This window comes from Rattus norvegicus, chromosome 5, assembly GCF_036323735.1.
Source record: "Rattus norvegicus strain BN/NHsdMcwi chromosome 5, GRCr8, whole genome shotgun sequence".
Taxonomy (NCBI): domain Eukaryota; kingdom Metazoa; phylum Chordata; class Mammalia; order Rodentia; family Muridae; genus Rattus; species Rattus norvegicus.
In genome coordinates, this window is record NC_086023.1 from 137,323,148 (window position 1) to 137,444,152 (window position 121,005).

Below are 121,005 nucleotides of genomic sequence, written 5' to 3' on the forward strand. Positions count from 1 at the left end.
AATAGCTGGGAGGTATCCGGAAAAAGTGCTGGGCCAGGGCTGGAGTTGGAAGCCTGGGTTTGAACTCCAGCTGTTACTGATTAAGGGCGTTTTTAGAAGGTTCTCCTAGGAACCCTGACTCAGAAGGTTAGCGGCATACTTCAGATAAGAGTGAAATCACCATTGTTGTACAGGCCCCACCTCAGGATCACACCAGATAGCCCAGAACCTGTCTTATCAAGGATTGGATCCCCAGAGCAACTCACTTCCTGGTGCTACTGTCCACCCGCCTCCTCCTGTCTCCCACATAACCTCTCTAGTATGCCTGCCCAGCCTTTCCATTGTGCCCACTCCCCTGCCACAGCCAAGTCCCTTGGCCCCTCTCTCAGTCACTTGGTCATCCTTGCCTGGCGGATCCCCAGGACTGAGGCCCTCTCTTCACCTTCTCCCCACCTACTTACTCTTGGAATGGCAGAGAAACAAACACAGTCGCCTGATGCTGGTTAATCTTCCAGTCAGCTTGACTGGATTAGAATCACCCAGGAGAGAATGCTAGGTGTGTTTGTGAGGCTGTTTCCAGGGAGGTTTAGCTGACGAGGGGAGACCCACCCAGAAAGCAGTGACACCATCCCCTAGTGGACTGACTAAGAATTCTGGGAAAATGGAGAAGGCAGGTGCAGCACCAGATTTCACGATTCTGCCATCTGACTGTGGCCTATGTGACCAGAACAGGACATAACCAGCGACTTTATGCTTCCACCGCTATGCCTTCCCACCATGATGGACTTTGTCCCTTTCTTTATACTGTGACCCCCAGATTAATCCCTCTTCCTGTAAGCTGCCTTTGTCAGCTATTCGGCCACAGCAATGAGAGAGACAGCTAAGACACCAGCACTAGACTGATCACACACTGAACCTGTTCTCTCTCCCTTCCCTGGGGTGATGAATTCCCACCCTTCTCTCCTCCAACTTCAGCCTCCCCATCCCACGCTTCCTGCACATCGCTTCCTATTGCTCTGGAAAAACAACGCCACCAAAGAGAACTTCCTGAAGCTTGCACCTAAGCCCTGATGTATTTACCTATATAGGTCACCTTCCTCGTGTGACTCAGAGGAACTCTTTCCAAAGCTAGTTCTGTGCACCTGACCCCACCTTTGACTCCTTGGGAATAGCCCCACTCCGTTTCATCGAGCTCCTTCCAGTCTCCCCTGCGTTATTCTGATCAGCATATGAACATAGTCCCTCCTCAAAGAAAATCATTTTCTTCCTTCTCCAGGCCCCTCTCCAGTGTCTGCTGTTTCTGTGTTTCTTTACAGCAGAATTCCCCGAAGAGAGTCGTCTCTGATTTTCTGTTTGCAGGCACATGTACCCTTCAATCCAGCACACCACAAATCAGGGGGGTCAAGGTACTCAGAGACTCCCGCTTGCCGGTTTCATAGCATAATTGACTTACTTGTAGCATTAAGAGCTAACCAAGCCCTCTCCCTTTAAATGCTTTGTTCTCTGGCCAGGTCGCCCGTCACTGGTTTGCCTCTTAACCACACAGGCCACTCCCTAGTTCACCAGTCTCCTGGCCTGCCTCTCCTCTCCCTGACCTCTGGCACGCTCCATGGTTTTCTCTCTCACCTGCTAGTTGGCTATCTTGCCCAGACCCACAATTTTTGTTTTGTTTTGTTTTGTTTTGTTTTGTTTTGTTTTGTTTTGTTTTGTTTTGTTTGCTGGTTTCCACATTTTGCTGGTTCTCCATCATACATGCTCAGGACTGCTACATCTGGGCCACTTTATACTATGCATACTGTATGTGTTTCTAGGATGTTTCTTAGGTATCCAATGCGCCCCCAAACTGAGGGTCCTAGCAGCAGAGTTCCCCATATCTTGTCCCACTATGGTCTTCCTGCTTTGGCTCTGATCTTCTGGACGGGATTCTTGATTTCTGTCATTTTGCCAAATCCGAAATCCAATATGCAAATCTTATCGACTTGGCTGTCAAGTTGTATCTGTAATCTGAACATTTTCTCTACTGCCTCCTGGCTTCCCTGAGGCCACATCTACTCTGACTTAAATGCTTGCATCAGCCTTCAAGCTGACCTCCCTGCTTCTACCAGGGCTCCTCAAGTTCAAAACTGCAGTGAATGGGTCACCCTCAGGCGGAACAGACTTACAAGCCTGAGACACTGATATTCATTTTCTCACCTTCCTTGCACACTCTGTCTAGTAGCATCGTTCCCATTGTTTGGGCAAGGCAGCCGTGCTCTCTGCTGTTTTTTCTTCTCCCCAGATATTGACACGGTCATGATCTCATTTCATCCAGCCCTCCCTCTACAGTCAGGGTTATGATTTGACCCCGGAGTGTCTCCCCCAGTCTCATACTTTGAATGCTTGCTCCCCGGCTGGCGGTACTGTTTGGGGGAGTTCTCAAAACTTTGAGGAGTGGGGCCTAACTGGTAGGCCACTGGGTTACTGGGGAGTATGTTGTCTCCGCCCACTTCCTGTCTTGCTCTCCGCTTGTTGGTCTGCACACCATGTTGTAAACAGTCTGTGACATGCTTCCCTAGGCGAACTGGCTCCTTAGCCACACCCTCCCTGCCATCTTGGACTGAGAGCCTCTCAAACTGTAAACCCAGACCAACCTTCCCTCCCTGAATTCCTTTTTGTCAGGTAGTGTGGTCACAGTGATAGAAAAGTTATTCATTAAATATATATATATATATATATATATATTTTTATTGTGGGCCATCAAAATGGTTTCTGGGTAAAAGAACCTGCTACCAAGCCTGATGATCTAAGTTTGATCCCCGGAATCCACGTGGTAGAAAGGGGGAGCTGACTCCTGAAGGTTGTCCTCTGACTTCCACAAGCATGCTGTAGCGTGTGTGTGTGTGTGTGTGTGTGTGTGTGTGTGTGCACACGTGTGCAAAAATAAAAAAATTACTAATAAAATGTAATAGTTGGGGCTGGGGATTTAGCTCAGTGGTAGAGCGCTTACCTAGGAAGCGCAAGGCCCTGGGTTCGGTCCCCAGCTCCGAAAAAAAGAACCAAAAAAAAAAAAATGTAATAGTTATTAAATGTTGTAAATTTTGCATCAGCGGTGGGGACACTACTTTGATTAAATCTAACCATGTGGCTTTTAGGCCTTTAGAGCCAGTTTTTGGTAGGAATTTGGAAGCATTTGGAGAAGCAGTCTACAGAAGCCCTAAAATACTACAAGCAGAATTTAATGGGTGACTTTGTGGGATTTCAGAAGCTGGAATCCTGGCAGGAGTGTGGACAATAAAGGCTGTGGTCATGAAGTTTCAGATGGGAACTGTTGGGTCAGGAGTTGCCTAAAAATCACACAAACACCGATCTCAGTCAGACTGGGATGCTTTATTGAATGTACACCCTGTAACCGATTGATCAGGGCCATAGCCCAGAATTCAAGGGCAGAGCCACTACCCCAAACAACTTTCTCTGTCAGCTCATAAAGGTTAAAACCGCAAACCCCACAATAAACTCATATGCAGATGCAGGAAGTGCTGCCTGGTGGTCAGCTCCGACTCAAGCCATTTTAGACATAACAGTTCACGTTGACCTTTAATTTGATGGGTCCTATGTAAAGCTTTATGGGAATTCTTAAGACTAACAAGCCTCATACCGAATATAATAGGATATGTAATCAGCATGATCTTGCTCTGAGTCCAATTACTTTTCTGCGTCAATGACTGGCAGACATGTTACAGCAATAATAGGAAATAGCTGGCAGGCATGGAACAAAATGGCTACAGCTATGCTAGGGTGGCAGCCCTCAACAGGAACAAAAGTACTGTGAATTTGGGTGAGAGGCTTTTCCTGTTATATTCTGGCAAGGGCTTGTCTGCATTTTCCCTTTATTCTGAAACACTGAGTGAGACTGAATTCACAAATGATGTGCTAATTCAGCAGAGAAAACTCCAAGGTGGCCCAGCATTCAGGCTGCAGTGCAGTTATGGCTGACTGACTTTAGTTAGGTTTATAGTGAGGACTGCCAACAAATAGCAGAGAGGGGAAAAGTAAAAGAGTTGTGGGTGGGCGATCAGTGGTTTATCCTGTGCGGGGCAAAATGGAGCTCGAGGCCATGAGTAGGTATACCAGCCCAGTGAACCCAGCTGTCTTCCCTCACCTGACTGTGGTACTTCTGGCCATCGGCATGTTCTTCACTGCCTGGTTCTTCGTTTATGAGGTCACCTCTACCAAGTACACGTGCGATGTTTACAAAGAGCTCCTCATCTCCTTGGTGGCCTCCCTCTTCATGGGCTTTGGAGTCCTCTTCCTCCTGCTGTGGGTGAGCATCTACGTATGAGTGTCCAAGGGTACCCACCAGGCGGCTCACCAATTCTCTGCTTTTGTAAATTAATTTTTTACCATTGCTACATGTCCCACCTGCTGTTTACAATAAAGGCAGATGTGTGAAAAAAAAAAAAAGAGTTGTGGGTAAGGAAGCCATAGTTGAGAGAGAGAGAGAGAGAGAGAGAGAGAGAGAGAGAGAGAGACCATTAAAGAGAAGCTGTAGTGGTGCACACCTTTAATCCCAGTTAAGAGACAGAGGCAAGGGGTTGGGGATTTAGCTCAGTGGTAGAGCACTTGCCTAGCAAGTGGAAGGCCCTGGGTTCAGTCCCCAGCTCCGGAAAAAAAAAAAAAAAAAAGAGGCAAAAGCAAGAAGATCTCGGTGAGTTCAAGGCCAACTTGGTCTCCTGATCTACACAGAAAGTTCCAGAACAACTAGGGTTACATAAAGAGATTCTGTACCAAAAGAGAGAGTGAAAGCGAGAGTGAGAGCAAGAGAGTGTGTGTGAAATTGAGAGACAGAGAGAGACAGAGAGAGGGAGACAGAGAGAGAGAGAGAGAGACAGAGAGAGACAGAGAGAGAGACAGAGAGACAGAGAGAGACAGAGAGACAGAGAGAGACAGAGAGAGACGACAGAGAGACAGAGAGAGACAGAGAGACAGAGAGACTCACAGAGCTGTGCATAGGAAAAAAGATGCCTTGAATACCTTCAGGAACTGGTAAAACCCTACCTTTCCTTTGCAAAGACTGTACCACCATGTGTTCTACTCCAGTGGGTCCATTGAAAGAAGTGTTTTTCCATCTTCATATCTGTGCCAGGACGGTGCATGGTCCACACAGAGCTACCGAGAAGCCTGGTCTGCGCCTTCAGAATGACAAGAGTGGGAGACAGTCACACCAGCGGTGGCAGAAACCCAGACATCAAGCCCTTTAGGAAATGGAGCAGTAATGATGTGCAGATTAATGATATTTCTCCACAGGATTGCATTGCTGTGAAGGAGAAGTATGCCAAGTACCTGCCCTACAGTATGAAACGGTACATTCTGCAAAGCACAACGTCCTATCAAGTGTGCCTTTGAGATTATCCACCTGCTCACTGGTGAGAACCTTCTGCAGGTCCTGGTGAGTGCCATCATCAAGTTCCCCCCACCCCACCCCCCTGCCCCTCGGGAAGACTCAACACAGATTGGGTGGGCCACCGGTGACATGGCAGGCTGTGGACATTCCCCCACTGTGCCGAGTGAATCAAGCCATCTGGTTGCTGTGCACAGGTGCTCCCGAGGTTTCTGGAACATCAAGACCTTGCAGATGAGCTCATCGATGCTGCCAAGGGCTCCTCCAACTCTTAGAACATCAAGAAGAAAGACGAACTGAAGCGTTCGGCCAAGCCTAGGCACTGATTTCCCAGCTGCTGCCTAATAAACTGTGTGCCCTTTGGGATGCCCCCTCTCCCAAAAAAGGTAGTTTTTCCAACTTCGACCACCCAGACACTCTTCTGCAACCGTGGTCCGATGAGCATGACAGCTGCTGAAGCTGGCATTAGAACTTGGTATCATTCATGTAGTGCTGACCAACGGAGTTGGATAACCATTCTTAAAGATTCCAGAGAGGAACCGTGAGGCCCGGCAATGTAATAGGGTTGAGGTCCCTACCAGTTATCGATAAACCCGCGAAATAAGTCCCAAGTTGCAGTGGAGACTCTAGGATGTCTGAGATGCCAGAACGTGGTGTCTTCCGAGGAGAGCTGCAGGTACAAAAGGGACCTGCAAGACCAAGAGAAGAGGCCATGTGTGCTGAGAACAAAATAAGCCACAGAGACAATGCTGTCTAGGTCTGTGGGAGCTCATGTCATGATACGCTGTCCCTGGATGTTGGTCATGGCACTACGGAGGCTTAACGTTAGCCTCACTGGCCTTGCTTTGATCTCACTCTTTCTTCTCATAGCAAGATCCCTCTCTTTTTTTTTTTTTCAGAGCTGGGGACCGAACCCAGGGCCTTGCGCTTGCTAGGCAAGCGCTCTACCACTGAGCTAAATCCCCAACCCTGATCCCTCTCCTTTTAAGATAGAATGTGTTGCAGTAAAAATAAAAACTCTAGCACGACCGGTTCCTGTGCATACCCTGGCGGTCATGCTCTCACTAGTTCCAGCTCCAGCGGGCCATTGGAACTAGCGCTAATTTATCTCTCCCCCCTCCCCCTCCCCCTCCCCTTCCTCCTCCCCCCTCCCCCTCGTACTTTTTTTTTTTTTTTTTGGTTCTTTTTTTCGGAGCTGGAGACCAAACCCAGGGCCTTGCGCTTCCTCGGCAAGCGCTCTACCACTGAGCTAAATCCCCAACCCCTCCCCGTGTACTTTTTGAGCCCACTGTCTGCGAGCCATTCCAACACAGCACCTTGTCAGGCCGCCCCACCCCCACTCACAGCTCTCTTGGCTGGTTTCCACCAGGCCAGGCATACAGCATCTTAATTCCATGGCTGGCCCAGTACATCCGGCAACCATACACTCTCTTGAACTCAATTAAGTTGCCACATGAAAGAAGACATCACACAATATCCTCTGATCCAATTGATAAGATATAATTTGCCCATGTAGACAACACAAAATCCTGTACACACCCATTTCTTAAGAACAGTCATAACAACCTGTAACTATGTGTGCACAGAGAAGAATCTTAACGTCCGCCGCCATGTTCTCTCAGCTGCTTCCCCCACCCCCACCCCCACCGTACCTGTCTTCACCTGAATAATGACATCAACCTACAAGAATGTTGACTCTGTACCACTGTACATTGGGAGTTTATAACTTCACTTTACATACAGGGAGGGACTCACAGCTAAGAGATTATTCTGAGTTTCAGGGGAGACTCCACATAGACTTTTGAATAATGTTAGAAACATTAAGTTTCTGTGGACACTTGAAGTTGGACTAAATTTCACATTTTAAAGATTCTTACACCATAAGCCTTTGGGGATGGAGTTTGGGTATGAAATGTCGCTCATAGGCTCATGTTAAGAATGCTTGGTCCGCAGCCACTGATGGTAACTGGGAGGGTCTCAAACCAACTGGAGGAGGCAGGTTTCTAGGTCCTCGAGGGTGTGTCATCTTCGACCATTTCCTACTTTGATGTCTGCTTCTGTTTCCACCCTTGATACGAACAACTCCCATCACACTCTCTCACTTGCCACAACTTGAACGACCGGCATACTTTCCCTCTCGTGATAGACTGAAGTGTCCGAGACAGTGAGCCCAAACCAGTCCTTCCTCCTTCGAGCTGTGTCTGTCCGTGTGCTGGTCACAGCAATAGAAAAGTGCCTAAGCCAGTGAGTCCCTCTTATCCCGATCTTCTGAAGTCACAGCCCCCTGCCATGTTCACATGAAGCACTTTTACTCTGGAAAAGGATGATTTATTTTATTGTATGTGTGTGGTGTTTTGCCAGCCTGTGTGCCTATGCGATTGCTGCATGCTAGTTCCTGTCCAGTGCTGGTGAGAAGAGGTGTCAGATGCCCTAGAACTGAAGTTACAGATGCTTTTGAGTAGCCATATGAATGCTGGGAATTAAACCCAGGCCCTCTGAAGGAACATGTGCTCTTCACCACCGAGCCATCTCTCCTGTCCCTGTTTTACTTTCAACACTCACTGTTATCTGAAACACTCTTCTTTCTCAGCTGGGGTAGTGCCCATCATTGTTATGGGAGACCAATGGCAGCAGCGTGCGCAGCCTTACCTCACGGTTGCCAGGTGTCAGGGAAAGGTCGGACTGCATCAGAGCTGTGTAAACGCTTATGGGATGGTGTGCATTGTGTCAATATTCGTAGAATAAAGGACTGATGGGTGTGTAGGGGACCATTTGTTTATTTCCTCTGCCAGGGATTCATGACATTTCTTTTTCTCAGAGCCTCATTTTCTCCATTTGGCAAGGGGATAATTAGCATCTCCCTCACAGGATGGCCATGAGAACCAATGAACTGGTCCTTTCAAAAGTTGGCACAGGACTGGGTGTGGAGGAAGCACACACCTTTAATCCTAGTACTCTGGAGGCAGGGGCAGTGAGTCTGAGGTCAACCTGGTCTACATAGTGAATTATAGAGCTACATAATGAGACTATTTTAATAAAATAAGTAAGTGTATGTGTTGCATATATTATTATATTTATACAAAATGTCCAGAAAAGGCAAATCAACAGACTGAAGGGACAGGGGCAAAGAAAAGAGGAGAGCTGTGGCACAATGTAGACTGGGAAAAAAAGGGCCCAGTGATGAGTTAACCTGGCAAGGGGCTAGTACTGGAACCAGGGACAGAGGACATGATAGGGGGAACGGGTAGAGAATGTCCTTTGGTGTGAGAAAAGTACCATGACTTCAGTAAGAACCACACAGTATTGTGATCCCATAAGGTACCAATTTCCATGCTTGAAAGTGTCCAACAGGATGGGTTTTAGGTCTTGAGAATAGGGTTCTATTACAGAAACGTCGCCAATTAAAAACAAGCACGGTGCCTGAGATATCATAGGTGTTGATTAGATTAGCTGTTGGTGAATGATTTCTTAGCTTCAAAAATAAAATAAAACCCACTTTTCATGGTGCCTCGCTGTCTTACCTTTAATAATATCCACGTCCCTCTCATTTGTTCCACCTCCCAGGCCCCGCCTCCCAGGCCCCACCTCCCAGGCCGTCTAGATTGTCTCCCCATTTTCACGGGATCCCGCTTTTCCTCAACCTGCACCTCCATCCCACCACATCTCCATCTTCCTCTCCATTCCTCCCAGGTTCTTCACCTGTCAATTATTAATTTACTTTATTTACTTATATCAATTATTAATTTATGTCAACTCATCAGTTTATTTCAGAAATATTCACTGGTACCATTACAGATGTTGGGGATAAGACATGATAACAAGATAGATACAGACATCGTATGATGGCTCATAGCTCTGAGCTGTGGAAGCAAAGGGCAAAGCAAAAGAGAGGAGAGGGCAGTGCGTCCCAGACTAGGGAGTGGCAGGGAAGTTTTGTTTTAAAAGCTCCCAAGTTGGGACTGGAGAAGTGAGGAGCCTTGGAGGAATACTTTTCTGGGGGAAAGCTAGAGATAGCTATGGTGCAGGAGTTGTAAGTGTCGGTTGGAAAGTTAGGGTCACAGCGTGCAGAGCCCAGAAAGCGGGAGCATTGCAGGGTCTGGGCAAAGAATGGAGGTGAACTGAGGCACGGAGTAGAGTGGGAAGGGGCCCAGTGACTGGGAAGGGTCAGAGTTGAGGTGGCAAGGGGCTCTTACTGGTGAAGTGGGGAGGACTTCATCCTTACAGACTCTAGGTCTTGAATATTAACTCCCAACCTCTAGACGATCCCGCCATGCTCCTGCCGAAACAAAGCAAAGCAGAACAAGAACCCTCAAGACAGACGGAGTGGGACAGCACATGCCTTTAACTCCAACACGTGGGAAGCAGAAAGAGGTGGATTTGTCTTTCCAAGGCATCTTGGGCCACACAGGGAGATCCTGCTTCAAAATAAAATCAAACATACACTTAGCCAAAACAACACAACAAACACCTCATGAGACCCAGAAATCTTGGAAAGGAAGAGACCGAGTGCCCATTAGCAATGTTGGCCCCAAAGGGCTTGCCTTGCTACAAGCTGCCACACCCTACCAGTGTCCCCAGCAAGGCTTGGGAGCAGTTGTGGGAAGAAGTGATCTGAAAAGCCACAGTACTTCGCAATGGAGATTAAGACAAGCATTCAATTTAAGGCCCTGAACCCACGCTGGCTATAGGCAAGAGGAAATGGATGTTGCTCCCAACTGGGAGAGACTTTGGGACAGGCAACTTGTCTGTGTGGAGAAGCAGCCATTGCTTCTGGATGAGCCAGGGCTGCAGGCGATGCCTACCGCTCAACATCCTAACGCATCCTCTAGAAGATAAAACAGATTTTCTCAGGCCTGAAGCCTGTAAATTATTAACCCTTCCGGTTCCTGCTCTCTTCTCTCCCTTCCCACTCCCCAGCCCTTTGTCCGTAAATTGAAAACCTCTTGGAACTTTTCTTTAATCATCCACTTGGCAACTCCTCTGGGCAGCCTTCTCTCCAGCTGTGCCCTGCTGCTTCTGTGGATCCTGGAGTACCCATACACCTGCCGTCCTTTCTCTCGGAGTTATCTGTGGATCTTGTCCAGCCTTGGGTACTATGCTGGGTATCTGAGGCTATCTTCCACCCTGGGAGAACTTCCAGGTATCTAGGAGGCAGGCTGGGTGGGGATGAGCCCAAGACCCTGACAAACACTGAACCAAGGGTGTCCCAGGCTATGCTGGCCAGGGCAGAGGTGACCCCTGAGCTGTATCTTGAAGGACAATGAGGCACTTGTCCTCAAGATTGAGGCAAAGAGAAAGAAGAGAGAGGCCTAAGGGCCTGGCAAGTAGATCGAAGGTACCAGGAGACCCAAAGTTTGAACCCCTGAGTAGATGCTTCAGTGTACACACACACACACACACACACACACACACACACACACACACACACACACGCCCGCATCGTGTGCTAGCACTTTTCAGGAGAGATGGGAACATGCTTGGTTCTCTCAGGCTGGGAAGACTTCTCACTGCTCTCTACCCCGATGGTACCATCTGGCTTGTTGCCTTTACAGGTCTGTAAAACTCCCAACTTCAACTTTGAACTTTGTACCAGCCCTGGAAATCCATTTGTTTATCAGGGCTGGTAGCCTCGCCTGCTGAGATCTGTCCCTTCAGGGACAGGCTGGACCCCTGCTGCATTCCAGTTGCACTAATCCACGGCAGTGGGGGAGGGAGCAAGCTTGCTCCCCCCTCAACACTTGGTGAGGTGTGAGCTGAGTCCTCTCTGCTGAGGGAACTGCAAATCCCGGCGGCCGTCCGCCCTCCCTTCACCTGCACTTCCGCCCCGCCCACCCTGCCACCGTTCCAGGTGAGTCAAGCTTCTGCTCTGGCCCGCCCACCTGTCCAGGTTCAGCAGTCTCAGCCGGAAGCCACCTCCACGGACTGTGCACTGTCTGAAGGTGGGAGCGGAGACGGGATGTTGGGGTCGTGGGAGAGGGTGCTCAGGTTTCTTCTGATCCACAAGGGCTCCTGTGTGCAGCAGAGAAACTAGATCCAGTTGAGTGCGAGTGTGTCTGCAGATTTGAGGGGTGTGATTATGGCGTTGTGGGTTGTGAAATGACAGTTGGAGGGGGATGGGCAGTCAAGTGTGGGCTGTGAGTTCAGAGGCATTCGGAACGTGACTTTGTGTGTATCTTTGGGAAGAATTTACGGAGCAGGGCAGGGAAAGAAGGGAACAGGTGTAAAACCTTTGAAAGGTGTAAACGAACCCATTGTAGTATACAAACAGTTGTCTTTTGAGTACTGAGTGCCTTTTAGGTCTCCAGAAGGCAACCGAAGGTTGCTTGGAAATGAATGAGCAAACTAGGCACGTCCCGTTTCTGAGGCTTCCCTCCCCCACACAATTGCTTCTCTCCCCACACTCCTGCATTCACTTTACAAGCCTGGTGCACTGAGCCCAGAAACCCAGCTTCCCAGCCCCCCACCACAGCAGGCACACACCAGCCTACCCAGCCCTCTGCCTCAGGGAAATGTGTGACTGGTAAAGGCCAGTTCTGACTGGATGCTGCTGAAGCCCAGGTCACCTGTAGACGCTGGAGCAACCTCACCAGCAGGACGGTCCGATCTGAATGATAACTCTGAGAGCTGAGGAGTGAACAAGCTTAGTCTCGTGCTGGGTTTTCAGTCTCCCCTGTGCCCCAACTAAGAACAGGATTCGTTTGGCCTGTCGGGGAGCTGTAGTACTAGACTCAGAGTTGGCTGCAGGAGTGGATGGGAGAAGGTTACATGCCTGTTAGGAGATGGCAGCTGGGGACGGGTAGCTAGAGGGACAAAGAGCAGGTAACCTGACCTGCTGTGGCAGAGGATAGGAAGGAAGGCTGAGCCACTGGAGCAGGAGGCACTGCATCTTGAGTGAGGGCATCCTTTGGGTACCACATGAAGAAGTATGTCCAGGGAGGCCTCTAAGCTGGGTTTTCAGTTCCCTGCCTGGCCATTCTGCCCAGGGACACTTCTGACTCTTGACACCCTCCAGTAGACACTGCCTGGCCCCAGCCGTCCCCCTCTTCCTTCCCTAGCTGTGCCTCAGATTCATATGCATCTCTCCACACACTGTTGACCCTCTGAGGCTTCCGAGCCTCATCTCATACATGTGTTCTTCTCAAACTCAGACGCCCTTCCCCAAGGCTTTCCCAGCCCCGAGTGCCATGACCCTCCCTCATCGGGCCCTTTTTATACTTAGGTGGTCCTCTGAGATGGTTCCACTGGAAGGCCTGGGGGAAGCCTGGCTCTCTGTTCTCCATGTTCTTCTGTTCTGTCGAGGTCTGCTCCAGAGCTGAGTAGCCCCACACAATTGCTATTGGACTGCCTCTCCCCTGACTGAGATCAGCTTGCCAGGGAGCGTGCCAGGCTGCGTTCTGGTGTCAGAGCCCTGAGTTCAAATTCTGGGGCCTCAGCTGAATCACTTTCCATTTTGGGGCCTCAGTGCATGCACCAGTAAAGCAGGAATGGCGTTATACTTATGTAATGGGTTTTGTGAGCACACTGCTAGTGCCAAATCCTTAAGGGATGGCTATTAAGAACATCAGGAATTCCATTGTTGGTCAGTTCTAGAGCTGAAATCCGCGGGCAGCAGCTTTGGGTCTATTCCGTGGGCCAGTGGTGTGGGAAGTGGCCCTGTCCTCAGCATGTATAATACTCCGACATGGCTGTAAGTCTAGTGTGGAAGGCGTGCCCTCTGTGTAACCCTTACACCTCTATTTTTCAGGGCTTGTGCCCCAGGGCTGCCTGGAGCCTTGGGTGTCCCTGGAGCCAGGACTTTTTCTGGCAGAAGCCAAGGCTCACCGATGTCGTCCACGACTGCAGCAAACTTAAGTGAGTGGTAGAGAGGTGTGGATGGTTGAAGACAGATTGGGTCCCCTCAGCTGCTGAGATGGGAGGAAGGGCTCTCTCTGCCCACACTCTCTTAGCCTGCCTGCCCCCCACCAACCGCCCCCGAGTAGCTCCATCAGGTAACTGCTTGTAACTCCATCTCTTTCTCTGCAGCCTTGTCCTTAGGGGTCACCAATGCATCAACCTTGGATCCTGGACAGGGCACCGGGGGCCGGGCATGGCCTGTGCTGGTAGGGGTTGTGCTGGGGGCGGTGGTCCTCTCCATACTCATAGCACTCGCTGCCAAGTGCCACCTCTGCCGCAAATACCGTGCCAGCTACCAGCATCGCCCGCTGTCCGGAACAGGAGTTGGGAACCGCCCACAGGTGGGTGAGGATGAGGATGACGACGGCTTCATCGAGGACAATTACATTCAGCCTGGGGCTGGTGAGATGGAGACTACAGGAAGCCGGGACCACTTCTCTCTATAAGTCCCATCTTTGGACACTTCCCTCCATGCCTGGCAGTTTAAAGACAGTGACACCTCAAGTCTCAGGGTCAGAATTCGCTAGTACCTAACGCTTGACCAGGAACCTGTTTTCTGACATTGGTCGCCAAAGTGACAATTCTGTTTCTCATTAACTCTCCGAGGCTCCCCGCTGTCCCAGGATACAGCCTGACAGTGCATGAACGTGGGAAAAGGCCCCTGTGAGCAGACCTCTTGATTGCCTTTCTTTGACCCCCACTTCCTACTTTACCCACTTCTTGGGCTGCATTGACACCCCTCACGAAGGCAGCCCCGACCTACAAGTCCTGGGATTTCACACAGGTCCCAGCAGAAGACCGTGCCAAACTTCTTACCGAATATTTTTTTCTTTTCAATAAAGTATATGACTTGGTTATAATATATCATGTTTTTCACAGTAATTAATAAATCTATTTTAATGTTGGATTAGCATAAGAAATCGTTCCTTTTACATTTCTCCAAACCTAAAGGCATTGCTCATAGCTGGAAGATACTGCCCAGACCTTCTTTCCTTCAGCATCTCTCTGGCTACAGTTTATTTTATTAAAATGGCTTAGAAGGTAATGGGGCTTGCTGCCAAGGCTGGTGTCCTGAGTTCGATCCCCAGGACCCACATGCGAAGGGAGGGGACCGACTCCCAATACTGTCATCTTTTTTCTTTCTTCCTTTTTTAAAAAATATTTATTTATTTATTCCATGTATGTGAGTGCACTGCAGCTGTCCTCAGACACACCAGAAGAGAGCATCGGATCCCATTACAGAGGTGGCACTTGGCAGGTGGTTGTGAGCCACCATGTGGTTGCTGGGATTTGAACTCAGGACCTCTGGAAGAGCAGTCGGTGCTCTTAACCGCTGAGCCACCTCTCCAGCCCCCTCATCTGACTCTTACATGTGTGTGTTGACTTGCTTGTGCCGAGCACAAAATAACTATTTTAAAAGGCATAACAGTCTGTTTGTTGGTGAATGACGCGTTCATTCGTGTGTGTTGAGCGTTTTGATCACATTAACCCCTTTCCCCTCCCCTCCCTCTGAAGCCCCTCCTCCCATCACACCATCCCTCCACTTTCGGGTAATCTCAGATTCTCACACAAGCTTGCTTACAGGTGCTAAAGAAGCACACTCCCCTTCATGTCCAAGGGCTTTGCATTCACAGACTCAACCAACCTTGGATGGAAAATATTTGGTGAAAATGCCCACAGAAACCCAAATAATTAAGCTTTGACTTCACCCCACACACCATTATTTTGTGCCGAATCCACGAAAATGGAACAACACGAAGGCATTCTATTAAGAGTCAAAGTGGGGCTGGAGGGACGGCTTAGTGGTTAATACCACCTACTGCTCTTTCTGACTGTCTGGGTTCAGTTCCCAGTACCCACAGAGTGGCTCACAACCATGTGTAACTCCAATTCCAGGGAATCCAACGCCCTCTTCTGGTCTCTTCCAGAACTTCATGCACACACACAGAGACATGCAGGCAAAACACCCGGATGCATAAAATTAAAGGAACTGGAATGAGATGGGAGACTATGCATGCGGTATATGCAAATACTGTACAATTGTGTGTAAGGTGCTTGTGTATATGGATTTTGGTTTCTGCAAGGGATTCTGGGTTACACGATTCCAATGGACAGTGGTATTTGTTGAATGACTGAGGAGTGAATTTAAAAAGATCAGGAAATAGAGGTAAACATGGAAGATTTCATCAAGAATCTCAGTGACGGGAAGGCCAGGCAGCGGTAGTGCACACCTTTGACCTGGCAGGGGCAGGGGCAGGGGCAGGGGCAGGGGCAGGGGCAGGGGCAGGGGCAGGGGCAGGGGCAGGGGCAGGGGCAGGGGCAGGGGCAGGGGCAGGGGCAGGGGCAGGGGCAGGGGCAGGGGCAGGGGCAGGTGGATCTCTGAGTTTGAGGCCAGCCTGGTCTACAGAATGAGTTCCAGGACACGAGGCCTATGTAGAAAGACCCTGTCTCACAAAAACAAACAAACAAACAAACAAACAAATAAGGAAAAAGAAAGAAAAGGGAAATGTGGGGAAGACGGACTCCCTAGAGCTGCCCTCTGCTTTTCGTGCACAGGCAATGGCACAATAGGGAGGGAAGAAGGTCTCACACTTGCTGAAGGGAGATTCAGCCAGAGAAGCCACCTTGAGATGGACTTGAGTTACGTGTCTTTTATTATAAGCAGAAAGGAGTTTGGGGAAGGACCCTGGCTTTGTATAGAATAAGGACAGTTGACTTAGGAAGCAGGAAGCAGGTCATCCTATCCTTCTGGCTGGTGGCTGGATTTAGAGGGACACCAATGTGACTCTCTATCCCAAGAACTTCCAAAACCTTGAATCCAGTTTCAAGCAATCAGGCAAGACACTGGTCCAAACTGGTTCATGACTTCACCTCTGATGTAATCACCCAGGACTTGGGAGGCTCAAAGGGCAGGGTCCTGGAGCACACACGAGTTGGCGGGGTGGGGGTGTTGGGTGCTATCTGTTTCAGATCATTCCCAGACAAAGAGCCATCTTCACAAGCTATGCAGCCACCATGCTTGTGTCCACACAGCATCAGCCCGTAAAGGACAAGCTCATTGAGAAGAAAAGGGTTGGGGGAAATGGCCGATGCAGAGAGGGGCTTGACAAAGGTTTCAGATGGGCCACAATGAGGTGTCTGAGAGTCCCTGGACAGAGAACTGAAGTGGGGTGAAGCTGGAATGGACAACTCTGGTTAGGGCCTCAAACAGAGACAGAGCTGACAGTCCAGCTGAGAAGAGCTGAGGCACGGCTTGTCTGCGTCTCTCCCCCAGCCCTCCAAAATGAAAAACAAAACAAAACAAAACAAAAACCGCTTGTAAGCCCGGTGAGATGGTGCAGCTGGTAAAGGCTCTTACCTCATGCAAGCAGCATGCAAATCTGGTGATGACCTGGGTTCAAACCCTGGAGGCTAAATAAAGGCAGAAGGAGAGAATCAACTCCACAAAAACGTGTGTGCGGTGCATGGCATGTGCGTCCGTGCATGCACACAGACTAAGGTACAAACATACAAACAAATAAACACATACATTCAAAGTCATCGTGGGTGCAGAGTGGAGAAGGGTGGAGGAGGAGACTGACAGGTGATGAGGCCTACAGTGTGGGACAGGCTTCAGAGACAGGAAGTGGGGAGAGTTACCAGAGGTTGCTGACTCTGGACCTGAGGAGCTGCCCTCGTTTCTGGCTTGGCATCTGGGTCCTGTGACAGGAGAGCAGGTTGAAGAATAACATTTCCACATCAGAGGAATGATTTCCAGGGAGAATACCCAAGACAGAGGGTTCACCAGGGTCCAACCTGGGGTCTTGGATTTGGAAGTGTCAGTGCTGTGGTCATGGAGAATAGTAATGCATGAATGTGCCAGAGAGGGCTACTGAGAGGAGATGCTGAGGGAGGAGCAGAGTGGGGGGAACACCGTGCAGGGGTTGTCTGAAAAGAAGGGCCTGGCCCAGAGACGAGAAGGAAAGAGCTAGAGGGGAGAAGTCTGGCTCTTGGGGTCCGAGTTACCAGTTGTTCCTGAGTTCAGAGATGATTTGACCCTTGGGAGCTTGGGAAGAGCAGAGGCTTCCACAGCTGAGGACCCTGAAGGAGGGCCCCTGAAGAGCAGGCCCAAGGGACTATGGTACATTCCTACCTCTGAGGGAGGAGCTACTGCAAACATGGTTTGACCTTCTCTCTACCCTCAACCTCCACTGAGGTGGAACAGCCCTGAGTGTAGTTCTGAGCCTGAGAGCCATTCAAATTCCTACATAGATTTCAGAACATGGGTTGGAACCTGGGTCCCAGGAGATGGTGAGTGCCCGATTGATTCAAAATTAGCTGTTGCTTGTCCCGCCCACAGGACTCGAGGCTCCCTAGGCCTGGCTTCCTCTCAGAACCTGCTGTTGGATGCCAGGCCTGACTGAACAAGACCCTGAATTCACAGAACCTTGGCCCCTGTCCTCCCAGGACTCATTTGATTCTGTGGGGCAACCTGTTCCCAAGTGTTCTGCTTGTTTGGTTCCAGGCACAGGGAGGGCACCTCACCTGGGTCATGGGCTTCCAGGGTCAAGGTGCTGATCTCTGGAGGAGAGGGAAGCTACTAACCCTCTCCCTCTTCTGGCCTCTTCTGGCCTCAGGTCCTGGCCCTAGCTTGTCACAGCCCACTCCTCACCAGTAACCACTACATGTTGTGCCCCAGAGGCCCCCATTCCAGACCTGATTCTGAGGGAGAACCTGGCTTCTTGGCTGCTCGCAAAGGTGTGACCACGTCTCTTATGCTGTGGGAGGACTGAAGATGAGGGCAGAATTGTGAAAGCCACAGACAGGAAGTTTAAGAAACTCCCAGGCTCGGGAGACAACTTGGTTGGTAGAGCTTGCTGCACGGACAAGAGGATGTCACGTTTAAGTTTGTATCTGAGAAAATATAAAAAGCTGGGCATGGGGGGTTGGGGATTTAGCTCAGCGGTAGAGCGCTTGCCTAGCACGCGCAAGGCCCTGGGTTCGGTCCCCAGCTCCGAAAAAAAGAAAAAAGAAAAAAGAAAAAAGAAAAAAAAAAGTTGGGCATGGCGTAATCCAGCACTGGAGAGGGAGGGCAGAGACAGGAGGATCCCTGGGAATTGCTGCCCAACCAACCTATCCTACTTGGCAAACATCAGGCCAATAGAGACGCTGTCCTGGAAAATTAAGGTGAATGACTTTTGAGGACACTTGAGATTGACTTCTGGATCCCTCCCTCTCTCTCACCCTCTTCCTCTCCTCTCTCTCTCTCTCTCTCTCTCTCTCTCTCTCTCTCTCTCTCTCTCTCTCAACGTCAGCCTAGCAGTGATTTCAGAGGACAGGTTAATTCAAAGCCCAGTTCTGACACTGACACACTGTGCGACCTTGGGCAAGTTACCGAACCTATCTGTTCTCAACTTCTCAGTAACAGTAACGGTATTTACTTCCTATTGTTGTTGGTGAGACTGAGTTCTAGATGAAACTTAGAGTAGGTGCTAACTATGGCCCTAATGATTGGCCCCTCCACAATCGTTCTGTACAATGGGCAGCCCGTATTCATTCTGAGGGAGGAGCTTGCTAAGTCTCCCTTCTCATTCACTTCTTGCTGGAGATTTGAAAGGTGGCTTCCCAGGACCCAGATCTGGTGAGGATAGAAAGGATTTGGATGAAAACCTCAGATGCTATAAAAACAGTCAAATGAACAGCAAGCTCAGCATTGATACTCTACTTTCTCCTCTGCTGTACAGACCGACACCTTAGCTGCCACTTGCCAGCTACTCTCAGCAACTGACTCCATGGTCATACCTGGATCCAGTAGCAAGACTCAGACAAGAATACTCCTGGATGGGTTTCATCCGTACCTGGGACGGAGACGTGCCTGAGGATATAGAGCTTGACTATTGACGTGTTTATAAAAAGATAAAGAGAGGGGGATGTGTTCTATGGAGGTGTGGTGAGGTATGGGGGGGAGGGGGTGCTTCACAGGCTCATGTTGAAGCATCCCTTCCCTTCCCCATAAGGGACCAGCCACACGATGGAATAGTATAGAATAGAGTCTGTTTAGGGCATGGAGAGTGGAGTTAAGAGGGTAGTAGGGACAGAGAGAGAGAGAGAGAGAGAGAGAGAGAGAGAGAGAGAGAGAAAGAGAGAAAGAGAGAGAGAGAAGTAGAGAAGAAGAGGAGTAGAGGCTGGCCATGAGTGCATGGAGAGAGGGGGGAAGGGAATGGAGAGAGAATGGGGGCAGGAAGGCAACAGCAAGAGAGGAGCAAAAGAGCAAGAGAGCAAGAAGACAGGGCAAACGGCGCTTTTTATAGTGAGTCAGGCATACCTGCCCGTTGCCAGGTAACTGTGGGGCAGAGCTTAGACAGAATGCTAACACTATAGTCTCAGGAGGGAGAGTACCAAGTTCCCCTCTGTAACTCACCTGCTAATGTTTTGCTCAAGGCCGGTCTGAATATCTATCTATCTACCTATCTATCTATCTATCTATCTATCTATCTATCTATCTATCTATCTATCTATCTATCTATCTATCTAATGGCCAGGTCTTACTATGTAACCTTGACTGGCCTGGAATTTGCTATATCGATCAAGTGGGCCTTGAACTCACGGAGCTCTGCCTGCCTCTGCCTCCCCTAACTTGCTCCCATTGGTCCTCTTTGTCCCCCAGTTTGGACTTTGAGGTCCATCATGTCAATATTTCCATAGTACTTGGGTTTTCCTGCCCCATCTTTTCACCATCAAACGTCCCAGTGAGACTCCAGCCCAGAGCCAACTGCTACCCATGTCTGCATCCTGGCCTCAAGCCGTGGCTGCTGATGGAAACTTGGGGTTTTCTTGTCATGCCACAGGGGAGGTCCCAGGTTTCCTGGTTCAACCCCAGAAGCAATCTCCACTCCTGTGCTCCAGAAAGAGAATTCCAACTGGACCTTGTAATAAAGGGAGCCATGAAGAGCTCCTGTTAGCAAGCAAGGAAACAAAAACATGTTCTTCAGAAAGGGCACAGAAATGGGCACCTACATCCCAGATCCCAGCAGGCAACAGGGCTTATATTTCTCCGATTCCTGATGTTCCCTCTCTTATACTTCCTCCAGGCCTAGAACTTCCAGCAAATGAGTGTATTTTTCTCAGAAGCCCATTGTACCCAGATTGCGATCTATTCTAAAAAGGTGTATAGAATGCAATAGTATGTATAGACATTCAAGTGCCCGAAGTTGAAATGTAGGTGAAAGGGTAGTAGCACTCTGGGCATGCTCCCTTGGTCACTTAGTCTTTGTATCTTGCTTTAGGGCCTCTGAGCTGGGCCAGTGGGAGGCCATACTGTTCCTTATGTCCTATTTTGGAGGACCAACCATCAGTTTCTCCTAGAGCTAACCTCCTGCCTAACAGTCATACCTCTGATCCTCCTCCATAAAGCTCCCTTTAAAACTGCCTCCGGTTTGCAGGGAGAATAGCCATGGGTGAGGGCCTCCCTCGGTTTTCTGCTTCAAATCCACAAACTCACCTGTGTCCATCTTCTTCCTTATCTTTACCAAAGGGAGACGCAAGCTCATTCCAGCCACCTTGTACCCTGGGCCACCTGCCTTCCCTACTCCAAGACTGACTTCTGTCTTGCATCTTTAGGTGATCACAGCTTAATCAACCACATCTCTCCTATCTGGACTCCTTTATGGGCCCACTTTCCCAGCATCCATTGCATCTCGGAGCTTTATTGGAGCACCCCGATACCTTACATCTAAGTCCCATTACCTTACATCTGGACTGTGCACTGATTTCTCAACTGCTTCCCTAGCTCCATGTCTGTCCCTTTTCAAATCCACCATGTGCAGACACAGACGTAGGCTCCCCTGAACACACGGTTCTGTCGAGGCTGTTTCTGTGTAAAATCTTCACAATGGCCTGGGAAGTGGCTTCCAGAGTAGAGTGTTTGCCATGCAAGTACTAGCATTTGGACCCCCAAGCTCAGTGGAGTTGGGGAGTCTCCAAGTCAAGCTGGGCTGCAGATTACCTGGAACAGCAAGCTTCAGGCTCAGGGATAGTGCCCTCCCACCCCCGTGCCCCAATGTAAGGTGGAGAAAGGTGAGGGAAGACACCCAGAGTCAACTTCAGAGCCGCACATTCTCGTGTGCACGTGTTCATGTGTCCATGCATATACAAACGCACACCACACACATATTCATGCTACCAAACCGGGAACAACCTTTATTAGCTTCCTCTTGGCCATAAGGAAATGGCCTACTATAAAGAGACCCCTGAAGCCCTCGCCTAGCACCCCCTTTCTAGCCTTCTTCCTCACCTCTCCTCAGCCTCATACACCCTCTCTGCTGCCTCTAAATTGCTTATGTCCTTTGCTCCCCTCTCTCTGAGCTCCTCTTCCCAGCCTCTCAGGGGCAGCTGAGACAGCATTTCTGGGGTGTTTAGTTAGCCATCTTGTCTTTTCCTCCTCAGGCTAATCCCTATCTCTCCAGGGGAGCCAGGCAGTCTAACTAACTTTAGCCACAGACCTCCCTGGATGAAGATCTTCATGTTTTTCAGTGTCTCAAGGACAAAGTCTAAATTCCTCCCTCAAAAGGGAGGAAGAGAGAATGCCTCTCACATTCTCTTGCTGTGTTGTTTGTGCAGTGGCAGGGTCTGAGTCAGCAGCAGAGACTGAGGTGGGTGGCGCATCCAAGGCAGATTTTCTCCAAGGAATGTTCTCTGCAGAGTACTGGGTCAGTAGGGGGCAGGAGCAGCAGAGGCAGAGGAGGCAGAGGCAGAGGCAGAGGCAGGGGCAGGGGCAGGGGCAGGGGCAGGGGCAGGGGCAGGGGCAGGGGCAGGGGCAGGGGCAGGGGCAGGGGCAGAGGCAGAGGCAGAGGCAGAGGCAGAGGCAGAGGCAGAGGCAGAGGGTAGGCTCATCCGTGGAGGCGGGTTTTTCTGAGAGCAAATGTGTGGCTAAGGAGCAGAGGAACCTGACAGAGGGTGAAAATGGGCTGCAGAGTTTTAACCAAAGACAAGGGAGGTGAAGATGAAGGGAAAGTGTTTTCAAGAAGGGACAGCATTGGAGAGAACAGAGAGGCTAGTGGGCCGCTGTTGGTGTTATGAACCAGACGTTGAATGAAATGTTTGCAGCAAGGCAGCAGAAGGCAGTGGGCTGCAGGCCTCATATAGCGATGGGAGCGGTAGATGACTCCATTACCTAACTCAGGTATGGTCGGGTGGGTGGATGTCCGGCTTCTACAGTGGGAGGGAGCGGGTCATCTGGACTCCATGCTGTATTCTCTCCCTCACATCCCTCCCTGGGGCCCTAAGCCACTGCCACATACTCAGTGAGGGTCTAAGCTGTGTGTCCCCTTCCTGTCTTCTAAGCCTCTGTGTTTCTGATTTCCTTTAGTGTCTTAAAAGAAATATTGTCTCGGCCAGAAGGAAAAGAGACCCTTTGCTTACTCCGTCCGGGTGGAAGGATGTTCTGTGGCCCTCTTGTCCCCCAGGACTTGGTCTAGGGCTGTGTCTCTTGTAAGGATTTCTCAGGGAGAGAGTTAAGGCCTCAGGAGGAAAGAACTCAGTGTAGTAACCTAACTTCCTGTCCTCGCTGCTGTCCCTTGTATATACATTGTCACCTGCCCAAGTTACAATGCTTCAGCCACTCAACAGAAGCACCTGCAGCACACTAGGTCTTTGTTGGAAACAAGAGATACCTTGACAACCAAAAACAAAACACACAAGCTGCAGGAAGGAGCTTACACCCAACCAAGTCTCCTCAGACACATTAAGGCCTGTGGGTTAGAGTCTGCAGCAAAGGGTATCTTGGGCACCAAAAAGGAGCAAGGCACTAAGTTAAGGGGAGGGGGTCAGGAAGGACTCCCTAGAGAACGCAGCTCCCCAGAGAATGGGGTTCTAAAGGATGAGAAGGATGGGACACAGGATACAGAAAGGCTGGGACGAGCGAGAGAGTGCCACAAATGTGTGGAAAATTTGGTGTGGTTGGTCCACGGAGCTGAGAGGAGACCATGTGACATTAGGGAAAATTTTAAGGTAAAGATTTTAAGCTAGATTTTAATTTTAGTTTTACCATGATCACTCTGTGACATGAACATATGTCTGTGACAGGCAACTGGTCTCGAAGACAAAAGAACAAAATCAGTGGGAAGGCAGCTGTACACTCAGGACCAAGACAAAGAGTGTCCCTTCTAAAGAATAAAGATGTGTGTTATCAGGCCAGTGCTTGTGTGGGGGCTCAGAGATGATATCATTGGTCTTGGGAGAGGAGACAGTGAAGGAGCCAGCCACTGTGTGGGACCACGCTGAGGCCTCAGACTTAGGTACTGAGGAACTAGAGGCACGGTCAGGCCAGATGTAGGAACCGCCGAGAGAGACAGCAGTGATCCCATTTTGAATGTGCAGAGGGAGGAAGCTCCATGGGACACTCAGGGTTTCTGTTGTTCCGGGCATTCTGGGGTGTGTGCTGTGCTCCTCTCCTGGCCCTGCCCACCTTGTCCTCCTCTCAGGTGGCAGACCCTTCCCCTTGTCCCCCAGCCATAGCATCTATCTCTTCAGGAGACATGTTTGCCCTCTCTGATGACTTTGCCTCACCAGAGCCTGCAGCTCTGCTCTCTCCTGTTCACCTTTGTCCACAGGCCAAAGTACGCTTCTCAGGAGGATCGCGCAGGGACTTGATGGCAGGTGGGGAATAAATGGTGATCGTGACTCACCCTGCCCACTAGAGCTGCCCTGAAGAGTTTTTTGTTAGGGGGATGGTCCTAATGGCTAAGTGTGAATCAGGGTGGTCTCCTTTTATTATGGAAATGAGCCTAATTGGCGGTCAATCCCAGTGAAAAAACTAAGCAGGAACTTTCTCAGCCAGCCCAAAGGTCAGCTGTGAGACAGAATTTTCTTTCTCACAGTTTCTAGCAAGCGTGGTCAGTGTTTAGTCATCTCTGGAGGCTCCTTTAGGTTTGTGTAACTTAATATTTTCCAAGCGAGTTTATTAGTAAATCCTTTAGCACCCATTTTACTACCCCAAGTTTCTCCAGCATCAGCGTCTTTTAGGAGACAGGTGCCTCTCTGAGTCTCTGATGTCTTCTGATAATCTCTACCTTGGGAAGCAGGAAGTGGCCAAAGTAGTAACCTATGATCTTGTCACCTGGAAAGGAAACACAGAACTACAGGGAAAAGGAGAGTCCTTCCCAGGCAACTCCAAGCAGGAAGTGACATACTGCCTCAGAGGGGCCGGCACACCTCCTCAGTGCCTGGAACCCAGAAGCAGGCCAACTGGTACAAGGGCCACAGGGACGGCAGGCTGTTCTTGTTTCACAGAAGGCAGACCGTACGTAAGGGCAGGGGTACGTTTCTGGAGACACAGTCGCCAGTTAAATCTCCCCTTGAACTGCAAGTCAACACGTGTGAAGGACTAGGTTCCCCAATCTCTCTGGGACCAGAAATCTACTGTCTTTCCAAACCTGTGCATTCCTCTTGACCCTTCCCCCTTCTCTCATAAGAAGAGAAACCCCAAGTCTGGCTGAAGATACCGTAGCTCTATGGCCTGGGATGAGTAGGCCATGGGGGTGGGGCGTGAGGGTCTCTGAGGTGAGATGCCATGGGGAACACAACAACTACAGACATCTTTTCCCCATAATTTCTTTCTTTCTCACTATATACAGTCACCATTTAATTGAACATTTTCCAGGGGCCCAATCATCTCACACAAGAGGCATTTAACCCTAAGACTCGATAGCAACACTGTTCTAAGAAACTGAGGCAGGAGTGGCCTCTCACTGGCCCTGGCTGCTAGGTTACAAGCTCAAAGGTGCTTCCCCATCCAGGTCCATCTCATCAGGAAGCCATTTCCCTCAGTTTTGCCAAGAGTCACTTTCTGAAGAGTGATCACTGGTGTGGTTGGGGATAGGCGACAGTCACCTCTGTGGAGATCCTTGACAATGTCACAGGGCAAGGCTGGAGTTGTAGGGTCTTGGAAATACGGGTCAAGTCTTCAGAGATCCCAGATGAGTAACGCCTAGAGACCCCAGAACCAGGCAGAGGGCAAGGCAGTCCACAGATACAAACAGCCCTAAGGAGGTATCACTCACCTGCTCATGGGATGGATATGTGGGTGCACATGAGCTCCCAATCACATATCCTGCAATGCCATGGCAGGGGGACACACATATATGCATGCACCTGTGCATATCCACCACAAGTTCTGGAGGATACTGAGGCAGGCCATGGGAAGAAGGGCTCCCTCTCTGTCAGATGAGGCTGGCAATGCTGGAGGTGGTCTCATGACGCTGGCCAGAAGACAACTGTCCCGAGATGCTAAAGATGCTGCCGTTATCAGCGTGGCCATTTCGGGTGGAGAACGCCTCTGTACAGATCCGGGGGCAGTGTCCACTCACACCCACCTGGTACAGTAGCAAACCCAGCAGCAAGACTGAGCCCAAGGAAGCCAAGGTAATGCCCACAGACAGCATGGCAGCCAGTGGCCGTGCTGGGGCAGGGGCAGCAGCCAGGCCAGCCAGGGTCAGGCCAGTGACCAGCAGCACAAGGCCACTGAGCAACACTACAACAGCGTCGGCCCCTCCACCGCTGCGTAGCAAGGCCACATGCTGGGCCTGGCGTATGCAGTTCATATCCTGCACGGCAGAGCTCATCAGCTGCTTCACCAGAACCATCAGGGCCAGCAGGCAGAGCACAGTGCCCACTGCTAGTCGCCATTCACCGGATCGGCTGCTGGTAGAGGACAGCAGTGCCACGCCGCCTGCCCCACAGCCAGCCACAAGGACCACGGCCACGGAGAAACAGAGCAAGGAGCGCCGGGGCTGCTGGGACCACCATAGTTCCACCTGCTCTGCCAGCACATCCGGGGGCAGCCCCCTGCCCACTGAGGCTTGTTGGGACATGGCTTGGTCAGGCAGGGTCAGGATAAAGGATCAATGCCAAGGTTCAGAGGGTGTTTATCATGTCCCTGTGACTCCATCACCTGGTGGGCAGCTAGAGGTCCAGTCTCCTCCTCTCAGTCCAGGTTATGGTTACCCTCACCTGCAGGATAGGATTGCATGTTATCTCCCACCTGTCTGGCCCTCACAGTCTCATCCAGGAGTCTTAGGGAAGGGCCCAAGAATCTTCCCCAGGTTTCTCAGGACCTGCTCCTGAAAGCTGCAACCCCAGCACTATACCTTGGGAAAGCACCTCCCCTGACCCCAACATTGTTCCCTCCACCTCAGAGCTTCCCTCCCCGTCAGAGAATCCCCTTGCCCAGCTCCTGACCTCTCTTGCTCGGGCTGTCTCAGTTGCCTGGTCCATCCAAGCTGTCGGAAGAAGCTGGTGGTGCCACAGTGGATGATGGGACAAACCGTCAGAGATAAAGCCTCATTCAGGACCAGACTCACATGGCCTCAGCTGTCATCGCTGAGTCCTAGGGTGGGGGAAGCTATGGGGAAGGGAGGCTGCTGACTTAACCCCTCTGGAACCAGCAGGCTGACCCTGCCCCTTCTCTCATAGGGCTGTATCCTTCCTTCTCTGTGGGTCAGTACCTGACCCCTAACCCTTCTTCCTCTAGTCCCACCCTATCTCTGTCAGGCAAAAAAAAAAAAAAAAAAAAAAAAAAAAAAAAAAGATGCACGCTCCAAGTCTCTCTTTCCAGGGCTGATCTTCCTCCTGGGCCAAAGTCATCTATGATGCAACAGGGCCCAACCCAAATTCCTCATCTTACCCTAAACCTGTTCCTCCTGTGTTCCTTTCTCAAGATGCTATTGCCACCCTCTCGGCCCACTCCGGGGGCTCCTCAAGGCCTTCTGCTGTTGCCAGTCCACGGCCCGAGGGTCTGCCTCTTGCCTCTAAACACATCTCTGTCCAGTCCTGTCCTCAGCTCCCATTCTGAACCTGCCTGCTCTCCACTGATCCATCCCCCCTGCTCTACGACTCCACGTGTTCTCCAAGGCAGCAAAAGGAGGACTCAGGATTTGAACCGCAGCCTAGTCCTTCCCACCGTGGGAATAAGGGGAGGGATCTAACAGTGTTACTCCTTTAACCTGTTCCCTATGGACAGGCAGCATGACTCACACCAGGTAAAAATAAAGCTAGCACTGCTGGCAAGGAACTCAACTTCCTGCAGCAGTAGAGGCCGATCCTGTAGGTGTCAGCTGCGAGTCCAGGGGGGGCTTGGGAAGCACCAGCTCACTTCTTAGAGGATTTATCTGAAAGGGGAGGACAGAGAAGTTTATTCTGAGGAGTGGGAGAAGTCATCTAACATCTTCCTCTCAGACTTCCCATGGGGCAAAGGGGCTCAAAACATACTTTTTGAGTCAGAGAGACTCTGGGTGAATCAGAACCCACATGGAGCAAGCACACTGCTGAGACCGAATTTTTACTCCAACTGTCCTTTGCAGAGGCTGCCCGGCAGGCAAGGTGGGTGGGGTAGGTGCTCACGCCCCCACGGGTGATGAGGGAGGGGCCGTGGGCGGAGTCTGTCCCAGCATTCCTCAGGACTGTCTGAAGGTGCTGGCACCGTCTATTGGGGAGCGACCCCAACGTGGTTGGAGGTTCCCGGTAGTAGAACCGGTGAAAAAAGGTGGGGGTGGGGCGTGTGGGGCACTCACGGGAAGCTTGGCTGTGCTGAATCCGATTTGAGCAGGCAGGACCTAGCAGGTGGGGCGCTCTAGGTCTGTTTCCGGGGAGACGCTTCACCTGCCTAACCTGCACCCAGGTGAGCTGGAAGGAGGGGGGATTAACAGGTGCTGTTTCCAGGGCAGGGCCTGAGCCAATTGGCTGACGTGGCCCGGCTGGGGCTGAGACATTCCTGGGAAGGGAGGGGCTTCTGGCCGCTGCTGTTAGGTCTGAAAGACAGTATGCAGATTGGGTCAGCAGGAGGAAAGAATGCTGTCCCTCTGCCCAAGTCTGAGTCCTACCACGCCACCCCCCAACTCCAACCTCATTCTACCTTCAGCCCCTCCCCGAAGATCCACAGCCAAGCCTGCACGTAATTACAGCCCAGGCCTGTAATCTTTGCACCCTGAGAGGCTGAGGCAGGAGGAGAGCCAGCGGGAGGCTCTCTGAAGCCTCAGCTCCAACTCCTCATTCCAGCTGATTCTGGACTTTGGGTCTAAATCTCACTGTACCCTCAGTCCCAGTGTTGACGTCTAGCCCCTCAAAAACCCTCAGCCCCAGCGCCCAGCGTCAGCCATAGCCCAAACCTAGCTCCCCTCCATCTTAGGCTCCCCCTAACCCCCAAGCCCTTTGTTTATTTTCCTGGAGGCTTCAAGTGGGTGGCAGGGTTAGCCTGCCCCGTGGGTTGGTAGAGGCTTTCTGGTAGACATCTGGAGCTCCCAAGCAAGCACTATTTGGATACATTTCACATCCCTTGACAAGGGAAAGGAAACCCTTGCCGTTCAGCCAGACTGTCCTCCACCTGCCCAAGGCCTCTCTCTGCCTGAGTCTTGCCAACTCATTGAGCCAAGATGCCCCATCCGACCCAGTTGATTCGACTGCACTCACGGCCTGTGCTTTCTCCATGTCCCCCCCCCCCCCCCAAAGTTAGTTAGCTTCCACTCCCGACCCAGCTGTGTATTCCCCAGCCATTCCAATTCAGGGATAGCGACAGTTTACTAACCACCATGGTCTCAGCAGCCAGCACTCGGTAGCGGGTATGGTGCAAGGTAATCGGTAAATGTTTGTTGAGTGGCTGGCTAAATAGACATGTGAACTGACGGCTGTGACTGTTCTGACCTTTGAGCATTTGGGATGAAACCAGGCTGCGTGGTCCTCGAGTGCCTCAGGGATGCATTTGGACAATGCTGGGTGTCCACAGGGGTGTTCCAAAGTGGAGCGGGGATATAGTTCAGGGCTCTGCTTCTAATCCGCAAATCTAGTTCTTAGACACCATGCCCCAAGTGGGCAGAGGGTGACTGGCTGGAGGGTGTGTAGGCTGTCCCACATCTTCTGTCCTACCCCTTCTGCAAAGTATATGTTAGTATGTTCTTCACTCTCCTTTTGATGTGTATTAAAACAACAACAACAACAGCAGCAGCAGCAGCAGCAGCAGCAGCAGCAGCATCAACAACAAACCAAAACAACAAAATGAGATCCAGGCAATCTTCCCAAGAGCAGTTCATAAAATAACAGAGCCTGGTCTGGCTTCCTCTTTGTTTTGTTCTGTGCAGAAGACTGGGAGCCTCACATGGTCTGTATGCATGCATTACAGCTTAGTTTTGTACTTTTACTCTTCTCTCACAGTATTACATCCAAATTCAACTGCAGTTTCCCCTCCCCCTCCTCTCAGAGACTCCCCCTCCCCACATCCCTTCCTCCCTCATTTCTCTTAAAGGAAAAAAAGAGCAGGCCTCCCAGGGATCTCAAAAGAACATGGTATAACAAGTTATAAGGTCAAGTCCTCATATCAAGGCTGGATGAGGTAACCCAGTAGGAGGAAAAGGGTCCCGAGAGCGGGCAGAAGAGTCAGAGATAGACAGCCCCACTCCCATGGTTAGGAGTCCTATGAGAGCACTGAGCTAGACAGCTATAATGGACGTGTAGAGGGCCTAGGTCAGACCCAGACAGGCTCCCTGATTATCACTTCAGTTTCTGGGAGCCCCTCTTACTTATGTAACTTAAGCCTTTCTAATAGCCTGCTTCAAAAGAACAGGAAAACTAACACATTAAAATGAGTGTGTTTGCTGGGCTGGAGACAGCCCAGTGGTCACTCAGCACATGGTTCAATCCCCAGAGCTGCAAAACACACACTCTCTCTCTCTCTCTCTCTCCTCTTTAGGATATATATATATATATATATATATATATATATATATATATATATATATATATATATATTCTAAAATATAGCTTATTCTAGAAGGTATTAATGAGCTCTTCGAAAGTCTTATACATACAAACTGTATCTCAGTTCAAATTAGCTACACATTGAGTACCCGGCAGCCATTTTCGTGTGTGGCTGCGACTTTACAGGGGGAGTACAGCTCTGGCCAGCTCCCCCCCCCGCCCGGCCCGAAGACAACTTTAAGGCTGTTTGACCACTGCAGAACAGGAGACCTTGGATGACAGTGGCTATTAGTCCTGCCACTGTGCAAAGCATTGTGAACATGCCCTCTTTAAAAGAAACAAGCCTGGGAGAGCCTAGGTCTGGCAGAGCTCGCCAGCTTGGATTCCAATATCCTGGTCTTCAGTCTCGTGCTGACCTAATGTCCAGCCGTCTTAGACAAAAGCTCATGCGGGGAATCCCTGAACATCCCCTTTCTCTTCTCTTTCCCTTTGTGTCTCTAGAGGAGAAAGCAGAGCCTGTGGCGTGGTTCACATGGGGAGGAATGGAAGGTCAGGAGGTAGAGGTGGCAGTGGCCTGCAGGAGAAGCTGTAGGTCTTGAGGGGGTGTACAGGGGAAGAACAGGTGAGCTGGAGCCCCACCTCCCCCTATGCTCAGCCAGAGGCTGAACGAGCCTGTTACGGTCCTGCCACTGCCTGCTTGAGTCCCTCCCATGGCCAGCCTGGGTTCTTCATGATCTTTGAGGCCTTGTTTGATGTCATCCCACTGCTTCAAATCCTGTGGGTGCTGGTGGCTTTCTCTGCTTTCCTTCCAGATGATTCCTTTACTTCAGGAGCTCAAATGTCACCTTTGGCTGTTTAAATTCCCAGAGGGAGGTGTAAACAATGCCAACCCCTCCTCCTGAGGCCTCTGATTCCACTCCACCAAAGTTTATTCTGGGAGAAACAATGAGTTTATTGGGATTTCGTCCAGAGCATAGGTGAAGGGTTAGTTACTCGAATGTGGGTGCTACTCCCCAAAAGACTGCACTACCGAGCAGGGATGATGGCTTTCCCACAGCTTCGTAGACCCGAGTTCCCTCTAGTAGGTCCCCAGACCTCAGCACAACTGACTCTGGCTGGAAATACCATTCAGGCTGTAAAACTCAGCACATAGCACCCCAGTCAAAATGAAAACAAAGACCTAATCCATCAAGGTCCATAGTTTTGGGAAAGTCTCTAAATGTAGGAACCTGACTTTCTGGCTTCTGTAGTTCTGCTTCTGGCTATCTGTTCTGGTTAATAGAAAGCATGTCAACCCAGGACATAGTTTCGGTGCTTAAAAGCTCATCCTGAGAAGGGCTCAGACTAACACTGGGATCCTGAACACCTAGTGTAGCCTCCAGCCGGCTAATAAAGACTTTCTATTGGCTTAAACCCATGTCTGAACAGTCTTCTCTGGTGGCTACCCCTCCACATCCCTCTTTCATAGCCTTCCTTGGCCTATATACTGTAGCCCTTCCCCAATGACTCACATAATTAGGTCAGAGATGCACACAGCAGGTGGTATGAAGTGGTGATGGTCCCGTGACCCTCTCTGCTTCTCTATGAGAAGTCAGTAAGACCAGCTGGGTTAATCTTTTACAAGTGGCTCAGCTGAACTCTGAAGATGGCCATTGTTGGACTCTGAGGACAGTCATGTATGTCCCCTTCCCAGAAGAGCTACCTGAATACTGTTTCAAAATTGCCATGTCCTCAGCATTTCTCATCCCCCTTACTTCCTTTATTCCTCTGTCCTTCCTCTTATCACTCCTATATACACGTTACTGTGGGCCTCCCTCTCGAAGGTCCCTCTCGACCTTTATGAGGAAGGATTTGCTTTGTTTGTTTGCTACCAGTGCCTCCAGCTCCCAGAACAATAGGTGCTCAAGTCGACATTGTTGAGTGACTGAGTGGAATTGTGGGTTTTGGAGATAGGATGATATTGAGGCCCTAGCTCTAGTAATATAATTTTAGAAAACCTGCCAGGTTCCTATCACTTTGTTAAAGCATCATAACCAAAGGCAGCTTGGAGAGGAAAGAGTTTGTTTCATTTAGCATCACAGTCCATCCCTGAAGGAACTCAGGGCTGGAACCCTGAGGCAGGAGCTGATGCTGAGGCCATTAGAAGAGGCTGGCTCCTGACTGGTTCCCCATGGTTTGCTTAGCCTGCATGAAATGAACACTTAGGACCACTAGCCAGGGATGGAGCCATCCACAGAGTGCTGGGCCTTCCCACCTCAGAAATCAAGAACGTGCCCTGTATAGACTTGCCTACAGGCCAATCTGATGAAGGCATTCTCTCAACTGAAGTTCCCTTTTCTCAGGTGAGACTAGCTTATGTCACATTGACAAAACATCTCACCAGGACAGGCTTGGTAGGTCTGGGTCTCTTCATTAGTAAAATGGGGCTAGCATAGCTTAGTAAGTGGTTATGAGGGGGAATTAAATGGTAGAATCCACCACTGAGCAAACAATTTTTGTGTCCCTTCTGTGATCCAAGTATTGTGCAGGAGACACAGGGGTGGGAGCTAATGTTCCTGTCATCTGGGAGGAAAGACTAGGAGAGGAAAGGACACACAGTACGGGGTAGCCACAGGGCATCAGTGGATCCATTCCTAGTGTGGTGACAGACCATTCTTCTAGGTACACATTTGTGGGGGACATAGGTCCCACTTTTGATTTTCATCCTCTTTCCAGGTAAGAGCTCTAGATTTATAATTCCTGGCTCATCCCCATGTCTACAGGTAAGCTCCTGACTCAAGCTAGGCCCCAAAGTCTCCCTTTGAGCAATTTAAGACTGGGAGAGATGGCTCAGTGGTTAAGAGCACCTGCTGCCCTCGCAGAGGACCCGTGTTTGATGCTCCAGACACATGTCAAGCAACTCTGTTGCTAAAATTCCTCCCCTGAGGGAGAAGTAATGTCTACCTCTCTCCTGAGGTCCCTTGACAAGCCGAGGTACAAATTCCAACATTGTTCACTCTGGGAAACCAATGAGTTTATTAGGCCACCTTCTTCAGCAATGGAGGCCATGGGTGGTAGTGTGGGTGGCCTTAAAGCAGTCACACCGGAAGGTCTGCACCCAGAATAGATGACACCTCCCCCAGGAATGCATAGATGGAATTATTCTTTCTAGTCCTTTGACCTAGATTCACAGAATCCCACCCACTCACCCCCAAAGTCCACTTAGTTAGACCAGAATTGTATACACCTGGTTGGGAGGTTTGGCTGACTCCTCAGTGAGGGCCCCATGGACCCTCTGGCTCCACAGGGAAGGTCAAGGGTCAACAAACCCAACCGTGGTGACACTTTTTTTTTTAAGAGTGGCGTAGTTGAGCTGGTGAAGGAAGATAGTGGTAGTTTATCTCAGCAGATCGTCTTGTACAGTAGGCTTGAAAAACACCTTCAACCTCAGTACCAGAGGATCTGATGCCCTCTTCTGGACTCCATGGGCACCTGCACTCACCCATGTGCATGCATTTGGGAGAGTAAGGGTGTGTGTACATGCACTCAAGCAAACATTTACAAAAAAAAATTGGGCTAGAGATTTCATTTCTGTTTGGGGCCTCTGAGGAGCTGTATTAAAGTGCCCTTCTGCCAGCTGAAATTGTGACGGGGTGCCTGTCTGCACAGGCTCCTCCTGTGTCCCAGGCCCTGGATCAGGTCCTTCTTGAGGTTTTGGGTGCTTCTCAACCAAAAGAAAGCCCATGAGACACCAACAGAGCCGGAAGACAAATTCCTCTCTCTTTGCTTAAGCGGTCTGGAGTCATAGCCAAAGAAGGGCACCTGGAGCCTCCCGCTAGAACTCACAGTTCCAATTTTAACAGTTACAACAATACACTAGTATGTGTGCCTAGAGCATTCTAGCCCTCCTCTGTCACATGACACCTACTAGACGAGCAATAAATACAGTTCTTGTAAACCTACCAGCCTCAGCAGGAAATCAGTAATGCTAGTCCCACTTGCTGCCTGCTATATGACTGAGTTGTATCCTTATGGGTGTGACCCCAGTGGGGCTCCACTCACGAGAATCTGCCTGCATTTCAGACATAAACAAAGCAAGTTTAACTGCTCTCTTGAATCTTTGATGGTCTTGGGGAGCTGAGGGGAGATGAACCCCACTCCTGGTCCTGAGATGTCACTTGTCTTTCTGAATTCAGAGCAGTAATTGTAGGGTTGGGGATTTAGCTCAGTGGTAGAGTGCTTGCCTAGGAAGCGCAAGGCCCTGGGTTCGGTCCCCAGCTCCGAAAAAAAGAACCAAAAAAAAAAAAAAATTGTCCAGAGCAGTAATTGTAATGAGGTGGTACCTTATTACGTAAAATGGCTGTAATGATCATACCCAGGATTGCCTGTGCTTCTCAAATGCCCCTTGGCATTGATACATATTAGTCAGACATGCTTTCTGGAAATAGTGGAGGAAGGCACACATTGATGCCAAGACTGGGACTGTGGGCTGGAGTCTTTCATGTTAAAAGAAGAGGAGGGCAGAGGGGGCACATCTGAGATCTGAGCAGTTTACACTGTCTGGCCAAAACTGATACTGAGATTCTAGAACAATAGGGGTGGGCACACACATTGGATATCAGAGGCATGGAGAAAGAGAATGATTCTGAAGGCTCTTACACTAGGTTGACAAGCTTCTCCCAAGGCCATTAGCTGTCATACTCATTGAGTCCCCAGAGCTCAATGACGAACAGCAACCAGAAGAACAAGAACTGAGTTCATGTACCAATGGGTGACTGGCTGCCTTCTACAGCTGCTGTGGGGGATGGGGGACAAGGGATGGCTGCTAGACTCAATCTACCAGTGAGGGTCAACCAGCTGAAGAGACCTCAAGGACAAGGTGATCATTGTGCCTTCTACCTCCCCATGAAGTCAACATAGGCCAAGTGGAGGGAGGTCTGGAGTAGCCAGAGAACCCGGATCACCCAGCAGGTGTAGGAGTGTGGAAGGCAGGATATGGAGAGCTAAAAAAGACTGAGTCTCTAGCCTCAGATTCTGAAGCTATGTTCCTCTCTCAGCAGCTGAGAAAACAAGCCATTGGCTCAGGCACTAGCTGGAGGCTGGAGCTGGGGGCGGGGATGGGGTGGGAGTCTTCCTTACTTGCAGTTACTTCTGTTTTCTCTTCATCTGCTGGACAGCAGCCATAGAAAGCTTAGACATAAGATAGCTCATTTGGGGCATTTTCCACTGCCCCCACTTCTCTCTTGTTTAGAGTCTCTGGGAGTCACATTCTTATACTCTCCAACTCCCCTGGCCCCTGGTGTTTGTACAGGCCCCTCTCCAGGACAGTATACCAAAACACAGGCTCTGGAAGCCACTGGGCAGCAAAGTCCCAGTCATGGCCCCACCTATGTGACTGTGTGCCTGCCATCACTCCCAAGCCGTCTTTCTTGTAGGAGGAAAGGTGATGGCTTGATCAAGCACATTCCCGGGTGATGTGTGTGTCATTTGAATGACAACCTCAGTGAATTTCCCTCTGCTCCTCAGAGCTCCATTTCCCCCTGCAGGTTTCTCCTTTCTAGGCCGTGCTTCCTCTCCCTTCGATTGGCTAACTCCCACCAGTCCCGAAGTCAGCAGAGTTCATTTCTCGCCCTCTACTCAGTCATCTTCCTGGTCAGGCCACCAGTGGGCAAAGGACAGGATGACTGTCACACTGGTATGGAGGACAGGAACTGGCTTTGGAGATAGGGTGTGGGCTGAGAAAGGAAGTGGTCAGTAGAGACAGAGCCCCCAGGGACACTCATCACCCTCAGAGTCCTTTCCAGTCTTTGCCGTGTACCTTCCAGTTTGGAAATAGGACAGCAGAATTTCTGGTCTGACTGTGAAAACAACCAGGGGCAGTGGCTACAGTGTTGGCAAAGCAGTCTGGGGAAAACTGAGGAGCCTGGGAGATGGCAGGCTTCATGCAGCCAGAGGGGAACCACGAGGAAGGACTTGGTCTTAAATACCTATATAGATATTTGTTCTCTGCAAGAGAAGTCAGGAACATTTCCTTACCCTTCTTTGCTCAATATTGCCTAAAGGAGTCTCTTTCCTGGTGTCTGCATGTGGCTAGGCTCTTGGGATAACATCATTGGAGAGAAAAGTATAAAGTGTCCCCCCCCAAAAAGAGGAAGCAGGCAAGGTCATACAAACACAGGTGTGAAGGCAAGAGGAAGGGCAGGAAGCCCCTCATTTTGTTTCATAAGGAAGAAGAAACTGGAGGAGACCTTGTTTGGTCCTGACTTGGCTGGAAGAGACGAGAGTCAGGAGGGAAGCAACAGGTGAATTACTTAAGATGTGAGCAGGTGGGCCAGAGAGATGGCTTGGAGGTTGAGAGCACTGATTGCCCTTCCAGAGGTCCTGAGTTCAATTCCCAGCAACCACATGGTGGCTCACAGCCATCAGTAATGAGGATCTGGTGCCCTCTTCTGACATGCAGATATATATGCAGAGAACTGTGTATATAATAAATTAAAAAAAAAAAGTTGTGAGCAGGTAGCCCTGTCCTCATCCCAGACCCATGGCAGGAAGCTGGCCCTGGATCCTGCCAGTTCCCACACAGGAACAAACAACAGTGACTTCGGAGAACCCACAGCCCTCAGTCCTCAGGCACTCTCTCCTCCTGGCTTTCTTGTGTGGCCCCTACCCTAAGCAGAAGCTGGACAAGGTTGTGAGCAAACACCTTTATTCTGACCCTGCCCCCTGCCCCCATCTTTCCATGAAAGAGGCTGGTGGGACTCAGGTAGAAGTCTGGCTCAGTGGCAGACACCCGGTGCATCCTGTGCTTCTGGCTGTGACTGGAAATGGCTCGCCCGGAGGTCACTTGGTGTGCACTTCAAAATCCACATCTGAGTCTACGAGGGAAGGAAGCCGAACTCCAGCGATGGTGTGGAAGCCTGGGACCTGCTCCTGCTCTTGGATCTGGTCTCTGAGGCGGCGGATTTCCAGGCGTTGCATCTCGATGATCCTCCCGGTTTCCTCTTGTTCATTTAGCCTCATAGTAGAACTGGTGCCGACGACATCCTTGGTGAGCACTGTAAGGGACAAAGCAGGGTCACTGTAGCCTGTTTACTAAACTACTGAAGTCACCCACCCCCTTTGAACATCTTGGGAGCATCCACAGAGGGAGAGAGAAACAGGTCACTTCACTGTCACTCCAAGTGGTAAGTAAGCCTGTGTGAATGCCTCACTGAGGACACTTATAACTCCCCAGGGGTTGATGCTGGAGTCTGGTAAAAGATGATGCTTCTAGATCCAGACTCTTCTCTCTGTGTGGCATCTGCTAATGCTTCCTGAACCTCTGATCTTGCCCTCATTCTGGGCATCCACAGAATCTGTGGCTTTTGTCAAGCCTGGGCCTCAAAGGTCTGGACTCCTGGCAGTAATATTGGCTCCCATGCCATGCCACCTCTTTCTTCACTACTCAGGGGTCCCTTTGCTGCCCATGTCCCATGCCAGCATGCCAGCCTGACCACAGACTCTTTCACTGTTTGGACTCCTCAGTAATCAAGACAAGATTGCTTCTTCCTGCAGTTCCCTCCTACCTATGAGATGGGCTGTAAATTCACAGTCTTCTCTGGCCCATTATATCCACCATGAGTCTTCCCCCCACCCCTTCATTTTCTTGGCACCCTTTTGCCCCTGTTTTCTAATCGATTTGTTCTTCCATTTCATGTGTCTTGCCCAGCCTGTACAGAGACAGCCCGGCCTTACAGGGTCTCCCCATCCCCGTGTCTGGCCTGCTGTGTGTGCCTGAGAAAAGTAGCAGGTAGCCAGCCGACTGTTCGCCTTGCACAGGCCACAGACTTTCCATCCCCACAGCAGCACACCTGAACTCTGACCTCCATCCCCTCCATTGGTCTTAGCAGATGGCGCCGCCTGTCTCTCCTTCCTACAGCCAGCCAGCCCTCTCCTGTGGCTCTAAAGGGAAAACTAGAAAAGAATGGATGCTGGAGGCGAAGGGAGAAACCGTTTCTACAAGGAAGCAGTCAGCAGTGGCCAGTGGTCAGCCTTGCCTTGGCCAGCGTTTAAAGAGCAATCGGTTTATCTCGCCCTTCTTCCTTGGAGAGCCTGGTCCCTCCTCTTCCTGCCTTTACTTCTACAAGTCCTTTTCTGCAGTCCCACATTCACGATCTTAGTGGTTGTCCCTTCTTCCCCTCAAGTATCAACCCTTCATCCCTCCGATACACGCTACTCAGTGTTTCTGGAAACGACTGCCCTGGATTTGACCACTCAGCATCAGCTTCTGTCTTCTGGTCCTTCCCACTAGCCCTCAGAGACAGACACTTAACCAGTCACCATCCAGCTTCCTGAGGGATGAAGTGTTTCCTCAAGTCCTGGAGGCACTTGGGGTCAGCCTGAGAGACTCAGCACAGAGCTTTTCTTCCTGGTTACCACAGGCCTGCCGACGGTAGTTTCTTCTCTCCACAGCACCCCTCTATGTGATCTAAGAATCTTGCTCTAAATTGTAACTTTCTTTTTATATATGAGTATGCCGTCCTCATGTACACTAGAAGGCATCAGATCCCATTACAGATGGATGTGAGCCACCATGTGGGTGCTGGGAATTGAACTCAGGACCTCTGGAAGAGCAGCCAGTGCTCTTTACCATGGAGCCATCTCTCCAGCCCTAAACTGTAACTTATAAGGCCTTCTAGGATGCCCAATCACAGAGTGAGGGACCTCAGAGGTGGACAGTGGTAGGCTCTCCACAGAGGCAAGGAAGGTCCACCAAACCCACAGCCTCAGGCTGGAGGCTGGCCTGGCAGTTATTTGAAACACACCTGACTTGGGTCACATTGTCTATTGGGGTTACAGCTTGGAGAAGATGGCCCAGTAGACCCCACGTGGCCATCTGCTGTTTCCTGCTCTGTCTCCCACTCTGGTTTGTGAGCGTCCCTAGAGCCTGGGCCGTGCTTTTCCCATCCCCTCCCATCATCCCCCTGTGGCTTCTCTCCATTCTTTCTCATAGCAAATTGCCTGCTCCTCATACTGTGGGTGAGTCTTACGGGGGCTGCCTTTGGTGTTTGAAGCCCTGCCTCTTCCACAGCTGTGGGAAGCCATCTGCTCTTGCCTCTCTGCTCACATCCCCACTCTCTCCTTGCTCCTTTTCTGCTCAGAACCTGTCACCTTCCTGACCTGGTCAGTGTCCCCCTCTGCATGCTGCTCACAGGCTTCTTTTGCTAGACAGATGGCCGGTATTGCTTAAACAATGAAGTTATTATTATCACCACTATTGTTATTTGCAGTGTTGCTGTCTGAACCCAGCAGCCTCAGGCATGTGGTAGAGATTCAGTGACGGGCGAGCTGCATTCTCAGTCCCAAATCCAACTTCAAATGATGGAAGATAAGGACGTGGCCAGGGACGCAGGGACTCACTCCCACCTCCGTTCTACACGCTGTGTCATGTCTATTTTCCCTCTGGTGGTTTGCAAGATTTCTCTTTATTTCTCCCCCACCTTCCTTTATATCATCCCTCTAGGCTCTAAAAAGTTTAATATGCTCATATAACATAAAGAATGCAGTGCAGGGAGGCTGAGTTAGAAACTCTAGAACACACATGAAGCACAGTGGGAGATATATATTATATACATATGTATACAATATATATCACATGTATGACATGTGACATATCATATGCATGATATATATGTGTATATGAGTATATGTACTTATATATAATGTATATATACGTGTATATAGTGTATATATACATGTATATATTACACACATATATAATACATGTATATGCACATAACATATGCATATATTAAATACTATATTATATATAGTATAATATATTATGTATGTATTGTGTGTGAACTCAGAACTACGGGGAGATGGGAGTCGAGACAGGAGAGTTTCTGAAAACTTGTGTATAGTTAGCACTCTGGTACACATTCATCTGCATTTACACACACACACACACATACACACATACATACACACACACACACAGAGTGGTTCTCCTGTTGTGAAATAATCAGAGACACAGAGTGGTTTGGTTCCAGAGCTCCGGCCTCGAAGCTTCTGCCCAGTATTTTGGTTCTTCTGAATTGCTGTTTGGATCCACAGTTCAGCCTTTGTCTTCCCTGTGCTAAGCCACCCCTAGTCTTCGGTGCCTGCATTTGCCCCTTTTGTCCATGTTTCTCCTTGCTGGCACACTTACCTCTAGGACCATTTTTCTTCTGATATACAATCTTTAAAAGTGATTTTTAAGAAGGTTTTGTTGGGGGACAAAGTTCAATTCTTGTCAATTTTCTTTCCTTTTAGCTCCATTTGAAAGAAGTCGTTTCCCTAGTGATATATGTCTGGGGTAGCCACCAAGCTTCAGCACTCTGAAGGGTCTGTGTCACCAGCACTGCCTCTCACTGTTGCCACAGAGATGCTACATGACGCCTGCCATCATTCTCCTGAGTTTGAGCCCTTGCTCTTCTCCCCGACTTCCCATCTTCCGTGTTCTGTGGTTCTGATGTAGGCTTGCTGGTAATTATCCTTTAGGGAACCATTAGGATTTCTGGATCAGATGGTCGCCATCTTTCATCTATTCTGAAAACTCCCAGTTACTCCTTGGGGTGGCCTCCTCCTTCCTCATAGTCCAGACAGCTGCTGGCTTAGTCCGCACCATCCTGGCTCTGTCTTGTCTGGGCTGACACCCGGCCACCACCATCTTCATTCTTTAGTTCACAGCATCTGCCTGCAGATGTGTGTATCTACCTTAGAGCTCCATTAGTTCACTGAGGTTCTAATTATAATAATTACAGTTCTCATTTCTACTACTTTGGTTATTTGTGGTTTTTAAATATAAGTTGTCTATAAAATTTTAGAAGACTCTTGCTTTAAAAAAAAAGGGTTCGGGGTTGGGGATTTAGCTCAGTGGTAGAGCGCTTGCCTAGCAAGCACAAGGCCCTGGGTTCGGTCCTCAGCTCTGAAAAAAAAAAAGAAAAGAAAAGAAAAGAAAAAAAAAAAGGGTTCAAGGGCTGGAGAGATGGCTCAGTGGTTAAGAGCACCGACTGCTCTTCTAGAGGACATGGGTTTAATTCCCAGCATCCCCATGGCAGCTCACAACTGTCTTGTAACTCCAGGATTCAACGCCCTCATACAGGCATGCATGAAGGCAAAATATCAATGCACATAAAATAAAAATAAATAATTAAAAAAAATTCAAGCTGGGAGGTGATGGCTGTGTTGGCAGCCAAGCCTTTATTTATTTTTTTCTTTTTCTTTTTTTTTTCAGAGCTGGGGACCGAACCCAGGGCCTTTAGAGTGCTTGCTCTACCACTGAGCTAAATTAAAGGCAGCCAAGCCTTTAATTCTAGCACTTGGGAGGCAGAGGCAGAAGCAAGGAAACTCTGACTGGAAAGACTAACAGTACGACTGCTGCTACTACTGCTGCTACTGCTACTACTACTACTAACAGTACTACTGCTACTACTGCTACTACTACTACTGCTACTACTGCTGCTGCTGCTACTACTATTACTACTGCTGCTGCTGCTGCTACTACTACTACTAGTAGCAATAATAGGAATAATAAAATAAAAAATAAAAATTCAAATTCCACTTTTTTTTTCTTTTCTTTTTTTTCGGAGCTGGAGACCGAACCCAGGGCCTTGAGCTTGCTAGGCAAGTGCTCTACCACTGAGCTAAATCCATAACCCCCAAATTCCACTTTTTATTTCTTTAAACATAGAGAGTATTAAATCTTTTTATTATTTCTTCATGTGTGTCCCGTGTGTGTGTGTGTGTGTGTGTGTGTGTGTGTGTGTGTGCATGTATGTTGAGTCCTTGTACAGCTCCAGGGACGTCATCTGCTTGGGGTAGCAAAGAATTGAAGAAAGGACAGGCAGAGAAAGAGAATCCAGAATCAAGGGGACTGGATCTCTGACGGAGAAGCCACAGCAACCCCAGTAGCTCGGTGTGTTTATTCTTTTTTTTTTTTTTTCCGGGGCTGGGGACAGAACCCAGGGCCTTGCGCTTCCTAGGCAAGCGCTCTACCACTGAGCCAAATCCCCAGCCCGCTCGGTGTGTTTATTATACGGTTGAACAGAGAGACCAGATTATTACATACGCCCTGACAAGGAGGTGGTCTCTGTAGGGAGCTGTCTTCAGGTCAGAAATATTTGGGTGGGGGTGAGGGAGAAGAAAACTACGGTGTGTATCTTTTTTTCTGCACATGCTGTCAACATTTGCACGTGGACCAGGAGGGAAGATTTTGGCATTTCCCGTGGGGTTGAGGCTCTGGGGTGCTGTCGACACAGACATGGCTCTTGACACACAGTTCATGTCAAAGCACATATTCCCTCATTCAGCGCTTCCTCCATTTTCTGTGTGCATGTGAACACACATACACGTGTGTGAACACGTGTCTGAGTGTACATGCATGGGAACACATGTGTGCCTGTGTGTGTTCCCATGCATGCCGCTACACACATAGAGGTTAGATGTCAATTCTCTCCTACCATGCAGGTCCTGAAGATCCATCTCAGATTATCCTTTTACCGTCTTGTGGGGTCACCGTCTCATTTTAATAGTCTGACTTTTCGTGGTCTCTGTTGGTTCTATCCGACAGCTTGAGCTTGGAGGTTTTAGCGTATGTTGGATCTTTTCTTATGCTCTTGACTTTCAGCTTAGGATCTAGTTCCCGGGCCTTTGCAGTAGGGATCATTTGCCCACCCATTTCCCAGCTTTCTGCCGGTCTCTTATTTCCTTTGGTGCTCCCTTTGTTCTCACAGATCATTTATGCCATTTTAGTTGTCTTTTAATAGCCAGCTTTGGTTGTAAGTTCTAGTGATGTGGTTTTAGTAATGTGAAAACAACCAGGTATATCTGCTGGGTCTGTTAGTTAATTGTCTTGCAAATTTGAAAACAATATAAATGTTTTTAAAACTCAAGTAGTGGTTAGGGAACGATGAGTTCTCTTCTTCAAAGGATTCTTAAACACCAGCTAAATGGACCAGGTCTACGCAACTTGAAGAATGTGTATTTTTGCACTGGCTTGTCTTGGGAAGGGGGCGGGCGCACATTTCAGAATCCAAGGTCAGGCTTCTGTTTTGCACAACCAAGGTCAACAACTGGAATGCCTTGTCACCAAGTGTCACAGCGAGTGCTGCTTGAATAAATCTGTAGTGGATGATGAATATGATTGGTTTGTTTTCAGACAGCTCATGGTGTGAGTGTTAGGGGTGTGTGTGTGTGTGTGTGTGTGTGTGTGTGTGTGTGTGTGTGTGTAGCAGATGTTGAAGAGACTAGAGAGGTGGGGATCAATGCTTCCTGAAGTTGGGAAATGGATTCGTGCAAATTCACCAGATTTTTGCTTTCAACTTTTTATGTCTGGAAATTTCCATATCAATTATTATAAAGAGCCTGGTGTGTGTGTGTGTGTGTGTGTGTGTGTGTGTGTGTGTGTTTGTGTGTGTGTGTGTCAACTAAGAGCTTTTCAAAGTGCTTTGGTAAATCTATATAGTATTTTCTCCCCACTTCCTTCTTCTCCTCTCCTCTCCTCTCCTCTCCTTTTTTATCCTTTCTCCTCCCCTCCCCCCTCTTCCTTGGTGTGTGCGCAGGTGCACATGGAGAAGTCACAGGAGGACATCTGTGTCTTGCTCTTGCTCTCGACCTCTTATTCCCGTGAGACAGGTCTCTCACTGAACTGAAGATAGTTGTTTTCAGCCAGGTTAGTAACCAGCGAGCCCCTGGGATCTTCTTGTCTTTCTTTCTCCACTTACCCCTGCACTGGGGTAAGACTTCTGTTTTCATTCCGCCAAATCCTGAGACTACAGATGTGTGCCATTATACCTAGTGGCTCTTGTGGCAGGCTTTCTACCCCACCCCCAACCCCCTCCATCTCTTATGAGGTGGGTCTCATTATTTAGCCCCGACTTTCCTGGAACTCTCTAGATAGACCAGGTTTGGCCTTGAACTCACAGAGGTGCACCTGCCTCTGCCTTCCCAGAGCTGGGATTCAAGGTGTGCGCCACCATGCCGGGTTTGTAATATTTTAAGAGAAGTTTTGCAGTTGTCGACAGGTAAATCTGAGCTTTACCCTCCCCTGACCCCCGCTGACCCAAAAGAAGGTGGCCTCAGCTCTGAAAAATCCGTAGCACACGCTTCAGGATGGACACCGTGTTCTCATGTCCATGTTGAGGACTGGAGATGGTGGCTCCGGGTACCACTCTGGTTCTAATTGTCATACTAGCTGTAACCTGACACAACTGTATACAAGAATATATACGTATACGCTTAACAACAGATATGCATGCAGTCCAGGCCCTGAGAGTCACTAGGTGATCTCATTGCTGTGTGAAAATCAGGCAGTCCCCTTACTCTAAGAAGGCCGTGAGGATAAGGCACCAGAATCATACGTGGAGCTCATCATAGACTGCACATAGTCACATAGCACAGGGCTCCACACAGATCACAAAAATAGCCCAGAGAGTTCCTGTGGCATCCAGAATCCCAAGGCATTGCTCTGGGATGCTTTGGCGCACGAGTCTTTGTTCCTGAATAGCAACCAACAGAAGACAGGGTGTGTCAGCTTCGCTGGCTAACCCTTCATAGAGATGCTGTATGTCCTTGGTTGGTCCTGATCATCAGGTATGAAGATGACGGACAGCATTTCTTTATTGCCACAGAGCCTGTGGGGACTGGAGGCTGTCGGTCAACATTCCTTTCTTAGAGAACTGTGTGATGTGTTTCTCATAGGCTCCAGTGCCAGGAAAAAGTTTATTCTCCAGAGAAAAAGCGAACAGACCAAACCCTTCTTTCTGCCATGCAATGACCACTATGTAAACTACCCCCTTTTCAAGACAGGGTCTCATACTGTAGCCTAGGCTTGGAGCTCATGGCAATGCTCCTGCCTCAGTCTCCCAAGTGTGGGCATTCACAGTCATACTTCTCTATTTCCCTTTATGCCTTGGCTATCAGATAATTCAGAGGTGCTTTAATGTGTCATCAAAGTCACCAACTTAGTGGACATTTCTTATGTAATTCCTCCCTCCCTATAAGTAGTTTCTCATTATTTTGTTTTAATTTTCATTGTACAGGTCCCTTACCCACAATTCTAAAATGTAGAGGTGTGTGTGTGTGTGGGGGGGGGGATTGAGATTTAAAAGAAATGGAACGTGTTTTTAAATTCATGAAGCCTGGTTTGAATATTCACAAGTCACTGCAGAATACTAATATATTTGATTTCAGGGCACTGCCCCAGACCTCCTGGGGATGTTGCATAATATACAGTGTGCGCTTTTCTAAAACCCGCAAGATTCTGAGTTCTGAATTGTAGCTAACACTGAGGATTTCAGACAGGTGCCTAGGGCCCCATCAGTGGGAACATGTATGTGGGAAATTCCTCAGATCCTCTGGAGAACTGATGTGTGCCTTGGAGAGGCTCCGAAACACCATGGGTGGATGTGACCCTGTATTGAAAGAAGTCAAAGGGAGACCTGCTCATGGCCGTCACTGGGTCTTGGTCTCAGTGCCCAACCCCTCTCGGCATTACCTGACTCTGGAGCTTCTTGTGCTCGCGTTTTCTTGGATACTTTCAGGGCTGATTCAAGGTCATAGATTTGGGAGCGGGTTAACTTCAGCTCCCTGCGGAGCTCATTAATTTCTTTGATCAGAGAGACATTTTCCTTTAAAAAAAGAAGGAAAGACAGTGAGCGTGATACTCAGGTGCTCTGTGGGTACAGGGTGGGCCCTCCTGGGCTTAAGAACCCAGGGGCCTGGACCTGGGTTAACCCTCTGGATCCTGCACCTAGCAGTAGCCTCAGTCCTGCTCATTGCCAAACCTTTCAGAGTAGCAGCTAACTGGATTTCCGGTGGACTTGGCACCTTTCCTACCCGTCTGTGCTCTTTCTTAATATTTTATTTATTTATTTTATGTGTAAGTACACTATAACTGTCTTCAGACACACCAGAAGAGGGCATCAGATCTCATTACAGATGGTTGTGAGCCACCATGTGGTTGCTGGGATTTGAACTCAGGACCTTTGGAAGAGCAGTCAGTGCTCTCAACCGCTGAGCCATCTCTCCAGCCCCTGTCTGTGCTCTTTCAAACATCCACAGTGCTGCTTTCCTGGAGACTCTGGATAGGCTTTAACTTGCATACGCACGGTGGCCCCTGGAGAGGCTAAATCCGCTGGAGATTTACCTACTTACGATTGCCTGATATCTATCTACTTATAAGTCTTTACTAGGTACCTGTGCTGGCTGGTTTTGTGTCAACTTGACACAGTCTAGAGTCCTCTGAAAGGACAGAACCTCAGTTGAGAAAATGCCTCCATAAGATCTGGTTGTAGGGTTTGTGCCATCCCTGGATAGGTGGTCTTGAGTCTGTAAGAAAGCAGGCTGAGCAAGTCATGAGGAGCAAGCCAGTAAGCAGCATCCCTCCATGGTCTCTGCACCAGCTCCTGTCTCCAGGTTCCTTCCCTGTTTGGGTTTCTGTCCCGACTTCCTTCGATGATGAACAATGATGTGGAATGTAAGTCAAATAAACCCTCTCTTCCCCACCTTGCTTTTGGGTCCTGGGGTGTTTAGAAAGGTAGACAAAGGGAGTGGGGCTGTCTCTGACTCCTTTGCCTGCTCCTCCTGGGTTGCCTTGTCCAGCCTTGAGGGTTTATGCCTAGTCTTATTGTAACTTGTAAGGCCGTGTTTGATGGGTATCCCTGGGGGGCCTGTTCTTTTCTGAAAGGAAATGGAGGAGGAGTGGATCTGGGGGTCGAGGAAGGAGGGGAAACTGCAGTCAGGATATAATAAAGTGAGATATGGTCCCTGCTCTTGGGGACTTTACAGTTCAGTTGGGGTAGGAACACATTTGTGCTGCTCTGGCTTGCTGATGTGGAGGACACAGGCACACAGAAAGACAATCTTGTCTGAAGGACAGATGGACTCTTAGGAGTTGACCCCAGGGCTGAGGCTTAAAGGACTTAGCAAAGAAGAGAGACAAGAACGTCCTGGGTCATGGAACAGCAGGACACGGGGACACAAGTAGGACATGGCCAATATGGGGTGAGTTTCTTTCTTTTTTTTTTTTTTCTATTTTCCTGCACCTCAAATCTCTGCCTTCCACTTCACACTTAGCACGAGGGTCCTCCTCAGATATCGCCAGGGAGGAGTCCCTGTCCCTGTAGGTATGGAGCAATTGGCCACTTTGTTCTCAGGGCCCATAGCCTCAGGGTTCAGCCTGTTTTATACATGTCCGCAACTAAATCAACTCAGCATAGTTAAATGGAGCTGCTGAATCAGTGGTTCTGGTGCAAGTTCCGAAACTATTTCTTCTTTGTATGAGAGACAGACAGAGAGAGAGAGAGAGAGAGAGAGAGAGAGAGAGAGAGAGAGAGAGAGAGAATGTATTAGATGTGCATGTGCACGTCTATGTGGGCATGGTGGCTAGAGGGGGACATCAGGTGTCCTGCTGAGACACAGTCTCTCACTGGGCCTAGAGCTCTCTGCCTACAGCTCTCCCACCTCTTCTGCCCACAGCACTGAGGTTGCAGGCACACACAGTCACGGCAGCTGTGTATGTGGGAGCAGGGCGTCTTCACACTTGTGCAACAAGTGCTTCACCTACTGAGCCATTTCCCCAGCCCAAGTCTCTGTTTTCCTAAGTGGCAGTGCCTGTCTCCATGCTCTGTCTATTGGACGGTGCGGTTTAGGACCACATGGGGGCACTGCTGGGTGGGGGTGTCGGGCCAGAGCTTGGAGGACAAGTCCTCAGCTGTGAGGAAGCACCTGGGGAGCCCTGGAGAGAGCAGGGCCTGCTAGAGAGAACCCAGAGACCCCCTCCTCAGAGACTCTCAGTTTAAGCGCAGACCTAGACCTTTAGAGTTTCAGCAGGCCACTACATCTCAACACTGCACACTTTAAAGATCCCCTCCATGTTGGAAGCAGTTCCCTGCCAGTCCCCATTCTCCAGGCCAGGCCCCATGCCTGTTTTTCTGAGCTGGAGGGTTTTCTCCATCTAATGCCTTACTTTTTTAGGCCCTGATGACAGTCATTCATCTTCCTTTCCAGGTGCTGTAGTAAAATTCCCTGCCCGCCTCCCCTGGGTCTTTTCCAGGCCGGCTTTATACCATAGTGCGACTGCTTCAATACAGTTCTTTAATTGGACACTAAGACCTAGGGCATCGCGCTGCATGGGAGGTGCTCAGTAAATATTTGTGGGCTGGATAAGCAGGTGAAGAACGTGGTGGGCACAGAGACCGAGGAGAGGGTCTTTTGAGAGCCACAAAGAACTGGGCATACTTACGGGCCTGGGGGCTTGCTGGGGGTGGGGGCGCTTTTTTTTTAACCTCTCTTAGCTGGCTTTGTTTAGCTTCACTTTTGCCTCATTCAATAAAAGTAGAACACTGGGACAGAGACTAGAGGCTATGGGTGCCCTGTCTAGTCCTCTCAGGTTCCTCTCCTAGGCACATCCAACCATTGTGTCACTGAGTCCCATCAGTTTTGTGTTTCGGCTGTCTGGCAGCCCCTTTCCTCTAGTGGAATGACTCCGGGCAGAGTCCTAGGTTCTCCCTACCCCTCGGCAGCCCACGACCCTGTGACTGAGATTTCAGGCTCCTGGTACCCTGTGGTGTGAGTCCCTGTCTTTGACCCCACTGCCAGTTTTTTGACACCTCCATGATGAGCCCCTCTTTATTCCCCCTTATTATTTTATTTTATGTGTATGGGTGTTTTGCCTGAATACATCTGTGTATCATGGGCATGCTTGGTGCCCGAGGAAGCAGGAACAGGACATTGGATCCCCCGGAACTAGACTTACAGATAGTCGTGAGCTGTGGGTGCTGGGAATTGAACCTGAGTCCTTTGGAAGAGCAGCAAATCCTGTAAGCCACAGAACCGTCTCTCCAGTTCCATGGGACGCCATCTTAATGGAGTGAAACTGAGGCCAGAAATCAAATGGAGCCCAGAACCCTGCACCTGCTCTTGCTCCTTCATTGGCCCTTTACCTCCAATGCCTCCGTTCCTGATAGTTATCTGTGAGCTGACGCTAAAGATGGAAGTCTGTCTTGGCTGTAGTCTCTGGTGTCATTTGAGTCAGAAGCAGAACCTAACCCAGTGAGAGGCAGAGACGACGACGACGGAGGGTGGAGAAGGCTATCTCAGCCAGGAGTCCCGAGGGAGCAAACTGAAAGGAAGGCACCACTGCTGTGCTGATAAAAATGACGCTAAGAATAACCGAGAGGCTCGGCAGCCTCCACACGCTCGGTGTGCGCGCATCACCTCCTTCAGCAGCCTCATGGGGAAAGTTTCTCAGATTCCTGTGGCTGTGAGGACGTTGAGAAAGTGACTAATGGGAGTTTGAGTATGGCTGTGTCCGCCTCCAGACTGGTGCCTTGTTCCTACTTGTCTACTCTCCTCTTTACGTCAGTCTTATTCCAGTGGTTCAGACAGAAGGATGGCCAAAGATACGCCCACAAAGACACAATGAGTTCCCTAAAAATGTTTTCTAGGGGAGCCTAGGTTCTGAGGAACCCAAAGGTCAGAGTGATGTCAACTGCGTGTGACTTTGTAAATTAAATAAATAAAAAAAAAAAGATAGTGAGCTCAACAACTTTCAAGTTTGGAAAATCCCAGAGCAGTCTGCAGACACTGAGGTGTTCATGCGGAGGCTTTGAAACAAGGTAACCAACCAGGGCCGCCTTAGGCCTTTGGAACAGAGAAGTGAAGTCTTGGCTGAACTTTCTGATAGTGATGTCAGGGAAGGGAAGGAAAGGGAAGGGAATGCCCATAGCTCCCCCTACTGGTTTCTCTGAGTCAAAGCCTTTAAGAACCTGATCTGGCCAAGGATGAGGGTTGTGATCTAGGGAGCCTCACATCTGTTAGCAGGATCATCTACCTGTACGGAAAAGCCTGCTGGTTATCTTGCTTCCTTTTCCCACCACACTCCCGTGCCTGACATGGCATCTCAATTCGTCGTTTCTACTCTGATATGCCTTTGGCGTTGTCACATTCCTCTCTCCAAGATCTTTTATTTACCCCTAACCTGACAGGTTTTCCTGTCTCACCTGCTTCTTTGCTCACCAGACTGAATTCTCTGCTAATGGGGTCCATCTTTATGAGACAGTGACAGCTGTGCCCGAGAAGCACTCTGCTCTACACTCAGGATGAACCGCGACCCAAGGCTGCTCCAGCCAGCTCTTGCTGCCTCAGATGCTCTGCAGTAAACTGAGGTCTGTGGGTTCAGGAGCCCCCCACATTCTACGCTTTTTATCAAGCTTTTGCCTCTGCCTAGAAGCAGGGCTCTTCTCCCAGCTGGCCCTCAGCTACCCTCTAGCCACCCTGGGGCCAGACTCCAATGACCCTCACTCCTTTAAGACTTCTAGGAGCATGTTTCCCTCCTCGGGCCCACACCACTGGATAGACATAATGGTGGGCGTCCCTCAGGAGTTCTCTGAGGGTGGCGATACTTTGTATCGATCTTGGAATCCTCTGTGGCGGAGACACAGCTTGTTGTGTAAAAAGACCGTGGAAAATGTGTAGGGAAGGAATAAAGTGTGTATTCTAGGTGTTTGGATTGCACAGCGACTTGGATTTCCATATTTGTATAAGCTGGGGAATGGTGTGGAGAGGCCCTGAGCTCCTATCTGGATATACAAATGAGATGGTGGCCTCATTCTTTTTCCTCAGTTGTTTTCCAGTGAGTTGCTCAGCCGCCAAGCCTGCCCTGGCTTTCCTTAGCCCATATGGGATAAAGTGTTGAGGACCTGGGTGTGTGCATCTGGAGTCAGTAGCGTTCCTCTTTCCCACCCCAGGCCACAGGCCTCCCTGGCCATGAATGATGGACTTTTAGACCCATTTATTTCCACAGTAGCTCTCGACTGATTCCTTTGCTGGGGTAAAGGAAGAGAAATGGCAGTTTTTGAGCCCCAATTCTGTACCAGGACAGTGGCTGCTGTTTGTCTTGGCCAAGCATTGTACCAGTCCCTGGGGCTGGTGTCATTTGTCCCATATTACAGATAAACAGAGCAGTTTCTGGAGGCCCCCAGTCTCCTGGCCAAAGAGCGGCAAAGTGCTGTTGCCTTGGTCTGCACGGACACTGTGTCTGCTCACTTCCCACATCCTGGGTGAGAATACAGCCCCTAGATGGGCTTTGCATGCATAGACCACGCAGCCTCCTGTGACTCTGGCCTGGCCCTCTTGCCTAACCTCAAGATCAAAGAAAACAGTCTTGGCACCTGGAACAGTAGTTCTTTAAAAGAGAACATTCTTTTTAAAGTGTCTTCTGAGCTGGCCATGTGGCTCAGTGATAGAATGTTTACCTGATGTGCGCAGAATTCCTGGATTCAATCTAGCCCTTGGGAACTTTTTGCAAGCCAGTCTTACCTAGAGCCCCTGATGTAATCAGTAAGAAGTCTTTGTGTGCACGTGGGATGGTGCTGGTGGGACCCAGAGCCGTACCCCCAGGTTCCCTTCTTGTTTTCAGATGGTGTCTGGGTCACTTTTCTAGATCCACAGAAGTCACAGCACACAGGTTTCCTTCCTCCTTCCTTTCCTCCCTCCTTCTCTCCCTCCTTTCCTTCCTCTCTTCCTTTCTTTTCAAGGCAGTTTCTTTGCCTTTTGGACTAGTTCTGTAGAACACGCTGGCCTCAAATCTAGAGATCCACCTGCTTCTGCCTCCAGGGTGCTGGGTTTAAAGGTGTACATCACCACGTCCTACTAACACACAGGTTTTAATACTGTTTAAGACAGAAGACTTTCTGCGATCTACCTCACAGGAGCATTGGTTGAATCTGTTCTTCTGCCCCCTCCTACCCAGCATTCTCCAGGAAATGGGGGAGGGAAAGAAATATGGCGTCTGCCCTAGTACCCTCATGCAGGTATCTGCACTTTGCAGCAAACCTCCGGTCTTCTCTTCCTTCTTTCCTGGAACTGACTTTTGCTTTGGACTTCTACTTGTTGTGGAGAGAGGGACCAGCCCCCAGAAGTCCTCAGGCTTATGTGCTGAGGTCCTCCACTTGGCAGTGAGACAAGGTGACAAATACTGCTGTCACCCTGGCCTAGCTTCCTGTGCTTGAAGCCCATGTTTTAGATAGCCCTGGCTCTTAGCAGGGCTGTGTGTGGTTGCTGGTACCAAGGGACCGACCAGTCACATCTGCTCCTCTTTCCCGGTCTCTGAATATTTTTATGGTCTAGAATAGAAGTGATCTGAATGGATAGTGGGAAGGGGTGCTGGTTTTAAAATGGGAAAGAGACCAGCTGTGCCTTGGTGTGGCCAGGATTTGCTGTGTTCTCTGCCCAACTGCGTGTAACTCTACAACCTAGTATCTGGTTTCAATCCAAACTGCACCCTGTTCCCATCCCAGTATTTCAATTAGGACGTTAAAGAAATGTAACCATAAAACTATGTGCCCCATGCGATTCTGATGTTCTCTTTTGATATAAATTCTTATCAGTTGCCTCAGATGATACTGACACCCAAACGGAAATCTGGCAGAAACATCTCGATGGGCAGTCCCAGTAAAGTGCATGGGTGGGGTGGCAGGAATGGGGCCAGGCTCTCTGAACTGTCTGTTGAGGGATCCTGGGACCTGGGTGTGTGGAGCTCATTAAGTCCCAGGGTTGCCAACACTGTGGGTGTGGTTCAATCTGGACCAAGAGATAAGGGTAAGACCTGAGGCACCAGAAAGGAAGATGAGGCAGGTGGAGGCTGGCCAGGCACATCCCAATAGGCAGGAAGATAAAAGGCAGCAAAGCTGGGCGGTGAAACGGGAGTTGGAGACAGGAGAGAAGGGAGCAAAGGAGTCAGGAGAACTGGGTCTGGATGCATCATGGGTAACGGAGAAGAGCAAGGCAGCACAGTAGCTTGTCAGGGATAGGAACGGGGTGGCAAAAGGAATAGGGTTACCAGTGGGTGTGACCCCTTGGTGGGGCCTGGGCCATGGTAAAAGCCAGGATGAACTCTGGGAGATCAGAGAGGAGGAGCTGTGAGAAAGCTGTGGGTCCCTGGCTGTCTGGGGAGCCTAGAGAACGGGTGGTCTCAGGCGGCGAAGGGACGCACCCGTTACCTGCATGATGCGGACGTAGTCGGCGCGGTGCAGCTCGCCTTCCTTGACCACTTTCTTCTTGAGTGTGGCAAGGTTCCTCTCCAGGTGTTCCCGCTGGCGGGCGTACTCCTGTTGCAGGTCCGAGTTCAACCCCGCAATCTCCACCTGGTGTATTACATGGCGAGACATTCAGCCGAGGAGGGGAGATGCGAAGCCTAGCACAGGGCAGTGTGGGAGGGCAAGGGCAGGGCAGGGCAGGGCAGGCACTCAGAGCTCACCATGTCTGCCCGCTGCACATACTTCTCAAAGAGAGCACGGATCTTCTCCTTCAGCTGCCGGGGTTCCTGGATGTACGACACGCAGTTGTGAAGGTCTGTCTTAAACCGCCGGACCAGCGCTTCCAGGTCCCTTTCCTGTAATCAGACATTTACTCTTGTGCCATGGGGAGGGGCAGGTGCTTCAGTCAGGGGCTAAGGAGAGGGTCCAGCGTGTCCTCATCTGGGATTGACACCTGACTGTTGGGGCCCACCCTGGGCATAGAAACCTAGGTTGGCAGCCAGCCCAGAGACAGCAGTTCTGGAACACTTGAGCACCTGCCTGGACTGGGTACCCTGCCTGGACAGCTGCCGAGAGAGAGGGCTCGAGACCACACACATGGCATCCCTATTGCTCCGTCTGGATTCCTTTAACGGCCCCAGGCTTCTAAAATGGAACTCGTGTGGCCACACTTTCCTTCAGTGCCAAGAAAAATACATCATTCTGTCTCACAGATCCTTACCTAGGGCTGCCCCATGGCCCTTAGGACCTCACGAGTGATTGTTCCCTGACAGTCAGGAGCACTGCCGTGGCTGATGAGAAACCCCCACAGATTGCTGTAGACCGGACTCACCCTCCATCTTCAGCCGTGCTTTCTGACAGCTACCTTTCCTCACCCTTACCCAAGAGGGTGTCTCCTTTCTCTCCTCTCTCATAGCCCTTTATTGACTTTCCGTGTGTGTGTGTGTGTGTGTGTGTGTGTGTGTGTGTGTGTGCGCGCACACGCGTGCTCTATACACACTGATATATAGAATTTCTCTCTGTATATATTTTTCTATCTCTACATATTTTATGCAAAGGCTCAAATCACTCATCAGCCCTTTCAGCTTACAAAGAGCGGGGCCACACCCTCTTCTCATGTGTGGCTCCAAGCTTTGGCAGTGTACACTGCAGTGTTTGATGTGGACAGTGGAAGTTCAGTCTGCTTTGAAAAACATCTCAGTGGCCTGTGGGAAGAGTGTATATCTGCATCCTAGCCAGGAGCCTGAGGACCAGAGTGTCCTGGGCTGGTTTGGAGTGAGAGCTAGCTATGGCTACCCGGTACCCGGTGGGGTTTCCTACCCCTCTCATTTCTCTGCCTGTATCATTCTTACTTGCAACACAAAAAGGCTGGAATGGGCCAGGTGTGGTAGCACACATCTGTAATCACAGCACTTGGGAGGCAGAGATAGGATTGAGATTCCAAGGCAAGCTTGGGCTAAACTGTCAGTTTCAGGCCAGCCTGGGCTACAGAGTGAGGTACTGTCTCAAAACATGTAAGGAGCCAGAGAGATGGCTCAGCCAGTAAGAGTGCTCATTGTACAAGCATGAGGATCTGGGTTTAGAGTCCAGCATCCAGATCAAAGCCGGGTGGTGTGGCCACACACAAACTTAAAACCCAGCACTGGCAAGTGGAGACGGGAGGGTCACTGGGGACCCTGATCAGCCAGTGTTGCTGAAAAAAATGACAGCTCCAGGCTGAGTGACAGACTCTGTCTCAGGTGAATAAGGGGAGTGAGGGAGCAGACACCTGACTTCCTCCTCTGACCTCTGCACATGGGCATCCGTGTACGCATGCACACACGCACACACACACACACACAGGAAGTAAACAAGACTGAGGTGGATGGTCTCTAAGGTTCTCCCAACATCAGCAATTTTGGGGTAGCCAAAGCTTTTAACCACTAAGTACAAATGACTTTTTTAAAGACTTTTTTTTTTTTTTCTTGGAGCTGGGGACCAAACCCAGGGCCTTGCGCTTGCTAGGCAAGCGCTCTACCACTGAGCTAAATCCCCAACCCCACAAATGACTTTTTAAGTCATGTTCTTCTCCAGGTCAAACAAACCCAAGGCTAAGGGTATTCCTTCCTCCCTGTAAGCCAGCACTCTGGCCCTCTCCTCCCTACACCCAAGTCGTTTTATAGCCTCATAAGATTTTGAGCATGTGAATTTGTGCAAGCCTGGAAGCCGGCAGGCCTGTGGGCCGGAGCATGAGTTAAAATGGGAAGTGTTTCTTAGCAATGGCTGGCTCTGTCTCGGGGAGCCAGCTGCCCGTTGCGGGCAGGTGCCAGATCCTGAGTCCACGCACTGCCAGACTCTGAAATCCTCACACCTTCTGCTGCTCCTTGCGCATCTCCTGATCTGTAGCTCTCAGTTTCTGCAACAGTTCCGTGATGTTCAGCTCCAGTTGCGTGTTCTGTTTGTGGAATCGCTCCAGCTCGTCTTCCATCTATAGGGAACCAGGGGATAGAGGCGCGCGGCGCGCACAGGAAGTCAGGAGCAAACACTGCGCACTCCTGACGACCACAGTCTGGCGCGCACAGGAAGTCAGGAGCAAACACTGCTCACTCCTGACGACCACAGTCTGACGTGTGGGGAACGAGACCTCTCACCTTACTGATTGCCATCCTAAAAGCGCCCGTCTGATAGTGGGCCCCCCGGAGTCCTGCACCCCGTAACTGTGCAGACTCCTCTTCTCTTGCATTCTTTCTAATTCAGTCGCTCTAAATCCTGAATTCTCAGCTCCTGCTCAAGATGGGTGTCTCCAGAGAAATACCTCCCTCACCTGATTTGAGAGGGTGTACGAGTAGAGCTGACCCTCGGGTTCATAATCGTTCTAAACAGAAAGTTGAGGCTTGTTTCTAAATTAGAGGGTTTTGAGGGACCAGAGTGGCATGTGGCCATCTTCAATCTCGGGCATAAAGCGGAGACAAGCTGGGGACAGACGGTCTGATCATCTAGGGGTCGAAAGAGTACAACCGAAGGCCATTCCCTGTTGAAAGGGCTGGCAGGAGATAACGGCGAGCATCTGAAAGTCTTTCTCTCCCTTGTTAAATCTGTCTTACCCAGGGCACATCTACTTCAGATGAGATTGGCTGTGGAGAAACCCAGTTCCCACTCAAAGCACAACTGGGTGATGTTTGATGGACATTCCAAATCTGATGGGCACGAGAACTCCTGTGGTGCTGTGGGAGCTCACTGGCTGCTTTTAGGGGACAGGACAGTTCATTGTTTGGTGTATAGGGTGGAGGTAGGTGGAAGGCCCACCCCTTGAATTCAGTCATCACGTTTTTAGGTTCCTGTCTACCCCAGGAAGGTCTGAGAAGGTGGAGGAAGCTCTCATGTTCTGGACAAAGAGGAACGCCTCTTTGTTAATAGGAGGCATTTTACTAGGTAGAAGAGTCCTCTGAGGCGACGCCTGGCATCTGGATGGACCCTGTGAACGACTGATGAAGGAAGGAAGGACAGGCATGTGTGGGGAGATTGAGGGTGGGAGGGGAAGTAGGAACTGCCGGCCTCTGGAAGAGGCGTGGCGAGATAAACAGGCCACATCTGCAGAGCCGCAGAGGGCCTCCTCTTACAGGGAACACACAAGAATGGGGCTTCACAGCAGCTAAAGCAAGAACCGAGCACTGTCGGGGCTGGGGAGGCGGTTCAGTGGTTAAGAGGACTTGCTGATATGGCAGAGAACCTGGGTTTTGTTCCCAGCACCCATGGTGGTTCACAACTCTCTGTAACTCCAATTTTAGGGGATCTGATGCTCCTTTCTGGCCTCCGTGGGAGCCAGGCCCACATGTGTTACACACCTGTATGTGCAAGCAAAGTACTCTTACATAAATCTTTTACAGCTAAATAGTCTTTTCTAAAGCAATGAGCAGTGTAGGAGGCTTGGGAACACAGAACTTATGTAGAGGTAGTTTCTGGATCCCAGAAGCCTCCAGTCTAAAAAGATGAGAAACCTGAGTCAGAAGCTGATATGAAATGGATTAAATGCCATCTGTGGTAGAGGCAGAAGGTGCCCCGTGTACACAAGGGACGTGAGCAGGGGCCCTGGGCTGGCTGAATGCTGTAGGGAAAGTATGGGGGAGGGGTGACCAGGGAGGGAGAGAACAGTAGGTGGGGACAGCCTGCCTACAGAGGACTGGTGGGTGGGTAGCATTTCTGTGGGCTGGCATTGGTCCGGATGACTGTAAGGTGGTGCAGCTCTGGAGGCAAGTGCAGAGGTCCGCCACACGGAAGAAAATCGCCAGCAGCGACTGGTACGTCAGAGGTGGGTCTACATAGAACATCTATCAGAAGAGAGAAAACCAGGAGACAAGCTTCTCCGGGGAAGAAAGATGGCGTCCTATCACAGGGAAATGGCAGGTGGAAGAGACAAAGGATGCCCTGAACATTCAGGGCCCCTGAGGTCGCGTCTGAGTGGCACAACCGACCTCTTACCGGTCCTGAGCCAGGAGACACAGACGGGGTTAGGATGGAAGTGGATGTTTTCTTTGCCTCGCGCTCTCCTCTGTAGACAGAGCCTCACGTTGCTTCAAGGATGATAAGTATAAACCGACAAATATGTGAAGTGTGCGTGTCTGGCTGGAAAGCCGGAAGACAAGCCCAGAATGTGGGAACAGAATCTCCCGCCCAGCTTGGACATCTCACCCTTCCACTTCCCTGTCTTATTTATCGAGATAATTCTCCTTGGGAGGGGTGGGAGGGTGGAAGAAGTCATTTGTCCCCCAGTGGACATTTGGCAGTGTCTGGAGAGGTCTTGGATCATAACAGCCCAGGCAGGGAGTGCTTCTAGTGTCAAATGGGGAGTCAAAGGTTGGTGCTAAAGCCCTTGACAGCTCACAGGACAGCCCCTCCCATCCCTACAGCAGAGAATCAGCCATCCCAGAGCACAGACAGTGCTGAGGAACCCTCCCCTAGGTAAACAAATAACGTAACTGAAGGGAAAACCACAAGGACCCCGGGAGAGATTCATTTGCTCCACAGAGATGCTGGAGAGGCGTGTATGGAGCAGGGAGGCCTCTGTACACAAGCCTGGAGCTTGAGACTGCCTTCCAATAGCAGGAACATCAGAGACAAGCAGTGAATATTTCTCAATGTGTCAATAACCCCCAGAGGAAAGGCTCACCGTCAGAGGTTTCTGCAAAGAACCAGGTCCAGATAACAGCCCTGACTTACTGGAATAAGGGGTGGGCATTGTGTGTGTGTGTGTGTGTGTGTGTGTGTGTGTGTGTGTGTGTAAGGATTAGGTAAGAAGGATACTGCCCTAGTCTCCCAAACAAGGAGATCCCCTGCTTAGAATCACAGTTATGTTCAGCCCCCATCACTGCCAGGGACAGTGAATGATCCCGCAGGTGTCCCTTACAAATGCCTGTATAAAAGAGGCCTGGAGGAGCCTGCCACAATCCCTTTGCTCTTCCCTCAGTGTGACGACACACAGAAGTTACTATGAGCTATAACACACCCCTCAACCTCCTGATGTGCTAATCTTTCAGCACCTGGGACATGAAGAAAGATTTTTGTTGTTTGAAAGTTCCCAGGCTGAGATGGTTTGCTCCTGAAAGGTCAAGGACAGTTGCCGTTCCTCAGCCCTGAGGTCACCAGCATATGTCACCAGGTCCCAAGAAGGCAGCTCTGTAGTCAGCTGGGGGCACAGAGAACACTGTGCTGATGCCATGGGGGACAAATCAATATCATCCCCTCTGGATCCCTATCCCCAGGCTGACCTCTGCTTGATTTTTTTACTGAGCCCCTCAGAGCAAAGGCATTGCCGAGCATACCAGCCCCGCCATGGCCGTGGGCATCCACCGTAGGCCGTGGGCATCCAGACAGGGAAAGACGCTGACAACTGCCATCCTCGCTCTGTACCAACAGCTCGAGAAAATGGGAGGGGGAATGGGGCCCTGCTTTGTAGGTGGGGTCAGGGAAGAGGTGACATCTAAGCTGAGACAGGGAAGATGAAAAACTGGTCCCAAGACGATCCAGGGGATCTTTCAGCCAGGGGGCACCCTACCGCAGAGATCCTAAAATGGGAGAAGCCTGGCTTTCCTGAGCTGCCAGCAAGCTGGTGCTGGAGCAAGGGAAGGCAAGAGATGGGCTGCAGAGAGGAGGGACGTGCACAGCCTTTGGGTTCTAGTACAGTGGGATGGGACGCCACGGAGGTGGAGGCCAGGCTGAGTCAGGTCCAGACAGGAGATGGTCAAGGGGGCTGGGGAGACGGCTCTGTACGAAAGGCGCTCGCTAGCCCTGACAACACTTAGTTCCGACTCAGAACCCAGATGGTGGAGGAGGGAACTGACTCTTGCCAGTTGTCTTGGGCCCTCCATACGAGGTGCTGTGGCAAGTGCACCCCATCCTCTAAGGAAATACGTATAAATCAGTGTTTTTCTTTCTAAGGAGGCTATGGCGGAGGCTTGTGGAGGGCAATGGCATTGGGTTTAAGATCTGACTGGCTTGGTGTTGGTGAGGCTTTCGGACCTGGGAGTTAAGTCAAGAGTAGAATTAGGAAGGACTTTTAAATTTGCCTTTTGAGAAACACACGAAAGAAGGGGAGGGAAAAGAAATCAAGAGTGATTCTGGTGGAAAATGCCAACAATTCAATTTTAGGTCACCCTGGCCCCCAAGTCCTAGGTGTCTTGTACCCAGTGGGAGGCTGACAGGTAAACGGAATGTCACTAAGAAAATGTGCAGGAGCCTGGGGCTAAAAGGCACACATCTGAACTGCTGGACTCTAGAAGTCTTTATTATCCAGCCGGCCTGACTTCTAATCTCTCTCCCTTGTCCTTTGTCCTGTCTGTTCCCCAGAACATATTCTTAATTGCTCCACTCTTGGGCTTAAGAGCCACTGAAGACTTCTGATTTCCTGTCAGAAGTCCAAACACTGGACCCTGGCCTGGGAGTGCTCAGCCCGAGGAGGCAAGAGTATCTTTTGACTGAGTACATGCTGCCCCCTAGTGGCCAAATCTTCAACAGCCGCCTCTCCCGTTTGCCACGGCAATAAGACTACTCCCACTCCCTACCCCCATACTGCCTTACCACAAGCTAAATTCCCATCTAACTTGTTCTGGGGAGCTGGAAGCCGCAGATGCCTTGGCTGTGTGACACATTCTCTCTCCCTGCTTCTGAGCCAGTGATTGACAGGGTTCTGAAGGGCAGGATGTGTGTGTGTGTGTGTGTGTGTGTGTGTGTGTGTGTGTGTGTGTGCTCGCGCATGCGCCACAGCCCTTCCTCACCTCCTGGATCTGCTCCTTCATCACTTTGATCTCGTTCTCCCTTGGTTCTATTTGCTTCTTCAGTTCCTTTATTTTGTAGTCAAGGACAAATTTGAATTTCTCTAACTCTTGGTTCTTCTTCTTCAGATCATAAATTCGCTTCTCCTGGAAGTGAGGTGAGAGAGAAAGGGAAAGTGACTGATGTCCCAGGGCCCTGGCACATGGGAGCCCTCTAGGTTTGAAAACACACAGCCATGAGGCTGCAGATGGGTGAGGCCACAGACTGCTGGCTGGGGATACAACTGGCCCGGCCTGGTACAGGCCACTGCCTGGACTCCACAGGAACTCGCTCCCTTTTGTGTAGGTTGTGAAAGACAACGTCTTTCATCCCACACTGTAGTTCTGCCTCGTGGCCTTGGTGCATCTCTGTCAGCAAGCAGAATCAGTTCTCCTCGCTTGTATCTCCCTGGATTCACGACTCTCTGGAAACCCAAAGAAGTGGGAAGGATGCTGTTGCGGCTGCCATAGCTGGGTCAGACAGACAGGCAGCTCCCTTAGGGCTCTGTGGCTGAAAGACTCAGATGAGCCCAGCCTCCTTACCATCCCTGCCTTGGGGATGGAGCTCAGCACGTAGGAGGCACAGCCACTGTAGACGTTCATCTTCTACCCTCTAGCTTTTGGAGGCCCTCTAGTCTTTCCCATCTGAGTTTCCCCGACATCGGGGTCAGAGATCAGCCCTCTCGTTGGACCCCGTGCTCTTTCTGACCCTAAGAGGATAGCTACACAGCTGTTTGTTTGGACAACTGAGTTTTTGGGTAATCTGATGGAAGTGGGGCATGGGGTCTATCAAACAAGCCTGGACTGAGTGACAACATGTTCCTCTCACAGCTCTATAAATTGACACAGTCCCCCATCCTTAAGGCAAAACCACGGACTGGGGGAGCAGACACAAGTAAATGCAATCCCAGAATGGGGGGGAAGCAGCGGGTGCGGGGTAGAGTATGGGGGTGCGGGGTGTGGGGGACACAGGCATCATGGTGGTTTGTACTGCCTCAGCAGGAGGGCAACCTGTTTCAGTGTGACATGCTGGTTCCCAGGGAAGTTAGAAATGAGGCTGGAGGGTTGGGGATTTAGCTCAGTGGTAGAGCGCTTGCCTAGCAAGCGCAAGGCCCTGGGTTCGGTCCCCAGCTCCGAAAAAAATAAAAAAAAAAAATAAAAAATAGAAATGAGGCTGGAGAAGAAGGGGAGGAACACAAGGCTTTTGCCTGTTGGTGCAGAGTTCCGAAGTCATCCTGGAGGCCAGGAATTGGCAAGCTCAGCCTGAGCCAAACTTGGGCCTGCTGCTTGTTTTTGTCCATTTCAGTGAGTACATTGTGTCTGTTTTGTTTCTGGGTGTCTTCACATGTGGTACCCAGAGCTGATTAGTTGAGACAGAGAATTTATGGAAAGTATCTACCATCTAATCCTTTACACACAAAGTTTGCTGACCTCTGCTGGGGCCATGGGAAGCTGGTGGAGGACTTTCCAGTGGGGGAATAATTGTGCTGGCTAGTTTTATGCTGGCTCGACACAGCTAATGTTATCTGAGAGGAAGGAACCTGGATTAAGAAAATGCCCCCATAAGGTTAGGCTGTCGGAAAGCCTGTAGGGCATTTTCTTCATTAGTGATTGATGAAGTCCAGCCCATTGTGGTCCTGGGTTCTATAAGAAAGCAGGTTGAGCAAGCCATGAGGAGCAGGCCAGTAAGCAGCATCCCTCCATGGCTTCAGCTCCTGCCTTCAGGTTCCTGTCCTGTTTGAGCTCCTGACCTGTCTTCCTGCAGTGATGAACTACGGTGTGGAAATGTAAGCTAAGTAAACTCTTTCCTCCCCAACTTACTTTCAGTCACGGGGCTTCCGTGCGGCAACAGAAACCCTAACTAGGACAATGGCCTAACTACACTTGCTGCTGACGACCAGGGCTGCGACGGGGAGAAGGCCGCTAGACTCACAGGGTTATGGTTTTCTGCGTTACGAATGCTTGGACTCTTTCTTGTCAGTTTCTTCTTTGAGAATCTAAAGAGAGCCCTGCCCCATCTCTAAAGCCCAGACCATATACAAGACTTCCTGTGCAGAAACATGCCGTAGGCTACTGCTCACAAAGATCCTTACAACCCCCCATTTCCGAGGGAAGAACAGGACAGCTTTGAGAAATTGCCTAATGCACAACACCTGGCTGACGCCCATGGGTGGTCACAGGAGGATTCTGCCCGATGGGGCAAAAGATGCAGAGTGGGTGGAGAAGTGGGACGGCGTCTCGGCTTGCTCAGGAGGATGGCAAATCCCGGATGTTGAGGTGGTGTGCCCATAGAAAACATATGTGCCTGTCAGCTGAGTGTCTGCACAAAGGCATTCCCTTCTCCCTGGCCTATCCAGTAGTTACAGGACCAACACTATGGGAGTCCCCTTCTGACGGACAGTTCCGTGTGGGCAGTGTGGCAGGTGAATTATGCTCAGCCCATAAAGTGGGCCATCCTGGATGTCTGGTTCAGTGGCGAGCAGGGAGCTGGGAGCCAGCTGACCTAGGTTCTTATCTGAAGTCTGTCTCCGACAAAGAGCGAGATGTTGGGCAGTAAACTCAGCCTCCTAGAACTCGGCTTCATGAGACACGTGGTGTGTGGCACTCATGAGCTCCACGCCACACGCACGGTGGATGCTTTAGAGACTGTCCTTCCTCCAAGTGACCACCAAGTCAGGTCACTGATCTTGGAGAAGCCAGAACCCTTCCGGCTCCGGGTGTCTCTGGGCAGTGGCAGGGAAGGGCAGCGAGTAGCTCTCACCTTGTCTTGAATGGTCTCATCCCTCTCCTGGATCTCTCTCTTGAGTCCTTGGATGTCCTTCTCTAGGGACCTGATGACCCCCTGCAGCTTCACCTGCTCCGTTTTGAGGAGCTCGATGTCATTGGTGCGCTCTTCGATCTCCTTCTGCAGGCTGCTGAACTGAGGAAGCGAACGGCAGCAGTGAGGACCCCGGGGGCCTCTGAGCTGATCCCCATCCTCCTACCTCAACTGGGGATACAGCTGTCCTCCAGGAACGAAGAAGCCCCATCACTCAACATCCACGGGCTTTGGGGAGTGGATTTTGTTATCATTGTTTTTTTTTCTGTGGGGATAACCTTTTTGTAAATTGAAGAATACCCCCCCCCCATACTTGAAAACCTCATATTTGCAGACAATGTACCGTGGCCATATCCACCCTCCACTACTCTCACCTACTTCCACCCCAGTTCTGACAGACACTTCCCTTCTTCACAGCTACTTTCCCTCTTACTGTAAGGAGACAGCTGTTTTTATGTAGCCAGACTGGCCTCGAACCCACGATCCTCCTGCCTTAGCTCCCAGGTCCCGGGATTTCCGGGATGGACTATCAGGCTTATATTGTTTGTTCCGGAGAGTGGGTTTTTCGAGAATTTGGAACAGTTCAGTATTTTTCCAGGTCAAATGCGTGAAGGACTCTCCACTCTAATAATGTTCGGGTCTATTGAGGGTGACTCTTTAATACAGTTCCCCATGTTGTGGTGACCCTCAACCATGAAATTATTTTGTTGCTACTTCATAACTGTAATTTTGCTACTCTTAGAAAATGTAGCATAAATAACGATATTGCAGTATATCTGAAAGGCGACCCCATTGGGTTAAGAAGCAGACTATTTCCTGCGGGAGAGAGCAGTCTGTCTATAAGATGCTTTAGAGACCCACTCTCTAGATGGACCTGGGTTCTTCCAAGACCATACTGACCTTGAGAGTTGGTCAAGGTCACAGAGATGAGCTCTAGTAGTAGCCACTGTAGCCGTGTCTAAGGAGGGAGAGCCTGGCTGTCTGGGGAGTCACCAAGCAGGGCGATTTCTAACAGGAAGCTTTGATTCCTAATGGGCTTCTCTGTGGCTAACCATTTTAGAGGAAGTGAAGCAGCTCTCTGGGGGATCTGTGAATGGCGTCCTTCCCCTTTCAGTGTCAGTGAACTGAACAGCTGCCTCGTCTTGCAGTCAGGACATCTTCACTTCCCACCACTCTTCTAAGGAGAGGTCTTTGAGTGGGAGCCTCTTGAGCTGAGGCGTCTCCAGGCTGGGCTACTGCCCATCTATCTCATCCTCATACACTGCCATTTCCAGCAGATCTGACTTGTCTGGAAAGGAAAGCTCAGAGCATCTTTCCGTGCCTGGGAAGCCCACGAGAAGGAAGGAAAGGGTCAGGCGTGATGGTACACTCCTGTAATCCTAGCACCTGGGAGGATGAGGCAGGAGGATCATGAGTTTGAGGGCAGAATGGGTGTCGCAGTGAGATCTAAGCCAGCCTGGGATACATGGATTCCAATCTCATGCTTCTCCAAAGAGGAGGGGAAGCCAGATGTGGTCCTTTCTGAGGGTCCTGGAGGTGGGACCTCTGTGTGGTCACCCAGGGCTGTCTGTCCACTTGCCCCTTGCCCCTTGCCCCCAGCCTCCTCTGGGATGCTTCCAGGGCCCGCCCCTGGGTCACCACAGAGCTGCTCACACCTTCTTCCTCATGATTCCTGTTTCTCCCTTAAGCCGAAGGTTGGACTCCTTTTCATCTCGAAGCTTTCTCTCATACTTGGTTTTGATGTCTTGGATCTCCCTGTCCTCATCTTCTTCAATCTGCTTCTTGGTTTCCTCGAATTCCCGGAGCTGCTGTCGGACATCTTCCTGTGCCTGGCTCAGAGTGGGGAAGGGAGAGAGAACGTGTGCTGAGGGAAGGGGTGGTGAGGCTGCTGTGCTGAGGGCCTGGGATGAGGACAAGCACACAGAAGCCTTTCTTATGAAAGAGAAGATGAGTCAAATCACAGAAATGGAAGCCAAGGCCCCTCCTGCCTCCTGTCTGTCCAGGTCAGGCCTCAGGGTCTTCCTTCTGCCTTCTCTTCCTCTTACCAACAACCCCACACCCTGCACGTTTATCTGGTTTATCTCTGTTCTTCTGGGACAGGGTTTCTCTCTGTAGCTTTGGCTGTCCAGGAACTCTATAGACCAGGCTGGTCTCAAACTCAGAGATCTGCCTGCCTCTGCCTGCCAGGTGCTGGAAGTAAGGCGTGTGCCACCACCTGGCCCAGACACGCCTTTAGAGAGCCTGGCTCACTGGAATCATATTTATAACATTATTTGGTTATCTCTTCCCTGAGATGGGAATGCCGTGAGGGTAGAAACCTTGTCTCCTATGTCCATACTTGACTCCCAGGGCACGTGCCTGCTGCACACAGTAGCTGGGGGTGAGGGGGAGGAAGGCTGACCAACTGGGAAGCTCTAGTTACCCCACCCCCAAGCAGGTCCACGCTGCCCTTTCTCACAGACAGGAGGAAGGTGGAGTATGGCTCCCTGGCATCACCTCTTCCAGAAGGCCGGTTTTCTCCTGGAGTTTGGCCTCGTAGAACTCGGTCAGCTCCTCCAGTGCTTGGCTCTTGGTCTCATCATTGTCTCGGAGCTGTTTTTCGTACTCCTCCTGCATCCTCTGGGACTTGAGCTGCAGCTCCTGGTACTTCTCGTATTCAAGGAGCAGCTTCTGGTTGTTACAACATTCTGGGGGAGAGGCAGGGGCGTCTGTGCAGCTCGTGGGACACACACTCACCCCCAGAGCCAAGGTTCAAGGCTCACCTAACTCCAATGACTGCCTCTGCTTATCTCACCAAGTGGCTAAGCTCCCTGCACCCAACTCTGGACAGAGAGGAATCACTTTTATGAAGGCACTGGTAGGCGGCTTTGCGGGTTCAGGGCCAGAAAAGTGTCTGGAGTGTGCAACACAGATTTTATATACCCATTTTACAGATGGTCAAGCTGAGCCTTGGTAAGGCCAGGGGATACCCCGAAAGACACAGCAAGGAAGTGCTGAGACTGGGACTCAGCAGTCTCTCAGGTTCCAAATCTGAATTTCCCATTGGGATGTAAGAGGTGTTGTGTGGGGCAGGAGGGATGGCTCTGTGGTCCTGAGTTCAATTCCCAGCAACCACATGGTGGCTCACAACCATCTGTAATGGCATCCGGTGCCCTCTTCTGATCTGGTGTGTCTGAGGACAGCGGCAGTGTAGTCACATACACAAACTAAATAAAATCTTAAAAAAGAGGTACTGTGTGTGTATTTTGAGGAATGGGCAGACACACAGGAGGGAAAACCATGGTGATTTCCAATAAAATAGTTTATTCATAGACAGAATCACGTTCCCCGACTTCTGCTGTGTCCGGGAATTGGGGTGGGTGGTGAAGAGGAGCATCTTTCAGATGGTTATCCCTAAACTGCCTTTGTCAACTCTGGCTAACTGCCCATAGTCATGTGGCTCCTCCTTGTGGACTCACCCAGGTCTTGCAGCTCCCGGCTCTGTCTTTCTATGAGGTCTTCTAAGTGCTCTCGGTGACTGATGTCCTGTTTTTCTTTCTCTGTTTTTAAAACCTGAAACAGAGATTCACCGTTTCTCACTTCCACACATTTGCTAAGGCACCAATAGGACAAGAACTACTTTGACTGGCAACATCGTCATTCATAAACTTTTCTCGAGCCCTTACTTTGCACCGGACATTGTTCTCTGGAGCCATGAGCATGTGATCACCTTTTATTCACATTGTATTTCGCTCTGAAAGTTCTACGCTTCTGCTCTTTACGCAATGAGGCAAAAATATATTCATCAGCAAAGAGTTTGGGTTTGGACATGGATCGGGTAGATTTTGAGAAGAAAAAAAAATCGGGGATCCATTCCAATCATCTACTACTGATGGCTAAGTGCGGTGGTGCACACCTTTAATCCCACCACTCAGGAGGAAGAAGCGGGCAGATCTCTGTGAGTTCGAGGCCAGCCTGGTCTGTGCAGTGAGCTTCAGGCCGGTCAGGGCCACACAGAGAAACCCTGACTCAAAAACGAAAAAATCTGACCAACCCAACCAACTAAGCAAATCCAACAAGAGCCCCAGCTGGACGCTGCTGGCACATGGTGTCAGTTCAGTATGTTCGCTCATCTCTAAGTATTTACCTGAGCCAACCAGTTCCTGGCAGGCTGAGGGTGCCACCCTGGGGCCTGGCTTGGTGTTTAGCTCACAAACGAGCAAACTAACACGTGATGCCTGGCTGAATGAATTTTAAATAAATACACGAATTAGTTTAACAGCCAAGAGCTTTTCAACCAAACAGAAACATGAAGATAAGTTACCAGTACAAATACCCATTGAGCCAAAAGAGGGGAGGGGCCAGGCAGGTTTTGCATAAAGCTGGGCTTATAGATCCCGGGGCCAAGCTTAACTGCACACTGCTAAGACAGGTTTCACTTTGGACAATAAACACTCACTGTAGAGAGTCTGGAAATTACAAACGCGTATTAGGAATGAAGAAGAAGTTACCCATAACAGCAGCTTTCAAGACAGTCATCTGGTACCTCTTCTCCACGGGCCTGTTTTACCCAGCAGCCCTTAGTCCTGTCAGACGCATCTCCCCCCAGCAGTCCAGATGCCCTCGGACCATGCAGCCGGCCCCAGGCTCAGCAACATGGAAGCCGCTCTTTGCTGAGGCGGCCCGCTCCGGCTCCCCAGACACACCTGGTTCTTCGTCTTCAAGGACTCCATCTCCTGGATGAACTTGTCTGTCAGCTCCTTGATCTTCTCTGAGTAGTTCATGTCCTTCAGCCGGAGCTGATACTCGTTCTCCATTTTCAGTTCCTCTACACGCGTCTTCAGCTCCAGCATGATCTGAGCCTTTGGGAGAAGGATGAGGAATCAGGAGTGCTTGTGGCGGTGGGAGTCGGGATACATGAACCTGTGATCCTGTCCTGGGACCCACCGTTCTATGTCGCTTCAAATGCACAACCAGCTAGAGCTTGTCACCATTTCCCCCACAAGATGTACAGGTGACATGAGGACCCATAAGAGTGTTTTCCTTTATCATTCTAATATGTGCCCAGTGGCCCTACTATGTGCTAATAGCTCTCATATCTCCCTCAAACTGGCATAAAGGTTACCTGTCTGGTGAGGCCTATGGGGACCCTCTACTTAATCCTACTTTCGCCTTCCTATTCTTAGCATGGAACTCTATTTTTAAAATTATTTCTTCAGATACCAGCACTTGGTAGCTATTAAGTTTGCTTTTAAATGACTTGCTAATTATTATTTTTTATTCTTTTTTCTCTTGTTAGGTTTTAAACTCCTCACAGATGGTGTCTTCGCTGGTTTTTCCTCCCCAATATGGCAGATACACAGCTAAAACAGGGTAGGTACTCCAAAGGCAATTCCTTTCTCTGTGTTTGGTACTGGGAATCAAACCCGGGGCCTCACACCTCTGGTGTTCTACATTGGCCCACACACCACACACCAACCACAAAGGACACTTGTCCCCATGAAACTACCAAGGCAGCCAAATAAACACATAATTGCAACTAAGTGTCTGTGGGTTGATGTCATTATTCAGGTGGAGGCAGGTACAGGATAGAACGAGGCCTGTCATTGGACGAGAAGGAAGGATGGGCAGGAGAAAAGTTTTAGAGAAGCTGAAGAGGCCAGAGTGAGGAGGAGGGAGCTGAGAGAACATGGTGGCAGACGTTAAGATTCTTCTTTATGCATAGTTACAGGTTGTTATGACTGTTCTTAAGGGCCGAGTGTGTACAGGGTTTTGTGTTGTCTACATGGGCAAATTATATCTTATCAATTGGATCAGAGGATATTGTGTGATGTGTTCTTTCATGTGGCGACTTAATTGGGTTCAAGAGAGTGTATGGTGGCCAGATGCACTGGGCCAGCCATGGAATTAAGATGTGTATGCCTGGCCTGGTGGAAACCAGCCAAGAGAGCTGTGAGTGGGGGCAGGGCGGCCTGACAGGGTGCTGTGTTGGAATGGCTCGCAGACAGTGGGTCAGAAAGTAGAGGGGGGCAGTGTGGATAGATTAGTAATAGTTCCAGTGGTCCGCTGGAGCCGGAACTAGTGAGAGCGAGAAAGCGAAACCGCCAGGGTACTCTTGAGAACCGCTTCCACCACTTTTTCTTTTTTACCATTATCGCATCAAGTGTCCAGTGACATGGGTCACTGTCCCCTCTCGTGTCCTTTATTCTTTGTGTCATCGTCATTACTTTTATGAAGGCCCCACTTGTGCTTGGCTCCAAAGTCTAGTGTCTGCTTTCCCCGTTACTACCTCCGTCTCCTGAAAGCCCCGTCGTATGAGTTACCCTCGGTTCCTGAAGAGTCCATGCTGAAGAGTGGGGAAGGACTCAGGTGATTTCTTCCCGCTCACCTTGATTACATTCCGCGCACCCCCACCCTGTCTCTGCCGGTTTGTTTCTCGTACCTCCATGACAACAGAAACGTGTTCCATCTGTTTCTGTACTCCTAACTGGCACCTGGTGTGGACTGAGAGGAGGGGTGCCCACTGGGGGTCCCCGTGTGGTTCGGCGCCAGTTGGGAGTAGAGGTAGAGGGGTGTAAGCTTGGAAACCACTAACGTGTTACAGGCCATGTACGAGGCGTGGATGAGACACTAGAGGCCTCCGACGAGCCTCCTCTAACCTCCCGAGGCTGGCTTTGGTGGGATGCGGACTTCCTGATGATGAGGGGCAGTACAGAGCGTGTCAGAGGTGAGATGGTTAGCTGGGAGGTGACTACAGAGTTCAGGTGGGAGGTGGGAGGGGACGGAGGTGAGGTGGGCAAGAGGAGCATGGAGGAATGGAGAGAATGTAGAAAGAGATTCTGGAAAATGTGGTGCCCAACTGGCTCTGTGGTGATGCGGGGGCATTGGAAGACTCCCCAGGTGACGGGCTGTACCTGGGTTGGAGTTGACCTATCTGGCTTCACTGCGCTGTCCACAGAGCCTCTTGTAGACGCAACAGCACTGTCAGTGCTGACGGGTGTTCTGCAGGTGAGTACATGGCCCCAAGGCCTGGGCTGGACCGGGGAGATATTTATTGTTGTGAGTGGCCCAGTTTCCGATGTGGGACACTCAAGGTGCTTGCTCATTGGCCTTCTGAATTCCGTTGCTAAGTTCCTGTGGAGTATCTTTCCATGGAAGGAATCTTGTCATAATACTTCCTAACTTAAGGGCTATCTGTCTGCGCTCCTTCTTAACCATTTCCTGTCTAAGACAAGTAAAAGCCCTCTGTGGTCTCTGATTTTCTCCAGCTTTCTTCGCAGCAGATTCTGCTCACAGCTGCCCATTATCCCGGAGGACCACCCCTCCGCACGTTGCTGGCTGGATACGGAAGGCCTTTTGTTCTGGTAGTGTTGTGCAGGGTTTGCTTCCTCCCATACAACTTGGCCTGGCGTGGGGTCCTTCCCCTGTGTTCCCACGGCAGTGTTCTCTGGTAATCTCACTGCTGCTTGCTTTCCTGTTTGCCTTTCCCTGGCTTTCCTCCCAGGCTACAGGCAGAGGGACCCTCTGTGTCTTTTATCTCTGACGCGCCAGTGTTGGTGGCCTGTCAGGCATACAGCAGATGCCAGCACGTGGACTTGTATATCCAGATGACTGAGTGAGCGAGTGAGTCCCTGGCTGAGAGATCGTTACATGGAATACCAGAGAATAAAAAGATGGGGAGCTGGAATTGGGGAGAATGTGGAGTGTCACTCAAGGGACATAGAGAGAGGAGGCAGAGAGGGAGCTGGGGAGAGGTTTGCAGAGAATCATCCTGATGGATGGGAGAGGTGGGAGGCTCAGGGAATGGGCCTCCCCCCCACCCCCCCCCCCACAGACATACACACATACACACTACACACACACTACAAACACATACACACACACTATACACATACATACACACATACCCTACACACAGGCACACCACACACACACACTACACACACACACACACACACTACATACACACACACACTACATACATACATACACACATACACTACACACACACAGACACATACTACACACACACTACAAACACATACACACAATACACATACATACACACAGACACACATACACCACACACAGGCACACCATACTACACACACACACACACACACACACACACACTACAGACACACACACACTATACACACAGACATACTACACACACTATACACACACACTACAGATACACACATACTATACACAGACACACACACTGTACACAGACATACTATACACACACACACTGTACACAGACATACTACACACACACACACACACACACACAATTTCCATTGTGGTGGCAGCAGTGCTGTCAGGTCTGGCTGTAGTCAGGAGTCAGGGGTCAGGGGTCAGGGGTCAGGGTCAGCTGAGACACTATGAGACCTTGAGCTTATCCTTGTGTCTCCTATTTGGCTTTTCTATCCTCTGGGAAGAACAAGAAGAAAGCAGAGGAGAGAGCACACATGTTTGTCACAGGGAAGCTAGGTCCTCCTCCCTCCTCTTTTGCCTTTCATAGAGAAAGTTCCAGGGCTGTCCAGGGCCACCAGGGCCCTCCACCCTGCCGCGCCTTTGCGCTGCTGTTCTGGCAGTTTTATTCTCTCTCCTCCCAAGACTGTGAGCTTCCTGATCATAGCTCGAGTCCTGTCTGACTTTCCTAAACACGCACGCTGGGAGCCTAGCTGCAGGAGGCTCGCTCAGCTCCTCAGATTCTCTTCCCAAATGGGAAGACTGTGCAGCTCAGGGATTCTCTGAGAGCCAGACATTAAGCTTCAGTCATGAGCTGTGCCTGGGGCTATGCACTCAGATTTCAGCAATATATTTACTGTGTTGAACTTGCTGTATGAACAGGGAGAGGGTCTCTTGGAACAGTGACGACGTAGCGCTGTCTCCAGATGCAATCTGGGATCTAATGATTCAGGGGTCAGCACAGTGGGTTTGGATCCTGCACTAAAACTCTGACTGAGGTGGATCAGTAACCCTTGAGCAACAGTATCTTTTCCACGGAGGCATTTGGAGGTTTCCATGAGAGATGCTATGTCACTGGCACTGTGCCTGCTGCATAGCAAACACTTCTTTCCTTCTTTCCTCCCTTTCTTCCTTTCTTATGCTGAGACAAGGTGTTACTATGTAGCCCATGCTGTCCTCAAACTCATGGTCTTCCTGTCTTAGCCACCTGAATGCTGGGATTACAGATGTGAGCTATTGTGCCCATGTGCATGCATACACTTACAAATGTGAGTGTTGATGTCGTGTGAGTGTGTGTGTGTGTGTGAGTGTATGTGTGTGTGTATGTGTGTGTGAGTGTTGATGTTGTGTGAGTGTGTGTGTATGTGTGTGTGCGTGTTGATGTGTGAGTGTGAGTGTGTGTGTGCGTGTGCGCGCGTGTGTGTGCGTGCGTGTGTGTGTGAGTGTTGATGTTGTGTGAGTGTGTGTGTGCGTGTGCATGTGTGTGTGTGTGTGTGTGTGTAAGTGTGGAGTCCAGAGGTTGGTGCTGGGTGCCTTCATCAGTTGCTCTAGAGTTTGTTTTCTGAGATAAGGTCTCTTGTTGGACCTGAGGCTCATGGGCTCAGTCAAGTTGTCGTGCCAATGAGCTCCAGGGTCCTCTGGTCTCTTCTATCCCTAGCACTGGGGTTTTATATACACGGGCCTTTGTGTCCAGCCGGGTGCTAGGGATCCAATCTCAGGTCTTCATGCTTGCCTGACTGAGCCATCTACTTCTCACCCGCCCCACCCCTGCCCCACCCTGGTCACGTATTTGAAAATGAAGGTTCACCTGCACTGGAAACCATTATGCTTTGCAGATATGACCTGGGCATGTGGCTTGGCAGTTTAATCTTGTGAATGTGTACTGTTTATCTTTAAAGTCCCCAGCCCTGGTTCCCACGCTTACATCAGGGCAGAGAGACAGGCAGTGTGAAGGTGGAGGTGGTCAGCAGCAAGCAGGATGGCTTGCTGGCACGAATGGAGTTGTAAAGGGAGCTGTGGTAGTCTGTACCAGGGATGGGGGAGGCCAGACTTCGAGAGGACCTTAGATCCCAAACCCTCTGAACGCAGTCTGCTGAGGAATTCTGTGTTCCTCTTCGTTATCCCCAGCTCTTACCTTCTCCTCCATGTCTGTCTTAGTCACGAGTACCTCTTCAGCAAAGCCCACCTCCCTCTCTCGTTTGATTCCCCGACCCTCCTTATCAAAGACTTTCCAGGTGAACAGGCAGCCATCCTCAGAGACCGTCAGCAGGAACTGGTCATCGAAGGTGAGCAGTATCTGTAGAGGCAAGGAGCATGGAGAAGCACTCTCTGGGGCCATGATGGCCAGGGGGGAGCTGGCTACCGGACGGGTCTCTGTCCCCACCACCCTGCATGCTTCACTGCATCTGTGGGCCCGTGCGCTCTCTACCAAGAGACTCAGACAGAAGACCTGGCTGCAGCAACACATGTTCTTGTGCCAGGGAGTCAGTGCTTCGGGAGAGAAAATCTCCAGCTCATTGAAAAACGAAGAACAGAAGGAAGTGTGAAGCCCTTTTGTCATCTACCACCTACTCAGGGATGAGTTCCTGATGCTGCCGTGTGGAGAGGGGGAGGATTAGCCGAGCCTGCACTCTTCTCCATCTTGCGTCTGTGTGACATGTGGTCCCTGCTTCAGTGTGGGTCTCACTGTGCTAATGGAACAAAAGTAGTCACGGGCAACCATGGATCTATCGTTGTGACTTCATGATGCTTTTGTCTGTTCCCGAGTGGAGTTTGTCCCTCATCGTGGACCACAGGCCCTACTTGAGTTTGGGAGCAGGGTGGATCATTACACTGCCTCAGTAGATTTGAGTTTTATGATCTTATTTTCTGGTACTGCTGCCAATGTCTTGAAGGCTGAGCTGGCTTCCTGACTCCCTGGAGACTGATTTACAGTTTTTAACCCCCAGTTTCCTGCTGTGCTTGTCAACTCTTAAGACTGAGGGCTAGGCACAGCCACCCAGCAAGGAAGGTTGGAGGTCAACAGGAGGGGGGGTTTTGACAATGTTCATTAGGACTCTACAAGGGCAGCAGCAACGTCCTCTGCCGCTGAGCCATCTCTCCAGCTCCTAAAAAGCATCCGTTTGAGGGACATTCAATCATACAGAAAAATTCTTACAATAATGTTAAATTTTTAAAAAGCAGGATGCAAAAGAGTGACTGTATAGTGTGATCTTTATTTCAGAGGTAATATATACGAGGGAGGATGCTGTCAGTGTCTGAATGATGTTGCTGCTGTGAAGGTCTGACTTCTAACGTAAATATACACTGCTTCTATAGTGAAAAGCCATCTTTCCACAGGACTGAGTCGATCTGGAGGGGAGATAGGACGATCTTGTGGCACTTTGTTTTCCACCCAATGTCCAGGTTGAGTATGGAAATATGTCATAATGAAAAATCCTTTTCTAATGAGTACGGTTACCTACAGGTAAGGGTGATGAGAATGTCCCCCAGAGGCTCACAGATTCGAACACTTGGTCTTCAGTGGTGGAACTGTTTCGGGGAGGATTAGGAGGTGTGGCTTTGCTGGAGGAGGTGTGACACTGGGAGCTAGTTTTGAGGAAGGCTCATACAATTCCCTGTGCTCTCTGCCATGTGGTTGTGGGTCAGTGTGTAAGTCTCAGCTGTTTCTTCACTCTGCCGTCATGGACTTTGACCCTCTGATACCGTAAGCCAAATTAAACACTTCTGTTTATAAGTTGCCTTGGCCATGGCATTTTATCACAGCAGTAGAAAAGTAGCTAAGACAGTAAGCCAATATAGAATTTACGGCACAATTAAAAACGTTTTCACGTCGTCCCATCTCAAATAAAGGAGATGTACATCTTCTCAGGGTTTGTTTTTCAGGGGTCCGTGTAACACCTTCCCAACTTCCATGAATAACTTTAGCTTTTCCCTTGGCTCTGACTTATGGGCATCTGTTTTTCATGCTAGGGAACTCCTTTCTTTTCTTTTTTCTTTTTTCTTTTTTTTTACTTTTTTTTCGGAGCTGGGGACCGAACCCAAGGGAACTCCTTTTCATTGACTTCTTGTTATGGCAAAATACAATGACTGTAAAATTTACTGTTGTAACTATTTCTTGGTATACAGTTAATGACTGATGTATCTGCGAAGCTCTAAGGCCATCACCTCTGTCTATCCTTATTTCTTTGTCCTTCAAAACAAAGACTGCACAAATTGGACAAAAACTCCCCTTCTTGCCCATCCCAGAGGAGCATAGGATGACTACCATCCTATATCTTCTATCATTTCTCACTAGTCTTAAGGGTCTTCTTTTAGAAATGTGAATTAAGGTTCTATTGGTCAGTCTGGGCAAGTCACAGGTGGACATGATCTAATTTGCTTTTCCACACACTCAAATCCTTGACAGTGGGCAATGGTGGGGCATGGAAAGGACCCAAAGACCTCAGAATCGACCAAGCTCTGGGGACCAGAACTAATGCCCTAGGAATAAATCCACCTTGGGAAAGGGACCACCGAGCAGTGGGGACCCTGTAGACGCCAGATCCCTGTCTACTCTGGCTCTAGACTGGGAAGCCAATGGCCATATCTTATAAGCTACATTGTTCATAAAAACCATAAAAGCCCTGGAAGGGACCACAAAGCCCCGTCTCACAGTGGGGCTCTAACATCTGAGCCCATTTTCACTACCGTTAAGCATCAGGTGAGGGCAGAGGGCACTGTGCTGTGTTTGGGATTGGCTAGTTTTACTCAGTACAGTGTTCTTAAAACCTATTCCTGTCGTAGCACGGTGCAGAGTTCCCTTCCCTTTCAAGACTTTTACTCCACTATATGTGTGAAACACATCCTTATCCATCCATCGGCCTCTGGACACAGGCTGCTTTCTTAAGTTAGCACTTTTCTCCTTTCTCCACCATTATGACTTGAACTGTTTAGCCATTAGACATGGACATTACTTCATCAGAAGAGGGAATAGGGCTATTTGCAAAAGCATGCCTATGGTCCTATTCCCAGGGGCAGTCTTTATACCCACATCTCAGGGAGAGGTTGTGTGGTGGCTTGAATAAGTCTGGCCCCCATAGACTCGTGTGTTTGAATGTTTGGCCCATAGGGACTGGCACCATTAGGAGGTGTGGCCTTGTTGGAGGAAGCGTGTCATGGTGGAAGCAGGCTTTGAGGACATGTATATGATCAAACTCTGCCCAGTGTGGAATCCAGTCTCCTCTTGGCTGTCTTCGGATCAAGGTGTAGAACTCTCAGCTCCATGTCTGCCTGCACACTGATATGCTTCCCTCCATGATGATAATGGGCTGAACCTCTGAACCTGTAAGCCAGTCCCCATTCAGTGTTGGCCTTTATCAGAGTTGCCTTGGTCATGGTGTCTCTTCATAGCGATGGAAAGCCTAACTAAGACAGATTGGGTCTAGTCTCTTGGGATGTGACGTCCCTTTGCTGGGAGCACTGGGCATCCGAGGGTCATCAGTAGGTAGACCTCACTGCAGTTAGGAAATCTGATGGTGACCTAGCTGGGTCTTCTACAGCACCCATCCAAGGGTCCATTATTGGGTGTAATTTTTTGCCAAATGATCATTAGGTGTGATTCTGGTTACTTCTTAGGATAAATTCCCAGTAATCTCATTGTGGGTATGTCTAGCTAGCAGGTGCCTAGCACATGGGTGATAGACAAATGAACGGAGAGAGAAGGAATGAGGAGGAACAGGCAATGCCGGGAAGGCACTGGGGCAGGCAGGCTTGTGAGGCAGAGCCTGGGCTGGGACCTGGTGGGGAGGCACCACTCACCTTCGTGACGGGGCCAGCGTGAGCCTGGTACTCATTGAATTCTCTCTGCAGAGGCAGCGGGTACTTCATGGCACGGATAGTCCCCACTGAAGTGCCCACGAATATCATGCGTCCGGAATGTGAGATGGTGATGGCCGTGTAGACGACATCAAATGCTGGTATCTCTCGAAGGATCTAGAATGCAGGCAGGTCTGTTTAGTGGGAGGGGTTGAGCTGTGTATCCAGTGTCCCAGCATCATTTTTGCAGTAGAATTCTATTCATCTTTTTCTATTTCTTATAGTATTTGGTATGGTATCCAGCATGTAAAGGGCCCAAGTTAAATACATGGTCGTTCCTCCCCCCCTCCCCTCCCTCTCCCTCTCTCCTCTCCCTCCTCTCCCTCCTCTCCCTCCTCCTGCTCCTCATCATTGTGCCGCTGGGGATGAAACTCAGGTTTCACAGATGCTATGCAGGCTTTCCCATCACCCACTTCAGAATCCCTAATTTCCATTTCAATTTATGTATGTATTTGTTTATGTATTTGTTTATTTATTTATTTTTGAGACACTGGGTAGCTTTAGGTAGTCTGAAACTTTCTATGTAGATCAGGCTTGCCTCACAGAGACCCACCTGCTTCTGCCTCCCAAGTGCTGGGATTAAAGGTGTGTGCACCCATGCCCATCTGGAGTTCCCAAGTCTTATGGTGTGTGTGTGTGTGTGTGTGTGTGTGTGTGTGTGTGTGTGTGTGTGTTTACACCAGGTGAGTACATGGAGGCCAGCAGGACATCAGGCATCCTATTCTATCAATCTCTGTCTAATTCCTTTGAGACAGGGTCTTTTCACTGATCCTGGAGCTGTATAGATGGCCAGCAAGGCCCCATGATTCTTTTCTCTCTGTCCTGCCTGCATCTGCCCAGCACTGAGGTTACAGGTACATGTGGCCACACCTAGGTGCTCAGATCACAACTGAAGTCCTCATGCTTGCACAACGAGTGCTCCCCCCGACCCCACCCCACTGTCTCTTCAGCTCTGGTTTCTCGACTAATAGCCAGTTGTGAGTGTTAGGAACAAGCTGCTTATGGCACTATATGCAAACACTGTCTGTAGTGGCTTGAAAAAAAAATGACCCCTGATAGGCCCACAGGGAGTGGCATTATTAGGAGGTGTGGCCTTGTTAGAGTAAGTGTGGCTCTGTTGGAGGAAGTGGTGGGCTTTGAGGTCTCAGATGCTCAAGCCTGACTAGTAGCTCACTAGCTTTTTTCCTACTGCCTGTGGATCCAGATGTAGGCCTCTCAGCTCTCTCTCCAGTGTCATGTCAGCTTGCGTGCCGCTATGCTTCCCACCATGATGACAACGAACTAGACCTCGGATGTGTAAGCCTGCCCCAATAAAATGTTTTCTTTTATGAGTTGCCTTGTCATGGTGCCTCTTCACAGCAGTAAAACCCAAACCCAGTCACTGTCTTATATCCTTTACCTGGTATAACTCGCCTGCTCATGCCAAAACCTCTGAGGAAGTTACAGTCACATTTAACAGACAGACAATAGAAGAGGAGTCACTGGGGCAGGACGTAACTTGCCTCAGCTCCTAGGTGTGGTCAGTGGTGGCATCATGTCTGTCCTGCTGTGCACACACCTCAGGGTGCCACAAGATGATGAACATGGGCTGGAGAGATGGCTCAGTGGTTAAGAGCACTGACTGCTCTTCCAGAGGTCCTGAGTTCGATTCCCAGCAACCATATGGTGGCTCACAACCATCTGTAGTGAGATCTGATGCCCTCTTCTGGAATGTCTGAAGACAGCTACAGTGTACTCACATAAATAAAATAAATAAAGCTATAATCATATTTATAGGGGTTGGAGAGATGGCTCAGTGGTTAAGAGCACTGACTGCTCTTTCAGAGGTCCCGAGTTCAAATCCCAGCAACCACATGGTGGCTCGTAACCATCTGTAATGAGATCTGATGCCCTCTTCTGGTGTGTCTGAAGACAGCTACAGTGTACTCACATATATAAAACAAATAAATCTTTTTTTTTTTTGGTTCTTTTTTTTTTTCGGAGCTGGGGACCGAACCCAGGGCCTTGCGCTTCCTAGGTAAGCGCTCTACCACTGAGCTAAATCCCCAGCCCCAAAACAAATAAATCTTAATTAGCAATAATTGCGCCTTGGATAAAACTCATTGGCTACGATACTGCCACTGCGCAAAGCTCAAATAAATCTTAAAAAAAAAGAAATTTAGTTAAAAAAAGATTATGACTGTAAATTTATCCAGGAAGCATTTATTAACATCTAACCTACGCTACCAGGAAACACATCCACTCCTCTCCTCACAGCTGTGCTTGTTCACTCATCCACTCACCTAGCTGCACATCTGGTTTTTTTTTTCTTTTTTTTTCTTTTTTTTTTTCGGAGCTGGGGATCGGACCCAGGGCCTTGCACTTGCTAGGCAAGTGCTCTACCGCTGAGCTAAATCCCCAACCCCTCTAGCTGCACATCTGTTAAGGTGTGTGGGAGTAATGGGGCTGGGTTAGCCGGTGTACCACTTAGTGGAGAGGTCAGGGGGAGGGGACATGGTTCTGCCCTGAGGGAACATTATTCTGGTCTAGTTTTGTAAAAGCTGCCTAAAAAACGAGGTTCAGACACCTGAGAATCCACAGGAGAGAGGCCCTGTGTTAACTAGGCTGTGTTCCAAACCTGTCTCAGGTTTATTTTCTGGTCAAGTAGCCATGAGCCTCCTCCCACACCCAAGGTGCCAGTCCATGACAGAAGCTGAGAAAACCCAAGAAGCCAGAGATCATCTGCCCCTGGGCTAGAGAGGAGCATCAGCCACATCTGTATAAAGGGTCCTCATGGAGCTCTTTGCCCTCATGTCCTGGAGTCAAATGAGGTAATATAAAAATCTGTAGGTGAGAGTTTTGAAAGATTACAGGGGCAAGCCTGGGCAATGGCTTGGGCTTTATCTCAGCCAAGTGTGTGGAACAAGGGCTAAGCATGCAGTTTAATTAAAAATTACATTTTAATTAAATTTTTATATATGCATGTGAAGGACCCTAGGGGCTTTCTCCAGCTTTACACCCACTGGCCTTGGGTCAAGGCTTGGCCAAATTCCATTTTCCGCCTACAGGAACATTCTTGTAGAAAATTCTCAGAATGTACTGACCGATGCTTGCTAGCCAATAGATTTAAAGGTCAATATGCTTAGCCAATAAGTTTGACCTGTAACCTTGCTGAGGTCACCTGTGTCACCAAAAAGTATAAAAACAGTTTGTGATAGCCATCCAGGGTCGCTTCTAGTCACTGCCTCGAGAGACTGATTGAGGGGTGACCCTGACGCTCTGAAAAACAAACCTCTTGCTTTTGCATTGATCTGCGTATGGGTGTTTCACTGGGGGCCTCTTGAAGTGAGGACCACTGACCGAGGATTGGGGTCTGACACCATCGGAAGCCCGGGAGCCTGTCTTCTGTGGCACCGCAGAGCAGCCAGAGGGAGGCAGGGTAGGCTCACCAAAGAATCGGCGATCTCCTTAAGAGTCTGGTCTGATCCAACAGCGAAGATAACTTTGCCGTCAGGGGAGATAGTGACCGAGTTGTAACTACAGACCTTGAGTACACACTCTGTCTCCCTCTTCCCCGTGGACAGATTCCACTCATACACGGCACCGTCCGTTCCAGCAGAAATCAGTTTGCTGTCATCTGTGTTCCATACAAGTGAACGAATCTGCAAGGGACGCAGACATACCTGGGTGAGAAGAGCACACACACACACACACACACAACACACACACACACACACAACACACACACACAACACACACACACAACACACACACACAACACACACACACCACACACACAACACACACACACAACACACACACACACCACACACACACACAACACACACACACAACACACACAACACACACACAACACATACACACAACACACACACACCACACACACACCACACACACACCACACACACACACACACCACACACACACACACACACACACACACACACACACCAACTTGGGGAGAAGACAAACTCAGGGGCTCTAATACACTATGGCGGACTATACGCTAATACACCGTACCTCCTGGTAGAGGCCTATCTGTAAGCATGAAACATGGCTTCCCGGCCAAACTTTTCTGAGATCTGTAAAATTCTGGGAAACAATGTACTCCTATTTCCTTTACTGACTCAGATTAGCTTTTTAATGTTGTAGTTGATCAATTATTACTCCTGTTTTGAAAATGTTTGTATTTGTGTGTGCATATCTGTACATGCCCATGTATGGGGTATGTGCTGTGTGTATGTGAAGGTCAGAGTTCAACCTCATGTGCTGATCCTCAGGAGCAAACCCACCTTGCTGTTAGACACAGAGTCTTTCCCTGATCAGGAGCTCACTGAGTAGACTAGGCTAGCCCCAAGGATCCACTTGTTTCTGCATTGCCTGTTCTAGGATTACGGACTGAGACATCATAGTAAGATTTGTTCTGGGCTCCAGCTCAGTAGGCTAATGTGGCAAATACATTACTGACTGAGCCATCTCCTTAGTTTTTTGACAACTCTTCCTAAGAGCATCTGCAAGTGTCTAAGATTTATTTATCTCATGTGAATGTATGGTTTGGCAGAGGTTACAAGAGTCTGCAGAGATCAGAAGAGGGAGTCAGATACCCTGGAACTAGACTTTGAGTTACAGATGCCTGTGAGCCACCACACTGGTGCTAGGCGGTGAACCAGGGCCTTCTGTAAGAGCAGCAAATGTTCTTAACTATTGGGGTATCTCTCTAGCCCCCTTTGAGGACCTTTTTAGTTTTAAAATATTCGCAGGAGACTGCAAATGGTAGCTTAGAGTGAACTTGTAGAACGGCAGAGTGATCAACGGCTGGCCTCCCCAGTGACCTAAGATACCTGGTAAAAATGATCAAAGAACCACTTAGGGCCTGGGGAACAACTCAGTTGATAAAGTGCTCTCTTTGTTAGCATGAGGACCTGGATTCAGCTCACAGAACTTACATTTAAAAAACAAACAAACAAACAAACAAACAAACAAACAGGGCTGGAGAGGTGGCTCAGTGGTGAAGAGCACTGACTGCTCTCCCAAAGGTCCTAAGTTCAAATCCCAGCAGCTACATGGTGGCTCACAACCATCTGTAATGGGATCTGATACCCTCTTCTTTTTAAAAAGAAAAGCAAATGAGTATAATTGTAAATAATACAAAGGTTCCATGACAGAGAATAAAGAAAATGTAACATGTAACATGCAATCACACTGTCTCTCAGCTGCTTAGGAAATTACCATGTTACATGTTACATTTTCTTTTTTAAAAAGGTAATAAAGTTATATAAAGTAGTATTATAAGCCAGGTGTGGTAACCCACACCTTTAATCCCAGTACTCCAGACACAGAGGAAGGCAGATCTCAGTGAGTTTGGGGCTAGCCTGGTTTACCCCATAGCAAGTTTCAGGCTAGCCAAGGATACATATTGAGATCCTGTCTCAAAACCAACCAACCACCCAGTCGCCACGATGTACACTAGGGTATGTAATAAAAAGAAAATACAGAGTTGGTAAGTTTGACCTATGCCATGAAAATAAAATATAGGCCCAGTGAATGGCTTGGTGGGTAAGTGTGTGCTTGCTGTCAACTCTGATAGCTTGAGTTTGATCCCAGGAATCCCCATGACAGGAGGAGAGAATTGGCTCTCTTCGGGTCTCTACACTCAGGCCACACACATATGCACACCTAGTAAAAGAGTTAAACAAAAATAAATAAAACACATAGAATACGACAAAGACTAGGAGCGACCAGGCCTAGGTGTACCATTCCTCTGGAGCTCAGTCTGACAATACTTGAGGTTGAAGCGTTTCCTTACTTAGCCTGTTAATACAGTGGATTACCTTGTCAAACCAGCCTTGCACTCCTACGATCAACCTCACTGGGTTACAGTCTGTGACTGTATGTTGCTAGGTTTCAGGGTTCTGCTGGCTTGAGATTTCTCGGCCTGTGTTCATGACAGGTATAGGTCTACAGTTTCCCTTCTTCTTCTTCTTCTTCTTCTTCTTCTTCTTCTTCTTCTTCTTCTTCTTCTTCTTCTTCTTCTTCTTCTTCTTCTTCTTCCTCCTCCTCCTCCTCCTCCTCCTCCTCCTCTTCCTCCTCCTCCTCCTCCTTCTTCTTCTTCTTCTTCTTTTTTCTTTTTTTCGGAACTGGGGACTAAACCCAGGGCCTTGAGCTTCCTAGGCAAGCGCTCTACCACTGAGCTAAATCCCCAACCCCAGTTTCCTTTCTTCTTTTGGACCATTTTGTAGGATTTTTGGGGTACTGATTTAATATATGTTACACTTCTGAGGTAGGGAAGTGATTGCACGGAATTGGCCTTCTGTTCCCTTTCAATGCCCGGACACACCGGCTCCCATCTTTCTGGATCTGCTGACCTCTCTCTTCGTTAAAAGCCATAAGCTCACAGCATTACCTTTAATTTCAGTCAAACCACAGATTCATCCCATGATTCCCCCTCTCTCCATCCTTGTAGACCTGGCTCCTCTGATCTTTAACATTTGCTTTCCTGGTTTTCTGTAAGTAGCCGATCTCGTGACCCCAGGGCTCCTGTTGGGACAGTGTCTATCCCCTCTCAAGCCAACATCTTCAGCCACCTTTGCTTTGTCCTTCATTTCTTGAAAGATACACTTCAGTTGTTCATGGTATTATAGGAAAACCCAGTGACCTCATAATACCCCTAAGTGCATGTACTGCTTTGATACTGGATCTGAACACTCTTTGGATTCTGTGCCTCCCCAGTCATGTTGTCTGCAGTGGTTTTATTAACTGCCATTTGTTCCACTTTTTCTTGTGTTAGCACTGGTCAGGACTCAGAGAAAGGCTACCAAGGAAAACACAGTGTAAAACACGAAGATGGACAAGTTTCTATGCACTGGGGGTCCTGTAGACTGTCAGATCATCTGTATGTCTCCTGACACCTTTGCTCCGTCCCTCTGTCACAACCTGTGATCTATCTGTGGGGTTTGCATTGTCATATGTAATGGTTATGGCCGCCAGCTCTGTCTGTGTGTGTAATTCCTGACCACTTCCCCAGGACCAAGCCCCCCTAAATTAAGCCCACCTCTTTGGCAGACTGCAAGGTTTTCTTTCACTGAATCAGTTGCAATTTGTCGTTGGGTGGGCCCCGTGGCTAGCACAGTGTGTGTCTCAGTGCCCCTTGGCCACGGGTCACCGACTTACCTTCCCTGTGTGGCCTTTCAGGTTGTTGATATTCTCCAGGTTCGTGGTGGTGAAGATGTGAATCACATTACCATTGACGGCAGCAAACAGGTGACCTCCATTGCTAAAGGCACACTACAGGGAGGGAGAAGGCAAGCATGAAGTGGGCATCCGAGGGGAGGCCACTTTCCCAGGAGAGTTCAGGCAGGAGTCTGGGTGGGGTGGGAAAGGGCTGTTTCCAGACACCACCGATAAAGAAAAAGCGTAGCTCAATGCCATCTATCACAGAACCTCATGGTGTCTGCAGAAGCTCTGATTCAGGCTCGGGGGGTGATGCTTTACGTCACTGACTTGCTTCTTTAAGTCATCTGGGGGAAATCTGATGGGCCTCAATGGCATCTCACTGTTGACTCGGTTTCCCCAGTTCCTCACAATCTCCACTGTTACCTTCCTGGCTGGGACTCTCATCTTGGGGGTTGCTTTTCTTCTTTAATCTTTATTAAGATTCTCAGGCCTATCACAGATGGAATCCCACAAAGCCCTAGGCCCAGTGAAATGGTTTTGGTGGGCGTGGCAGAGCATGGACAGGAGCTGGAGGGATGGATCAGTGGTTAGAGCACTGGCTGCTCTTGCTGAGGACCAGGGATCAATTCCCAGCAACCACATGGCAGCTCGCAATCACCTGTAAGTCCAGTTCCAGAGGATCTGACACCTTTCACACAGACATGAATGCAGGCAAAACACCAATGCACATAAAACAAAAATTAATACATTTTTAAGAAGAGATGAATGAATGAATAAGTAAGAAAAATCACGGACAGAACCATGCACTTGGTGAGCCTGGTGACAGACACTCTGGCTGCTGTTTTAAGTCACCAGGGTCCCACGAGACAGACTTAGGTCCCACAGTCATTACCTCTTTGCATCCTCTGACAGAATATTCTTTGAAAGAACGGATGTCATCAATGAGCAGGTTCATAAGGCGAAGTTTGTCAGCAAACCCCACCACAATGTAGTGTCCGGAGGGGTGAAGGCTGACCGTGTAGGCCTCTTCTTGGTATTCCTTATATAGCTCCAGTGTGCTGGGAGAAAGGCGCACTGAGTTACTGAGTTAAGAGCTGAGCCCCCTAGCCCCAGCAACATGCCCATTTTATTTGCTTTTGTGTATCCCAGTTGTTTTATTGTTTTCTGGATTCTGGCTAAAGATAACGGTGAGCACTGAGTCGAAACACTGGCTAGTAATGGACGCACAGCCCTGTCTAAAGCCCAAGCATCCCAAGGACTCTCTACAAATAGTATCTCCCAGCAGCCCCTTGTACACACAAGAGTAAAGAGGAATACAGGTCCAGTCTGCGTTCGGAGATTCTCATGGAAGCCGTACCAGAAGAATATCACTGGTGGGGAGCTAAGGGTGGCCGGGGCAGTGATGTGGAAAAGGAGGAGGAGCCAAAGGTCTTCTCTGAGAGCCTTGCAGCAGGAGGAACTGGGGAAAGGGAAGGCTCAGGAGGGCTGGAGGGACAACGATATTAACAGAAGGTGGGGTGCTAGTGTGGGGTGCCCACCTCTATGTTTCTAGGGTCTAGCATAGTGTCTGGCGTATAGCAAGCATTTAATAAACCAGAAAGTAATTTTCTAGCCCGTGCAAGACTGAGAGGCTGCTGACTAATTTGGTTTTTAGTAAAAGGCTTTTCCAGCTCAAAGCATCTAGGTCGCTGGACTGTAAATCTCTCTAATTAAAACACTTTGCATAAACAGACGTAACCGACTGACTCTCTCAATAGCTGTGGAGCCTTTTCCTCCTTACTTCGACTCGTAATTCCAGATGCGAACGGAGCGATCCAGGGAGCAGGTGGCAATGAGGGGTTTTCGGATGCAGGTGGCCAGGCCCGTGATGGACGCTGAGTGAAGTGGGTACAGCAGGTATTCGAAATGGGCGGCCTCTCCCTGGGGAAGCCACACAGAATGAGATCCAGCAGGGTGAGCAAAAGGCTGACTGTGTCCTCCAGCGTGTGATAGCACCTGGGGCCCTTTGTTAGCTCGTGTGCACAGAACTCACGCTAAGGCAAATTGTTCCGACGTTACACATGGCTTTCCTGAAGTGGTATTATTTTAAAACATTGGCGAGGCCATGGAAGCTATAGGAGACCCTATGACAGCCCGTTGTTTTTCTAAGCCAGTATAACCTCTAACTGTATTCTAAGTACTTATCCTTATGCATGCGAGGAAGTGCGGCTCTCACCGTTGTCAAAGGAGTTTCTTTTCGCAGACAGCAGAGGACATTGCAGAAATACACAATGCTCAAAGTAGCCATGGTGTGCCCACCCTCAGCGGATACATCTACAAGACAACTCCCACACCGAAGACTCAGGGACCATCCCAGAAAAGGGGGTGGAAAGATTGTAAGAGCCGGAGGACCAGGATGTGTGACAGGAAGTGGGACACAGGGGATAGATCTGGGAGAAAAACTGGGAGGTGAATATGGTCAAGATTTGTTGTATGAAGTCTTTAAAAATTATACACACACACACACACACACACACACACACACACACACATATATATATATATATGGTTTTTGGGCCTGGAGGGATGGCTTAGTGGCTTAGTGGTTACAATCACTGGCTGCTCTCCCAGAGGATCTGGGTTTGTGTCCCAGCACCCACATGGTGTCTTACATGGACTCTAATGCTCTCTTCTGGTCTCCTACAGTACCAGGCACAGGCACGAGTGCACGCGCGCGCACACACACACACACACACACACACACACACACACACACACGCTATACAGATACACTTGCAGGCAAAACTTACACAAAAACAAATAAATAATAAACAAAACTTTACAATTAATTATTTTAATGGCAACACAAGTCCTTCATTCTAGGCTTTAACCAATCCTCCTCTGTGGGAACATTTATGTGGCTTTTAACTTTGTTATTTGAGAATAACACTACAGACTGAATATGTCTTTGTTTATCTCTCACTGCTTCCTTAGGATAAGTTTCTGGATGTGGAATTCTGGGTAAATGCTATGAATTATTTTTTAAGTGTCTTAATAAACAATGCCAGATTTCTGTCCATAGACACTGTACTAATTATGTGAGAACCATTAGCACATGAGCAGTGGGTGGGTGGTCTTTTGGGTGTTACAAATGTCTATCATCTGAGGCATTTTATTTAGTGACAGAGGAGAGTGACAGTTGGGAAACTGAAAGAGATGAACACACGCTAGGTTTGTTCTGAAGCCAAGACAAAGGCTCAAATGAGAATTCCTACACTTATGTCCACCCCACCCACCTCCTTTCAGCTTTCCTGTCGAAGACAGATGCTGCACATCTGTTACTCCTTTGCCCTCAATATGTTTGGCAACAGTGTTTCTGCTAGTTTACATTTACTAGCTTTTATACATACTCTTGCTTTCCCCCCAACCCCTTCATACCCCCCCAAGGGAATCAATTCTTTCCTCCCTGTAGGCCTAGTAGTTGTGGAAAGGCAGGGTGCCAATCAAGCAAGCTCACTAGTCTCCCTCAGAATCCATGGCCAGGAACCTCTATGGCCTGCTGATGTCCTGGAATGCGCTTACTTTCTGAATTTCTGTACCTATCTCATATTCTATATTTTCTTTTCTTTAAACCTTACAGTCTGAATGTGAATTGTCCCACATAGGGTCATGTGTTTGAACACTTGGTCCCAACTTGTGACACTTTCTTGCAACTGTGTAGACTTTTGGGATGTGAAGCCTTCCTAGCCGAAGTGAGGGAGAGATGTTACAGCTGTGCCTTGCTTCTTGTATTTGCTCAGTTTCCTGATCCAAAAAGATGTGAGCAGGCAGCCTCGGCTCCTGCTGGCACATCCTAAGATGTTTCTGACATCAAGCCTTCTCCTCCATGTTAAACCGTACCATCCAACTGTGAGCCCAAATGACTCCTTCCTCACCTAATTTGCTATCTGTCATGTATGTCACAGTGTCAAGCAACTAATATGCAGATGCTAGCCCAACTACACCAATAATAGCACTAAATGGGAGTGGCCAATGAGTGGCTAGAAGTGGCAGAGCGTGTGTGAAGACCTGGGTCCAAACCCACTTCAAACCTAAACAGACATAAAAGTCTCGACCTCGAGCTATGTAGAGAAAGTATATTTTTCTTTTTTCTTTTTTTTTTTCGGAGCTGGGGACCGAACCCAGGGCCTTTTGCTTGCTAGGCAAGCGCTCTACCACTGAGCTAAATCCCCAACCCGGAGAAAGTATATTTTAAAATGAAAGTGCGAATGTATTGGAAAGGATTTAAAAAGATGAATCATGCAAACAGCACCCATGAGACTGCTGGACTCCCCATAGTAATATCAGCCAAATAGATTTCAAAACAGAATATTAGTAGGAACAGAGCTGCATGTTATGATGACAAAAGGGTCAATCCATCAGGGAGGTGGCATGTCATAAACATGTGCATGCCTAAAAACACAGCACCAAGACATGAAGTAAAAAACTTCACTGGGGATGGGAGTGGGGATGGGCGTGGGGGGGTGAGGGGGGACAGGTACTTCAACTCCAAGAACTGAAGATTTCAACATCTTACTTCCCACAGGGTTAAGGCAAACAGACAGAAGGTAACAAGAAGTTGAAGATGTGAACATTGACAGGCAGATAGACAGTCAGACATCAGTTGAACATCCAACCCAGCAATAGCAGATGGAGTAGAACTAAGACTCTAGAATCAAGCCCATGTGCCAACTGAGGTTGGCAAACGTGTCAAGACTATCCAATAGTCCTTCGACAAATGGTGCCGGATTAATACACATCTACACGTGCGAGGCTACAGTTGGGTCCTGTTTTAGGGTTTCTACTGCTGTGAGGAGACACCACGACACAGGAACCCCTATAAAGGAAAGAAGTTAATTGGGGCTGGCTTCGTTCAGAAATTTGCATTGACCTCATGGTGGGAAGCTTGGCAGTATGCAGGCAGACACCGTGCTGGAGAGGTAGCCGAGTGTTCTACATCTGGATTGGCAGGCAGCAGGAAGAGAGAGTGACACTGGGCCTGGCTTAGGCTTCTGGAAACCCACGACCACCCACAGTGACTCACTTCTTCCAGCAAGGCCACACTTTCCAATATAGTGCTACTCTCTGTGAGCCTCTGGGGGGCACTTTTATTTATTTATTTTTTTCAGGAAAACACTTTGCAGTCCGGGTCCTTTATTTCCTTTGTGTACATTAGGCCATGAATCCGTATGGACTGGGCTCCAGCAGCTCAGGCTCCTTCCCGTTAGTCCTCACAAAGTGGGCTTCCCGGGTGGCGCAGGCTGGTGCTTCAGCTGAACCCAGGTGTCCTTCTCTTTGGCTTCCTTTTTCTTCTGATCATTCTCTTTCACCTGCTTCAGGAAGCCGTCTCTGCTCTTCGAGTGCTTGATGTGCTCAATCTGCACATTGATCCTCTTGGCCAGAATCTTGCCTTTAACTTGCTTGTTTACAATGATGCCCATGGCATGCTGGGTGACATTGTAGACTCTTCCGGTTTTGCCGTGGTAACACTTACAGGGCATTCCTTTTTGAACAGTGCCCATTCCCTTGATGTCTACAATATCACGCTTCTTGTAGATTCGCATGTATGTGGCCAAAGAAACAACTCCATGTTTCCTAAAAGGCCTAGAGAACATAGACTGAGTACCTCTCCTCTTTCCTTTTGGGTTTGTCATTTTGGTGAGTTACTGGAAGATGGCTGCCGCTGGGGGCACTTTTTATTCAAGCCACCACAGGTCCCATACTCCATGTCACACACACACAAATTCAAAATAGACCAAAGCATTAAATCTAAGAGCTAATACTACAAAACTCTTAAGCACAGGGTTAAATTTTCATTACCCAAAGCTATGGTGATGGATCCTTAAACATAGCTGTAAGGACAATATCTAGAAGAAAAGTAGACCAATTGGCCTTCATCAAAATAGGGGTTTTTATGAACTCCCAAGCAAGTGAGAAGATTCTAGAAGTGATGGTGCACCCCAAAAACCCCAGCAGCACTTGGGAGGCTGAGGCAGGAGTCCATTACAGACTCACATGCCTATAATGCATAACTCGTAGAGTCTGGTGGTAAAAAGACAGCACGGAATTAAAATACATATCTGATGTAGACAGATCTGATCAGAATTTCTTCCAAGAAGACAGACAGATTGGGGAAAAAAAGCACCTGAAGAGATGCTGGTAATTATGGCCACCAGGGAAACGCAAACTCCAACCATGATGGTGAGATACCACTGTGTAACTCCTGGGATGGCTGTAATCAAAAAGTCAGATCATCCCAGGTGTCCGTAAGGATAAAGAGAAACCTGAACCCTCATGATGCCCCCATTTGGAACTTAGGCAGTTTCTCAAATGCCCAACTTGGAGTTAGCAAGTGTGGTTGTTTGAATGAAAATGGCCCCCATAGGCCCATAAGGAGCAGCACTATTAGGAGGTGTGGCCTTAGAATGGGTGTGGCCTTGTTGGAGTTGGTGCATGATGAGGGGGTGGGCTTTGAGGTCTCAGAAGCTCAAACCAGTTCTCTTCCTGAGGCCTGTGGGTCAAGTTGTAGAACTCTCATCTCCTTCTCCAGTACTTTGTCTGCTCCACACTGCCATGGTTCCTGCCTTGATGATAGTGGACTAAGCCTCTGAACTGTAAGCCAGCCCTGGTGAAATTCTTTTCTTTATTAGAGTTGCGGTGGTCATTGTGTCTCTTCACAGCAATAAAACCCTACAAAGACGTCAGGTAACCAGCATTTCCACTATTAGGAAGAGAGATGAAAATCTATGTCCAAACAAAAACTGGTATGGAAGTGTTCACAGCGATAATATACATAACATCAAAAAGTAGAGATAGAGGTTGGGGATTTAGCTCAGTGGTAGAGCGCTTGCCTAGCAAGCGCAAGGCCCTGGGTTCGGTCCCCAGCTCCGAAAAAACAAAAAAGTAGAGATAACTCGAGTGCCCCAAATTGATGTACAGATAAATAAAATGCGGTGTGTCGGAACAGTACACTGGAATATCATTTGGCCATGGGAGGTTATGAAGTATTGATACATGCCCGGGAGTAGATGAGCCTTTATGATAGCTTGTTACATCAAAGAAGCCAGTCATCGAAGTCCCACATACCGGATTATTTCTTTAGGGTTGGGGAGGGAGGGCAGGTGAGGGGTGACAGTTAAAGGGTATGGGCTATTTTCTCTATTTTTCTCTATGAGGTGATGGCTGTATTCCACAATTAACTGCAGCACTGGGTTTTCAACTCGGAATAACAAGGTCACTACTGTAAACCACCCTGGGGCTGGAGATGTAGCTTGGTCGGTAGAGTGCCTGCCTAGCATGCACATGAAACCCTGGGTTTGATCCCCAGCCTGGTGTGAATGGGAAAGGCGATGCCTGTGCCATAGAGGAAGAGGCACGAAGGTCAGAAGTTCAAGGTCATGCTTAACTATTAGGGCTACACGAGTCCCTGTCTCAGTAGCAGTGACTCCCCCACCCCAGTATGACTTAAAAGGATGTGTTAAAGCCCCCGACTGGGATTGCAGGAGGTCTATTGCCTTCGATTTATATATTTGAGTCCATGCTGCTAGGCAGGTCTGAAACATCTCTTCCTGATGATGTGTGCAGTGAACATCGTGAGTTTTGTTAAGTTGCCTGGAGTGTTTTATGGTGGTCTCCTTTGCAATTCCAAAGCAAGCCAGAATTTGATTGGCAACGCCAAGGTGGCACTCCCACCCCTCCGCCCCACCCCCACGACTGCTTCCTCATGCTCGGTTTTCCGTTTGCTTATGTGATTAGGGTGCACGTACTGGCATTGTACCAAGCTCTGCGGGAGCTTCCACCCACGTGGTGAGCGGCCCCTCAGATGGGCATCCCAGCATGGACTGAAAGCGGGCGCTGATGCCCTCGGAGGAGGCTCACCTTGCTGATCTCTGTCAGGGACATGGTGATGCTGTACAGCTGGTTCTTGCTGGTGCTGGCAACCAGGGTTTCTTCTGATGGGCTGAAGCATAGGCACAGGACATCCTGTTTGTCTGACTGACTTGGGTCATTGCTTTGTGGGTCCACAGGGATCTGCCCAAGGCACAAAAAACAGCCATCGGTCATTCTCAGTCAGGGTCCCACATCCTCAGCGTGTGCCTGGCCACAGGGGAACTCTTGGCTTACAGACTCCTCACCACATCTTGCTCGAGTCTAGAGATGGGGGGAGGGGGGCTGGTTTGCCTCTGCTTCTGTTGGTTTTAAACAGTGTGCTCATTTAAGAATTAGACAGCCGCACATGTGGGAATGAGAGGGCCAGCCATCCCAGTGTGAGACTCCATGACAAGGAAGCTCATTTAAACCTACTCCGGCCACCCATGGGAAGCCCAGTGCATGAGCTCTCTTGGCACCCAGCATACCCGTGAGGATTTCAGGGTGTCGGAGGGAGGTGGTGGCCCTTCTACAAGGGGGGTAAAAGGATGCAGGAAGGAAAAAGGCTATTGCTGCCAGCAGCTTGGAGAGGGGCTGCTGCTCCCAATGAGACATTCTAAAATTGGATTTCGTTTCCCCTTCTATTAGCTTCTGTTAGTGACCAAGGATGCTGATGGGCCAGCTTGCATGAACCATTTCTGCAATCTTGCCATCTGCTTGGGCCTTGGGTTCTTAGAGTAGTGGTCCTCAACCTGTGGGTCTTGACCCCCTCAAGGGGGTTGCATATCAGATATTTATTTATTTATTTATTTATTTATTCCATTTTTAATAAATTGGGTATTTCTTATTTACATTTCAAATGTTATTCCCTTTCCTGGTTTCCTGTCCATCAGTCCCGTAACCCCTCCCCCTCCCATTATGTAAGGGTTGTTCCCTTCCCAATCCACTCCCCTTTACCCTCCTCCCAACAATCCCCTGCACTGGCGGTCCAACCTTGGCAGTGTTGGGGGACCAAGGGCTTCCCCTTCCACTGGTGCCCCAACAAGGCTATTCACTGCTACATATGCAGTTGGAGCCTGGGGTCAGTCCATGTACAGTCTTACGGTGGTAGTTTAGTCCCTGGAAACTCTGGTTGGTTGGTATTGCGCGTATCAGGTATTTACATTACAATTCAAAACAGTAGCAGATTTATAGCTATGAAGTAGCAATGAAATAATTTTATGGCGTGGGGGTGGGGGTGGGGTCACCACAACATGAGGAACTGTATTAAAGGGTCACAGCATTAGGAAGGTTGGGAGCCACTTTTTAGAGTCTGGCTTTCCCCTGTGTCATCGGCTGACAAATGCTCAGAAAGAAGAGGGATCTGCTCATCCCCAAAGCCAGAGCCTCCGCCTAGTCACATCTCCTTGGTGAGTCCCTGGGGCCTGGGACACTGGGTTCTTGTGCATGGCTCCCTATGGTTGGAGTCACGTCTGTGTACACAGACCAACCCTTCTTCACACGGCTAACAAGCAAGCCTAGCAAGTCTTCCCCGAGCATCCTGGGATAAGGAGACAGATAGCGCCAGAATCTATCAGTAGCCCCTGGGAGCCCCATCTCATCACACTTATCACACTACACAAAGCAGAGCGGGAGCCGTGGGCTGAGGGGCCTGCTCACACCATTCCACAGATACACCCCAGTGTGTGCGCACGGGCCTGGAGTATAGCGGGCACACAGTGAACTGATGGCTGCAGTAAAGGATGTGTCCCTGTTCTCCTAACACAGTAAGTTCCTGTAGAGAAGAGGGTCGTGGCTGACTCCACTGTCTCAGCCGACAAGCTTGGGATCTGTCCCCATGGTAAGTGCACATCAGATGTGTGGTAAATGAGGAAGAAAATGAAGATGGACCCTTCAGCTTTCTTTATTCCCCTCCCCCTTGAAGGGCTGTGGTTTCTCAGTCCCAAGGCTACTGAGTGCTGTGATGCACTTGAGACATCCTGTGTTCCCCTTGGGCAGCCCCTCGAGATTAGCTTCCTGCTGACTCCCCCCATTGTATGATGGTTTTCTGTTGACTGTCCCCTTCCCCCTGTAAACTGTATATAAGCTGCTGTATTTCCCAATAAACCTGCTGCTATGAGCCATCGGTGTAAGACCTCTTGACTCCAACCTGCTGCTCCGGGTCATTTCTGTATCATGTAGTCCATAAATGTGTGCACTGGGAAGTCTGATTAATATCATGGTTATAATAATGGAAGGGTTATGGGGCACCAGGTTCGGGGAGGGAGGGAGTGTACTTGGCCACATTTCTCCACAGGACTCAAATCCAGATTGGGATACTTTGAAATTCCAACCTAGTTTACAGGCTCCTAAATCTCTGAGGGCCGGGTTCTCTGTTTCTTGTTTCTGCCCAGTCCTTCCCGGTGACGTGCTCTGTCACGGCTATGCAGAACAACCCTCCTCAGGACTCCATTTGCTTACCCGGATTTCCCTGCTTTCCCGGTAAAAGTCCTTCTCTTCCACCTTCTCGAACAGCAGCACTCTTCCTGGCCCCGCGGAGCAGGCGAATCCCTTTGAATAGGCTGCAATGGCGAACACCTGCGGCAGGACCACTTGTTGTGTGTACGTGGTTGTGGACATTTGTTCAATGGAGGAGGCTGGGGAGCTGGGTGGTGGAAACTCGACCAGGCTGGAAAAGGAAAGAAACTATCATGTTTTAGGAGACAGTGCTAAAGAGAAGAAATAAATTCTGGAGGAAAAAAAAAGGAGAGAGAGAGAGAGAGAGAGAGAGAGAGAGAGAGAGAGACAGAGAGACAGAGAGAGACAGAGAGAGACAGAGAGACAGAGACAGAGAGACAGGGACAGAGACAGACAGAGACAGACAGTGGCACACAAAATTAATTAATTAATTCCAGGACATGGGAAATAGAGGCAGGTGGTTCCCTGTGAGTCCAAGGCCAGCCTGGTCTACTTAGTGACTTCCAGCACCGTGGGCCAGCCACATAACGAGGCCCTGCCTTCTCAGGGGTGAGGTGGGAGATGTCTTTGCCTGAGAGTGATGCCACCCACTGATTGCCTTTCCTGTAGCCAATTGCTGCTTGGAACTTGACTTGGAGCATGGTGGGAATGCTCAGTAGACCGAGGGTGGCGATTCCTATTTTGTTTAGAAGTAAGTTGTTGAGAAGATGGAGTTTACTAGAATCACACAACCCAGAGCTGGTATTTGAACCCAGGTTTCTCTTTTCATTCATTTGCTCGATACACGAATATTTATACCTGGTCATAAATTTTGATTTAGAATTATAATGGCTCCTTGAAATGACAGTAAATGAGGCCAACACTGTCCTTGCCTTGGGAAGCTTCCAGTCTTGAGCTCATGTCCTAGAGACTGTTAAGGCACAACTAGGCATGCCACAGGCATCACAGGCTTTCCGAGGACAGGGTCTTAGGTGAGCAGAGACTGAGTGCTCTTGGCCACGCCCTCCAGGGCTAACATGAATCTGCATGTGTCTGGGTGATGGGCAGGGAATGGACAGAGGGAACTGCGCCTGGCTGAACCCACAAGCAAGAAAATGCATTGGTCATGAAAGGTACCCAGGGTTGAGAGCTGATGTTTCTTTTTAGGAGAGGAGAGAAGCAGGGCTGCTTCTCCTGAGCTAAGGAGCCTTTGTGCTGGGAGTCCTGGACCTGCCGAAATACTGTGCATATAAAAGATGTAAACATTTGTCTCCATCAAATGTTATTATAAAATTCCAAGGCATGGTGGCATATACAGGATAATCTCAACTATCTAATGTAAGCAGTGATAATTATGGGGAAACAGTTCTGTCTAGAATCCCTTAGGAAGCCCTCACATAAGCAAAATAAGGAGGTTGGCATGGGGAGGGGATTGTGGGTAAGCACAGGAGTTGTGGAGGAGAAGGAATCCACAGGGTGTCAGGTGGCAGGGAGCTTGGGCTCCGAGATCAGAGAGAGCAGAAATGGAATTCTAGATCCATCCCAGAGCAGTGCTGAGATCTTGGGCAAGTGACTTAACTCCTTTGAGCCTTGGTCCTCTGGTATGTAAAGGTGGTGTGATACCGACATGCTTCGGTGAAGGATAGGACTCAAATGGGTATGTCGGCAGTATCTGACATGTCCCACAGCACATTCTGCTGTGTGAGATGTGAGCTCCCTGTTACACTGTGGATGAAGCTGAGCACTCCTCCCTGAATCTCCCCCAACCCCCGGCCCCTCCGCCCCACCACAGCCCCACAACCAAGGCCATTTTCTTTCCCCTCTTTGCTCATTGTTGCCTCCTATTGAACTGCACCTACCTGAGGGTCTGTGTTCCTAGGACATCATGGCAAGGGCCTTGCACACTCTAAGGCATCATTTATTTCTCAGAATTGGTAAATTACACAGCCAGCCATAGAAAACATGCTTTTGAGAAAGAAAGTCTACCATTTTGAAGACCTGTCATACTGAACTGTGCATAAAAATGAGGTTAGGCATAAAAATAAAAAGACTTGTATGTGGGCTATGGCCGTAACTGCCAGGGTTTGCGCTTGAATGCAGACGGTAAAAGAGAAGGAAGAAATGCACACAGTTGGTTTTCAAGGTGCAGTGATGGTGAGTGGCTTAAAAGAAAGATTTGTTTTTACAGTTTGCATGTATTTAAATGCACTACGTGGGTGTGTGGTGCCCTCCGAGGCCAGAAGAGGGCGCCACGTCTCCTGATGGGAACCAAACCTGTATCCTCTGCAAGAGCAGTAAGTGCTCTTACCTACTGCATAACCTCTCCAGCTTTGGTGAGAGGCTTCAGGAGAGGCTCATTTTACAGAACTTTGGCAGTACAATGCAGGTGTACAGTAGCCCAGCAGAGGGCGCTGTTACCTCTCTGACTCGTGGATGATGTCCAGGCTCCGGGAGCTAGTAGGCTCCTTGACCATTATGTTTGTCTCCCAGCGCTGATCTCCAGATTCAAAGAGAAAGAGTTTGCCGGTGTCGGTGCCAACGATGATCCTGTCCTCGGACACCCAGCTGTGGGCTAGGCAGTTTGGGGATTCTCCCCTCTGGAAATTGGTTTGCTTTAGGGTTCCTTCAGCAAAACGGAGAATCTTAAATATCCCATTTCCAGTGATACACACTTGAGTATTATCTTGGGGATTGATGCTAACCTGAAAAATGTAAGGAGATAGAAACAAAAACCAAAAACCAAACAAACAAAAAAGAGAATATGATGAATTTCGATGCAAGTATTCTCTGTTTGACTATTTGATATTAATTTTACACAGCTTGTGCATATTACAAAACTATGGGATTTTATAGTATATTTGATAAAGGTACTCATCTATGCCTACAGGATGAACTATCAGTCAACAACAACAACAAAAAAATTTTTTTTGTAGCCTAGGCTGGCTTTAAATGGTTATTCCTCCTGCCCCAACTTTCTGTCTGCTGTAATTACAGGTGTGCACTAACATGTCTCCTCATAGGAGCAGAGCTATACTCTGGACCAGCATGATGGGATGAAGTCTGGCTGGAAACAGAGACGTGGGGTTCAGTCCGTGTAGGAGCCCTGTCGGTGGGGAAGAAACCACACATGAGGAGGGATTACGTGGTCTCCCACCAGAGCCCTTCTCCTGTCACCCACTAATGGCAATTACCCTGCTGTGTGCACTAGACAGACAGCAGCTTGAGGGCATGTTGCTGCCAGGTTTCTGGGTCCCCAGGGCTGGGTTCATAGTGGGCACCTAGGAAATGCTCACTGGATCTAGTTCAGAGGTGTTCTCTGCTCTGAGAGGGGATATCACTGGGAAACTGTGGCCTGGATGAACCAGCCTTCCGGTTCTCCCTGCCTTTGTGATTTGTCGGTCAGCACTCATGTCTGTATTGAGAACGGATGTGAATGCTGGTGATATTTGGGCTCACACATCAACCTTTGGGTGAAGAGTGGTAATGACGAATGCTTGAGGCTCTGATGAGCTGCCGTCTTTGAACATGGACTGGACTGACGTCGTGAAGGTTTGAACATGAGTCTAAGGTGCTGGACAGGGCTTGGGGCTTCCTGCCTAAGCAGCCAGTTTCCTAAAGGGTCTTCGTTTTGTTCTTCAATCACAGTAGAAAATCTGCTTTTCACATAACTGTAACTCCAGTGGCATTTTCCTACACAACTACCGTTTTGGCTGGGCATGCTGGCATCTGCCTCAAATCCTAGCACTTGGGACACAGAGGCAGGCAAGATTGTGAGTTCATGAATATCCTGAGCTATGTGGTCATAACCTGTTACAAACCAAAAGTAACACCCCTCCCGATCAAAATAAAAATCCAAACCTACCACTTTATAGCCATTCCTGAAATCCTTTTACTGCCCAGGATTCTACTGCAAAGGGGCCAGAACCAAGGACAGTAAGTTTTTGGGTTTTTTTGTTGTTTTGGGTTTTTTTTGGTTCTTTTTTTCGGAGCTGGGGACTGAACCGAGGGCCTTGCGCTTCCTAGGCAAGCGCTCTACCACTGAGCTAAATCCCCAACCCCAAGGACAGTAAGTTTTAGTCAGCACCACTGGGTCTAAGCTGGGCCTGGTAAGGAGCTCTGGGCCAGAGGAAAATAGTCAAATGACAAAGTTGGGCACCAGTTGGTTCTGTCTCTTCCCCACTTCTGCAGTCCTGGATGGGTTACTTAGCCTCTTGGGGGCTCAGGATTCCCATCTCTAAGATGGGATAAATAACCACATATTCCTGGTATGATTATTGTGAAGCTCAAGTTTAAAAAAAAATGCATGGGAGAAGTGAGCACTGGCAAGTGCTAAGTAGAAGTCAGAACCTGCTGCTTTACAGTGGGCAAGGCACTCATGCTAGGAGGTACCTGGTAGATGGGATTGTTCTGAATGTCAGCTTTAATAACGGCCATGACTTTCTGCTTTTCCCACAGCCAGTAGACGAGGTTTGACTCTGGAGGCGACGTCTGTGTCAGCAGGTATTTAGAGTCTGGAGAAAAAGCCATGCTGGTGAACTTTTGAACTTGGAATTCAAAATTATTCAGGACTTTGCGCTTCCGGCAAGGGATGGACGATAGTTCATAAATGGTGATGATGGGTTTGTCTTGCACCGTCTCGGAGATGGCGAGGTATCGCCGATTGGGGCTGATGGACAAGGCCAGCATGCCCTGACTCTTGTCTGAGCCTGCAAGAGGAGGTAAAAATGGGAACTAAGGACAGATGATGCTTCCTTCCATCAAGGTCCCACTGGGCTTAGCAAGGGGGCACCACGGACAGAGGAGAAAGGTGTACAAATACACAGAGATCTGTCTTTGGCCACCCCTTAGTGTGACTGTGTGCAGGTGGTTGTAAAACTGGGCATGGGTGGCTCTCTAGGCTGAGCTGGGATGCTGAGGAAACTTCTCTGAATCAGGACCACAGAGGATGGAGGAAGCTGCACCTGGCAAGAAGAGCTTTTGAGGCACATGGATGCAGCAGAGGAAGTGGTATGGTAAGAGAATCCCAAGGAGACAGATTGCAGGAGCATTGCGTGGGAGTCAGACATGACCATGGATAGACACACAAGGGTAGAATAGGGTTGAATCGTATGGGCTTTAGTGTCCTAAGAATCCGGCACTCTGTACTCTACTGTTGAGGCTGGATGCTAACCACTGAGCTCCCCAGTCTGCCCGTTCGACAGATGCAGAAGTCTTTGTGATGAAACTTTGTGCTTCCTTGATAACTGAAGACACAGGCATGCTGTCCTCCCTTTTCTTAGAGCTTAGAGATGACAGCTGGGAAATGCAGCCAAAAATGATAAAAACAGGGATGGTGACTTTGCCACAGGACCCGAGCCGGTCCCCAGCACCCACATCGTGTGGCTCACCAGCACCTATTAACTCCAGGCCTGGGGGATTCAAAGCCTTGGGCCTCCAAAGACATCCACAAACACGTGCACAGGAGGTAAGAACACACACACACATGCATAATTATAAACAAACAATAAAAATAGAGTTGGCAAGATGGTTCAGTGGGCAAGTGTGCCTGCTGTAGAGGCTGGTGGTCTAAATTTGATCCCCAAGACTCACATGATAGAAGGGACAAATTCCCAGGAGCTATCCTCTGACCTTCACATGCATGCCATGTCATGCAGGTGCAGAAGCGCGCGCACACACACACGCACACACACACTGAATACATAAATGTAATAGGAACGAATATATACATATTGAAAACACACACACATTTCCATATTTGATGGCTACACTAACATAAAGGGGAATATAATCCAGGCTGAATTCATGACCATATAATCATTACTGACATATTATTAATTTTCTTCTGATATTAATACAAAGTAAAATCTTTTCACAGTGCCTTGGGCACTGAGCACAGGACAAGTCATTCGTGGACGTGGGTCCCACACAGGGAGGTCGAGCGAGACAGGGGAAGACATACTAGAAGGTCGTATGGGAGTCTGTCTGCGATGCGCTCCGTGCTGTTGCTTTCTAGCAAGCTAAGGAGAGACAGATATGTTGTCCTGCAGCACACTGGCCAGGCCACTGGACTCCTGCAGGAAGGCTGGCGGGACAGCTGCGCCAGAGAAGAGCGAGGCTCTGGGTCGGCGAGAGTCTTGCACAAGGGTTTAGACATAGCTGGGAGCCAACACAAGCCCCTGGGAACCTTCAAGAAGGGTCTGGAAAATCTCCCTGGCAGATGTGTGGATCTCTCTGGAGGTGGGGATCTAGCTGGTCAGCAGGTGATATGTGAAGGCAGCAGGGATAGTGGACATGCAAATGAGGGGTGACCAGGGAAACGCTAAGAAGTAGAACCAGCAGAATTCAGTGATTGGCTGGGGGAGGGCATGAATGTCACTGAAGCTTCTGGGTCCTGTGCCCGGGAGAGGTGGGATACCAGGGGTGGAGCATAGGCTGCAAAAGTTACCACGGTTGGCTTTTGCTAAAATGGTCCCCCTGAGCCACTGGGCTTTGTGTGTATTTGTTTCTAGTTTTTAACGATTTGAGTCTTTGGGATAAAGGAAATTAGTGAGACTCTAGAGTCTGAAGGGATGGCTCTAAGGTTGTGAGTGTTCTGTTCTTCCAGAGGATCCGGGTGTGATTCCCAGGACCTGGGTTGGGAGGCTCAAACTGCCTGTAACTTCAGCTGCAAGGGATCCGATGTATTCGCTGGCCTCTGCAGGCACCCGTGCTCTCACACAGAGACAGAGACAGAGACAGACAGACAGACAGACACACACACACACACACACACACACACACACACACACACACACTTTTTAAAAAGAAAAGAAACAAGACTCTACATGGCTTCCCAAGCCCACACTGATGCCTAATGCTACTTCTACCGTATATTAAAGTTACATATTTATATACGGATTTACTAGGCTTCTGGGCTATTTATTTCCGAGTGTCATTGCTATTGTAATAATGTCTTTAACACAGGTCTGAGTGTCCAGCAAGGAAAATCACGAGGGAAGAGGAACTAATAAAACTAGAATTTGAATGAACACCGTGAACTCCATAGTGTGAAAATCTGGAGTAGAGGGTATAGAGGCTGAATAAGATTCTGAAGCCAAGGGCAGAGGTTGGGGCTGAAGCAAGGATGGGAGGGACAGGGAAAAGTTAAAGCTGGGATTATGTGGGTCATGGTAGTGCCTGGAGGTGGCAAGCCTCACTCCTGTCCTCTCTGCCAGGCTGTGCCGTGGGAAACATTTGTCCTTCTCATTGATACAATGCTACAATGCTACATTGATACAATGGTAAAATACATTGATGCACTGGTACAAGCCTGTGTGCTGAAAGCATGCTTTCTCTCTGCTAGGGCCAAAGCATATGAAGGGCAGGGGCTATGTCTTTCTTGCCCATTCATACACTTGTTCATTTACCAGGGGCCGACTACCTAGCAGATACTTAGTATAGCCATGCCCAGTGTAAGAACAGGCATGTCGAGAACTGTGTCCTTAATAAGGTTGTATGAATAACGTAGTAGGGACTAAAGCAAGATGTCTACAGCATCCCTAGGCAACACAGTCCTTTGGGTCCATGGTTGTAATCTCAGTCACTAATATTTCTATGCAGCCCATGACTGGGCTTTTTAACTGATTTTAGTTAGTCAGACATTTTCACATTGCTTTTAGCCCAGTTAATTCGGTTATCCTTGAAATAGCTTCGGCTTTCCCACAAGAGCACGTACCTCCCTCTACCCCAGTCTTCTTGGTCCCTCTTCTGCTAGTTCTTCCTCAGCTCTGGGAGGAGGGTCCCAGAGATAACAGAAGCTTCACCAGCTCAAGCGCTTTCCATTTCATCCCTCTGACCAGATTCCTTTCTCTGAGCCTAGGAATTCCAACTGCCCCTTTATATATGCTTCCACGTCTCTAGCAGACATAGCTCCTTCCTCAGTCTTTCCTGCCTCCGGTAAACAGCAGTTCCATCACTCCGGATGCTCAAGCATAACAACGGTGCTTCTGTGTCTGTTTAGGAGGGAACTGGTCACGTCTCCCTTCAAAACAGACCCCAGTCTGGTCTCACCATCCCTAAGGACTCTCCCCAGCCTGCCTTACATGCCTCATTTTAATGATATCAATCCCTTATTAACAGGGCTCTTTGGTACCCTTGTTCTTCCTTAAGTCCATCCCCCCTCTGCACTCCATGAAGTAGCCAGGGTGAACCCAGAAAGGTTAGCTGCTGCTCTGCTGAGTGTCCCATGGCTTTTTGTAACATGCCTGTGCAGTGTTGTACCTGCCATTGCCTTGCCTTGACTTTCGATCCTTGCTTCCCTACCCCCTCCACCCCAGGTGTGCCTGGCCTCTTTGAGATTTCTCCATCACACTCATCACCCTCCAGGGATGTCACCCTTTCACCCATCCCCCTCCTAGGTGAGCATGGCCAGCTCCTTGACTACCAGGACTCATCACCAGACGTCTGTGAACCAACTCCAGTACCCGACCCATCATCTTACACAGTCCCTCAAAGTTCTTCACGTTTCAGGTTCCATTTCCTTCTTATTAGCATCTGCATTCCACTTGTTGCTCTCCCTGAGTGTAACAGAGTCACCGTAAAGACAGGTACGCACTTGAGTGTGTGTGTGTGTGTGTGTGTGTGTGTGTGTAAGAAGTGCCTAAAACATTTTTGTTAAATGAACAAATGACTGAGCCTCATTATTACTTGGTGACCACAGCACGCTCATATTTACTTTTAGCTCCTTCCTTCCTCCCTCCCTCCCTCCCTCCCTCCCCCCTCCCTTCCTTTCTTTCATTCATTTTGGTTTTTCAAGACAGGATTTCTCTGTGTAGTCCTGGTTGTCCTGGAACTCCCTCTGTAGATCAGGCTAGCCTTAAACTCAGATATCCACCTGCCTCTGCCTCCTGAGTGCTGGGCACCATGCCCCTCTGACCTATTTACTTTTCATTTCACCAGTAATGGTCTGTCTCTGTCCACATGGAGCCTGCTCTGGCCCTGTATGTTAGAGTGGTCCTTTCCTGTCTGTAGTTCTTACCAGGAGATAAAATTCAGGACACATGGAATTCTGAATTGCCTTTCCTAGATTATGTCCCAGATGCCCCAGTCCCTGGAATGCTGTGCCCAGCTGGTCCTGAGCTTATGGGCTGCACCAGCTCCAGTTTTGTCCTTGCCTGTCTCTGCCCTTGGCCTGGGCTTGAAGGATGCTCAAAGGGTGGCTGCTTCCAGAATGGGGGGCGGGGCTGAACATGTGCCTGGGACTACTCTCACATGTATGCCAGGCTCTTGGTGATACAAGATGAAGCTCCAAGAAGAAAAATGGTCAGGACTGAATGCATGAACATATGAACAAAATCATGGAAATTCAAACCTCTGGATCCAGGGTTGGGGAGATGGCTTGGTGGTTAAGAGTGTTTGTTGCTTTTCTAGGGGGCCTGGATTCAATTTCTAGCACCCACAAGGCAGTTCAACCATTTATAACTCCAGCTCACAGGATCTTACACCCTCTGCTGGCCTCCACAGGTACTGAACAGGTAGGGCACAGACATAAATTCAGGCAAAACACCCATACACAGAAAAAACCAACAACCAATCAGTTAATCAATCAATAAATTAATTTCTGGATACACTGAACAGTAGGCTAGCTACAGTTGAAAATACAGTGAAAAAATTATCTGGGAGCTAGAAGGTGATAGACAGAGACTAGGAAATGGAAAATCCAGATAAGAATTACACACACACACACACACACACACACACACACACACACACACAGAGGAAGTTTCAGTTAAAAGAATCTAAAGTTGCAAAAGGAAAAGATAGGACATCTGAAGAGACAACTACTAAAGTTCTCTAGAATCCTTGCAATACACTTGAGATATCAGAGAACCTTTAAGTGAATGAGAAATGAAAGCACACGCATGCGTGCACACACACGGGAAGGGGACAGCACACATGTATGTGCAGGTACACACACAGTCAGAGAAGAGATCCCAGTGGCTAGTTCTGTAACTACTATAACAAAGCAGAGGCCAAAAGACAGTGGAGTAAAACCTGTATCCAAAAAATTTTGTGCCCAGTCAAACTATCTTCTAAAAATGAAGGTAAAATAAGGCATTCTCAGACAAAGACTCGGAGAATTGAGTGCTATGCCTCACCACTAAAAGTAAGAGGAAAAATGATACCAGCTAGACTATATTATTGTAACAAGCAGTAGCAGAGTTGAGAAAATATGAGAGAAAATATGCATATTGTCTGAATAAAATGGTGGTTGGTTTAGTGTTAGTAAGTCATATATAAATATATATATATATGTACATATATATATATATATATATATATATATATATGACAGAAAATATATGCTAGGAAATCCGTTATCTGACTACTGAGGGAAAACTAATAAAAAACTGGGAAAAATAGTTTACTTAATCTGATACAGGACATTGATATTTCTTCATAGCAAACACCATTCTTTATAAAGAAATATTAATAGAATTCTCTTTGTGATTAGAAACATGATGATTGTGAGCATTTTCATTGCTTCTAGTCAACTCTTGAGAGGCTTCCCAGTATAGAGACAAAGAAACCATTATTATGGGTTCACGTGACTGTCTGTGTAGGACACACCAAAGAATCCACAGAGAAGATATTAGAATTAGCAACAGTCCAGCAAATACGCTGGACATAAAAGCTAATAAATTAAAGTAAACTGCCTCCCCCTCCCTCTCCCCCTTCCCTCCCCTCCCCCTCTGTGTGTGTATGTGTATATATGTTTGTTTGTGTGTATGTATGTTTGTGTGTGTATGTGTGTTTGTGTGTGTTGTGTATGTATGTGTGTGTATGTGTGTTTGTATGTGTATGTGTGTTGTGTATGTATGTGTGTTTGTGTGTGTATGTGTGTTTGTGTGTGTATGTGTGTTTGTGTGTGTGTATATGTGTGTTTGTGTGTTTGTGTATGTGTTTGCATGTGTGTATGTGTGTGTGTTTGTGCATGTGCGGTATGTGTTTGTGATGGCATTCCTGTGGATGTGAGAGGACAGTCATCCAGGAGTGGAGGTGAAGAGGACAGACATCCAGGAGTGTGAGTGAGAGGACAGACATCCAGGAGTGTGAGTGAGAGGACAGACATCCAGGAGTGTGGATGAGAGGACAGACATCCAGGAGTGTGGGTGAGAGGACAGACATCCAGGAGTGTGGATGAGAGGACAGACATCCAGGAGTGGAGGTGAGAGGACAGACATCCAGGAGTGGAGGTGAGAGGACAGACATCCAGGAGTGTGGATGAGAGGACAGACATCCAGGAGTGTGGATGAGAGGACAGACATCCAGGAGTGTGGATGAGAGGACAGACATCCAGGAGTGGAGGTGAGAGGACAGACATCCAGGAGTGTGGATGAGAGGACAGACATCCAGGAGTGGGGGTGAGAGGACAGACATCCAGGAGTGGAGGTGAGAGGACAGACATCCAGGAGTGGAGGTGAGAGGACAGACATCCTGGAGTGTGGATGAGAGGACAGACATCCAGGAGTGGAGGTGAGAGGACAGACATCCAGGAGTGTGGATGAGAGGACAGACATCCAGGAGTGTGGATGAGAGGACAGACATCCAGGAGTGTGGATGAGAGGACAGACATCCAGGAGTGGAGGTGAGAGGACAGACATCCAGGAGTGTGGATGAGAGGACAGACATCCAGGAGTGTGGGTGAGAGGACAGACATCCAGGAGTGGAGGTGAGAGGACAGACATCCAGGAGTGGAGGTGAGAGGACAGACATCCAGGAGTGTGGATGAGAGGACAGACATCCAGGAGTGGAGGTGAGAAGACAGACATCCAGGAGTGTGGATGAGAGGACAGACATCCAGGAGTGTGGATGAGAGGACAGACATCCAGGAGTGTGGATGAGAGGACAGACATCCAGGAGTGGAGGTGAGAGGACAGACATCCAGGAGTGTGGATGAGAGGACAGACATCCTGGAGTGGAGGTGAGAGGACAGACATCCAGGAGTGGAGGTGAGAGGACAGACATCCAGGAGTGGAGGTGAGAGGACAGACATCCAGGAGTGTGGGTGAGAGGACAGACATCCAGGAGTGGAGGTGAGAGGACAGACATCCAGGAGTGGAGGTGAGAGGACAGACATCCAGGAGTGTGGGTGAGAGGACAGACATCCTGGAGTGAGGCAGGGTCTCTTTGCAGTTCTCTGCTGTGCATGCCAGGCTAGCTGGCTCACAGGCTTCTGTGGAGTCTCCATCTTTCCACAGAAGCAATGGGGTTACAGATGTGTGCTCCCACTCCTGGCTTTATGTGGGTTCAACTTTAGGTCCTCACACATGCCTGGAGAGTGCTTTACCTACTTAGCCATGTCTTTAGTTAATACGGTTCATTCTTGCAGAATATTTACATGGTATTTGATGACTTTTACTTCATTAAAACTAAGAATTATTGTTTATTCATAGATACCACAAGGAAGAATAAAAGCACAGGCTTCAGAAAGGAAATATTTCTTTCTTTCTTGTGGGACTGGGAGAGGCACCCTGGTTCCCATTTGAGCTAAGGCCTGAAACCCCAGTGACCCTGAAGGGACTGTAGGTGTTTCACCTGACTTCCAGGCACCAGGCCCCTGTCACAGCCCTCCATCGATTTGTGGCCATCAGTCATGTAAGGGCAATGCCCCAAGCCCCTCCACAGGTAGAGGATGTGACCACAGGTCTTGTAGACTCAAGACAGATCTCCATTATAATGAGGTACCTTAAGGCCTGGAGACTTAGCCAATGAACTTTCCTTCCCAGACACTCCTCCCTGAGAAAGGTATTTAATCTCAGGCCCACCCTGAGAAGTGGGGTATGGTTCTACACATCCCCTTTCCACCATGACAATAAATGCCTTAAAACCATGGACTGCCTCTTTTCATCCAGATCCACCATGGGGAGCCATGGAGAAGGCCTTCACTTACAGAGCCACCATCTAATCTCCTGTAGAAGGCCTCTCTGTGCTCCCAGCCACAATGGCTGTCACCAAGTCCAGATCCACCTGAGTCAAGCCCCCCCACTTTTCTCAGCTCTTCCGCTGCACCCTAGCAGTGCCTGGATGCCAGAGAGCCTGACAACCAGATAGCCTAACCTCCTTGCAGGCCTGGGGACCCCATGGCTTCCCTACAGCACTGGGACTAAGCACACAGTCAAACTTCAAATCCTGCCTGTGGAGGCATAGAGATGCTCCCAGGCAGGGCCAAGTAAGGACTGGTGATGGGTGCAAGTAGGGGCTGGAATGCCACCCTTGAGAAGAAAATATTTTTCTCATTTGACCTTAAAATATGTTCTGCTGTGTCCTATTTCGGTGGAAGTGGCTCTCATGCTCTCTTGGTTATGGTGAGTATATTTTGATAATAAGAAGAGGGATGATTTGTTATATGAATATTTTGAGAAGCCTTTGTTTAGTCTTATTTCTTTGTTTAGTCTTGCCTCAGTTGTTCCTGGTATGGTGGGAATAACAATCTTATGGTATCTTGCCAAAATGGAAATCGAGGCAATGCATATTCATATCTATATAAGGATTAATAAAGCTTGCAACTGCGTGCAGTTGCTTCTGCCTTTGCTCTGCATCCCCTGTGTCCTGGTCCATACCCAGGGCCCCCAATGCAATAGACGGTGACACCTGCCTCCCCAGCAGCTGTGCCCTGTGGATGAGCAGACGTGGAACCCCACTAACCCTAACACTTAGCTTTATTTTGTTTTTGTTTTCTGAGACAGGGTTTCTCTGTGTAGCCCTGGCTGTCCTGGAACTCACTCTGCAGAACAGGCTGGCCTTGAACTCAGAGATCAATCTGCCCCTGCCTCCCCAGTTCTGGGATTAAAGGCACCACTTGGCTAATTATTTCTAACACATATACCTGACAAATGTTTAGCATATAGAATATTTAAAATGTGTCTATAACTAAATGAGAGAATTACCCCTTAGAACAAAACCTTACAAAAGTAATTGAAAAATTGGTAAAACTATTAACATAAAATTAAGGATATTCCATAAATATATGAAAAGATATTCATCTTAATTAGTAATGTAGACATGTATCCAAAACAACAAGATTACTTTTTTTGGATTACTAGGATTACACACATACACAAAAGGAAGTTGGACAATACCAAGGGTTAATGAGAGTGGGGTGACAGGGACCCTTATGCATTGTTGGTGGGGATTTATAAACCAATATGGTCACATTTATCAGTAATCTTAGTTTTGGTGTGTGTCCTGGAAAATCTTTGCAGATGTGTGAATGTAAGAGTGGTTATGTTTCTAATAGCAAATAATTGTTATTTTCCCCATGGCAGTCAAATCTAGAATGGCTATATAATGTCTGTGTATTTGCATTCCCAAATTGGAATGCCATATTGCAATGAAATGGACTCAGTTATATGTGTGCAACAGAAAGACTATTATTCCATTTGTAACAAATAGAAAAATTGTGAAAGCAAGCGCATACTTTGTATAAGGTTACACAGATGTGTGGTTAAACTGTGTAAGACCCAAGATAGGCTGGTGTGGGTGTGGGGATGGGTTGAGCGGAATGAAGAAGCTCTGAAACTGGCTGATCCTGGGTGTCTGGGGGCACAGGTCTTTATGTAATAGTAACTCATTAAGGATTACATATATGTAGTGTGGTCTATTACATATGCATATGAAGCAATAAAAATGGTCAATGCAAAAAAAGTGGGGAAATATGAATATCAATGCCCAGACTAATGTAAACAGAAAACAGGAGGTAGGTTCTAAGGGAGGTTATTTGTCACTTAAGATAAAATTTCCAGTGTCTCCATCATACGAGGGTTTGATGAAGGTCATGAACTCTCGAAACTATTAGACTCAAAAGAGGTTTCTGGTGAGGACAAACCCGACTGCAGGAGAATGCAAGAAAAACCACTGTTTAAAATAACTCTTCTTTGTCACTGTGAAAAAGTACTTTTTTTTTTCTTCTTTTTTTCGGAGCTGAGGACCGAACCCAGGGCCTTAGGCTTGCTAGGCAAGTGCTCTACCACTGACCTAAATCCCCAACCCGAAAAAGTACTTTTAAAATGAGTGTTATTTTATGTGTCATTCTGGCTACTTGAGTTGGGTTAATCTAAGATTAAACAGTGTAAATCGACATTTATTTTGTCTGCATTTATAAAACTATGTGGATAACCCAGTTATTAAAAAAAAAAAAAAAGATCTTCCCAATCGTTGAGATTGTGCGGTTCTGTGCAGCACATGCCTTTAAATGTATGTGTCAGGATGGGAAGGGTGGGTTTTTTTTCTTTTCTTTTCTTTTCTTTTTTTTTACCTGCAATGAATTTTTGCCATTTCTGATCTAGATTGTACTTCACACAGTGATTTCCTGAAGGAAATATAACGATCTGTTCATCGAAGAAGAAGATGTTGTTGGTCACGTGAGACCGAAGACCAAAAACATGAAGCGACTGAGCTACCACGGTGGACATGGTACCTGTCAAAGAGTATTGTAAAAGATTAAAAAAAGAGGGGCTGGAGAGATGGCCCAGCCGTTAAAGGCTAGGCTCACAACCAAATATATAAAAAAAGAGGCAGGCGGGTGGGAGTAAAGACATAAGAGTGTATCTCCCTGCCCCACCCATGGCCCCGCCCCACCCTGGGCCCGCCCCACCCTGACCCCGCCTCGCCCCTCCATCGCCCCGCCCCCAGGCTCCTCTTCCTCTTCAGCCCACTCCCGGGGCTCTTTCCAAGCTTTGCCTTCCTCCCATGCACTCCCAACGCCTCCAGGCCTTTAGGTGGACCCCAGAGAAACTATTCACCTCTTGCTTCACGACTCTGGATTACTATACAACGTAGCGACCCGCAGGTGTTCTTCCTAAAGAGCCGGAGCAATCCGGGCACGCCCAAACGCCAGAGCAGTTCCTATAGCAACGAGAAAACCGGAAGTTTGGCTCTGCACCCGGAAGCGGAAGTACTTGTTGAAAAGCCAGAGGCTAGTGGAGAAGTTGCTGGCGCTGGTGCGTCTTGCTGGCACGTGGAGTGGCAGCCGAACCTCGCGGGGCGGGAAGCCGCGAGATGGACACCCCTCCGCTCTCAGACTCGGACTCCGGGTCGGATGAGTGCCTGGCCTCAGATCAAGAGGTAGACGCTAGCGGGGTAGGGGGTGGAACGGGAACTTTATTTAGCTCTTCGGTACTGAGGCGTCCCGGTCTATAGTTGCAGGATGCGTTTTCCCGCGGACTCCTAAAGCCAGGCCTCAATGTCGTGCTAGAGAAGCCGAAGAAGGCGGTGAATGACGAGGTGAGCTCGTGCGAGGGTCGGGGTCCTTGGAACGGGATGTGCACAGGCGCTGTGCTTCTTGGGAGACCGATTCTTGTGGGACAGATGTACCCCTGCGCAGCGGGCGTCATCCTTGCGGGTATTTGAGCATAGGACTTTGGGTTTGAGGGAGACAGAGTCGCGGTTCTCATGAGTGCCGTGTCTGACTTTATCTAGAATGGCCTGAAGCAGTGCTTGGCTGAATTCAAACGGGATCTGGAGTGGGTTGAAAGGCTCGATGTGACCCTGGGTCCTGTGCCTGAAGCCAGTGAAACTCAGTCAACACCCCAGAACAAGGACCAGAAGAAAGGTGTTAATCCAGAAGACGACTTCCAGAGGGAAATGAGTTTGTACGTTTGTTGTGGGTCCTTCTACAGAGTTACAGAAGGAGGATCTTAGTGTGTCTGCAACCTCAGGGGCACTGGGGAGTTAGCATGAGCCAAGAGAGTGGAGCTAGGGGGGTTCCTCTGGTTGAAAGAATAGATTCTTGGTCACCATTTAACCAGCACCCTGCTTGAGGGATGTTTCAAAAATAATTCATTTGAAGTCTGGGTGCCTCCAATCGTCAGAATAGACCTTTGCCTAGGGAGTGCTTGAGTGGTCTTTCTGTAACGATTGGGAAACAGTTCATAGTTTGCTCAATATTTTTTAATAAGCTCGTTTTAAACCTTCTTATTCTTGGAAGTATTTTCCCTTTCTAAATAAACATAAAGTGAAATTTCAGTTATATACGAAATTAGTGGAGTTTTAGTTGACTCGTTTGTTTTATCTTGCCAGTGAAGGTGGGATGCGACAGCTCTGAGGTTAGTTAACTTCTGAGAGGCAGTAAGAAGAAGCGAATGCCTCTTCCCTCCCCTCCCCTCATTTCACTCTGTCCTGTAATTTCAGCTACCGCCAGGCCCAGGCTGCTGTGCTTGCAGTATTACCCCGACTCCACCAGCTCCAAGTCCCTACGAAGAGGCCCACTGATTATTTTGCAGAAATGGCCAAGTCTGATCAACAGATGCAAAAGGTAAGTTTTTCCTCTGGAAAGCGGAGGTTTCTCCTGAAGTCTATTCGTTCCAGCTGGCTCATTTCCTGTAGTCTTTCAAAAAGGAAACAAAGATTTATACTATTTGTAACTAGTATTTCTATAGTCTCTGCTTCAGAGGCATGGCAGTCACTTAGATAAATTAGGGAGAGACGGTCTGGAAGAAGTGTGGTCCTTGCAATAAGAAGGCTTGTGTATTTCCTCTCTGGCAGGGTGAGTGGAATGGTACAGACACAGTAGTCTTATAGTTCTGGGTCCAGCAATGCCAAGAATACTATTGCTTCTAGACCGATTTTTCTTCTCTGGGCCTTTAGCTTTCTAGAACTGAAGGCTTGATATCTAGCTAAGATATGGTATGATTTAGAGTTAGGGGGATTTGATCTTCATTCAACTTTGGGAGAAAAAAACTCAATGTCCCACCCAGGATGTATTTAAATTGTACCATTGGTCTCAGTCTTCATCTTAGAGAATTACAGGTCGTACCCCAAGAAGCTGCCCGTGTGAGACGAGCACAGATCGTCTCTCTCTCACAGTCACACTGATAACAAACACTGTCAGTACAGTGTGTGTGTGATTGAAGAGGCAAGGTGTGAGTGTGCAGGAACTTTATTACATAGGTGGGCCATTAGAGGAGAAGGCTCAAGTTTAGCCTTAGTCTTTGGGGAAACAGGTCCTGTGTGACAAGCAGGCAGCTTTGTGACGGAACATGCCTGTCTGGAGAGGCAGGGCCGCTTCTCAGCAGTGGCTGCCCACTGACACTCAGCTTTAGGACTGTATTGTCCTTAATGTGGAAGCTTTCAGAGCTAGTAAAACTTGGAGCCCCCTTCTAGTGTGCTCCAGATAGTGCCTAACAACATCCCGTGCTTTAGATTCGACAGAAGCTGCAGACTAAACAGGCTGCCATGGAGAAATCTGAAAAGGCCAAGCAACTTCGAGCGCTTAGGAAATACGGAAAGAAGGTGAGAAAGGGCACCTGTGTGGAATGGCACCGCCGGGCACGCCAGGGCTGATCGTGGTGGGGTTTGGTTCTGGCCCTGTGCATGTTTGATCCTGATAAAGTGTCTGCTGGTGTCCCCAAACACAGGTTCACTTGGCACTGTGGCACACCTGGGTGTATCCAACATAGTGTGGTAGCGGCGGCTGAGCTGGCAGTGTCTGGAGTCACGGTTTGGGATGCAGGACTAACCATGTATCTGTCTCACAGGTGCAAACTGAGGTCCTTCAGAAGAGGCAGCAGGAGAAAGCGCATATGATGAATGCCATCAAGAAGTACCAGAAAGGTCAGCGTGTCTGTCTGCTAAGAATGTAGGGAAACCTGCGTATCAGTGCCTTAGAAGCGAAGGGATTCTCTAGTTCTTTGGAGTTATCTTGGCTTTCATCTGCTAGGCTTATGTTTGGGAAATGTTGTGGGGAACAAGATGTGCTCCTTCAGATGCAGTTAGGGAATAGCAGGCATGTCTTGAATGCTCCCAGACACACACTGGTGCTAATGGCAATGCTCTTCCCTACACAGGCTTCTCTGATAAGCTGGATTTCCTTGAGGGCGATCAGAAGCCTGTGGAACGAGGTGCAAAGGCAGGAGGAGCTAAAGGCCAGCAGATAAGTAAAGGGTAAGTAAGGGTTTCAGTTTGGTTTTGTCTTGTGATTCGAGTCTTGTGATGGACAACAGTCAGTCTGGTGAAGGAACTCCCCAGGGAAGGCCTCCAGTGTGGGGTACTGCCCCTCAAGGGTCAGACACTGTGGGGTGTGTCCCTGACTATAGCAATGTTTGAAGGTAGAAGTTAGTACCTGGATCATTTGAGGTGAGTGTCAAATGACTCTTCTACTCCATGACCCTCAGAGGGATGGTGGGGAGTCCAGTCAGAGAAATCAGATCTTGGTCCAGACACCACTAGGAGGGAGGCTTCGAGCACCCCCTGTACTTGCTTCATTCACTGTGAGGCAGCGCTTTGTGCCTCAGTGCTGTGAAGCTTTACATAATCACTCTCCGTACAGGTGGACATATCAGGGCTTTAGTGTGGCCTGTCCCGGCATAGTGTGGGCATGGCATCCTGGTGAACCACCCTACCCAAGCCTAATGTGAGGGACATGAACATCAGGGCAGGAAGACCTTGGCTGAGCAGAGGCACAGAGATGAGAGGCCAGGACGTAGGGAACCTTCATCCTGTTGGCATTAGGGGGACAGACTGATTTGACTCAGTCATGCTCCTGGTTTGAGAAGGTAAGAGAGTTGTGTGTGTACATAAAAGGTAGTTAGGGAAGTGGAGGTTTAGTCTCCACTTCCACAGCAGCCCCAGGGAGCAAGGGCTGATTAAGATGTTAGGCAAGCAGGGAGAGCTCTGTGCTAGCCTGGTGGTAGGAGGTACCAATGGCAAGTTGGCATTTCTAAGGAACTGGAGCCAGTCTAAGAGGAGAGGCGGCATGGTTTGGCTAGACAGAATTTGAGAAGTTTTTAAAGCTTGTTTCATCTGTGTGCTAACTGTTGTTTTGTCCATGAGGGCTGAACTAGCCTGATTAAATTACAATGGATGCCAGTGGAAACAGGAAGCTGGCAGCGCTGTTTATAGATCCTTTCTGCCTTTTCTTTGTTGGTTTTCTTTCTCTGGAGTTATTTCATGAACAGATGAGTTTGCCTGGGTGGTTTGTAGAGTAAAAGCCAAGGAGAGCCCTAAGGACCACAGAGACGAGCTTGCAGCTGTCACCCATCCAGAAGGCTTGTGGGGTTTACAGTGTATTATCCCTGGGAACACCTTTTCCAGGCCCAATGCCAAACGAAGATACAAAAATCAGAAGTTTGGTTTTGGCGGAAAGAAGAAAGGCTCCAAATGGAACACACGGGAGAGCTACGACGATGTCTCCAGCTTCCGGGGCAAGGTGGCTCATGGCAAGGGCCCCAGAAGGCCTGGGAAGAAAGGGGCAAACGTAAGTGAGGGGGGCGGGGGGGGGCTGATCAGTCCCTTCTCAACCCCCTTTCTACCCCCCTTGCCGCCTCCTCACCCTGGCACTGAAGGCCAAGTGCTGTGTGTGACAACATGTGGTCTTTGTTTTGTCTGTGCAGAAGAGACCCGGAAAACGTACCAGACAGAAACTGAAAAGCAAAACCCGCTGAACAGCACTGTCCTGTGTAAAGAACCAGGAGAAGGATGCACAGCACACTCAGTGTTCGTCCTGATTTTTGTAGGAAATTATTTTAATAAATTAAACCTATGGAAGAAAGATACTCTTGGGTCAAAACCAGATACTTTTTAAAAGATGGAGAAGTTTGCACATTAAAAAATATTGCTGCTCCTCAGCTGTGGTAGTTCACACCTTTAATCCCAGCACTTGGGAGGCAGAGGCAGGCCATCTGTGTGGAGTTCAAGGCCAGCCTGGTCTATAGAGGGAGTTGTAGGATGGCCAGGACTGCACAGAGATAGTCTTTCTTGACTAGAAGAATATTGCTGTTTATTGGTAACACCTTTCTTTTGGTAGCTGCAGGTTGAACCTACACCTCACTTTTTCCTCATTCTCCAAACTCTCCTTTTACCTGAGTCCCTGAACTGCCACAGCCATTCCTCCAGTTTCCTGTGAGAGCCCAGGTCTGGCATAAACTGTCACATGGTCTCTGTTAGGCCATCCAGATTGGTCCCTTACTTCTTGGGCCGGGTATTTTCCTTTCTTAGTTTTTGCCTTTTGCTATGCACCACTTTTAGGATCTTTTAAAGAAAGGACACAGCTAAAACTTCCACCTCCCATTCTGAAACTGACTTTAATTTGACCGATATGAATTGTGGCCCCACCCCTTGTCCTGCTGCCTCCCGTAGCCGTGGGACTTCTCATTCCCTGTCCTTCTCTCCTAAGCTCTTCTGACGTGGGAAGCCTATGGTGCTCTGCTTTCTGGGCTGGTGTTTATTCTGTAATTATGGTATTAAGAGTCAGGCTTTAAAACTATTTTGTTGTTTTTCAAATCAGGGTTTCTTGGTGTAGCCCTGGCTGTCCTGGAACTTACTTTGTAGACCAAGTATGCTTAAAATCAACAGACAACGCCTGCCTCTGCCTCCTGAGTGCTGGGATTAAAGGTGTGTGCCTGACAGACTGATGTTTTCTATTTTGGAAAACTGCCTAGTAACCCCTCCCTGCCATTTTATCATCCCCGGAATGCCAGTTTTCCCCCAGTCACAGTATCCTGATGTCCCCATGTCAGCTCTCCCCCAGTCACGGTGTCCTGATGTCCCCGGAATGCCAGTTCCCCCAGTCACAGTGTCCTGATGTCCCTGGAACGTCAGCTCCCCCAGTCACAGTGTCCTGATGTCCCCGGAACGTCAGCTCTCCCCCAGTCACGGTGTCCTGATGTTCCTGGAATGCCAGCTTTCCCACACTGACGGTGTCCTGATGTTTCTAGGATGGGAGTGGTAATTTTTGAGAATAGTTTTTTCTGTCCCCTTCATCCTGTTTGAACTATTTTTTTCCTTGGACATTTGGCTCCAAATTATATTTTGTTTGGGATGTTCTCAAACTGTAGCCCAAGCTGGCCTCAAGCTGATCCTTACCCTCTCCCTCCCAAGTGCTGGGATTGCAGACTTGCTGGCGTGTCCGGTCAAAAAAGGTATTTGTGGCTATAGTGTGTACAGTGTGTTGGTGGTAATCAGTCAAGATAATGGACACTTGTGTCTCATTCTCACTGCCTTGTGTCTAGAGTTTCCTGCTTCTGAAAGAGCAGATGGCTGTGGATTTCACAACCCCTTCCCCACCCCCGTCCAGTAGACACTTGGATTTAGAGCCCTTTCTACCCTGTCTCCCTTTCACGAGTAAAACATTGCCCACTTCACAATTAAGGTGCAACTCTATATTCTATACCCTTAAGCAGTCCCTCGTTTGGGATTATTTTGCTGGTGTTTTGTAGAAATGTACCTGTGGTGGTTTGCATATGCTTGGCCCAGGGAATGGCACTATTAAGAACTCTGGTCTTGTTGAAGTCAGTGTGACCTTGTTGGACGAAGTATGTCACTGGGGGTGGACAGTGAGACCCTCCTCCTAGCTCCTCCAGATGGGAGCCAGTGTTCTAGCAGCCTTCAGATGAAGATGTAGAACTCTTCAGCAGCACCATGCCTGCCTGGACTCTGCCCTGCTCTTGCCTTGATGATAAAGGACTGAACGTCAACCTGTAACAGCCCCAATGAAATGTCCGTATAAGAGGTTGGTCATGTTGTTTCTTCATCGCAATGCAAACCCTAACTAAAACACTAAAATTTTGTTGCTCTATCAAAATATCTGAGTTGGAAGTACTTCATAAAGAAGGGTTATTTACCTCAACTTTGGTCAGTTTAGGAACAAGATGGTATACCATTCCTTCTAATCTGAGGAGGGCAGCATGGCCCTGTGGTGGCATGATGATGGAAGGTCTTAGAGGAAGCAGAGGTTGTGGGGCCGGCCTTGTTTAACTTGCTTTTGTAAGAACTAAATTTGACACAGGTACCCACTCCACCAATGTCAACACCCCTGTGACCCAGTACCTGCCCCTAGGACTCATCTCTTTTTTTTTTTTTTTTCCCCATTTTTTCTTTATTAACTTGAGTATTTCTTATTTACATTTCGAATGTTATTCCCTTTCCTGGCCAACATCCCCCTCCCCTTCTGTATGGGTATTCCCCTCCCCATCCTTCCCCCCATTACCGCCCTCCCCCCAACAATCACGTTCGCTGGGGGTTCAGTCTTAGCAGGACCAAGGGCTTCCCCTTCCACTGGTGCTCTTACTAGGATATTCATTGCTACCTATGAGGTTAGAGTCCAGGGTCAGCCCATGTATAGTCTTTGAGTAGTGGCTTAGTCCCTGGAAGCTCTGGTTGCTTGGCATTGTTGTTCATATGGGGTCTTAAGCCTCTTCAAGCTCTTCTAGTCCTTTCTCTGATTCCTTCAACGGGGGTCTCATTCTCAGTTCAGTGGTTTAATGATGGCATTTGCCTATGTATTTGCTGTATTCTGGCTGTGTCTCTCAGGAGAGATCTACATCCGGTTCCTGTCGGCCTGCACTTCTTTGCTTCATCCATCTTGTCTAATTGGGTGGCTATATATGTATGGGCCACATGTGGGGCAGGGTCTGAATGGGTGTTCCTTCTGCCTCTGTTTTAATCTTTGCCTAGGACTCATCTCTTAAAGGATCTCCTTATCCCACCACCTAAAGGATTGTGTACCTTCAGCATTTAAGCCCCTGGGGGACAGTGGTGTCTGCATACAGGGGCAGCTTTCCTTAGTGTCTGCTGAGCCTTGCTGGTTGGGTTGGAGATGCTGGATGCTTGTGAGAGCCCTCAGGTGTGTCATGTGGCCCCTTCTGGTGCTGGGTTCTGCTGCTAATGCAGTAGTAACCAGCTGGTCTCCACTCTCCTCTCATTGTGCTGGAATCATGCTTTGTTTTTAAGAAAACTGAAAATAAGAACTGCATGTATTACTAGGAAGAAGACTTTCATGTTTTCTTAGGGCACACTGGTGCACACACGGGACAGTTCTGGTTTTATATGCTAGTGAATTTCTAAAAGCAAATAGTTTTGATGAGTTCATTTCAGCTAAAAGTTCTGGTCACACAGGTGTGTTTTCAGAAGACCTGATATTAACAGTTAACAGCATCTCCAGAGTCTAGTAGTATAACATCTCATTATTAAAGCGTGAGCTTCAGAAGCAGAAGCTTTGAGTTCTGTGTGGAACATACGATTTAGGAAAATGGTTTGCCATGGTAAGTTATGAATGTAACAGCCTTTTATATAAGGCTTAGAAGTGACTTTCTCCCCTTTTATTGAGCAAAGGCAGATAAGCAGAATCCATTTTACTGACTCAGTTTCTTTTGTAGGACTACCCTCATGTCCTCGTACTCCATCCCTGAGAATAAATTGACCAGTACACACAGCAGTATCCATATTGCTTGAAGGAAAGTATTGCCATGCCTTGAAAGGGAGGCTGTTCCCAAGGCAGGGCATTTGTACTTTGTGCTCTGTACAGTTGCGACGTGCATGGATTTCACTTGCCAATGAAATTTCTGTCCCTTACGTGTTGCTGGGAGCGGTTCTGTTACATGGGAACCACTCGGCAGTTCTTCAGTCTACAGCATCATTATATGAAAAGCTCAGCTTGGTGACCTCCACACCTTTTCAGAGTCTGTCTGTGGTTGTCATTCTGCCTGCTACCCATTTTAAAGACTCATGGACAGCACAGTGTAGTTCTGTTGCCTTCTTGTGCCACACAGCAAACAGCGGTGTTACTATGGAAATAGCTGGTGTTGGGGTGTCTCTAGACTTGAGACATCTACTCAGAGATACAGCAGAGGAACACAGTGATGTTCCCAAAGACGTGACATTAGCAACAGACTTTAATGAAGAAAAAAAAAACCTTCAGAGACTTCATGATGGTGAAAGCACAAATGGTTAAAATGTTGGGTGGGAATCCAGACGGGAGATAGAAAGGCAATTTGTCATGGTAAAAGGGTGGGGCCAATGAGATGGCTCAGTGGTTAAAGGTGCTTGCTGCTAAACCTGATGTCTTGGGTTCAGTCCCAGGGATCCACATGGTGGTAGGGCAGAACCAGCTCCTTCAAGTTGACCTCTGTCCTCCCCGTGTGGACACACATGACAATACAAAGTGTAATTTTGAGAAAAGGATGCTTTATGGAAGAGCACCAGCTTATTGCATGCTAGGTCCTGGGTTCAGTCTGAACCAAAAAGAAAAGCTTACTCAGTGTCACAAGTGATGTGGTAAGACAGATGACACTTGGATCATAGTGAGCTGTTTTACATTATAGCCTACTAAACGCACATTAGTTTTACAAATTTTCTGCATTGAATGATCACCATTAAAGACAACTAGACGGGGTGATTTGGGGAAAGGTGAGAGCAGAAATATGTTGACTATGAAAAGGAACAGACCTGTAGGAACACCACAATCCCTTTCAGAATTAACCTTAATCAGAGGACTGGAGAGAGCTCAGCAGTTAATGGTTGCTCTTCCAGAGGATTCCCAGCACCCACATGGCTGACAACTTCAGTTCTAGAGATCTGATGCTTGCTATTGGCCTCCACAGGTACCAGGAACACACAGAGTACACATACATTCATGCAATCAGAACACACGTAATTTTTTATATTATAAAGGTTCACTTCTGCCCCTCAACTCAACTTCTTAGGTACTCAAATGATTGGAATGCATTACAAATTGATAACTGACTGGATGACCAGTAGGATCTTTCAGTGTTTTCAGTATAAGGTATGCAGTAGAAGTCTTTGGGCCTGAAATGCATATGTGTGAACTGACAAATCAAATCAAATGACACCCGGCCACCCAGTGCTACTTCCGAGCTGCTGTTGACAGTGTTCACATGGTGTTGCTCTGGGTGGTGGAGACTTTGGTGACACGGGGAGGGTAAAGGCTTCTTTGGGCCAACAAAAACAAAGACACAGAAAACAAGGAGAGCGGATACTTGGATTTTTTATCTGCTGAAGTTTCCAAACCATCCAAAGGAAGATGAGCCTCTCCCTTCCCAACCTGGGAGTGGTGCATAGTATTTCCTTTGTGATTCAGGCAACAGGACCATGGCTCTGTGTTGCAGCTATAAGGACCTTGCACACCATGCTGATCTCATTATGTATACCAGTCCACGGTTGTTCACACAGAGCCTTCTGTGCTAGAGTATAGAACTGATCCATAACCAGACCTTATGCGTCCTGTATTCTCAGAGCAATGAAGCTCCAAGGATGAGATCTGCATATATTAAGAGTGTTACGTGTCTTGTTGCTGTGCTTTAAAACAAAACAAACCCCCAAAATATTAAAAAGCCCTGACGAGGCAGCAATTTAAGAGTTTATTTTTGACTTACAGTAGTGTGTCATGGCAGGGAATTCACAGCAGTAGGAGTGGGAGCAAACTGGTCACCTTACAAAGATAGCCAGGAAGCAGAGTGGTAGACGCCGGTGTTGGGTTTCTCCTTGTGGGATCGAGGCAGCCCACGTCTAGTGAGCATCTTCCCACTACAACAACTTAAATCAAGATACCATTCACAGGGGGTTGGGGATTTAGCTCAGTGGTAGAGCGCTTGCCTAGGAAGCGCAAGGCCCTGGGTTCGGTCCCCAGCTCCGGAAAAAAAAAGAACCAAAAAAAAAAAAAGATACCATTCACAGGTGTCCCCAGAAGCTAACCCAGACACTCTCACAGGCATGCACAGAGGCTAGCCTACCCTAGATAACCCCCACAGGCAATGCCAAGTGATCCTGTCAAGCTGATGGTGTTAACGTCAAGAGGGGGAATGTTCTCTT

The 121,005-nt window shown here is 48.9% G+C and overlaps 5 protein-coding genes and 1 pseudogene across 10 annotated transcripts; 5 read left to right on the top strand and 1 right to left on the bottom strand.

The window, feature by feature from the left end:
- The first annotated feature begins 3,999 nt into the window (after positions 1-3,999).
- Positions 4,000-4,419, top strand: Tmem258l2 (transmembrane protein 258 like 2). The gene has a single exon (XM_039111194.2). The coding sequence runs from the start codon at positions 4,058-4,060 to the stop codon at positions 4,295-4,297; it is 240 nt and encodes a 79-aa protein (XP_038967122.1). The 5' UTR covers positions 4,000-4,057; the 3' UTR covers positions 4,298-4,419.
- Positions 5,084-5,722, top strand: Rps5-ps1 (ribosomal protein S5, pseudogene 1; annotated as a pseudogene).
- C5h1orf210 (similar to human chromosome 1 open reading frame 210) lies at positions 10,995-14,153 on the top strand. Of its 2 annotated transcripts, none has more exons than NM_001108674.2 (3): positions 10,995-11,204; positions 13,101-13,207; positions 13,379-14,153. In NM_001108674.2, the coding sequence occupies exons 2-3, from the start codon at positions 13,180-13,182 to the stop codon at positions 13,693-13,695; spliced, it is 345 nt and encodes a 114-aa protein (NP_001102144.1). In that variant the 5' UTR covers positions 10,995-11,204; positions 13,101-13,179; the 3' UTR covers positions 13,696-14,153. The 2 variants fall into 2 exon arrangements, with proteins under 2 accessions (NP_001102144.1, NP_001406419.1); NM_001419490.1 differs by lacking the exon at positions 10,995-11,204 and adding an exon at positions 11,251-11,295.
- Positions 14,154-25,397: 11,244 nt separating this feature from the next.
- On the top strand, positions 25,398-26,802 carry Tmem125 (transmembrane protein 125). The gene has a single exon (NM_001107967.2). It carries the CDS (start codon positions 25,511-25,513, stop codon positions 26,348-26,350), a length of 840 nt encoding a protein of 279 aa, NP_001101437.2. The 5' UTR covers positions 25,398-25,510; the 3' UTR covers positions 26,351-26,802.
- Positions 26,803-36,639: 9,837 nt separating this feature from the next.
- Cfap57 (cilia and flagella associated protein 57) lies at positions 36,640-110,325 on the bottom strand. Of its 5 annotated transcripts, XM_008764092.2 has the most exons (23): positions 110,205-110,325; positions 109,718-109,879; positions 98,812-99,128; positions 96,841-97,124; positions 94,447-94,654; positions 91,996-92,148; positions 85,880-86,019; positions 84,992-85,157; positions 84,097-84,210; positions 80,355-80,567; positions 76,870-77,043; positions 73,205-73,366; positions 67,800-67,955; positions 66,573-66,666; positions 65,611-65,801; positions 64,770-64,943; positions 63,058-63,216; positions 60,261-60,404; positions 55,361-55,477; positions 53,232-53,366; positions 52,975-53,118; positions 45,468-45,600; positions 36,640-37,005 (listed from the first exon to the last, which is right to left on the bottom strand). In XM_008764092.2, the coding sequence occupies exons 2-23, from the start codon at positions 109,872-109,874 to the stop codon at positions 36,791-36,793; spliced, it is 3,750 nt and encodes a 1,249-aa protein (XP_008762314.1). In that variant the 5' UTR covers positions 109,875-109,879; positions 110,205-110,325; the 3' UTR covers positions 36,640-36,790. The 5 variants fall into 5 exon arrangements, 3 of the variants coding, with proteins under 3 accessions (XP_008762314.1, XP_038967123.1, XP_017449297.1); XR_010066613.1 differs by lacking the exon at positions 36,640-37,005 and having other exon boundaries at positions 45,525-45,600; positions 53,254-53,366; XM_039111195.1 differs by lacking the exons at positions 84,992-85,157; positions 85,880-86,019.
- A 61-nt stretch (positions 110,326-110,386) lies between these two features.
- Ebna1bp2 (EBNA1 binding protein 2) lies at positions 110,387-114,953 on the top strand. Its single transcript, NM_001008721.1, has 9 exons — positions 110,387-110,526; positions 110,602-110,685; positions 110,881-111,053; positions 111,592-111,715; positions 112,603-112,692; positions 112,938-113,013; positions 113,247-113,343; positions 114,493-114,655; positions 114,792-114,953. Exons 1-9 carry the CDS (start codon positions 110,461-110,463, stop codon positions 114,840-114,842), a joined length of 924 nt encoding a protein of 307 aa, NP_001008721.1. The 5' UTR covers positions 110,387-110,460; the 3' UTR covers positions 114,843-114,953.
- The last annotated feature ends 6,052 nt before the right edge of the window (positions 114,954-121,005 follow it).

Coding starts and splice junctions, on each gene's coding strand:
- Tmem125 (NM_001107967.2), top strand. CDS start 25,511: ATGCTAAAGATGCTGCCGTTATCAGCGTGGCCATTTCGGGTGGAGAAC.
- Tmem258l2 (XM_039111194.2), top strand. CDS start 4,058: ATGGAGCTCGAGGCCATGAGTAGGTATACCAGCCCAGTGAACCCAGCT.
- Cfap57 (XM_008764092.2), bottom strand. CDS start 109,874: ATGTCCACCGTGGTAGCTCAGTCGCTTCATGTTTTTGGTCTTCGGTCT. Junction 94,655..96,840: donor ATCATCCACGAGTCAGAGAG/GTAACAGCGCCC, acceptor TTCCTTTTCCAG/CCTGGTCGAGTTTCCACCAC. Junction 53,119..53,231: donor ATGTGCAGCGGGCAGACATG/GTGAGCTCTGAG, acceptor GTAATACACCAG/GTGGAGATTGCGGGGTTGAA.
- C5h1orf210 (NM_001108674.2), top strand. CDS start 13,180: ATGTCGTCCACGACTGCAGCAAACTTAA. Junction 13,208..13,378: donor CACGACTGCAGCAAACTTAA/GTGAGTGGTAGA, acceptor CTTTCTCTGCAG/CCTTGTCCTTAGGGGTCACC.
- Ebna1bp2 (NM_001008721.1), top strand. CDS start 110,461: ATGGACACCCCTCCGCTCTCAGACTCGGACTCCGGGTCGGATGAGTGC. Junction 113,014..113,246: donor CATCAAGAAGTACCAGAAAG/GTCAGCGTGTCT, acceptor TTCCCTACACAG/GCTTCTCTGATAAGCTGGAT. Junction 114,656..114,791: donor CTGGGAAGAAAGGGGCAAAC/GTAAGTGAGGGG, acceptor TTGTCTGTGCAG/AAGAGACCCGGAAAACGTAC.